The sequence below is a fragment of the Pinus tabuliformis genome, chromosome X (genome assembly GCF_031772625.1).
Source record: "Pinus tabuliformis cultivar Carrire ecotype Pingquan chromosome X, CPIR1, whole genome shotgun sequence".
Lineage (NCBI taxonomy): Eukaryota > Viridiplantae > Streptophyta > Pinopsida > Pinales > Pinaceae > Pinus > Pinus tabuliformis.
This window is the reverse complement of record NC_142308.1, coordinates 1431540466-1431684644: the sequence shown is the minus strand read 5'-3', so window position 1 is coordinate 1431684644 and position 144179 is coordinate 1431540466.

The window sequence follows — 144179 nt, the reverse complement described above, 5'->3', positions numbered from 1 at the left end:
TCAGGATTGCCTACAAATATTTTCCTTTTAGCTCTTCTACCATGCTTGCCAAGGTTACTTCTTCCACAGGCATTTCTTTTGAATCATCCTAGGTATTTCTTGGAATTGTTTTTTTTTCTTCTTTTGGGTTGTCTTCTCATGGCCCTTATTAGCTGGTTTTTGGTGCCTTTCTTCTGATAGATCTTTGATCTATACTTGGATCCACAAAGTTTATTTATTGTGATGGGTTATCCCAATCTACACCATTTTTCCCGTTATTGTTTGCAAATTTTTCATTTTAGCTCTTCTACCATGCATGTCATGGTTACTTACTCTACATTCATTTCTTTTGCATCTCCTCCATATCGCTTGGAATTGTTTCATTCTTTTCGGGTCATCTGTTCATGGCTCTTCTTCATTGGATTTTGGTGCTCGCCTTTCTTTTGGTAGAGCTTCGATATGTATTTTAATCCATAGTGTTCACTTCCTATATTTATTTATATGACATTTCCATGTCCTCATCTAATATATTTTATTTTCTCTTTTATTTATCAACTTCAATTGCATTAAGCAGAAGATATATTAGGAGAAAAATTCAAGGAACTTGGAAAATTGAAAGTGGTTGTTGAAGAATTAATGGAATGAAAAACTAACATGAATGTGGGTAAATAAAATGGTGGAGTTAATCCAAAACCATCAAGCAATGTAAGAATTACATGTGTAGACTATTTAATTTTTTATACATGTTTGACGTATGTTTGAAAATAAGTTTGAGTTTGACCTTTGTTTTCTCTTCTTAATCTACCCTATAGCCCCACATATGTTGAGAGTATTTGTGTAATTATGTTTAGAAGAAATCCAATACTAAAGAACGAGGTGGTATTCTAACCAAATACAAAAGGGAGATCCAATTGTAAGATGACCTTGTTAGCGTTGTATTAAAGGAGACAAAAATAGGGTCAAAATGGGATGAACCTAGATATGGATAGCTTGAAGTTTGCGCTATTCATGTAGTTGAGGATTGCTTGTGCCAATTTAAAATATACTTGGAGCAACTTTGAGATGAACCTTACTTTATTCCTGTGAACTTAGATGCGCTTTTGGAGATTAGAAGAACATATTGTTTCCCTTGGAAAGAAAATAAGTAAAAGATATTTGGGAGAAATGTGACTATGCATAAAATGTGGATCAAATTTAAAGACTTTGTGGCTCTTTTCCTTGGACCCTACTAGTTCTTGGAGGTTGTATTTTTAAGGTTTATTAGAAAAAAACCTAATATGACCAAGAATATTAGTGTTGGAGCACGTATTGATTTGGAGAAAGGCTTAGGGGTTCTAGGATTTAAGGGGTTTAACGGTTTAGGAATGAAGGGTGAAAGGAAAAGCGATAGGGCTTAGGGGTTAGGGGATTGAGTTCCATGTGATTGAGGTCTATATGGGTTAGAGGTTAATGGCTTAGTGCTTAAGGGCTTAGTGGGAGCCTTTGTGTAGCTCTTTTATGGATGAAAGAGGCTACTAGAAGACAGATTGGAGCTCAGGGATTGGCCAACCTAGAAGAGTATACTAGATCATCCTGTGTACATTGAAGCATTAGAGAATTGAAACAATGATAGGTGGCATATGTCCTCAAGACTCTATGTCTTTTCCTTTGATGTACTAAGGGGCATATAGAGAGAAGAATGGGAGTGAAGGACTAGCAGGACAAGCTATGACAAAGAGTATGCAACATGATTACCATTTTATCTTGTATTCCATAGACTATTGTATTATTCAGATTGGTTCAATATAATAAATATTGGGTTGTACATATTTGTACAATGTTTTTGTAAAAAGTTATGTATACTTTTGCATGTGTGATTTATTGTTATTTATTTTCTGTAGTGAAAGTACCTTTTGTTGAGATTCTAAGATCCTAAGATTCTATCCTAGATCCAACATCATGGAAATTCAACAGTATTTCCTTATTAACAAGGAGCAACCTATATGCATTTTTTGATGGAATTAGATGAATGGTCCTGCAAGTGTTTCAAGCTTTGGACAAGCAAGGAAAACTAGATTGGTTTCCAGTGAAACAAAGCTGTATTGTAAAAGATCCATTGCTCATTTTCTATCAATAAAATTCTTAATCAAGGAGAAGGTTTTCCCAGTTGAGTTTGCTAGAAAAATTGTGTTTTGCAATTCTGTGATTGTTATTCAATTATGTTCTATTTTGTTGAAATTAGTAGAGAAATTGTGTGTCTTGGTGTTAGAATTTAGTTTCAGAATTGTTCATTACAACAATGCAAGTATTTTTTACATGGTATTGAGAAAGGAACAAAGTAAAGACTAGCATAAGTTTATCCATATATCACAAGAAGCAATGCAATCATATGAGAACTTATGAAGCAGCCATAGCCTCTTGATCAATCCACATCACCATTGAATTTCCCAAAATTCTTGAAGATGATAATCCCACACAAGTGTCTAGTCTTGCTATCATGAAAAAATATGATTGAATTTATAAGCTCTTGTCAACCCTAACCCTGCCTTCTTCTCCATAATTTGTTATACAAGTTTAAATTCTTTGAAATTTTAACAATAAAATCATAGAAATGAGATTAGAAAAATACCTTTCAAACATATACATACACCTTGGAGTTCTTGAAGGTTACAATTTTATCCATATGTGGACAACATGTTTTCTGCTCCAAATTGCAATGAAAACCTCCGAATCCAAATCAGGAGAAGAATAACTCAATCAAAGCTCGAAAAAGAGCGAACCCAAAAGTGCTCAATCACATCCGGCTTTTAATGCATTTCACTAGGGTAAAAATGCTCAATATACCCTACTATCTTTTCTGGAGCATTGATAAGATGACCTATATTTTCTAGAAAAGAGAGTATGAACATCAAATGAAGAGTCTCTTTCATCATTCTCTCATTAAAATCATAGTCTTTTATCATCTCAAAGAGCTCAACATTGCATGGAGTACCTTCACAGCCAATCCCATATTCATTGATTCATCTACTCAGAATGTTCAAAGTATCCCTTCATCATCTCATCCTTCCACCTCCATTCCTCCATCTCAGCCCATAGATCATTCATGCTAATATGATTAGTCACCCTCACAGTCACCTCCATCATCCCCATTTCATGAGCATATTCATTCACCTAGCAAAGATGAAATCAGAGAGAAGGAGTAGATTTAACAGGTTGAGGTCATCGAGCCTAAAGGGGCTAATTTGGGCACTTTTACACACACTTATTAGAGAGGCCATAGGTAGGTGTTTTCATAGTGTGAGGGGCTTGCCTTCTTCATTAGCAAAGCAGGTACAGAAGGGCAAGGAAAATATGACAGAGACAAAGATTCAGCATGAGGAGGAGGACCTCCATGAGACAGAGTAGAATTTTGACTTGGTTGACCTACGTGAGCATGGTGACAGTGAAAGCATAAGAATTATCATCAAAGAAAAAGATGAACTCATGATGGAGCTCCAAATGAACCTAAAGAGGTCAAAATACATCATCTCATATTATGAGCAAGAGAATAAGTAGATTCAAGCCAAACATGATGTCATGGAGATTAAGCTCATCAAAGAAAGGAGGGAAGCAATGAAAGCCAAGGGATTACTTGATGAGGCCTATGACAAGTATGGTGAACCTGAAGAAGAGCAAGAACCTAGAAAAAGACCTAGAACTAGAAGGCTCAAAAGAGCTCTAGAACTAGAGAAACAAAAGGAGTCTGAGCTTGCTAATGAGCTCACATGGAATGATAAATTTGCCATCTTGATCAATGAGAACTAAGGGAAATGGCTTGATAAGTTCAATCAGAATTTACAGAAGCTCCTAGACAAAGAAAATCATCAAAATGAAATTCAAAAGAAGATGGCAAAACACTATGCTAGGAGAGAAGGGAATGCAAGGGCAAAACTGAAGGCTGCAAAGGCAAATATTGAAGCCCTAGCTCACCAAAAAGAGAATGAGAAGCTTGAAATACTTTCAAAGGATTCACTCCATGCCTAACTACACCAAACATCAGCTTCTTGACCAATTTTGAATCTTCTAGGCACATTTTTACAAATATATTTTTTGTGGTTTTTAGGCAATTTAAATATCAACTACATAGTCAAATGTGTAGCACCTTTTAGGACACTTTTTGGAGAAATGGAAACAAACAATGGATACAAAAGGACCAATAAATCTAAGAAAACCATGTTTCTAACATTGGTTTTCAAAACAGGTAGGTGAAAAGGGAAAAAGACAAGCAAAAAATTATGTTTTTGCCTCATTTTTGGCCTAGGCACTGCGCACTTGACCAGTATTAGGAGAATGAAGTTTTGGAGAGTCCAATCAAGCCCATTTTGACAAATAAAGGCATATGTGGAAACTAGATAGGATAATATTTTCAATGAGCTATGCTAGGCTCAATTTGGACATCGGGAAGGCAGTCAAAGGATGGTCTGAAGATGGCACTGCACACTTGACAATGTGAGGGCGCACTTGACAGTTTGTGTAACTTTTCAATGTTCTTCTCCAGATTTGATTTTCACGTATGGGAATCAACTTTTTACTAGTGTAATTGATATGGTAAACGTAATTATGGTATTTCACTATTACCTAGTGGTAAATACATTAGGTTAACAGTGTTCATCAAGTCAGATGAATTAGTTTCAATGTAATTAGGGACAAGTCACTTTGACCACCCTACACTCTAGTTATCAGTTCATTTTTTGGTGGAACTGCTCCTCTTCTCAAGGATTCAACCCCTTCGGTTGGGAGGAGTTTCTTTTTATGTCTATATCTTCCCTTTCTTCACTCCTTTCGGAGGTTGGACTCCATTGGATGTTGTACTAGTCATTCAAACTTTGGCATGGAATATATTGGATGAGTTACAACTATTTTGGTGGGATTCCCGTGGCATGATATTTTGATATTTTTTCTTCCTCGGTTACATATGTGTGAATTTTTTTTATTTTCTATGATCCATTTACCTTCTAAATATGTTTGATCTTCAAGTATGATAAGCATAATTCATCTTCTATGCTCTGTTTTGGGAAAATCGTCATAATCTATTTCATTTCTCCAGTTTAAAAAGAATTCATGATTTTCATTCTCTTTTTAGCACCTCATCGGTCTAAACCATTCCATCGAGATACTACAAAGTGTTAAAGTACTTTCCTACCTTGCCCCATCAGATGTCTACAATTTTTATTTTCTTTTGCCCTGACCTAGTTCACTCTCTGACCTAATACACTCTTTGACCTAATTGACTCATCAAGTGATTACCCCAATCAAATCAGATCAAACCCTGGTATATTGTATCTAGCCTAAAACCATAATCCATCCAGCCCTCTTGGTCGTGATCCTTTGGAGAGAGCCCTCTTTGGCTTGGTAGGGCTAGCTACCACGTCAAAAGATTGGTCTATGTTTACCTCAGCTAGACTCTTCCTTAGCCTTCGATATCTGGAGGAGTGATAGCAGCGCACAGAGAGGAATTTACAATGCAAGCTAACATCCATCAACATTTTGCTTTTGTCTATGCGCAATTCTAGTTACACTTGGTGTTGCACCGATAAAAGATTCTTGTTTATGTGAGCTTGAGAAGCATATCGATAGCCTAGCTAGCATGATCCATCAAAAATTGGCATGTATGTGTGTGATCCTCTAGCAGATGTTTTAAGAGTTGCATCCATCAAAAATTTTGGTTTATGTAATCCTAAGAATCATATCCAGAGCCTACCTTGCGGGATTTGGTTTCAATTGCATGGAAATGAATTAATAAGAGTGTGTGATAGGGAGTGTTAGCGAGTTCCAAGTGTGCTAAGGAGGGTGTGACAAGGTATCTTAGGCAGTGCCAAGGCATGCTATAGTGCTATGGAAGCATGCCAAGATATACCAAGTTCCAAGATGTGCCAATGCGTGCTAAGGAGTGTTAGTGAGTGTTGTTGGGAAAAGTATCCAATACGGAATGACCCTATCCCACTCTAAGGGTGATAGTACCTCAGCAACAACCGAAGGCAAAGCTATTCTAGATTATTTCTTTATGAGATGTAAAAGAGGGGAGAAAGAGATCCACTAACCGTTGTCTTCCGCTAATGATTGATCCAATCTTCTCTCGTTGCTGCTTGCTCCCAGCTCCTTGCTCTTTCACTGGCCCAGCTACACAAAGATCCTGCAAAAGGGCAAGAGAGGGAAACTACAAGAAGCATACATTCATAATTGATTCAAGGATTAGAATAAACCAAATACACAAGTATAACAATTCACCATTGAGACACATGCATATAGAAGAACCTCAAATGCTTTATTAATGGAAGAAGTAAAGTTCTGAGAGTGTTACAACCATAAGAGGCCCAATCCAGCAACACCTCCCAGCAGAAAGAAATCTCCTCTTCACCTCCTTCAAGCAAATCACCCAATAGTTCTATACTCAAACCAACAGCACTTCCTTACATTCACAAGATTCCAGCCCCCATAGACCTCATGAGAGAGCTCTATATATAGGAGTTTTGGAGAAAGGATGAGTCAGCTTGAGGCTGGCATGAAGCTGACTAGTGTCCTCTCCCACTTCAGTTATTCTTCAGTTCTTGAGTCCACTTGGAGGTTCTTGCTTCCACTTGGAGATCTAGACCCTCTTACTCATCACTAGGCAAATTCCCTGATCCAAGTGTCATTTTGGAAGCTTCCTGGGCATTGACACCTTGAGGAATGACTGTGCCACTTGGCCAATCTCGCCTAGCGCAGGTAGCCTTCATTAAAGTTGACATTCAGCGTAGGTACAGAGTGGAGCAGTTGACATTCAGCGCAGATGCTCAGTGGAGCAGTTGACATGATCCAGAATTAGCTTGTTTTTGAGTATTTTCAGGTGGAGAACTGATATTCAGTGCTGTGGTTTGCTGACCTTGTTCCTCTAGGGGTAGGAACAACATGTTTAGGGACTTTGGATCCCTTAGATTATTGACATTTCATGCTTCATGTTGTAAGGCACAAAAATGTCTATAACAGTTGCCCCCTAAAGTATGAGGTCGTTTATCGGGTGAAATGCTTTATCAGGAGGATCCGAAGTTCATTCAATCGCTGAGAGGTGACCTGTAATAAAATACAATACAATACATTATTTTTCATTCTGCTTTAATGATCTAGCTGAGGCGGGCATTCCCATGCTCAGCTTTATAAATTCATTTTGGTACATAGAACAGATGATCGTCTGATGGTAGACTGATAATTCTCTGCTGAAATTATCATCCTTTGAGTAGGATGATCATTTGCTGCAATGATGTACATGTCAAATGTCTTTATTTTTTCCTGAATATATATCGCAGCCCGGATGGATGAAACTAGATCCGGGGTCTTCAAACTCGTTCGATCTTCACTCTAAGTACAAGTCGATCCATGTGAGAATTGCGCTGAAGTCGAACATGGAAAGACATCGCTTGATTACTGGTCAATGATGAAAACCGTTAACAAGCGCAAGAGGAATCACCAATAATGACAATGACCCTCATGGTACTGCAGTACAATCCACGTGGTGTTAATAAAGGACTTGGCGTCGAACACCACGCAAAATCTTCTAGTCGAAGGTCATTGACGTATACCTGTCGTCGGAAGTGAGAAACTTGCCATTGAGGCATGCAAGCTTCAAAGTACTGAGGGGGGTGTTCCTAGATCAACTTCTTGGATAATGAGCTGAAGTCGACAAGAAGTGATCCGTCAAAGGAGGGCCTTAATGAATCCAACATCAGTGACACGGAGCAGAGCTAATGATTTTAGTGGAGATGAAAAAAATCTGTGAAATATGATTCAGGGTGGCGATCATGGATGGATGAAGGATAATGTATGGCAGTGGATGGGACACGGTTGACTCTTTCTGAAGAACATCTCTTGAACATATAACGACACTGATGTGATGGATCGGTAGCATTACCCCAAATGTGGATGGTTTGGCGAAGACCATGGTGATGAGACCGGTGAATGAAACAACCCAACCCGATGTGATACGGAGGACAAAGTGTCATGTTCAAGAGCGACTTGCTACCATTAAAGCTTTGAGGTTCTCCCAATTTTTCCCCAGTCATTTCTGACCAGTACCTCTTTATTTTTGTCAAGCTTGAGGAGGATAACATATGCTTGTTCTATAACCTACCCTTCGGGCAAGCCCATCGCTATGTTTTAACGAGCCTAGCGATAGGGAAACTCGTTCTCGTCTAAAGACAAGTTTGTCGCTATTTAATCATTTTAACGAGTCTAACGACAAGGAAAACTCGGTCCTTTTCATTTTTAGAGAGTCTGAAAAGGTACAGAAAGTCAACTCCAAAATTCCTTTTTCGTCATCTAATCCCTTAAGTCCGAAAAAGTATAAAACAATACAGAAGGGATGAGTTTTCGATAATTTTAACAAGCCGAATAAAACAAGCGCTCGACCTTTTTGTGCAATAATCCCTCAGGTCCAAAAATATTAAAATCTAGAGGAGGGATAGCTCTTCTGGTCATTTTAACGAGCTGGAAGGCCAAAACTCGGCAAACTTTTCATATTTTACGAGTCAGGAGAAAAGAGCTCAAAGAAGACTCGTCTTTTGAGGAACGAGTGATAAACAGGGATAGCAGCAGATTCCAGGTACAGGTTGGAATTTTCCAATCACGGCAGTGTCACAAGGATGGCTAGGTGAAATCACTCTTCGCAGCTGTTCCTCAAAATGGGTAAACAATCATATGGAGGTGAACGATTGGCCAAATGAAATGGAGGTGGCAGGTGCAAGCACGACCAAGGCTTTTTATGGCTAATAAATTTACGATCACGATGGTTATTTACCAGGGTATGTTCATTTTTTAATGAGCTTGAACTGCTCAATCTTATGTTTATTTTTTAACGAGCATGAACTATGTGCTAAAACTGCTCGGATCTCGCTTTTCTATTTTTTAATGAGCATAAATTCCGCGGTAAAACTGCTCGATATACCAGTCATAGGATAAGAATGTCTCCTGCAAGATTCCATTTTTTATAGAGCTCGCACCTCACATAAGCTATGCTCCCTCTCTTCCTTTCTTTATGCAAGTTCGGAAACGGCTAATCCCAAAAACAGATAAATAACCGCTCAAGGTTTGCATGCCCCCAGGTATAAAGTACAATTTCAAGGCTGCCCCTACTTATCTGATAAAACATTTGTTTTAAAGGGTGAGGCTTGCCTCTTTCTGGTTACCCAAAGATTGTTTTGTTAACACCATCAAACGAAAACATTTCCTCGGCACTGTCTACCGAAGTAGACAATGGTGAATGACCTTTGTCAAACAAGTAACCTTAACAAAGGAATCATGTTCTAGAACAACCCCTCTTCCTTCCACGGACGGGGTACGGACTAGTCATATTCTTTCGCGGAAATTCTACCTTATACCCAAGGTTTCCTCTGCCCAAAGCAGACCAGGATGCATGTCCCCTGGGTTCCAGTCCCATCTTTCCGAATCACTCGCATTCATCAGGAAGGAGGACTGGGGGTGGAGACATTTCTTGGGTGAATAGACCATTGTGGGTTGGTATGTGACTATTTGCGATGCGTGATCCCGGAAATGAAAGTTGGTCTACGAGCTTGACCATTCTTCCTTCGTGTGGAAAACACATTACTCTAAAGAGTGAGGAGACTATAGCTCCCATGCAATATATATAGTCTCGTCCAAGGAGTAGGTTATAATCCAAGGGTCCTTGAATGACCATCACGTTCATTTGAACAGTCTTCCCTTTCAATGTAACAGGTACATTGGGGAGGATCCCTAATGGTCGACTGGTTCCTTTATCAAAACCCAAGAGATTTCTTATCTCAGGCAAAAGCTCCGGGGAACCCAGTGCTTTCCAAGCAATAGAGGAAAGGATACTCACAGATGCCCCTTCATCAATGATAGTTCCAGCCATTACCATTCTATAGATTTGGACCATGATTCTGAATGGTATACTGGCTGGCAACCGGGGTCTGCCTAGTTGGTTCTAATCAAAGGATACAACCACGTTGCTTGGTGGTGGGACCGAATACACGGCCGGATATGACCCTGACGATGTTCCTTCCTGCGATAAAGGAATGGGCGCATTGCCCTGATGCTCATCAGAGTCTGTGTTGATGAAAAGAATCCAGATGGTGTCATCCTTATTCTCTTCAGTGAGGGTGTCATTTGAAGATGAATCTTCAGTGACGGTGTCATTTGAGGGTGAAACCTCTGAAGGAAGAACCGGGTCAACTGCCGTATCGACCTTTAGACTTTCGTCTGGTCTGGATTCAGTAGGTTCATTTTCAATGACTGACGCTTCAGCTGACCACTTGAGTGGGCCAGTTGTATTTTCAACCAACGAAGGAATTGGCACGAGTTTTTTGTATCCAGGAGGAAGTCTCAACGGTGAAACCAGACGATCTTCCAAAACTCTCTTTGCTTCGTCTAAGAAGGGACAACAGTGGATGGCGTGATCGCCTTTACACAGTTTGCAGGGGGATCTTGCTCCCCCTCTTTGTCTTGAACCTTCACTTTCGCTGGTTGACGGTAAGCATTCAACATGGCTATCAGAGGTTGATGCTCCCGAATTGTGCAAATGAGGTGACCAGTCCCTTAGTATCCGGGGAATACAGGGACAATCTCTATGGAAGTGGTCTCCTCTACATATGACACATGGAGATTTAGGCCCGGTCTGTGCTGTGTGTGGATTTTTGTCAGATGTCTTTTGCTTGCCCCCAGTCGCCTTAGGCTCCTTCTTCTTCTTCTCTCTCTCCTTCTTCTCCTTCTTCTTCATGGGAGCTTGGCTTTTTCCGGCTCTACCTTGCGAAGATGAAGGATCGGAGGAAGAGTTATAGGAAGTAGAAGGTTGGTGGGCAGCTCTAGACTGATCTAACTGTTGACTCGACTGTTCAGGAACCATGGTGTTCCGAACTACATTGGTTGAGAATAGCCAAATAGGCAGGCCAATTGTCAGTCCTGGAAGCGACAATGTGGCCATGTGGGGCGCACCAACTTCTCCCCAAGAGGAGAAAGGACTAGGATTTCCATCATGTGGAATTCCTTGGTTGGGGCGTTCCATGTTCTCAACCTACAGATCAACGCAGGAATAGGAGGTGATTATGTTCCGTTTAAAATAAATTTTATAACGACGCTTTAGACACAACTTGCTTTTTCACTTTTTAAGAGTCGAGAAAAAGCTAAAGATGACTCTAGTCTCCTTTGATGTTTTAACGAGCCCGAAGTGACAAATGCTCGGATGAACTTTTTCAGTTATAGAGTTTGAAAAAGGCCAAAAGAAACTGCTCTGGAGTTCTAGGCAGAGGGTGTGCCAAGCTTTTCGCAAAACCACAGAATACGTTTTACGGTACGAGTGGTCGATCTTCGTGAATGCTGTGTTCACTGCATTGCGATCAGTAGGGTGGCCGACACGGTTTCCTATGGATAAAGGCTTTGTTCCTATAGGGGTCTCCCAATATATACGTGACGGTACGTGGGAGCACAAGTCCGTATTGATACTTATCGCTTCACCGTGGAGGAATCACCCAACCACTCAACGCTAAGATATCACGTTTAACGACGCCGGAACACGTCTCTATCTTAGACCTCTATGTGTTTGCGTTATGTTTCAATGCGTTGTTATGTAAATTCAATTTATTTTAAGGTTGATCTTGTTTAGCAGTTTGCCTTTATGGATCACCACAAGATGTATGATAACACTCCTAAATGCAGTCTAAGATGATAAGAAAGCTTTTCAATCTTTCAACTTTGAAAATCTTAACTACTGAGGGAAAAGAAGGACAACATCTTTTCACACAGATCATAGAGCACACACTAATGCACTTTTTCCTAAATCAACATGCAAGCTGTCATAATGCACATGCACAATCCAGGTATTTCTTTTCTCTTTCTTAATGTTGGTGTGATACAAAAAAGAAAGCTGTTGTATAACTTTGAATTCAATTTGATGTGAAAGCAAACAAGCTTGTCCAAAATCAAAAGACACCTTAAGATTTACTTGTTTCGACACTAGAAATATATAAATTCAAACCATATGACGAAAGCAAAAGCTCAATCAGCTATGAACAGCAAATAAACTAACTCTTAAGATCAAAACGACACTTTATCACAGGTCTAGATCTAAGAGGCCACATCAAGACTATTTCACTTTCGTTATGGGAAACTGTAAATGATATAAGAAATACACAAAGAACAAACACAATTTCTTTATACAACCGAGGCGGAATAGTGGCAAGGAAAGTTGGTTTCAGATAGGTACATTGACTGGTAACAGGCTGCAAAAACAAGAGTGAAAACAGGGCAAGAAACAACAGGAAACCCCAGTAGCACAAGGCAAGACTGGTTCAGCGCAGGTGGTACACTGTCAGTTTGACATTCAGCGCAGGTAGCCCCTTCGGGAACTGCGCTGAAATGCAGACAGCCTTCACACAGCCTGCACTGAAGAACGAAACTTTCGTTTCTCTTAGTTTCCGGGTCACAGATTGCTCAAAAATTCACAGTTTTTGGCCAAATCAGAAGCTATCAGTCAAGTACACACTAAGGGATGAAAAGGAGCATGAAAAGCTATCACTAAGAGCTATTTAGAGTCCTTGTGGATCAGCTCTTCAAATCATAAACATGCCCAGAAACTGAGCTAGAGTAGCTGCCCTCTACTTTGCATTTGAAAGATCCAAATGCAGTTCGATTCGGTACTCCCTGTGTTTATGAAATGAATAGCAAAAACACAAACAACCAACAAGATACGTTCCCCAGTGGAGTCGTCAATTTTTTGTTGGGAAAAGTATCCAATACGGAATGACCCTATCCCACTCTAAGGGTGATAGTACCTCAGCAACAACCGAAGGCAAAGCTATTCGAGATTACTTCTTTATGAGATGTAAGAGAGGGGAGAAAGAGATCCACTAACCGTTGTCTTCCGCTAATGATTGATCCAATCTTCTCTCGTTGCTGCTTGCTCCCAGCTCCTTGCTCTTTCACTGGCCCAGCTACACAAAGATCCTGCAAAAGGGCAAGAGAGGGAAACTACAAGAAGCATACATTCATAATTGATTCAAGGATTAGAATAAACCAAATACACAAGTATAACAATTCACCATTGAGACACATGCATATAGAAGAACCTCAAATGCTTTATTAATGGAAGAAGTAAAGTTCTGAGAGTGTTACAACCATAAGAGGCCCAATCTAGCAACACCTCCCAACAGAAAGAAATCTCCTCTTCACCTCCTTCAAGCAAATCACCCAATAGTTCTATACTCAAACCAACAGCACTTCCTTACATTCACAAGATTCCAGCCCCCATAGACCTCATGAGAGAGCTCTATATATAGGAGTTTTGGAGAAAAGATGAGTCAGCTTGAGGCTGGCATGAAGCTGACTAGTGTCCTCTCCCACTTCAGTTATTCTTCAGTTCTTGAGTCCACTTGGAGGTTCTTGCTTCCACTTGGAGATCTAGACCCTCTTACTCATCACTAGGCGAATTCCTTGATCCAAGTGTCATTTTGGAAGCTTCTTGGGCATTGACACCTTGAGGAATGACTGTGCCACTTGGCCAATCTCGCCCAGCGCAGGTAGCCTTCATTAAAGTTGACATTCAGCACAGGTACAGAGTGGAGCAGTTGACATTCAGCGCAGATGCTCAGTGGAGCACTTGACATGATCCAGAATTAGCTTGTTTTTGAGTGTTTTCAGGTGGAGAACTGATATTCAGTGCTGTGGTTTGCTGACCTTGTTCCTCTAGGGGTAGGAACAACATGTTTAGGGACTTTAGATCCCTTAGATTATTTACATTTCATGCTTCATGCTGTAAGGCACAAAAATGTCTATAACAGTGAGTGCAAGGGAAACACAAAGGAGAACTAGGTCAAAATGCATGGAAATGAATGAATAAGAGTGTGTGACAGGGAGTGCATTGCATTCCAATTTTGTTAAAGAGGGAGTGGCATGGTATGTTAGGCATTGTTAAGGCATGCTAGAGTGTGAGGGCAATATCTGACCAATATGTGCTTGGTGCTAGGGTGTGCTAATGCATGCTAGGAAGTGTTACAAAGTGCCATGGAAACAAAAGGGATCAATAGGTCAAAATAATTCATGGAAATGGATGAATAATATTTTGTGACAGGAAGTTTTAGTGAGTTCTAGGTGTGTTGAGGGAGTGAAAAGCTATTTGTTCCAGTGCTAAGGCATGTTAGAGTTCATGGAAACGATATGCCAAGATGTGCCAAGTGTCAGGGTGTGCCAATGCATGCCAGGAAGTGTTACGGAGTGCCAGGGAAACACAAGAGAGTGCTAGTTTCAAATGCATGGAAATGAATGAATAAGAGTATGTGACAAGGATTGTCAATGAGTTCTAGGTGTGTTAACGTGTGAGTGACAAGGTATTCCAGTTAGTGCCAAGGAATGTTAGAGTGCCAGGACAACATGCGAAGATGTCCCCGGTGTTAGGGAGTGTTAAGGAGTTCCATGGAAACTTAAAGGAGAACTAGCTCAAAATTCATGGAAACGAATGAATAAGAGTGTGTGATAGGGAGTGTCAGTGAGTTTCAGGTGTGTTAAGGAGGGAGTGACAAGGTTATATGCTAAGAAATGCCAAGGCATGCTAGACTTCAAAGGCATGTCAGGGAGTGATTGGGAGTGCTAGGGAGTCCCAAAGCATGTTATGGAATGTAGGTGGTGCTAACACGTGCCATATAGTGTCAAGGGATTGTTGGATGTGCTAGGTGATATGGCATGTCAAGATGTAACTATGTTTCTCAGTTGTTTTATGGCCACAGAAGGACATGAGACTTGACATGATAACTTGTAACTTGTTAAGTTGGACAAGTTTAAATTATACATGAGTAGCCTACGATGAGTTATAGTCAGTTCTTTGGTGAATAAGGAATAGTCTAGGTAGTAACTGTAACTAGGTCAAGTTGTTGTAGTCGAGGCAAGACTTGGTTGGCTTCCGAAGTCCCATAAAAAGTAAGGGTAGTTGTGAGGGAATTATAGCTAAGTAGTGCCAAGGCGTGTCAAGGTATTAAAATCCATGTTAACACATGTTGAGGAATGTTAGGGAATGTTAGGGCATCACAAGGGAGAACTAGGTCAAAATACATGGAAATGAACAAATAAGTGTGTGTGCCAAGGAGTTTCAATGAATTCCAGGTGTCTCATGGAGAAAGTGTCTTAGGATAAGGTCATAATAGAAATTGTAGGAGGAAAGCCTATGGTTAAAAGTATAAGGTTTTTGCCAAATAAGTGTCAAATAAAGGGATAATTTGGGTTGGGCACAACACTGTTTTGCCAATGAATTGTTTGGGTTACCAAGTCACAAAAATAGTAAAGCTATCTATAAGGTCATGACAATTAGGGAGTGCCAAGGTGTGTCAGGGAATGTCAGGAAGTACTAACACATGGTAGAAAATTCCAAGGCATGTTGGGCATGCTAAGACAAGCCAACTTCTAAGGCATGCCAAGAAGTGCCACGTGTCAGGGTGTGGTGCGAACGCATGCCAGGGAGTGTTAGGGCTAAGTTCCAAGGAAAGACTAGTTTCAAATGCATGGGAATGAAGTGTTAGTGGGTTCCAGGTTTGCTAAGGAGGGAGTGACAAGGTGTGCTATGTAGTGCCAAGGAATGCTAGAGTGCTAGGGAAGCATACCAAGATGTGCCAAGTGCCATGGTGTGCCAATGAATGCTAAGGAGTGTTAGGGGTTTTCAGGGAGAAATAAGGGAGCACTAGGTCAAAATGCATTGAAATGAATGAATAAGATTGTGTGACAGTGAGTGTCAGTGAGTTCCAAGTGTGTTAAGGAGAGACTAACATGGTATGCTAGGCTACGCTAAGTCATGCTAGATTTCTAGGGCGACATGTAGCCAAGATGTGCCAGGTGCCAGGGTGTGTCAACATGTGCTAGGAAGTTTTATGGAGTGTCAGGGAAACACAAGGGAGCACTGGGTAAAATTAATGCATGAAAATGAACAAATAAGAGTTTGTGACAGGACGTGTCAATGAGTTACAGGAGTTTTGAGGGAGTAACAATGTATGGTAGGTAGTGTTAAGGCATGTCAGATGATAGGGAAACATGCCAAGATGTTCCAGCTACTAGGGTGTGTCAATGCATGCCAATGAATGTTAGGGAGTGCCACATAAAAACAAGGGAAAACTAGTTCAAAATGAATGGAAATGAACATATAAGAGTGTATGATAGGGAGTGTCAGTGAGTTCCATGTGTTCTAAAGATAGAGTGACAAGGTTATATGCTACACAGTGCCAAGACATGCTGGAGTTCCAGGGCATGTTAGGGAGTTCTTCGGTGTGCTAGGGAATGCGAAGCATGCCAAGAAATGTAGCAGATGCTAACACTTGCCACATAGTGCTCAGGGATTGTTAGACATTCCAGGTTTTATGCCATGTCAAGATGCAAACTGTGTTGCTTAGTTGTTTTATGGCAATGGTTGGACATGAGCCTTGACTTGGTAACTTGTCAGGTGGGGTGAATTGATATTTGACATGAGTAGCCTAAGATGTGTTATAGGTAGTTCTTAGGTGAACAAGTCTAGTTGTAGTAGCTATAACTTGGTTAAGTTGTTGTAGTTGAGGAAAGACTTTTCTGGGTTCCCAAGTCTAAGAAAAATTAAGGGTAGTTGTGAGGGAATGATAGCTAAGGATTTCCAAGGCATGTCAAGGAATGAAAAGGTGTGTTAACGCATCACAAACATTGTCAATGTATTCTAAGGGGTGCTAGGGAGTGTCAGCAGAACACAAGGGAGAACTAGGTCAAAATGCTTCCAAATGAACAAATAAGAGTGTGTGCCAAGGAGTGTCATTGAATTCCAGGTATCCCAAGGATGAATTGTTTTAGCAGAAGTTCAGAATAGTAATTTTAAGAGGTAACCCTATGGTTGTGATAAGGCGCGGAGAAAGCAATTTCAGAGAAAGGGAGACTTTGGGTTGGGCACAATATTGTTTTTCTAATGAATTAGTTGGGTTCCCAAGTCGCAAAAAAGGTAAGGTTATCTATGAGGGTGTTATTTCCAGTCAATTTAGTCTATCACCAGTGATCATATATGCTCTTACAAGGTGTTTTTATGGTGTCAAGTCATTATATTGTCATTTTAGTGAGTCTTCAAATAAAAATTTGGTCACTGGCTAATGTGTATAGGGCTATTTCCACTCTTTGAAGAATTTCATATGCCAGTCACTTTCATCACTCAGCTGAGTCTACCATCATGAAAAAATCATTAATATCGCTTCAGTCACATCATCATGGTCTCCATTCATCTCAGTGTCACCATTAGGTCATTAGGGTTAAGGTCACAAAATAAGTCATTTCATGTATAAATCCGGCAAACGAGGAGTAGCTATAGGTAAATTTGTTCAATAAAACTTGATTTCAAATGTAATTTATGTTTTTATATGTAATAATGTTCCTAAGGTTCTAAAGTTAAAAGAAGAGGTCCTAAGGCTACAAAACTAAAAAAGAAAGTGAATTGGTGAGGTGGGCCATCCTACCTCATTAATCACTTAGACACCAAAACGAAATTATAAAAGCACATGGATGAGATCATTCACACTCATTTTCACTTGTGTACCATCCTAGCATTGAGATCCTCCCTTTCATTTGCAAAAAGAAGTGATTCCATAGCCCTCATTGGAAAAAGTTGACTCTCGTTGGGCACAGAGAGCCTTCATTGCACACCTGGACAACACGTTGTGCACAGGAAGCCTTCTGCGCACGAGTCAGAGTTGTCCAAAATTTCTATTTGACTACCAAAATTCATTTTTCAAAGCTCCTCTTCAGTCATTTCATCTTCCTGGCAAAATAAGATGTAAGTTTAATCATTTTCATGCCCTCCTTTACCTGATATGTCAAGGAAATGATCAATTACTTCTTCTATGCTTTACATGATTTTCATGGTTTTGATCCAAGACTGATGAGTTGCTACTCTAAACCCTAGATTCCTTGTCCCTACAGCTATGTTTGTAGCTAATTTAACATTTCCATCCATCAGAAAGACTTATCCCCTAATTTTCTATCATTTTCCTCTAAACCTTAATCTAACTTATCTCTTTCTAGGATAGACCTGTGTTTTGGCCTTTTCCACCCCCTCCCCTCACTCATTTCCCAAAATTCCTTTTTCCCCTACTCACTGACATCATCCCCTACGCTCCCAAATTTCCTTACAAATTTAGGCAACTCCTAAGTCCATCACGCCTCATTCCCTCATGGCAACAAATTTCATTGTTTTTTATTTCCTTTCACCCAGGGTTTGAAGTATGCAGCTTAACTCATCACCATCAGATAAGAGCAAGTAGAGCAAGGGGGGAAGATACTGATGTTTGAGCCCTCTAATTTCAATGAAATCACCTCCTCCCAATTTGTCATGAAATGTTTTGAAGATGTCAATTTTTTAGGTTTTTGTCAAAGAGTGCAGGAAGTAGGTTACCATCATGAGCATCTCATAGGTATATTTTCCCTCACCTTGAAGGAAGACATGATCACCATTGCAGGGACTGATTTCATATTTTTAGTGGATGCCATATCTCAAGCTACAGGCATACTAGACCATGAAAACTGGTTCAAAGGCATGAAGCTAGACCTCAAAGAGTACAAACCCTACTTGAAATCACAATACAAAGGAGCTCACTCACATGTTTTCCCATTGAGATACTTGTTGGACTGATATGTACCATTGATGAAGGCTGACATGAAGTTCTTCACATGTGAGGGAAAATTTTCTAGGCTATATCAATACCACATAATACTACTCATGCACTTTATAGCTGCCAAGTCTTTAAATTTGTCCACCTACTTGCATAAGAGCCTAACCAAAATTTCTGAAAGGGTACAATTGAAAGGCAAAGTGCATTATCCCAACCTCTTTGACCATAGCCTAATAAAGGTTATAGTACTCCATCAATTGAAAAAGAAGAACATGACATGGGACACCTTCATTGAGGTAGCCTTGAAAACACATATAACCATTTCACCAAGCCAACACCACACCATGTCAGTACAACCCAAGGAGGTGGGGTCATCAAGAAAACGTGATGAGGTTTCCAAGGCACCTAGGCTTGAGCTGATGAAGACTTATCAGACAGACAAAGTCCTTGTGTTTTCTCCTCAAATTGAGGAAGGGGCCAAGCCTACGACATTAGTAGAACAAGGATCACCATCACATCATGAGGCTTCTTTGCATGATGAGGAGCCCATTGAGCATGAATTTGACCTAATTGACTTGGAGGCACATGATGAGCATCAAACCATCCAACAAGCAATAAAAGAGAAGGATTCTCAGATCATGGAGCTCAAGGACGATTTGGAAAGGTCCAAATTCACCATTTCATTCCTTGAGCAAGAAAACAACCAACTTAAGCAAAATCAAGTAGTCATGGGGAAAGAGAAATTCAAAGCCAAGAAACAAGAGATGAAAGGAAAGGCAGTGGTGTAGCTTGAAAACATTGAGCAGCATGAAGGACATGTGGCAACGAACAGGGCAAGCACAATGGGTCTTAGGAAGGCACTTCAGAGGGAAAGAGAACAAAATCCACCATTGAAAGAATTGGCCATTAAGGAGAGGATTGCCATGGAAATAAACAAGGAAAAGGAGTTTTGGCTTGACAAAGTTAATTTCCACCTTGAGAAGCTCCTTGAAAAGGCCAAGAGGGATAAAATGTTTCAAAACAAAATGGCCATCCATTATTACACACGGAATCAGGTTGCCACGATCAAAATCAAGCAGTTGAAGGAAAAAATCAAGGAAACACTAATCAGCCAAGAGGAGAAGGGTAAGTTATATTTTCTCACTGATGCATCCATGATTTCATAACATGCCTCATCAGGCATCTCTAGAAATATTTCGGGAGGATTTGGAGAAAATTTTGTGTTCTGGTGCAGACTGGTGCAAGCTTGCAATTTTTTGATAATTTTCTGTCTAGGAGCGCAGCGAGCTCACGTTGTGATTCTTCCTCAGGGCTCCAAATGATTGAAACTTAGAATTTTTGGAAAGCTTATGACCCCTTCCCAAAACAAAGTTTCCCACTTTCCTGGTATGGGGCTCAGTTTTTGAGAAATTTTCAAAAAAGAGGCCAAAAATCACCTTTATGCCACTCTTTTTCCATTTTGTTGCGCACCTGGAGACACCTTGGGAGAATGGCCATATCTTAGCCACAAATGGGTAATTTTTGAGTGAAAAAATAATCTAAATACATATACACTCTCCTATACTTCTAGAAATGACTTTATATCTGGATTTGGACTTCATAAAGGCACTCAAAAATAGACTCCAACAACTCGGTGCACACCTGGAAATTTATGAGATTTTTGTAAAATTTTCATTCTATGATTTTTTGTAATTCCTAGTTTGACTTTGGTAAAAGTCAAAACGGTGAAATAGATGAATGTGAGGGGTAAAAGTGAATGTAAATAATGGGTGTCAAGTCTTTGTAAGTTGTTTCGATGTAAATTTTACCTCATTTATGAGATAGGTTGCAGTTAAAGTTAATTGTAGAAGTTGTTTTTAACTTCCCTAGACATTAGGGTTTGATTAGAACACCTCATGTAATAGTTCCTAGAGTCATGGATTCAATCCCTGAGAATGGGGAGATGTTGTTTTGGTCTTTATGTATCAGTTTCTAAGTGATAGAATGGGCTGGATTTTAGAGGAGAGAACTATTGTAGCTTGTACTTGGACATTTTCTAGAAATCAGAGGACAAAGTTTGCAACTATTATCTAGGAATTCATGTGTAGTAAGTTTGTGATGTTATTTTTTATATGCTATAACTTTATATGAAATATATTCATCTTCTCTTTCCATTAATCAATTCTTCAATGGTTTTCCTTACAGTTTATAAACAAAGTTCTTTGCATAAAGCTCTATTTTGATGGAAAAATCATTATGTGTTACTTTCTTTCTTGCTTAATGAATTAATGTTTCATGTTCATTATGACCTTTTTCTTCTTCTAAGCACTACACTATACCGATAAACCCTAAGATCCATCACAAAAGTAATGCTACCTTGCTCCTTTATATCTTTTATGTTGTAACCCTTTGATTCTCTAACCTAGCTACCTAGTTTTTCTCCCTTATCCAACATCAATAACCTAAATTTTCCAAAAACCACCTGAGCCTAGCTATCTATCCCAAAATCCTTTACATTCCACTCATCTCTTGGCTATGATTTCATAGAGAGAGCCCTCTCTAGTTTGATAGGGCTAGCTACCAACCTAAAATCTTGGTCTGTGGTTACCTCCATTGATCTCCTCATCAGCCTGGGATATTGTGGAGGATAATAGAGAGCATGGAAACTAGGGAGTGCCAACGTGTTAAGTGAATGTAAGGTTCCTAGGTCATGGAAACATTTAATGTTAGCTATGAGGTCATGAGAGCCAAGCTGTGTTAGGGAATGTTAGGGCATGCTAACATGTGTGAGATAGTATGAAGACATGTCAAACAAGATAGGACATGCCAAGTTCTCAGGCATGCTAACATGTGCCAGATAGTACGAAGACATGTCAAACAAGATAAGACATGCCAAGCTCTAAGGCATGCCAAGATGTACAAAGGTGTGACAATGCATGCCAATGACTATCAAGGAAAAAAAGGGAGGAACAAGTTAAACTACAAGGAAATGAGCACATAATATGGTTAATAAGTCATCAATTTAACTTTTCCATGAGGGGCATGCTAGGCACACCAACACTAGGTGCCAATTGGTGCGAAGTGCCAAGTGACAATGCATTCTAAGTGCCAAATCTTCCTTTATTTCTTCTCATCTAGTTTCTAATAATTGATCTCAAGTAAATTTAATATTAAACCATTCCAAAGCATACCAAATAATCTCAACGCATGCCAAACATGCTAAGACTTTCCAAGTGCCAACATGTGCCAAGTGCCAATGTGCATCAGGGAGTGTGATGCATGATATGAAGTGGTGGAGCATATCGAAGAGTGTTAAGGTGTGCTAGAGAGTGCCAATGCATGTTGAGGTGTGTTAAGCAGTACTAGGACAACACAAGGGAATACTATGTCAAAATGCGTGGAAGTGAATGAATATGAGTGTGTGTCGGGGAGTGTCAATGAGTGCTAGATATCATGCCAAAGAGGGAGTGACCAGGTATGCTAAGCATGGGTAAGGCATGCCAGGGAATATCATAGCATGTCAAGAAGTGCTAGAGTGTGCTAGGTAGTTCCGAGGTGTGCTAACATGTGCCAAATAGTTCCAAGGCATGCCAAGTGCTAAGACATGCTAGGATGTGCATGGTGCCAGAGTTTGTCAATATGAGTAAAGGTGTTTCAAGGCAACAAAAGGAATAACCAAGCTAAAATGTAAGGAAATGAACACACAAGAGGGTTAATAAGTTCCAATAAGTTTCAAAAGGGGCATGCTAGGGACACTAATAATATGTTCCAATACATGTGAAGTGCCAATGTGTGCCAAGTGCTAATGTTTCTCAATGAAATATTATGGCAAGGTGTTCCAGGGCATGCTAGGGACTACAGGGCATGGTAAAACATGTTAGGGGAGTTATATGCTATGATAGGGCATGCCAACATGTGCTTGGGCATCCTATTCATGGAAATATTTTCTAGGTGCAAAGATGTTCCAAGACAAGCGAGGTGCCAAGGAATTTTAGTGTACTGTTCCAAAGCATGTTAAGGTGTGCCATGAGTGTTGAGAAGTGCTAGGTATTTATCATTAATAGAATTGATAGAGCTTGATTATGTATTAAATAATGTAGTTCCTACACACACTAGTGGAACTCTATTTAAAGGAAATTTTCTAGATAATAAATTGAATCATGTGTTGACTCATAGGAAAACTATATTCTTATGAATTGAGAGAAATGATACACACTAATTACTTCTTAACGAATTGATTGACTATTATAAACACTATGACCTTGGATACATAATGAAAAAGACTCCACAACAATGGTCTTAAATCGCTATCTTTTGACAAAAAATATAGTAACAAGTACATAGTGTCATCAACAACTCAATGGAATGATCAATGATGACGAACATTTTTTTTACTGTCACCAAAGTAACCAAAAAGAGAATTAGTGAGGGTCAATAAAAGATTGTCACTCGAAGTGTCACCAAAAAGAGAATTAGTGATGGGCCTTTAATGACCCTCACCAAAAGTGTCACCAAAGAGAGAATTAGTGATGGGCCTTTAAACACCCTCAACAAAAGTGTCATTGAAAATGGCTTTGGTGACAAACCTTAAAGGACCATCACTTACAACAATTATTTTTTAAAGACCATCATCATATGCGACATTGGTGACAGATCTTAAAGGTTTGTCATAGGCATGATGCGTCATCAAAACGTCATTTGAATGATCAATGATGATGAATATTTATTAACCATCACCAAAAGTAACCCAAAATATCATTGGTGACGTTCAATAAAATATCATCACTAGAAGTGTCACCAAAGAGAGAATTAGTGATGAGCCTTTAATGACCCTCACCAAAGTGTCACCAAAGAGAGAATTAGTGACGGGCCTTTAATGACCCTCACCAAAAGTGTCATTGAAAATGGATTTGGTGACAAACCTTAAAGGACCATCACTATATACACTCACAACAATGCTTTTTTAAAGACCGTCGCCATATGTGACATTGGTGACGGACCTTAAAGGTTCATCATAGGCATGACCCTCACCAGTGACCTTTTTTCTTGTAGTGTGAAGCACTTGATGGACTCTATTACTAATATGTAATCTATTTTTAATGTAGTGATTGAAGGTTGATTTCATGATCTTTATCCTATGCAAGTTATATTAGGTTTTCACATTCCATTTTATGCTTTCTAAGATAAGCTTTCCATTTCAAGCATTGTTATTTCTTATATATATAATATGTCTTTCATTTGGTATAATATTTACATTCTGTAGGTAGATTAATGTTTACATTCTGCAAGTAGATTAATTTTTACATTCTCCAAGTAGAATATCCTTCCCATTCATCGAAGTAGAATAACACATGCATTTATGCAAGTAGGTTAGCCTTTATATTTATTCAAAGTAGAGTGACAGTTCTTTTGAAGTGATTAGATTGACATTTCCATTCCTGCAACTAGATTATAACTATATTTTCTGCCATATATTTTTCTTGCAAATCTAGACTCAGTTGATATAGTGGTCTCCGTATACCTTGGTTTGGTCCATTTCCTCATAGTAACTTGTGTAGATCTTAGTGTATTGTACATACAACAGTGCCACCTCTTAAGTTTGTATGAATCCGAGGTTGATAATTAGATTTGGTAGCTTTGGGAGTTGTAATATTCTTGTTGCAATATTGGGGATCATCCCTTACCAGTCCTTTGTTTAACGATTTTTCTTGGTAGCAGTTTGCTGCTTTCTACTACTAGTTGCGAGTATCGTCATTCCTAGTTTCTCAACATATGAATAGTTTTCCCAACAAGTGGGGCCTTTACCCATGGTTCAGAATAAGCTTGTGTTAATTATAGTGGTAGGTTCAAGACCAAATTTTATGGTTAACGAGGTGATGCCCTTGTTGGATCTCCATATTGGCTCTAGCATGGATGGTTGTGTAGTATGCCTTTAATTAGGGTATCTATGAGGAGGGGGGTGCAGGTCTTCTAAGTAATAACAAAAAGAAGTACATGACACCAAAATGTGAAGTCACTCCTGAACCTAAAAATTTATCTCTACGGTATGTGGTGGATATGGCCAATGTTTCTTAATTACTTGAAAAATTACTGGTAGGAAGAGATTACTGAAGGAGATTTATATTGGCGAATATTTTTTATTTGTGTGACCAATATATTTTTGTATAGTCACTGATTTTCTAGAACTTTTCCTCTTGGCTAAGGGGTTAATTTCTCTGTCATTCAATACAAAGGAGGATGTTCCTCACATTACTAAGGATGTTAGGGCTATGGACTCCACCAAAGTTATTTATAAATTTTGGACACCATTATTTAACACTTCAAAGGATTAAATGGGTGAAATTCATATGTGGGTTCACTTTTGAGTCCTCCCTTCAGATATGTTAAACACCCAAAGATTTACAAATATGGACAATAACTTGGGTCATTTCTTGGATGTGGATTACTTCTTCTGCAAGACTAATGATAAGTCAGTATCAAGGGTTTTAGTCTATTCAAACATTCATAAAAAGCTTCATGTCATCATGAACAATGGGAAGGGATAAATGTGGTTCTATAATTTGGACTATGAAGGGATCTGATTCCATTACAGGTGGAGCCAAAAATATGGTCACTTGGTAAGTAATTGCAACGTCTTATTTACAATTTTCTCCAATAAGGGGAAATCCTCCAAGAATATGAAGACAAGAGCGAAGGTTTTGATCGTTATTCCTTTGGAACCTTCTACTGACAATGGTTGGGAAAAGGACCTTGAGGTGTTTGTTTATGTGATGCCTAGTTCGATGTAGGTTTCACAGTTGGGGTCACTTTCAGAGGTATCATTGTTATCTCCTACGACAAGGATTGATCTGCCACATGTTGTTACTTCTAATCCTAGGAGAGAAACGAGGTCACTACTGGTCTTTTCTAAGGAAGGTCTGCACATGGATTTGGGATTTTGGATGGTAACAAAATTCTTGGGAGATGATAATTTCTAGTTTTTCCATCGGCCCTATATGGATGGGCATCCTTTTGATGATATTTCATAAATTATTTAATATACTATTGATGTTGTTGCTATGCATTATTTTTCATGTTTCATATATATCATACTTTGTATCAAATCTCATGATATATATATTGTAAAAACATGAACTTATTTCATGTGTGGTCTATGATCTGTGGCTCAAAATACATACTTTAGGTATATAGATTGAAAGTGTTATATTTTTTAATAGTTCTTTTCCATAAAATGATCCAGGTAGAACCTTGAAGAATACACACGAAAATTATGTATATATAAAATGCTTTTGCCTAACAAATGAAAATATTGGTTTATTTTCACTAGAAAAAAGTAATTATCATTTTTATTATCAAAATAATATTATTTAGTTAAAAATTTGTTCAAAATAGTTAGTAAATGATAGCAATGTATGATCTTCGCCTAGAATGGTTGCTTGAGCCCAACATCTGTCCTACAAAATAATCGTCAGTGTTAGCTATGCCTTCTGCCTTTGTCTCATCTATGTAGGGTTGCCATGCTTTTCATTATAATAATCTATTCCCATTCTCTAGTTGGATAGTTCCTTGGGCCACTTCGGTCTACTCCGATATTTAGGGTGAGTATCACAATTTGTTTATCGGTTGGCGATCTTCAGCTTCCAATCTTCACATGGTGGCTTTGGAGTCTTAGTTGGCCTCCTGGGTTTACCTTCATGCTTTAGCTCTATTGAATGGTTCATTGTTTCTTCATGATCCACAAGCTATTTTGATGAAGTCTTAGGCTCGATACAAATCACTGGTTGGTCTTTAGTGACTCCATTCCTCAAATTCGAACCTTAACTTCATCTCAATGGTTGAAGACTCATGGATTGTTAATTCTCATATATTATCAATGATGCTCCTATTTCTTTTTAAGTGGACTCTCCAAAAAATCCTACCTCCAAATCGGCATCTTATATGTCCTCTATTGGCTATCGCCTTTGTGGTGATTGTAAGCTTAGGGTGCTTTTCAAAGGCTCCAACTAGGGGTCATGGGCTTATGTGCTCTAGTTAGAGGGCGATTGTAGCTAATGGTTTGTGGGATTGGGCTACTCATGCTTTATTGGTGTGGCTCCTTCATGGGTATATACACTGTTGGATGAACAAATGTAGCTTGTGGTTCATGGGACTTGGTTGCTTAAGCTCTATTGTTGTGGTTCATGGCATGATAAATTCTCCACGACCTTATGCATACAACTTCCAAGTTCCTCAATGGTAATATTTCCTGTCTTAGTTGACCATGGGTGGTTTCCTTTTATTTTGGCTCCATTTTATATTCTCTATAGAACAAAGCATATATGCTTGTAACATCTTGAAGTTTAGTGTGGGCTCAGGAACTCTTTTATTTTTGTCTACTACCCTTATTATGTGAGACATATGTAATCTTAGGTTTCCTAATTTGGGTTACAGGGGTGGTTTCCCTATGGGTAAGCTAGTAGTACAGAGAGCCATATTTTGTAATGCTTTCCTTTAGTAATAAAATGTTAAACCTTACACGAAAAAAAAAATAAAAATAAAAAAAAGGAAGTATGATACTTATACATTAAAAAATTCCCCACACATGATAGAGACACATGCCATAATTACAATTCATCAATTTTTTAAATATTTTATTATTATTTACAAATTATTGCATCTAGAGGCACATTATACATTAGTACAAAATTGTAGGAATTTGAAAACTCCTAAGCGCTGGCACTATCCTTTAGGAATATGTTGATGATGTGGTCCCCAAAAAGTGTTGCCCAACTATCCTTCAGTTGTTGATGAAAGTTACTCAATAACTCCATACAAGTGATCCCATCAGTCTTCACTTGGTATGGCAAGATTTACCAATTTTCTGTAAACTCCATCAACCTTAGTGTATTTCTCAAAAGTGGACTTATTTACAAAAAGATGTTTAATTTCATGCTTAATAGTTAAATCAAAATCTAAAGCTTCTATTGCTTGTTTCCCTATAATATGCCCCTTTATACCTGCAAAGTTTGATTTATGAGTGGCTATGGTATAAAGCTTGTGGAAATATTCTTCTAGACTGATCATCTTGTCATTTGGGGCCACTAATCTTGGCAGACCTCTCTAATTCAGTAAATTGAATTTAAAATGAAACCTCTAGACCGAAGTCTTCAAGGTTTGACACTTCATTTGTAATTGAGTAATCAAATTCTTGTTTTGCAACACCTTCTTGATTTCCAAGCTCATTTCTATTTTGTCCTGAATTTGAATCTGCTCCAATTCGGCCCTGGTTTTTGAGTTAGGAACTCTGATCATGTATGTGGCTTCACTTGGTTTGTCTTTGAGTAGCCACTTCACTTGATCAGTGGCTACCTAACATTTGTTTATGAGTTCCTCCTGCTAAAAAATGATCTGGATGGAATGCCATATGCTTTCCTTGGCTTGGGCCAAGGTTTGAGCCATTAATAATTGACTCTGCAACTCTTCAATTTTTCTATTCAAGCTTTGCATTTTATTCGTTTCGTCAACATACAAACTATCATTCTTTATTTTCTGAGCTTCCAGATCCTAAAATTTCTTATGAATCCTTTCATTCTCTTTCCTCTAGTAAGTAAACTCCTGTGAGAGTTTTTTCAAATCCTATGTTGTCGATGAAGATTCCCCTGTGGCTAATGTAGATTCCCCTACTGTTCCGGACACTATAATAGAAATAGAAGTGATGGAAACTATAGCTAACTGAGTAAATTGCTCTTTTTCGTTAAGAAATTTCTCAATATGCTCCTCCATGGCTTTAATATATACATTCTACTCAATTATCAGTTTGAGCATTTCTTCCTTGTGTTGCTCATTCTCTAGTACCTCCTTGGTCTAGGGGTCCTCTCTAGAAGGAAGTTTCAACTATTTTTTGTGTTCTTGTTCCTGATAATATCTTCAGTAGCTTTGACATCACTAATGACATATCCAATTTTAATTACTAAGTCCTCCAATGAGGTAACCTTGTTTTATTTAGCTAAAGTTGATATTTTCTTAATATTCAATTGTGACTGCATGTTTGAGAGAGCAGTTTTAAGATTTGACAATGCCATAGCAACATTGGTCATGGTTGAGAACAACATCTCACCTGATTTCCTATGCATGTCCATTTGATCAATTGGATGTATGTTATTTACATCAAAAGTAGATACAATCTTCGTAAAATCAGAAGAACCTTTAGGAAAAGCAAATTGATCCTACAAAAATGCCATTTTCGTTATTCCTTTCTCATTTTCAAATGTTGTCAACAACCTATGTTGGGATGTGGAAGTCTACTTCTAAAAGTTTGCATAAACATTAGCTTTCAAAGCTTCATTCATCTCCTTGATTTCAAGGGTGTTTGTGAAAACATTTGACTCCTTTGTTTCACTTGTTCCTAATAATTGAGTAATTTCTAGCAAATTCTGTGAAGTAGTAGAAGAAGGAGTAGTAATAACAGGTTCTTCTATCCCTATACAAACTTGTGGATCATCAAAATTGATGATGATAGCTCCTTTTGACCCTGAGTTGTAGCACCCTTTGATTCAATTCTTGATTTCTTCTGGTAATGGATGAATTCCTTAATTGTTGTTGATGATGATCCTTCCCTAGGCCTCTTCCTATGTTTAGTTTGAGAAGTGGGAGTCTGAAGAGTAGAAGGAGGTAAAACTTGTTCTTCTACTTCTTGAAGGGTATTTTATTCCCATTATTCCGGATTTCTAAACTTCTCAATCTATGGCCTAGGTGTATGATTATAAGGAGTGGTTTTGTGTTCCACCCTTATATCTGAAATAATGGTCAATGGATCATAGGACTGGGTAAAGTTGGGTTGGAAACCCATCTGTTTCAAAATAGCATATTCCTCTAAAACAATTGATCTGTTGTTACATATGAATGATCCAACCTATGCCTTTATCTTAAATGGTGATCTCCTCTTCCCTAGAATAAAATGGAGCTCATGCATGTTCATCATCTACCTAATATATTCCAGAGAAAAAAATCTCATTGGAACATATTTTGGCAGCTTACATGGAGCCAATTTGTAGCCATATACTTGGATCTTTATGTAGTTCTGGTAAAGGTACCAGTCTCTTGTTCTAACTTGATCACTGATGTACATGATCCTTTTAATAATTGAGTTAATTGTGGGTTCACTCTGGCTGCTGAGGAGCTGTGCAATTGGATGAATGAAACAGACTATGAAATCAGAGAATATGAACTCATTGAGTTCTTTCTAATTAATGAAGCCCAATGAATAAATTTTTGATTCTCTTGTTTATCATCCTACTTGTGCAAAAAATAGGCAACCCGTCTCCCTACTAAAAAATAAACAAATGAAATAGAATAGATGACTATTTAAATACTCCTTCAATAGTGAGGTTCATCAATTTCTCATGTGTAGCTTCAACCAAAAATTGGTTGTAGTTATACATGAACGTAGGCTTATTCTCTTTGGAAAAGACACATAAATAGCCTAGGTTAGCTTCATCAACCCATTGGTCTCATTGATAGCCTATCGAGTAAGAAATGAGAGAAAATATATGTTTGGCTCTTTCATGGAGCATAGATGTTGGGTAAGGAGGATTTTTCTTGGGAAGCTCAGGATCTTCAGGGAGAAGGATCTCAAATATTTGAGATTTCTTAGGGAAATTCAGTTTGTGATACATGTCAGTTAGATTTGTAGTGGAGAAAAAACTAAGGGTGTCACTGTCAGGTATCAAAATCATTTTGTTTATGGCTTCTGCAGAAATAGTTATCAGAATGTCTCCATTCTGAGCTAAAATTGTTCTCTATAAGGGATTATATTTAGATTGGCATTAGATAACTAGGTCAGGAAAGAAATAAGTCTAAGGAAACATGTACAGTGGTAAATTGGATTCCCAAAGGTTTATTTCATCCTTAGAATCAAAATACGTTTGCTTCAGCTAGTTGTGTAATTAGAACATGTCGAATTCACATTCGGTGTCAAACTTTGAAGTATTGATCGACTAATGTGATATGACTCAGGTTCGAGGCATTAGAGGCCTTTGGGGTTTCCAGAGTTGTAGATGAGATGGCAGAGGGTTTATCCTTTTTCTTTGGAGTCATGGGTATAATAGAGCTGTAATCTTGCAGGGCAGAAAAGTACAGAGGTAGCTAAAAGGATACTTCCAGTTACGCGCTCGACTAAAATAGGGAATTTTGCAGACAATAATAGTGGATGGAAATAATGAAATAGAAGTATAATAAAGGCAGATGTAATGGGGGATATGAATATTTAATAGTAGTTTAGGATGACCGCTACATAAGAGGTCATTATTGATCGACTAACGAGAAAATCAATGCATCAACATGAAGGAAGAGCAACAACAGAAAGGGAATTTATGGCATAAATGAATACACGGAAATGATTAAGAGATATCAGGTGAGGGAACATGGCATGGAGTGATTGGAGGAGGATGGCATGGGAGGAATGACCATTGACACAGTATCATGAAGCGCGAGAGTGTGAATGGCAAATTTCAGAGGGGGGGTTAGTGGTAAGTCCTTTGGAGAAATGGGGGTGTGAAGTGTTGGGTGAGTGATAGATAGGTGAGGGAGCCTACTCAAGTGAAACTTATTTTTGCACCCCCTCCTCACTGTTATCTCGTTTCATAGGGAGGGGGCATGAAGAAAATTCCTGCCATTGATCTGGGTGGGAAGGCCGATGACCATCGATATTCGCCTGAAGTTTATCATTTGGTAACAAAATAATGTTTTCATTTATTCTTTTGATTTAAAACCATAAGAAACATATCTATTTACAATAATTAGTCACCCTATATAACAAGGTAGTTTAACAATAATTAAAATTAATCTAAATAAGGGCGCGTTTAGAGTATCTTCCCTTCTAAACTATTTAACTAATCTAAACCTAATCTAAATGACTTTAGGCCAATTTTTAAGCATATTAAGACTTTTATTTGCCATAATATAACCTAATTTCTATTTTTTCAACCAAGATTAAACTGTTTGGTTGAATATATTCTCTAGTCTAGAACAAAAATTTAAATGATATGATGAAGATTAAACAGTTTGATTCAGATCAAAAGGAAAGGTTGTGGCATGAAAACAAGTTGCACATAGGCCTTTATTATTACAAATGGAATTTATTAATGAAGTCACACTTAGACCAGAAAACTTAAATATTTTTTTATCTTCTTTTGATGGGGTTCTATTTCATTTTTTTTTATTTTCTATTTTTTCAATATTTTTTCATTTTTTCTTTATTTTTTCATACCGTCTTTTAAAAAGGAACAACTAACTTATGAAAAATAAAGCATGTTACAACATTGGCTCCAGCTAGGGACTACTTCCTCCTACAGGATGCAAAGGCATTGCATATCCATGTGCCTTCTCCTTGGTCTAATGTGGTCTTCTATTGACACAACTACACACTGCATGTAAAATAAAAATCTCTGGTATAATACAATGGTGAATAAGTGGAAACTTCTCAATACTAAATGTATTGTTTCAAGTACATCCCATTGACAAGCAACGAGGAATACTCTCCCTCCAAATTCTGCAGAATAAAAGTGTTATTACCCTTGACCTCATCAATATTAAAAGGTCCCAACCAAAGGTTTTCAAACTTGCCATGTTTTTCTTTGTCTTCTCTCCTAGCATCCCATCTCATTACCAAGTCACCTTGCATGAAATCTCTTTCCCTGGATTTCCTACCAAATAAGCTTTTCATTTTACTCTGATATTTCTTAATCTCGTACTATAATTCATCTCTATCCTCATTCAATTCTATTATCTAATTTATTCTTCGAGAGAATTCATATGTTTATTCATTTGACTCTTGAAAAAAGTTTAAAACAGGAAAAGATAAATGTGTGGGAAATATTGCTTCTTTTCCATAAACAAGCTGAAAGGGGATTTACCTCGTGATATTTTGGATGAAATCTTGTTGGCCCAAAGTGCATAAATAATATGACTATCCCAACTCCTTTTATGATCCTCCAATGTTTTGCTTATCAATTTAACCAAATTTTTATTTGAGGACTCTGCCAATCCATTTCCTTGTGGATAATATGGTGTAGAATGATGCAACAAGATCTAATATTTCTGACAGTACTCAATCATCTTAGAACTGCTAAATGCTTGTGCATTGTGTGTCACTATTTGCTATGGTAATCCAAATCTAGACAATATATATTCTTCAATAAACTTGATAACAACAGTATCAGTTGCATTTCTGACTCACATGGCTTCTACACAATTGGTAAAGTAGTCTGTAGTAGTTAATATCAATATGCATTGACTGCTTGATGGAGGATGAATTTCACCATTGAAATCTAGTTCCCATTGAAGGAATGGTTCTTATTTTAAGTCTGGAACCAATGGAAGAGTTGTTAATATTTGATTTCTAGTAAAAAATTGACACTGTGTAGAGCTCCTAACCTTTTCTCCCACCTGTGCAAAAATAGTACGCCAATAAAAAGCTACCCTTAAGATATTTTATGTTGTGGCCCTCCAAGCATACTGGCCTCCACAAATTCCTGCATGAAATTCATTAATGATCCCTTTTGTTTCATTCTCTATCAGGAAAAGTAGAAGGATATTAAGAGGATCCTTCCAATACAAATTTTCATTCACAATACAATACTTAACAGCTTTCAATTTCAATGTTTTACATTGATTTCTGCTAAATTCAACTAGACATTCAAATTCTCTAAGAAAGTTCACAATGTCAATGTACCAATCTGATAACAACAATTTGTCATCAATGTGAATCGAAATTGTCTTATCTGGTGTAGATGGTTCTTATGGATTCGCCTGTGTGTAGATATCAAAATGTTTTTATGAATTATTCTGCATGGGATTTGCAGAAGGTTCTTGTGGATTCTCCTGTGTGGGAGTTGCGGAAGGTTCTTGTGTATTATTCTCAACTGGGATGTAAAAATTATAATTTATTCCTCAGATATTGCAATTGGATTCCACAAGGAGCTTGGCCAGGAGTTGACCTTTTATCAGTTTGGTAGTCCTGATGATGATATCATACTCTAAAATTTCATTTATCCACCTCCCTCTCCTTCCATCACTATCAAGCTGAGTTAGAACATTTTTAACATCACTATTTGGTACACATGCAATGATAGAAGAGTGGAGGATATAGACTCTGAAGTCTTTTAGATCTTGCACTAAAGAATAGGCTTGTTTTTCAATGATTTCAAACTTTAGCTTAGTATCTCTCATAACCTTGCTAAAAAAGGAAATGGGTTGGTAATCTACATCTTTGTTCCTTTGCAAAAGAACAACAACTAGTGTAGTTTTAGAAGCAAAATAAAAGACACCGAAAGGTTGGGAATAATATGGTCTGGATAAGATGTGAGCTTCTACAATGGCCTTTTTAATCTGATCAAATGCATACCTAGCAGGAAGAGCCCATTTTATTTCATGATTCTTTTTCAACATATCAATTATATCCTTAATTATTTCTGCATATAGGGATAAATCTTGTTAAAAAAATATTTTTTCCAAGGAAAGCTTGAACTTCCTTCTTGTTCCTTGGTAATATGAGTACCTGAATTACTGACACTCTTTTAGGATGAGTGGCTACTCCTTCTTTGGAAATGATGTGGTTGAGCATTTTTCCTTCTTGTAGTGCAAACAAAGACTTCCTGGGATTAAGAGAAACCCCAAATTTTATGAACCTGTCAAAAACCTTTCTCAAATGCTTCAAATGATTTCCATGACAATTGGAAAAATTAGTTAAATCATCTAAATAAATAACAACAAATATGTTAATATTACCTACAAATGCAAGGTCCATAACACGTTGAAATGTGGCTCCAGCATTAGTTAACCCAAAAGGCATCTGATTATACATAAATGTCCACCATGGAGTTGTAAATGCAATTTTTTTTCTGTCCTCCAGATTAACAATAATCTGATTATATTCGCAGAAAACATATAACATAGAAATTCTCTCGGCTCCTAAAATTTTCTGAAGTAATTGTTCCATCTTAGGTAATGGATAATTGTCCTTCATGGAATATTTATTCAAATTCCTAAAATCCACACATAAGTTATTTAACCATTATTTTTTCTAACTGGAACTAGATTAGGTACCCAATATTAATATCTTAATAAAAGTATTATTTTAGCATCCACTAACTTCTTTAGTTCTATGTTTGATTATAGGAAGAATTACAAGATTAATTCTCCTCAATTTTTGGTTAAAAGATTTTGCCTCTCATTTTAATGGAATTTTTGTGTTCAATAAGAGATGAATCATATGTTTTTAATTCACTATAAGACCATGAAAAAACATATTTGTAGGATTTAAGGAGGGATAAATATTTATCTTTAGCTTCCATTGATAGGGATGCAAAAATTTTAACGTTTCAGATCTCTTCAGAACATCCAATGTTATAAATTTCAATATTTTCATGAGGTGAATCAAAAAGTGGATTTTTGGGGACATCGTTATGATCAAGGAGCTTCTCAAGAGGGATTAACCCTTTTGGAATAAAATTGTTAAATATTTGGATAATTTTATGATCAACAATTGTAGAATCAAATTGTGGTGTTTGATCTTCATTGTTAATTTCAAGTTTATCAACTGGTTCTTCCACAACTTGTATGTTTGAGAATCCATCTATGACATGCAAAAAGGATTTTAGTTGCTCGTCATCATAAAAAGAATTCTAGTACTTAAGATTATTAGGAATATATGGTCTATACTTGACTTGAATTTGATACTGGACAAGCATCTTATCAGGGATTTTAAAGGAACTTGAAGAGACACCCAAGGAATCTGCATGTATATTTTGATCTCTAGGAATAATAGTAATATGAAATTATAAAAAGAAATTTTCGATTGAATCCCCTTGGTTTGACACTAATTCCTAACTTGTCTCACAATAAGTTGAGAATCACTGTATACACTTAAGTTCTTCACCTTAAGACTTCTTTCTAACTCCAATCCTAGCATAAAATCTTCATACACTGCTACATTATTGGTTACATCGAATTCAAGTTTGTATGATTGGCTAATGCTACAATTCCAACTCCTTCTTCTTCCTTTGAGCAAGAACCATCAAAGTACATTTTCCACATTTCAGTTTGAATGGTTTTAGGTTGATCAACAATACCTTCAATAGCTAGTTGAGTATTTTGCCAATTATATATAGATAGTTCAAAACACCCAAAGTCTTGGTCAACGACATAAACTAGATGATTCTTATCCTCATCAGCCCTACAAATAGTGTTAATAAATATGACCTCTCTATATAGCCTAAGATGCTCCCCCCAATAAACTAGAATAGTTGCATAAGACATATCCATTTGTAGGCTCCCTCCTAGTTTAGCGCAGCAAGATCTTGAGTAGCATGCCAAATTTTGGAGGAATGTCAGTGACTACTATGTCCAAAACCACACTTTTGATAGGGCTCTGAGCTATGGTTCCACCAAATCTTTAATGGGTCCAAGAGAAGGAACTTTATTGGAGTCAAAAGTGTAAATATCATGGTAAGTTCTAGTGACTTGTAATTACAACTGGTCCATGGTCACTTTAGGCATTAGATTATGGGAAGCCCCAGAATCTAGGATACAATTATATAGCAGGAAATCATGCATTTTTAGTGTCACATAAAACGGTGGTACATTCTCATCTATCATGTCAGAACTAAGACCAAAAACTACTCAAGGTTTTTCGTCCTGCAAGCTTATCACATCCTCTTCAGCATCCACACTAGATGACTAAATCCATTTTGAAACTTGGTTCTTATACCCTGGATTGTTTGACAATTCATCTAGGGGAATTGGTATTTTAACCCTTTCTAGTTCTCTTTCAACATTGAAGGTTGTCAAAACAATTTTATTCATTTGACTTGTTTCACTTGTTTGATTCAATGGTTGAATGATAGTTGTCTGGGTTTCAAAAGATTTTATCTGAGATCTACCATGCCCTCCCCTAGGTCTAATATCGTATCTTCTATTTAATTCACCAATTAGGAATTCCGAGAAGGCCTGTTATTTAAAAATTTGATTGTCTTCTTCATTTTGGGAAGACTAATTTGAAGGATGAGGAACAATAGGATTGCTTACAGATGTAGAATCAAAATTATTTATATCTATAGAAATTAGAGGAAAAATATAATCTGTTTGTTGGTCATAAATCATCAGAGGAGGTTGGATTTGTTGATAATTGTTAGGCCTCTGTAAAATTTGATTTTGAGGGGCTCTTCTAAACTGATTATGTGGTCTAACAACAGTTTTATTTATGGTTCTAGGCTGAATTCCAATATTATAAATCCTATTAGATAAATTTCTAAGTAATGATGTTATCTCATCTATTTTTTTTATCATCGTTTCTGGACATTGAGGAAGATCCTTTCTCCTTAGCCTTATTTTTCTTTCAGCCTTTTCAACCTTGGCTTTGAGTTTAGATGAAGATGATATGTTAGAATAAATTTATGTAGTGTTAGTTTTCATATCCTGAAGGGTAGGAGAGAACATTTCGCTCAGTGTAACTACAAAGTCATCATCAAAGGCTTTGAAAAACCTAACTTTTGCTGCTGCAACAAGATGTTTACAATGAGGAGGCATTTTGTGGCAGAGTTTATTAAATCGTTTAATGAAACCTGCCCAAATTTCTCCATGATTCCTTCTAAGCTCTTCAAACTTAGTAAGGAAGTAAAATGCATACTTTTTGACACCCCACTGGTTTTTGAATATAGTATTTAGATCATTCCAAGACTGAATTGAATTAGACCTCAGTTACTAAACCATATCCTAACATTTCCCTCTAAAGACTGAACAAATAAACACATGTAAACATCCTCATGCTCTATATTAATATTATATACAAAATCTAAGAATGCATCTAGATGATATTTTGCAATCAGGTTAGTTTCACCATTAAACCTAGATAGGTGTTTCAAGTACCCATCAGGAAAATACTTTAGCTGGTTGGGAAGATGCATGGTAGCATCTCTAGCTTGAACTATAGGTACAAATGTCATATATAAAGATGAGGAACAAGATGATTTAGTAGAAGAGGTAGGATATGATGTAGTGGAGGATGGTGAAGTAGGTGGTGAAGCAGTGGGTGAAGATGGAGGTGTAAAAGTTGGAGGAGGAGAACGGGAAAGTGGAGGAGATCTAACCATTTTCAAACATGTTTCTATTACTAACTTCTAAATCTTTGTTTCAACGTACTCTTTACTTTCAAATAGTGGGTTTGAATATGCAGAGAAGGCTTCTTCATGTTGGGAAGGAGTGGATGGGAAAGTATAGAGTGGGGGAGATAAAATCAGATGATTTTAGCTTCAGTAAATGTACAACGAGTTCTTTCTCGGACTTGGGAGAATCTGAAATATTTCAGGAAGTTTGTAAGATTCCAAAGATTGGACTAAGAGAGTTGACTGTAGATCAAATCCTTTATATTAAAGTTCTAAAACCCTAGGTGTTAGTTTAGCCAAACCTATTTGAGCTTGAATAGATCTAAAGGGATCAGAAGCTGGAATATCTTCAAGCTTTAATGGTACAGAAGGAGAAGTAGAAGCTTCAAGTCTTATTCTAAGCAAGGCCTCTCTGACCAGTCTCTCTGGATCAGATAAAGGAGAAATAATTTGAGAGGCTAAGTGAGATTTGGTATGTTTTGAAGGAGACATCTTGGTCAAGTGGAGTGACCAAGTGAATGATTTTTAACGTACAATTTCTTTATTCACCTTAAATAAAATGTTTTTAATCATTATCCCAAGGAAAATAGTTCAATTTTTGTTCCCCAACAATGATGCCATTTTGATGTTGTCCTCTGAGATGAATCTAGGTCAGTTAGTCATTCCAGAGCATCTAAAATATTGTGTTGGTTTTAATGTTTATGGATGACCAATGATACGAATTATTTAAAGAAGGTTCTTAAGACTTAACAATTACTAAACTATATGAAAGGGTTGCTATTTGTCTAGCTATAGTTAATTGATTTTAAAGTGAATGAATAACAGAGTATGTGATGGCATAAATTGCTAAATATTCAAACATAATATTTTATTTGTTATAAGCAAAGAATACATGCAAAAAATGTTTCCTGTAGAACAAAATATATTCAAACGAATGCAGATTTGTGTGACAATTAATTGATATAGGGGAGTTTATAATAACAATTATTTAGATAAGCTAGTCCCCAGTTACTACTCATAACTTCACAGGGGATTTAAGGCTGATTGATACTCAGTATGATCTTACCCAAACCTCTTCATATAGACTGGAATATATGAAGCAATACATAATGAAATAAACGCATATGAAAACTTACAAGAATACATAACTACAGTAGACAAATTCAGAATCCTTTTATTAGCTTTGTAAATATCCAACTCGATTACCATTCTATTCTCAATGCTCATACAATGGTTCAACCCTTAATAACTCGAAGGGGGAGTTATTTATAAAAATGTTCTACTAGATATTTTGAAAACAAAATTACAAAAATAGTACAAAATTGTAGGAATTTGAAACTACTAAGTGTTGGCACTATCCTTTAAGAATTTGTTGATGATGTGGTCTCCAAAAAATGCTACAAAGTTGTCCTTCAGTTGTTCATGAAATTTACTCAATAACTTAAAAGAATTGATCCCATTGGTCTTCACTTGGTATGGCAAGATTTACAAATTTTCTGTAAACTTCATCAACCTCAGTTTATTTCTCAGAAGAGGGATTATTTACAAAAATATGCTTAATTTCATGCTTAAGAGTTAAATCAAAATCAAAATCTTTTAATTATTGTTTTCGTGTAATATGCCCCTTTATACCTGCAAAGTTTGATTTATCAGTGGTATTCTTCTAGATTGGTCATCGTGTCATTTGGGGCCACTAATCCTGACAGTCCTCTCTGGTTCACTAAATTAAATTTAAAATGAAACCTCTGAACCAAAGTCTTCAAGGTTTTACACTTGGTTTCTAACTGAGGTATCAAATTCTTCTTCTATAACACCTTCTTGATTTCCAATATGGTTTCTGTTTTGTCCTGAATTTGAATCTACTCCAATTTGGCCCTGGTTTTTGAGTTAATAGATTTGATCATGTCTACAACTTCACTTGGATTATCTCTGAGTAGTTTCTTCACCTGATCAATGGATACCTCTCATATGTTTATGAGTTCCTCTTGCTAAAATCATCATCTGAATGAAAGGCCATACTTTAGTCATGGCCTAACTGATATCTTCCCATATGATTTCCTTGGCTTGGTCCAACGTCTGAGCCATCAATAATTGACTCTCCATCTCTTCAATTCTATTGTTCAACCTATGTGTTTTCTGCATTTCCTCAACATACAAACCATCATTCTTTATTTTCTGAGCTTCCATATTCTGAAATTTCTTATGAAGCCTTTCATTCTTTTACTTCTAGTGAGTGAGATCATGTGAGAGTTTGTTCAAATCATGTGTTGTCGATGAAGATGACCATGTGGCTGATGAAAATTTCCCTATTTTTCTGGACACTGTAATAGGAATAGAAGTGATGGGAGCTATAGGTAACTGATTAAATTTCTCTTTTTCCTTAAGCAATTTCTCAATCTTCTCATCCATGGTTTTAATCTGTACATTATGCCCAATTATTAGTTTGAGCATTTCTTCCTTGTGTTTCTCATGCTATACTATCTCATTGGTATCGAGGTCCTCTATAGAAGGAAGATTCAACTGTTTTCCCAATAATGCAATGTTTGTGTTCTTCTTCATGATAATACCTTCAGTAGCTTTGACATCACTAGGGTCATATCTAATTTTAATTACCAAGTCCTTCAATGGCTTAACCCTGTTGTCTTTAGCTAAAGTTGGTATTTTCTCAATATTCAACTGTGACTGAATGTTTGACAGAGAGATTTAAGCTTTGACATTGCCATAACAATGTTGGCCATGGTTGAGAACAGCATCTGACCCAACTGCCTATGCCTGTCCATTTGATCAGTTGGATGTATTCGATTTTCATCAAAAGTAAACACACTCTTATTATAATCAGATGAACCTTTAAGAAAAGGAACTTGAGCCTGTTGAATGGCTATTTGCATTCCTCCTTTCTCATTGTCAAACATTATCAGCAAACTATGTTGTGATGTGGAATTTTGCTTCCAAAACTATGTATAAACATTAGCTTTCAAAGCTTCATTCTTCTGCTTGATTTCAAGGAAGTTAGTGAAAATATTTGACTCCTTTGTTTCACTTGTTCTTGCTCATTGAGTAATTTCTAGCAAATTTTGTGAAGTAGAAGAAGAAGAAGGACATGTAATAACAGGTTCTTTTGTCCCTACAGAAACCTATGAATCATCCAAATTGATGATGATAAGATCTTTTTTGGACCCTAAGTTGTAGTAGTAGTTGTAGTGCCTTATGATTCAATCCTTGATTTTTTCTTGTAATGGATGGATTCCTTCTCTCCAATTGCTAATGATGATGATCCTTACCTAGGCATATTGTGATGTTTAGTTTGAGAAGTGTGAGTCTGAAGAGTAGAATGAGGTAGAACCTGTTCTTCTGCTTCTTGAAGGGTTTTTTCTTCCCATTGTTCCTAATTTCTAAACTTTTCAATCTCTGGCCTAGGTGTATGATTATAAGGAGTGCTTTTGAGTTCCACCCTTAAGTATAAAATAATGATGAATGGATCACAGGACTAGGTAAAGTTGGGTTGGAAATCCATTTGTTTCAAAATAGCATCTCCCTATAAACTAACTGATCTGGTGTTACAAATGAATGATCCAACTTGTGCCTTTATCTTAAATTGTGATCTCCTCTTCCCTGAAATAAAATTAAACTCATCCATGGTCATCATTTGCCTAATATATATATCAAAGAAAAGATTCTCATTGGAGCATATTTTGGTAGCTTATATGGAGCCAATTCGCAGCCATATACTTGGATCTCTATGTAGTTCTAGTAAAGGTACCAGTCTCCTGTTTTGACTTGATCATTGAGGTGTGGGATGCTTTTAATTTCTGAGCTAATCCTGGGTTAACTCAGACTACTGAGGAGTTGTACAATTGGGTGAATGAAATAGTCTATGAAATTATAGAATTTGAACTGAGTTGAATTCTTTCTAATTAGTAAATTCTAGTGAATAACTGATTTATTCTCTTGCTGATCATCCTTCTTGTGAAAAACAATAGGCAACCTATCTCCCTGTTGAAAAATAAACATATGAAATAGAATAGAGGAGTATTTAAGTACTCCTTGAGTAGTGAGGTTCGTCAATTTTACATGAAAGCATGCTTATTTTCTTTGGAAAATATAGACATATAGCCTAGGATAGCTTCATCTACCCATTGATCTGAGATAGACTAACAAGCAAGAAATGAGAGAAATTATATGTTTGGCTCTTTCAGAGAACATAGATGTTGGGTAAGGAGGATTTGTCTAAGAAAGTTAAGCATCTTCAGGGAGAAAGATATCAAAGATTTGAGATTCTGAGAGAAATTCAGTATGTGATATAAGTCAATTAGGGCTACAATTGAGAAAAAACTAAAGGAGTCACTGTCAGGTATCAGAAGAATTTTTTTTTATGGTTTCTGCAGAAATAGTTATCAGAATGTCTCCATTCTGAGCCACAATTTTTCTCTGTAAGGGATTATATTTTGATTGGCACTAGATAACTAGGAAATGAAAGGAATAAGTATGGGGAACCATCTACAAGGATAAATTGGATTCCAAAAGTTTTATTTCATTCTCAAAATCAAAATAGGTTTGCTTCAGCCAGTTGTGTAATTCGAACATGTCGAATTCACATTCGGTGTCTACAACTTTGAAGTATTGATCGGCTAATGGGATATGATGTAGGTCTAAGGCAGCAGAGGCCTTCGGGGTTTCTGGAGTTGTAGCAGAGCTGGCATAGGGTTTTCCTTCTTCTTTAGAGCCATGGGTATAACAGAGTTGTAATGGTGTAGGGTAGAAAAATACAACAGTAGTTAAAAGGATACTTCTGGTTAGAAGATCCACTAAATAAGTCATCTTGCAAACAATAACAATGAATGGAAATAGTGAAATAGAAGTAGAAGAAAGGCAGATGTAACAACAGAGATGAATATTTAATAGTGATTTTGGAAGACCGTTACATAAGAGGTCGCTGTTGATTGGCTAACTAGAAAATTAATACATTAATGAAAGGAAGACCAACAACGAAAAGGGATTTTATGGCAGAAACAGATATGTAGGAACAATTAAGAGCTATCGGGCGAGGGCACGTGGCATGGATTGATTGGAGGAGGATGGTGCAGGAGGAATGACCATTGGCATGGCATCGTGAAGCGCGAGACTGTGAATGGTGGATTTCTGGGGGGGGTAGTGGTAAGTGGTTTTGAGTGAGGGGGGTGTGATGTATTGGGGGACTAACACATAAGTGAGAAGCCCCGTGTGGACGAAACCACTTTTCACATCCCCCCTTGCTGTTATCTCATTTTGTGGCGAGGGAGTGCGAAGAGGCTTCTCGTCGTTGATCTAGGTGGGAAGGCCGATGACCGTCGATGTTCATCCGAAGTTTATGATTTTTCGACCAAAGAATTTTGTCGTTTATGCCTTTGATTCAAAAGAATAAGAAACATATTTATTTACAATAGCTAATCACCCTATTTAACAAGGTAATTTAATAATAATAAAAATTAATATAACTAAGGGAACGTTTATACTACTTGCCATTTTAAACTATTTAACTAATCTAAACCTAATCTATATGAATTTAGGCCAATTTTTAACCCTATTGGGCCATTTATTTGTCCTAATCTAAACTAATTTCTATTTTTCAACCAAGATTAAACTCTTTGGTTGAATTTATTCTCCAGTCTAGAACAGAAATTTAAATGATGTGATCAAGAACAATCTGATTCAGATCAAAAGAAATGGTTGTGGCACGAAAACAAGGTGCACACAGACCTTTGTTATTACAAATAGAATTTATTCATGAAGTGACACTTAAACAGGCACGCTAACTCAAATCCTTTTTTATTTTCTTTTGATGGGGTTCTACTTGATTTTTTTTATTTTCTATTTTTTCAATATTTTTTCATTTTTCATAAATTTTTCATACCCTCTTTTATAAAATAATGACTAACTTATAAAAAATAAAGCATGTTAGAACAATGCTGATAATAAGAAAATATTTATATTTTGAAATGAAATTTAAAAAAGAAAAATTAAAGCATTTAAAAAACATTATTAATAAAAAAATTCAATGAGTTATAAATAAAATATATCAATATGTATGGTTAAGTTATATTTGCCTGTGTTTAAAAAAACATGAATAAAAAAAATTAATATATACAATATATTTTTAAATAAAATATTCAAGTTCTCACGTTAATTAAAATATTTTTGTTTCAAATATGTATCTATTATATATTGTTAAAAATAAATTGTGTGTATATTATATAAAGCATTTGGAAAAAATAACTTTTATAGTTCAAATATTTCAAGTAGCCTTATACATTTTTTGTTTTTTTGGTCAGAATCCAACAAAGACTTGATGGAATTATAAATTTACAATCCAAATACTTTCTAGGGCTAAGTAATATTAACATGTGGCTAAAAATATATTAATAACATGAAAAAAAATTAATATGGAAAATATAATTAATAATTAAAATATCTCAATAATCATGTTAATTAAGATATTTCAATGTAAAGTATATATTAGTTAAATATAGTTAAAAATTATCTATATATTTTATGAGGCATTTCAAAATAAATTTTATAATTAAAACATTTTAAGTAGTCTGATTATTTACATTCTAAGTAAATTTAATTTAAAATTTAGAAAATATTGTGAACTTACAAATTTAAGCTTAGAGTTTACCAATCCAAATGTTAAAAGAAATTTTCAATTTATGCATTGAGAAATGCACCTATATATCTATTTATATTTCATTTTTTATTGAAATTTTTTGTTGTAGTAAAAATACTTTGAAATGTTTCATTTTTTATTAGTAGTTTAAAAAAATATTAATATTTTAAATAAAATATTTTAATATTTATATTTATATTAATGAAAGTGTGTGTAAATTTTATATAGAGAAACAAGTATAATGAAAGGGCAGATGAATATCTAAGTCTCACTAGCCCAACTGATCCGGATTTAAATTGGAATGCAACAAATTACAGAGATAACCAGAAACACAAAGATGCAACAGAAATAATACTTCATTTCATTAACGTAAAATACTAAAATATGCTCACAAACAGAAATGGAAATAAACCAGCCAGGGTGATGTTAGCTTATCTCTGAGAAGAGATGTGGGGGCTATATGCCTCTGAACGACATTACAATGAGGCCCAAGGGCCTTTTTATTATTGAACAATAAGAGCAAACCCTAAACAACCAAAAACCTAACCTGAGGAGATGTAACACTAAGAGTTTATGGGTCCCGTTGGGGTGAGTTGGACAGCCAACTTCCCAGGGTCACGACCTGGTCATATTATCTTTGTTTGATGCACATGATAAGCTATAGGAAACATCTTTCCGAGGACTATGATGGAAAAGATAATTTTTGACAAAAAATCACTTGGTAGATTTCCAAAAGAATGTCGTTTAGGGCCTCAAAACGGGTCCAGAAGTTTCAGACCCAAAAAATTCTAAAAATAGTAAACTCTGCTACAATTAAAGAAACTGAAAAACTGAAAGAAGAAATTGTGGGGGTCCAAGTGGAATTGGCAGGCGGCCACCAATATCCACATGGATCATTCATCCCCGCTTAGGAAGCAATGGTCCCCATTGCGTTGAGTTCCCCCATGAGAACAGGAAACTTCTACTGAACTTGGTCCCTGGTGAGCCACTTGCCCTGATGAAGGATTTTTCCTACATTGACAACTTGATACAGTTGGATATTCTGTTGGCGAGTGTGCTTGATCTGTGTGTCCATGATCCGATCAGTTGTAGCTTGTTCCATGCAGTTTGGATTTAACTTTGTGGGTGTGAGCTATTCTGTAGTGTCAGATGTGTCTAGTAATGGTGGAAAGTATGGACGAAGCCGGTCTACATTGAACACTAGGTGTAGGCCAAGGAATGGGGGAATGTTGAGCTCAAATGCATTGTCTTCCATAGCCTTGGTAATGGTCTAAAGACCATATCGGAGTGGTCTGAGTTTTTGATAGGCTCTTGTAAGACATTCCTTTCGCAAATGCAATCAGACTTTGTCACCCACCTGAAACTTCTGTGTCACCCGATGTTGATCATGTTGTTGCTTGTACTTGGCATTTGATTTCTCCATAATGTCATGGACCTGTTGGCGAATATGTTGGATGTGCTCAATGAATTTGTTTGCCTTATCTATATTAGACTGAGCATGAGCCGAATCTGCCTGAGTAGCTTCAAATGGCATGGCCACATTAAAGGGACATAGTGGCTGGAATCCCAAGCCCACCTGAAAGGGGTTGTGGCCAGTCGAGCTATGGAGAGCCTGGTTTTAGCTGTGCTAAACATAGGTGAGGCTCTCATCCCATGTGCGTGGATGCTCTGAGTTTTACATGCGCAAAATGTGTACGACCATCATGTTGACAACCTCTGCCTGGCCATCAATTTGAGGATGGAAGGCTATGGAGTTATTGAGTTTGGTGTTCAACATTGACTAGAGACTAGACCGAAATGTACAGAGGAACCTGCTGTTCCGATATGATATGATCGACTGTGGTATCCCAAAGTGTACCCAGACTTGTTCAAAAAAGAGTTTAGTAGTGGATTCCACTGTGATATTCTTCTTTCAGGCCGCCATAATGGCCATCTTTGGAAACCTATTAATGACCACAAAAACACAGTCATTTCCATGCTTAGTGGAAGGAAGGCCTGACATGTAATCCATGGAGATGGATTCCCAGGGTCGACTAGGGGTATGTAGCAGGGTATATAGGCCCTGCTTCTTGATGGTAAATTTTGAAACTGTGCAAGCAGTGCATGATCTGATGTACTTCTCGACATCCTGTTGAAGATTTGGCCAATAGAAATACTTCTGCATCACTACCGCCTTTTTCTCGACCCCGAAATGCCCAGCAACCAAACTGTAGTGTGCTTCCCAAATCATCTTAGCAAGCTCACTTGAAGGAACACAAAGGTGACCTAGGTGTGTCTCGTATGTATGTCTGAATTTTGGTTCACTTTTGTATTGAAGTGGCCAATCATAATTCTCATGCCCACAAGAGTTGAGCATGGTGTTTAACGCCATGATCGGTGGTTGAGTGAGGAAATCGACAACATTATTGGTGCTGCCCTTCTTATACTTGATATTCAAATGGAACTATTGTAGGTATGTGGACCACTTCTGATGGCAATCATTCTGCAATTTCCCTTGGGTCCATATGAACTACAGGCATCGGTGGTCTATGTGGATGATTGTTTCCTTCCCCAAAATGTAATGCTTTCATTGTCGGCAGGCCTACACAATGGAATACATCTATTTTTCATAAGTGGGATACTTTCAAACTGTGTTTGAAAGTGTCTTATTGTGATATGCCACTGGATGCTCGTGTTGAGTAAGGACTGCCTCGATAGCATAGTCAGAGGCATCTGTGTCAACCTCGAATGGTTGTTGCAAGTCTGGTAATGCGAGAACTAGCGTCGAGCAGAGTTGATCTTTCAACTCTTTGAATACCTTCTGTTGAGATTTAGACTAGAAGAATTTTGCTTTCACTCCTTCGTTGGTGACTTGACTCAAGGACCAAGTGATATGAGAAAATCCCAACATGAACCTATGGTAGAAGTTGGCAAGACTGAGAAGGTTGTGAAGCTTTGTCAAAGTGGTTGGAGATGGCCAATCCCGAATGACTGGGATCTTGGTTGGATCCACACATACCCCTTGTTCATCAATAATGTATCCCCAGATAATGAACCTGGATCATGTCAAAAGTGCATTTCTCCGAATTGGCACATAACTTGTGTTGTCGCAGTGTTTAGAAAACCTGTTGGATGTGGTGGAGGTGCTCTTCCCAACTCTAGCTGAAGATCAGGATGTCATCTAAGTATACCACTACAAATGAGTTGGTGAATGGCTGCGAGATGTCATCCATTAGCCTCATGAAGGTTGCAGGAGCATTCGTCAATCCAAAAGGCATAACCAACCATTCAAAAAGGCGCTCCTTGGCTCTAGAGGCAGTCTTCCACACATCGAAGGGTCTGATTGGTACTTGGTGATATCCTGACTTCAAATCGATCTTGCTAAAATATTTTGCTCCCTTCAGTTGGTCCAGGAGGTCATCAATATATGGGATCAGGTACCTATTATGGAAAATGATCTTTGTCAGCGCCTGATAGTCAATACAGAATCTCTATGTCCCATCCTTGTTTTATACCAACAAGATCGGGCTCCCACAGGGTGATGAACTCAGATGGATGTGACCTTTCTACACCGGCTCCTAAATCTACCTCTTCATTTCATCGTTCTCTAGAATGGAGTGCCGACAGATTGGTCCATTGGGTAGCAGTGCACCTAGGATCAGATTGATGGAGTGCTTCACATGACAATGTAGAGGAACCCCTATGGGGGAGGTGAAGATGTACTCAAACTCCACCATAACCTTCTCAATCTGTATTTTTCATGTGGAGGGGCCGTGTATTAAGGTCATGGCCACCGTCCTCCTCTTTCCCTAAGGCTGTATCATTAGGAAAACGAATTTATTAGTTTTGGAAATGAGCTTACTACAATGTTTTGCAGTAACCAAACAGATGGTGGTAGGCAGTGCTGCCTCCAGTATCCTGTACAACTTATTTCCCAAAGTAACAGTTACAGCATGGGCTCTTGATTCATACACATCATGTCTCTTCCACAAGTATGGTTGTCCAAATAATACATCACAAACTTCAAGGGGATCAATGTCACACAATACCTCATCTCTAAAGGGCTTGATGTTGTATGGAAGGTAACACTATTGGCTCATGGGAAGATCTAGTCCTTGGTGAAACCACCCGATGGTGTACGGTTGTGGATGTGCGATGGTTAGTAAGCCCAGTCGCTTCACAACCTCTGCCGAAATGATATTCTTTTGGCTCCCGCTGTTAACAATGAACTATAGTAGGGAGCTCCTTACCCACATCTGGGAGTGGAAGAGATGCTCCTCCTCCTCTGAATCTTCAAGTTCCTCCCTCTGGATCTTCGTGGTTGCAACCGTGGCATTGGGATCCACATCGATAATCTGATTCCCTTTGTCATTCCCCTTGTCGGGTTCTAACTCAGAATCGGAACATGCATCTGATTCTGAAACATTTAGCTCGACCATTAGTGACTACTTGGCCCAACACTCACTTGTATTGTGAGTGGAGCTCTTATGGAACTCACACCACTTTCGTGTGTCATTTTTCGGCTACAGGGCGTTGTTCTTTGCTTGTAGCTTTGGCAGGTTGCCTTGGGTCGCCCCGCCTTGGCTTTGTAATTTGTTCTATAGTTCGGGGGTACCTTTCCCTTACTTAGGATTCGCAAATCCAAAGTCTCGCTTCTTCTGTTTAAACTTTTTGTCGACCTTGATGACATATCGGTATGCCGTGTCAAGCGAGGAGATGTTCAGGAATTCTATTTCTATTAGATATCATTTTTGGGATTCAATTGCGTTAAGTAAGTCATTCACGTATGACCATTTCCATGAGAGGTAGTCATAAGTGACTAATTTCTCATGATTTGAATAGTTCACTTAGCACTCACTGCATCGGGTGATGCTCACAGGGGTGAAGAAGTGGGATTGAAACTAGAGAAATAAATCACATAGCATCAATCATCACTTCTGGGGCTTGCACCCGGTAACCAAGACTTCCCAGGAGGTCACCCATCCCAGATCTCCTCTGGCTCAAGCGCGCTTAACTATGGAGTTTTCCCCACAATCAAGCCCACTTAGCTTGCTACCCCATTTGCAAAACCTTAGCAAGTATTGTGCCTCATGAACCATTCAAGTAGAGATCCCTTCACTCTTTTTGAATTTAAGTATAGGGGGTTTACGCAGTGCATTATATTAGTATAATCCACTATGTAAACCGCGTATACTTAAATTCAAAAAGAGTGAAGGGATCTCTACCTGAATGGTTCATGAGGCACAATACTTGCTAAGGTTTATCAAATGGGGTAGCAAGCTAAGTGGGCTTGATTGTGGCGAAAACTCCACAGTTAAGCGCGCTTGAGCCAGAGGAGATCTGGGATGGGTGACCTCCCGGGAAGTCTTGGTTACTGGGTGCAAGCCCCGTAAGTGATGATTGATGCTATGTGCTTTATTTCACCAGTTTCAATCCCACTTCTTCACCCCTGTGAGCATCACCCGATGCAACGAGTGCTAAGTGAACTATTCAAATCATGAGAAATTAGTCACTTACGACTACCTCTCATGGAAATGGTCATACGTGAATGAATTACTTAACACAGTTGAATCCCAAAAATGATATCTAATATAATGCACTGTGTAAACCCCCTATACTTAAATTCTATTTTTTCCGGGATGCATCTGTGTAGGCAACCACGGTACTTGAGTACCAAATGTGCTCCACTTTATGTATTGATCCTCATAGCTTCCGACAGGGTAGTACTACTCCTTGATGGCATTCCGGAATGAATTCCAAGTGGGTGTGATTGAAAATAGTGAGCCTCTACTTTCATCCTTTTCCTTCCAGTAGGTCTCCCACTAGTCCTCGACGTGCGGGGCTGCTTTGAGAAGAGCGAAAATAATCTTTTCCCAACTGGAAAAATCATGAACAGAAAAATAACCCTCTAGCAGATTTAACAATTTATCGACAACATCTGCATCTATCTGACCCTCGAATATGGGGATTTCAAAATTAACTTGTACCTTAAACGATGTAGCATTTCCAGAGTAGTTGTTGGAAGCTGATGCGTCGCCCCTAGGTAGCCGCTAAAGGATCTGGGAAAAGTTGTCCATCATCATGTTCCTTTGTCGCTCAAGGGCTTCTTCGAGCAAGATTTTAATAGGATCTCTTGCCCCTTCATAATTCTTTTCATCTGCCATGGGATGTAGTCCGGATTTGCGAGGCTGGTCTTGCAAAGGTTCGACTAGTTCAAGCTCTAATTCTTTATATCCCGACCTCGTTGGGGACATGCAAAGAAAAAAAAAGAAGAAAAGCAGACCACTCTCACACCACTGATCCATATTTAAACATGAATGAAAAAAATTACAAAGATAACCATAAACATAGAGATGTCGCAGAAATAATACTTCATTCAATTAATGTAAAATACTGAAATATGCTTACACATAGATATGGAAATAAACTAGCTAGGGAGATGGTAGCTTATCTCTAACGAGAGAAGTGGCGGCTACATGCCTCTAAAGTGCCTTATAATGAGGCTCAAGGGCCTTTTTATTATTGAACAATAAGAGCAAACCCTAAACAACCAAAACCCTAACCCAAGGAGATGTAGCGCTAAGAGTTTATGGGCCCCATTGGGGTGAGTTGGACAACCAACTTCCTGCGGTTGTGACTTGGTCATATTATCTCCGTTTAATGGTCATGATAACCTATTGGAAAGATCTCTTCGAGGACTACGATGACAAAGACAATTTTAGACAAAAAATCATTGATGGTAGATTTCCCAAAAAACTTCATTTAGGGCTCCGAAAGTTTAGGACCCGAAAAACTACTAAAAGTAGTAAATTGTGCTACAATTAAGGAAACTGAAAAACCAAAAGAAGCAATGGTAGGGGTCCAAGTGGAATTGGCAGGTGACCACCAATATCCACGTGGATCACCAACATATATGGGCCTCACTTAAGATCAAGCTGTCTCACCGGACTCCTGTGTTAGGGGATAAGACATGCTAAAAAATCGAGTAAACTTAAACCTTGTGTGGTTGAGGCAGCATGACCAACAAAAAAGAAAAAAGAAAACAAGTGAATATGCAATATCTTACATTCACATTAATATTTATAAATATTAATGTTTAAAAAAACAAAAATAGTGAGGAACAAGGAGATGAAATTGTAAGATATTCATGGGAGACATTCCATGACTCAGTTCATCTCCTCATCATATTTCATTATTCCAGTTTTTTAATCTTCACTTCCTGTACGAAGGAATTGAACCATTTGTAACCAATTTTGAAATAATTTTTTTTGTGAGTGCTTCTATTATACATAAAAACAATACATATACTTGGTTCATAAACTTCATCCATCGAGTCAAACATACGAGTTGGATATGTATGTTCTAGAGACAAACAGAACCAAAATCAAACTATCCAAACATGTGATAACTATTTAAGTGTTGTGCAAATTTAAACTCAAAGTTAAAAACAAAATAAAAGTATCGTTTAACAACCAAAAATAACAGCATATTGTTAGGAAGATATAAAAGCTTCAATAATAAGTTGTGTCGATATAGAGGCCCACTCGTAGGTAGACCATGTAGCTCAAGGAAGGCATAGCCAGTAACAACCAAAAATAACAGCATATTGTTAGGAAGATATAAAAGCTTCAATAATAAGTTGTGTCGATATAGAGGCCCACTCGTAGGTAGACCATGTAGCTCAAGGAAGGCATAGCCAGCCAGCCATCCTCTAGGATCCTGTCATCAACCGGAAACCTGTAATGTATTTTATCAAGATCCTTTGTGTTAGTTTCCCTATAAATATGCGTGATGGTGATCTTCATGATCCATTCCAGAGAAAGAGAGGTATCCCCTTAATACCATCAATCATTGCCTTTGAGTCCCAATATATACTCGAAATCATTGCCTTCGAGTTCTAATATATATTTAAAGAGTCCGTGTTCTTTTGTGTGGCAAACCAGAGTAACCCCAAAATGCCATAGCCTTGGCCCCTGTACCACCACACACGATATTCAGTTATCCTATCAATGCACAGCACCACACCCGCAGCTTCCCAATTGGGAAATAATTATACAACCACTGATGAAATTCAGTTATCCTATCAATGCAGACTACTGCACCACACCCGTAGCTTCCCAATCGGGAAATAATTGTACATATTGTCCAAAGCTGGGGTTTGGGCAAGGTTGGTTGGTTAATAAAGACCAGTGAATTTAATCAGCGAATGCTATTTCTTAAGAAAATTATTCCTCTTTTACAAAAGGGTTAATTTCTTCCTAGCTAAACTTTGAACATGAGTGTGGAGGAAGCGTGTCAATTTAAAAACCGCGAGTCGAAACAGTTCAACAGTGTGAGAGAGAAGCGGAGCTCAAATTCATTAAACTCCAAATTTCTTTTTTCCGCCGTGTGGTAAATAAAACGGCAGTAGGAGGGATCTATACTACTTTTCCATCCCGATCCCAACCTTCAACCAGAACGACGACGTTGGACTTTCTTCCTTATCCGCATTTTTAACAACACCGAGCCTGACGAGAAAAAAAAAAACGCCACTCGTGTCGGCCAGACATGGTCTGAATCCACAAATAATTAATGATGCGGGTTGATATTTTTTGGAATCATGAAACTATGGCCTGATTATTTCGAACATCAATAATTTATTTTTGCTTGAAACACAAAACCTAAAAATCAAATGATATATTCCCTGACGAAACAATCTTTTAGTGGCAATAACTAAAAAGTCACAACCAGTGCAGAGAGAGAATTAACAATTATTATGGCTAATGTTCGCAGTTGCATTTATCCAGTCACAACATATAAGGAGGTAAGCAACAAACAAGGGTAGATTAAATCACGGAAAGTAGGCGCTATGCAGAATCATATAGCGTGCACGCCTTATTCCTATTATGGCATGTTAGTTTTATCTACCAACTTACACATATATCGACTTCTATGCAACAGCAAGAAAAGGGAACTTCACTGCAGGTTGCGCCAGAAAGCTTGGATTCTCATCGCCGGCCATAATAACCATGACTTTATCCTGCATAATTTCACTAGGTAACGCGCTTTTATTTCCACAGTCAGCTTCCCGTTCACGAGTGTTTCGTTCGTTACGACGAGATGACTTCAGGAAGGGGCATACCAGAATGATCAAAGCAATGGCTATAAGAGCGAGCATGGCGCCGATTCCACCAAAAAGATAAGGAACAGGTGACCTCCAAGTTAAATTCGTGCCATTGATGTCGGAATTGATATCCCTCATCGGCGCACCTACGGATTCCATAGCCATCCTTCGTCTCAATAGGCAATTCCAACAACAAATTGCGTTAGATATAACATCAGCGATATGCTGCGTTGAAGCTGCCAATAATAATTGTATCATTAACATAGGGTTTCAATTTTCGTTTGAATGCTAGGGTTAATATTGTGTGGAAGAAAATTTTGTATTTGATACTAATATCAATTTGGGCAACTATTTGAATGTTGTTATCAAAATTACGCTAAACCTATCATGTTTAGACATACCAGTTTTTATCTCACAATTCGCAACTGAACAACCACTATCAATGCCTCCCAAAATTTAATGCTGAAATCCAATAAAACCAAATTCACATAAACTAAATTATCTATTACTTTATCTTTCTTATTTATGCAACATGAGGGGCATGATCCATAACATTAAATACAATGCAATGTGAGATGATTTATTCGTCTATTAAAGTTAGTTGATGCCGCGAATAGTGCCACATAAATGTTCCGTGTCCTTTCTGCATCTCACAGGATTTGTCGTTTTCTGGCAGTTGTAATGAAATCGACATCGATGGTGTATTTCACGGGCGGTGGACTTCTGGCGCAAAAAATTGGCGGAATTGATGCGTATATCACTAGCGCCGACGTATGAAAAGTGGAGATATTAAATATGACATGATGTAAGATGCCATTTTCATCGGTTGAAGTTAGTAGATTCCGACAGCAGTGTCATAGATATTTTCTCCAAGACTGAAAACATGATCAGTTAGTTGTCTGTCAAAACTACATTGATATGGACATCAGTGGTGTATTTCATAGCCAGGATGTGGACTTCTGCCAGCGAAATTTCGTGGAAGAGATGCCTTCCGGCAATGGCATATTCGAACTCTGTTGCAAAATAATTAGAAAGACACCGTCTACTCTGATTTTCCTTGTACCTTACACGTATAAAATCGTGGCGTTGACAGTAACCTTGTTCGTGATTATAACTTTTGTAGTCCTATGGGCTTTCCATGTTCATACGTGTCAACATGGAATTTATAAACGATGTTTCACCTCGACCATTGGGTTACAAAAATTTATGGCTTAGAAAAACAAGGCTGTTTTTTATTCTTTTCGATCGATTGGCTCGAGATTGGAATCAGGATTAAATTTGTGTGACCATAATCTTCGATAATTAAAGTTTGTTATCCGTTAAGAGTTTTGTTTGGACTCTTTTCAATTAGTTTTCATTAATTTCCGGATCCTATATTTAAACTAATTAGTTTCCGGATCCTATATTTAAGGATCTTGTTCAACTGCATTGTAATTCTATATAGTAGTTGATGTTGGTTTGATGAATGTAAGTGTGAGTGGAGTAGTCCCATGCATGCGAGTTGTTTTATAAGTGAGTTGCAACTCATATTCTTATAATTTGTCTTCATAATTTTTGTGATGATATTAGAGCTTAGTGAATTTGATGCGAATTGCTGAAGCCTTTGAATGTGAAGTTGTGCGCTATTAGTGGTCCGCGTTTGTCTTGTTCATATATCCTATGCATAAATGAGTGTTGACCTTTGTATGTAGGGAGATGTTCCGCGACCAATGATTTTGTTTGGGGCATGAATGTTGTCCTCGTTAGTGTAGAGAGTTCGAACTTGAAGTGGTCTATGGAGGGCATAATTTTTGTGTGAAGTTGGCATAAAGTTGACTTTCCCATCCCGGATTGAGTGTGTGGAGCATGTGGCTAGTTGTCTACAACCCATTCAAGGTCATAGTAAATATCCCTAACATATGTTGCATATATTGAAACCAAGAAAATGTGCCCCAAGTAGTAGAATATGAGCATGAGTGTAGAGCATGCTCGTTCGAGGAGAACGAGGTTCTAAGTGTATAGTTCATCTAATCGAATCGATGTTGAAAGCCATAGGAGGAAGCAACATGTAGACTCGTGCATTCAATTTTTTGATTGTTGGATATTTCAGTTAACATAAAAAAATTCCATGCAACCTAGGTTAGGTCTATGCCCTATCTAGAAAACAAAGACACTATAAGTGGCAAACCAAAAACAATTTTTGCCAACAAATATAACAATGAACGTATCAACATTAGTACATAGTATTTTTGACCCAAAATCACATTCCTTAATTTTTCGTTAATAAGAAAACGTTATTGATTATGTACTAGGGATCATATCCATTTACAAGCACTCATATAAAGCTATAGCACACAATTTGTCCTTTCATTGAAGCAATAATGGGTGACTGATAGTCCATCAAGCTCTCATCTTTCCAACAAATACAAAATACAACTCACATGATATTGACTTACATCAGCTATTTCTTTAGCCTCCGATGCTTATATTAGCTTTATTGTACATTGCTATAGCACCCTCCCTTTGCTACTTCAATATTCTCTCATTTTCTATTGATAGTGACTATCTTGTTTAGCTCCCTATTGGGTTCTCTTCCCACTTGGAAAGTACACAACAACCTGGTTCACTTGGACTACTCTTATAATCCTCTGTCATCTTGTTGCAAGTTTACTTCGGCAATTACTTTACCCCTCTCTCATTCTTCTGGCCTTTTCTAGGCATTTTCTCTACTCTTGACACTTATTCCTACTAGACAAACCCTTCTCCAGCCACTTAGGCATGTGACCTTACTTCCAAACGCATAGCCTCACTGTTTGCGTCAAAGTGTTGTTACAACATCCTTGTAATACACTAGACCTTTCTTAATTTAGTTATGGGCCACTACATGGATGCCCTTTGACTCCTCGACTAGCCCTCATAAGCCTTCTTAGGCTCTCGACCTTTTGTTTAGTACTACAGAAAATGCATGACATATTGTTCGGCTCCTTAGCCTACCTACATATGGCTATAACTAGACCTATTTACTATAGCAGTTTCCTAACTAGCCTCAACCCTCCAAGGATAGTCTCTTCCCAGGCCTACAACTAGAACCTTGACCTCTTTACCGTAGTAGTTTCCCAACTAGAATTGGCCCTTCATGGCTAGACCCTTCCTAGGGCTATAACTAAAACCTAGGGCTTTCTTGAAGCAGATCTAATCCTCCTTTTCCATAAGAAAAATAGAGACCTCCACATGGAAGTCCTATCAAAGATTTTAGTTACAAATAATAGAATTACAAACACATCACTAGATCAGATCTCTCCCACCCTAACTCGACCCTCTTGCACTGAAGGAATTCCTTTGCTTGGCCTCCTTTTCCTTGCTACTTGCGGGCAAGGAAAACTATTCCTTCCATCCACAAAACTCTACAAAAAAATTCAAGCATGTCCTCCTCTTTGACTCATCCTCCTTTTCTAAGGATGTCTACATCTAGGTCCTTTACCATCTTGTTGATGGTGTTGGATGTCACCAACATTGTAAGGGGATATCCCTAATGTGAAGTCCAAATTAGACCTTACACCTTTGGTGTAGGCGTCCCATGTAGTCATATGGTATAGCCACCATTGGAATGATTTAAAGAAATTCCTTGAGTACCAACCAACGCAAGAGAACACACAATACATTAGGGCAACAATAACGTGATCTTTGTGAGACATCCAATGTAAGGTATATGAGGGATACTTCTAGGGATGGTGAAGGAAACGAGCCACTAGTTATAAAACTAACTGTACTATCCTAAAGGGGGACCTGGGGATAAGGAGGAATACTTGTTGAGTACCTATAGACTAGTCCACATAATAAACAAAAATTGTTAAAGCATAACAACATTCATTCAAAAATAGCCATAGCTAAGCAAAAAATTACTTCATTAACTTAGTATGTAAATAAAGAGACATATAACATAAACATAACCAAAATAGTCCAACTACATCTATGATATATGTATGAAGGAATATCAGTTCATTAGGCTTTTGATTACAAGTGTAAGATCAAAATTATATTCTTATGTGAATGAAACATTGTATCTAATAGCGGAACAAGATGCCACAACTTTCTTCTCCAAAGAATGATCTATCTCCTATGTATTACAAGAGAAGCCAAGGCAAGACCTCTTGCGGCTTTTCATATTCCACATGTGTCCCTTGGACTTCATTACATAATATTTATCAAATAAGATAATTTACAAATGAGACGATGTCCTAATAAGACAAAATTGACAATGGGACAAAGAATCATCAAATGGATAAATCATTTTCTTCCACATGGAGTTCACTTGTAATGTAAGTGTGTTGTGCTGTGAACTCTTTTACGATGTCTTCAACACAGATTTGCAAGTCCCCTTTGTAGCGCATGTTCACCTCCAATGTCTTTGTCATTATGTTCTTAGAGCTTGACTATAAATTATTCAACACCCATGAGAGCTTCATTTGTGCTTTTATTGGTGCAAAGGCATATTTCAAAAGAAAATGTTTACTTACATCCAAGCCTTCCCTTTCTGTTGCCTGCTTCATTTGTTCAATATATTCTTTGATCTCTTGGAAGATGACTTCTCCACCTCTGATCGCTTCAAGAGATATGATGGTGGGAATCCCATGTTTATGTATTAGAAAATGAAACCCATTATGCAGTCAATTATATGCAGCCATAGTCATAATTGATTGTTCTCCAAGATACGAGTAGTTTTGTAGGTGGATTCTTAGCTGAACTCTCTCTATTTCTATGAAAATCGTATCCCTCTTTTCCAAATGTTGTGGAGCATGTGGATAGTTTCCAGTCGACTCTTGCATTTTATCAACTTCTGTATTTTCTATCTTTGGATTTTCACAACTTCTTGTGTGATCTTCTGAATTACAATGAGAGGAGCGATGGTGTCCTCCATTCGCCCCAACTCTTCTTGAATGGATGATTGCCATTCTATGGTATCGACCTTTTTTGATGACAATCGTTTATTCTCTATTGCATGATGTTCTTCTTGTTGCTTCATTGCAACAAGTTCTTTTCTCAACCTAGCATTCTCATTCAATAAGTACTCTGAGCCATCCTATGTTGTTGTAGAGAATGCAACATTTTTCACCATGACTATCTCCAGATTATTTTTGGTGTTGGCAGTTGTCACCTTCTTTATAGGCACTGAGACTCGATTCAATGGATCCATTGAGAAATACCTATACCTTTGTTGAACGATCCTCTTCTTCAGCTAATCAAATGTGACATTCCATATATCCATGACTCTATCTGTTGGTGGAGGTGTGATCCCCATCTCTCCAAATGAAAGATAATCACCTATGAGAGGGTGATCTCTTGTAATGTTTGATTCTTACCTCATTAGATTGGTGGTATATGCTTCCAATAACTCTTCCTCTCCTATCTCCCAAGTCAATTATTCTTCTTTCCATTTTTGTGTTGCTTCCTCCTCGTGGGAATGCCTCTATTGTTCTTCTTGTATCCTCCTCTTCCCTTCTTCTTTTGATTATTTCTTCTCCAACAACTCATCATGTTGACTCTTCCTCTCCCCTCTCCTGCTTTTCTTGAATATATCCTTAGTTTAAGGACCAAATTTTCATTTCTTGTTGCTCTCGCTTGTCAAGGAATACCTGATCCTTTTCTTGGGAGCTACTTTCTTTGCTTGAGGTGTTATCTCCTCCTCTTCCTACACTTGCAAGCATTGAGTTGGTGGATCGTGGGGTGAATTAGTCTCCATTATTGGATGTGTCTTCATGTTGTAATTGTACTATTTCTATAACTTCTCATCTTTTTCTATGGACATTGATGAGTACCCCACATTGTAATGATCATTTGACAATTCTTCTTGAAAATTCACCCGGGATCATATCCATGGAAATATTTATTAGAAAAATGTAGGAAAACCAACTCCTATATCTTTGTTGTCATCACATTATGGCTCTTTAATTCATACAACCTAATGAAGAAATCTTGATAATACCTTGTCTAGATGATTTTCAACTTCTTGCATGACCACCTTGTTGGTCACATATCATGGAATAAGATGAGGGGATATATGGAAACTGAAGCACCTGATCTATGTACCCTCAGGAGCTTCAAACTAGTCTGTGATATCTCAAAGTGACTCCTTTACTTGATCTATCGTGCAAGGAGGACTAATCTCAAAAATCATGTGAAAGATTACTGCAAATAAGTGTTAATACAATTTGTCATATACCCATATGAAGCTTACTTCTAATAACACTCTACAGTTGAAGTGTTAGAGAGGCTACAACCACCGTTGAAATTTTTACCTATGAATTGATTTTGGAGCTTTCCTTTCTTTTTACATGAGCTTATCTTTGACTATTGTCAAGTATTAATGATTTTATCAAGACTTATCTTTTTATTTCATGATTTTGTTTTCCTATTTTCGTACTTAAATGATCTTTTTAGTCACAAGCATCCTTCTAACTTGATCTTCTAGCAGTTTTGGGCTTGCCTCCAGAAACTACACAATCCATGCGGGAAAGCTAGCCTTGATGATGGAAATGGTGCAATCCTGACTGGAAGCTCAGCCTTGAGCTTGATAACCGTGGATTCATGGATGGTGGCCCAACACTAAGCATAGAAACTACTCAATGCACTCCCTAATCAGAGAAACTATGCAATGCATTGAGCCGAAAAGTGACCCAATTCCCTAGAATTACGCAGTCTTTCCTGGCATGATACATGACAAGTTATCTAAAAAGAAAAAAAATAGAAAATAAAAAGAAAAAAAGAAATCCATAGAAAATGGGGATTCACCATTAGTCTCTCGAAGGTGGAAGAGTCCCTATTTTTATCTTCAAAGTGTCACTTTTTCGTTGATTTTAGTCATGTGTGTCATAAAATCTGATCCACTCAAATATATTTAATAGATGCCTCTAGATATCGTTTTTACATTTTGTATTGGAGCTATATCATTCCTGAGTACATTAAGGAACCTTCGGTAGAGTTATCATCACTTTTTTGGGTGAGTTTTGCTTTTGTCGTCTTTTGTCGCTTGTTATTGTTTTGCATCTATGAGTGTTGTTTTGCTTGTTTCCCTTTGTGGTTGTTGGTGTTTTAACTTGTATTAGCTTATGGAAGAGTTGTTTCAGTTTTTCATTTTCCTTTCATAATTATCACATCGATCTTCTTGTTTTTACAAACTGGTGATTGTCATTTCAGTGACACCCCTCACATATTTGTTTTTATTTCTATTTGTTAAGATTTTTCAATTTATTCAAATTGATCAATTCACACTTACTCATACATATGTTTTTAATTTCATTATCTTTCATATCCAGTTGTTTCCACACTTCCAACTGGCTGATTTGCACTTTCCTTTGACCAATTTTCGCCTTGCCCAGCTGGGCATTGCCCAATACAGAAGCTGAAGCTAAGGCTTGGACTTTGATACTACACAATGTGCAGTACAGGTTGGCTCAATTGTGCCTTGTCCCATTCCATGGCTCAGTCTGCCACCTTGGTCACTCAGACTTTGAAATACACAATGTATCCAATCGTTGTCTAGGATGGACTCCACATTGTGTAGTCTCAAGCTTCACGCTACACATCGACTTATGGGACTACGCAATGTGTAGTTCCCACAGTTAGTATCCCTCATTGGCTCAGCAAACAATTTGCAATATTTCTCACCAGTGCACTGGTTTGCTGCTTGATCTTGTTGTGAAGGTAGATTTGAAAAAGCTAATGTTTTCTTGCTGTGAGCACATTTTCTATCCCATAGGTACCATAATTGTTCAGAAATTCTCTTCAGTAGTCACTGTTTCCATGTCACGCAAGAGAAATTCTTCAAAAGATATCACTCAAAGTAGTACCAAGGAAGCAATTGAGAAAATACTAGTAAACTTACTACTATACTTAGACACTCAATTATATGTAGAAAAGGACACAGATCTTACATCACATAATGTGAACGAAGCTTCTTCAGTGAAGGACTTCACAGAATATCTAGAGGAATGACAGGTATACATTAATGTTTAGAGATCAATGCTACATAAGGTTGCATGTAGATATCTAGCATTCCCATGTGTAGAAGTTATTAGCTTAATTGTCTAACATATTTATGTGGAGGCCATGACTTTGAGCAATACCAATGGATGGAGTCTTGCTACTTTTTGGTAGCATATTATCAATGTATGTACCATTTTCATAAGCTAGAAATACTCATGGATTCACTCTTCTATGCCACCAACAACTATTTCTGAACGAAGGATGTTGTTAAGAGTTGGGTGAAGTAGCCATAATAATTTTGATAGAAACCCACCAACACATAAAAGACAAGGTCTCTCGGGAAGCCTATAAACTATCAATCATCTTATCTTGTAGAATCTATGATCAATAGAGTACAAAGACCTTTCGAGAATGGTGGAAAATATTTTTGAACCTAGTTGTGAACAATGGGAAGTCGTTCAACTGCTCAAATTTGTTGGCTTGACAGCTAAAGATCCATGTAGGTAATGCCCTGAATCCTCCCAAAGGAATTCAAGTAATATTCTATATGTCAACATATTTACTAGATGCAATCTGTGCACATAATCCATTCACTGGCATGAACTGGGCTTGGAAACCTCGAGACCTTGTCGTGCACATCCATTATAAGTTTCTCTTACATTGCATCCATCGAGGAGTGATGGAGAAGTTAACTCACCACTTCCTCATTCTACTATACAAGATGATCTTTGAAAACGATCCACCTTACATGTCACCTCGAGAAAATGGAGGCAGGATCAGAGATCGTGGATTTGTTTTCCCCACAAGATGGCACATTACTTAGAGTGTTCCATGTAGAGAATCTTCCCCAACATTTTCCAAGGTATGCCTTTGGAAATATTTTCATGCAAAAAGTGTCATATAATCTTGCCATAGGGTTGTCTGTAGCTTTTCACATGAAGAAGAGAACACCTTTTCCAACTCTTCCTATGAAAATTGGATTGTATGAGATAAAGAACATGAAAGTCATGGATATCGAAGGAAAGGTGATAAAGAAGTTTGCATTTGGTACTCGACACTTTAACCCATATGATCCTGATGGTATTTGCAAGAAACATTGTGTGAGAATTCATTTCAATGGCTCAGTGGTACATTTCATTGGTAGGAGGAGGATCCATGGAATAATTTCTGTAATGCCTCTAAGACCCATGAGCTTGTCAGTTTTGTAGGAACTTCACAACTGACACCAGAAAAGGAAGATACTCTAGAAGTAGTGATAGTAGAAGGGAGTAACCTCATGTAAGATAAAGGAAAGATAAAGGTTTCTTATAGTCTAGGGGGAGAACGGAGAAGCAAGATGAATTCAAATCTAACTATTATGAAAGTGGATTTAGAAATTGAGGCAAAAAGGAAATAGAGGATGCAAAGAACATAGAGAAGGAAGAGAGAAGAGTAGTGAAGGATATTGGATAAAGAAAAGCAAATAAAGAATAAAAAGAGAAGAAGAAGCTGGAAGAAGAAGAAAGGCGATGCACAATATTGGAAGAAACAACACAAAAACACGTTGAAGAGAAAGAACAAAACCAACAACCAACAGATGAGGAGGGTGGACAAATGCAAAATCAGGAGCTTTCTCATCATATTGAACAACTGATGGAGATCAATGACATAGGGGTATAACTAGAGCTGTAGAATCAATATGTAGACCTGATGCCTAGCACATGACAAGTCATTGTTTTGTCTCCACCACCTCTAGCAGCAATGTGAGCTCCAAGTGAGGAAGGGGAAGTTGTTCCTCTTGATGATGATCTGGTTATGGACACATACAACTTATTGTATGATGAAATCCAAAATAATATTATACAAGAGTGGAAGAAGCATTTTCCAGGTGATCTCACATCTCTTACTTTTTTGAGAAAAGGGTAATTATGGATGATAACAGGAGATATCCAAAAGCCATTTCCTCAGCCATCCTGGCCTTTACAGGTGTAGCAATGTCAAACACTTAGTGTTTGATGGTCGAGAATAAGAAATTGGAAAATAAATTGCGGGCTTCTAGGCAAGAGGTTTAACAACAGTGCGTAGCAGCTCAGAATGAAAATTTCAAACATATCCACCTAGGTGAAATGAGGGAAATGATACTTGGTGACATACTAATAGTTGGAGAGACCATGTGGAATCTCTATGCGGAGATTTTTACTATGCATAATCCAATTTTCCACTTGCATAGCTTGCAGTAGTAATGTAGAGAGTTTTTCAAAACTCTTAGAAATGTGCAGCCTATAATTTCCACCGTTCATGAATGGACAATGTGATACAAAAGCACACCACTTGACTTATGTAAGAAAATGAAGCCACACATAGAGTTGGAAGAAGAAATACTACGGATGTTTATCCATAATAATAAACAATTCACCTCATTTATTTTTAACATTCAGGCCTCGTATGCATAGTTATACAACATTCTGGATTTCTTGGTGAAGTCCCACAGGATCCCATCAGTTGGTTCACTCACAGAAGCCAAAGCTAGGAACCAGGTCAAGAGGGAGATATATGAATACTTGGAGGATTTCGGATGGATTACCGCCAAGGAGGACTTGTAAGTGAATAGGCAGAACATGCATGACTACATTGGTGGACTTGTACAAGTGCAAAAAATGTTTCTCATGCTTTAGAAGGAAGTAGAAACTGATTCCAAATCATTGTACACAGATGCCATGGAGGCTCAAGTCTACTTCTCGCCAGACATCATCACACAATTTAGAGATGTCATTGCATAGTACCAAGCTTGGCACCACTACATGAATGACAAACATCAATTGGAAGTTGTTGAGCTAGTGTTTCCCCAAGCTCAAGCATCATAGTGTTTTTTCTTATTAAACTGTCAAGTTGTCTCTACCCTATTTTGTCTTATATGGGTATGAGTGTAAATTGTATATTATTTGTAAGTGAAATTTCAAATGTCAATATTGGAATGTGAAGAGTCATGATGTAATGTAATGAGTTATTTTGTAAAGAAGTTGAAGATTCATGAGGGTAGTCCAAAAGTAACAAAGGGGAGTTGAAGAGTCACCCACTCTTATTATAAATAGAACCGCATAACTGATGTAAGGGGATATTGGGAGCCAATATTTTGGCTAGGCTTAGTCTTAGAGTCAGGAGCTTGGGAGTTTCTTGAGAGCATTGGTTTCTCTGTAGTGTAGAGGGATTATATTTATTTTCAGGAGCAAGTGTTGTTGACTTCACATTCCACTATTGGGGCTAGTGGTTTTTCAATGGTGTATGTATTATTGGAACTTTCAATTTTAATAAAGCTTAGAGTCGACACACTTTCATCCATATGTTGTGAATATAGTAGGACTACTCTTCTTATATTTGCAATGTATGTTACCTAACCTACGCTTATGGTTATGAAATATTTTCTTTCCATTGGTACGAGCCTTGTTGAATGTGTGATGTTGTATTAATTCATCACAGTTAACTTATGATATATTTTGCATATTATCTTGTTATGTCATTATGCTCATGTCTTCCTTTCAAGCTGTATACTATTATAGGCTTCTAAGGGGCTCACCTCTTCTACCTTTGTGTGTTGGAACCTCCATGCATCAGACTTGGATTTCTTGAGGGTCAGACACTTTCTCTCACTAAAACAATCATACATAACTTTATGTGTATTCGCAACCAATGTATATCAATAACACCCATTGTTAGGACTCCTACACCAAATAGTGTGAGGTCTAATCGGGACTTTATATTGATGAGATCCTATAAATGTTGGAGGGTCCAAAACCATCAACGTTTCTAGCAGTAGAAGCCGGGTTAGATGACATGTTGAGCCCATGAAGTCCATTTGAACTTTTCACACTCATTAATGGCTTCCTCCCATATCTTATCCCCGACATATTTTTCTAAATCCTTAATCCTTGTACAATTCCACAGCTTGAGGTGGGAGAAATTCAAAATTCATCCACTAACTAACCACCATCCACTCCCACCCCACATATTCATAATTCATGTGCAAGTTTGGATTGTTAATATGATGTTTGCGATGAAGTTTTATCTCCTCATCGTCCATCCTTTAGCTCCTTTGGTCCTTAGGATTATGAGTTGTTGTGTTCACCCCTTTCGAATGTTTATCTTTATGTTCATGAGGATCAAGTTTTGGATGGATTTGGTGTTCTATAGGAAACTTGGGATATCATTTATGATGACTATGTGTGCGAGTCCACATCTAAAAAATAATTTACGATGAAGGTTGTTTTCTCTCCTTCTGCACCTCTCCCCCATTATCCTGACATTTTTTGAGATTATGTCACTCCTATTGAATCTTCTGAAAATTCAGTTGCTGATGATGTTATTTCTTCTGATCATTTTCAGAACTTGAGGAATGTTAGTTTCCCATCTGAATGTGGAGAGGAAAAATATTCTCTTTTAAATATTCCCAATTTATCATCTCATCATTTTGAAGAGTTAGAGGGTGAATTTCTTTCTTTCCATCTTCCCCTCTTTATGATTTTTCAGATCATGATGATGCCTCTATTTTTTATCTTCAAATTTTTTATTGTGGTTTTCGTGATCTTCTCACTCATTCATCTGACCATGATTCTAATTTCTCTATTTTTTATTTTTCTAAGCTTCCAGTCTTTGATGATATAGCTCCTGATGATTTGGAACTTCTGCAAGTTGTCAAGGCACTTAATCCCGAGCTGATGGTTATGCTAGGTTCCTAGAGACTTGAGATCTCTCCCAATTTTGATTAGAATAGTGACGTATCTTTCAAGCCTCCTCATCACTCCTTCGGACACATTGAAAATCAATATGTTTTACAATTTTCACATCCTTCATTTGTATTACACGATCTTAATTCTCAATAATTAGAGGAGTCATACTTGACGACTATGATTTAAAAATGAAAGTTTTATTCTTTCATTATGTTCGCCTGCTTCTATAGTTCAAAAGTTTGTTGTTGCATATCTTCAAGTTGTAGTGTGTCTAAATACCATAATGTATCTGTAGATTTCCAAGCATGTGCATTTTTTTCATACTTTTCTCCATGCATTTGTAAATTTCGAACATCCTGGTATGTATTTACTCATATTTTTATTTGTTGTTATTATTGAATATCTTTCTTGATATGAATTCCCTCACTTATGTAGGCTAACTAATGCATTGTTGGTTACATTGGAAATAACATTTTACGTAGCTATGGCCTATTCTATGTTGGTTTAGGAGTATGAGTAGTTTGTTTCTTTCATTATTATGTTTTTCTTTGATTTACATTCGGTTTAGATCCTTTTCTGCCTTTTTGTTTCATTTCAGTTGTAGAATAACTTTCCCATGAGACTGTGTTTGGTTTCTAAATTAGGCATGGCGAAGTTCACGAGGAAGTTGTGCTACTATCAACGCTTGGTTATATTTTTATTCCCTCTCTTTCTGTGAGCCTTGCATAATTTTATTCGATGATAATGTGATGGAAAATGTCTTATTTTCAGAGAAACCATAGTGGAATCATAATGTTTGAAATTATAACTAGTATTTCCTAGTCTAATCGGTCTTGTATTATTGTTTAATCCTTGTTAGCTAAGTTAAGTAGAGTAAGGAGGGGAGGAAAAACTTAACAATTGTGTCAAATGTATAAATAAATATCCTTCTCTGAAGGGAAAATCTCTTCTTCTAATAATAATTTGGTATCCCCCTTCTGCCTCGTTAAATAAATAAGTTCCTATGCACAGTTCTATGGAACAATGAAAAGAAAATATTAATAAAATAAAGGTGAAATAAGAGAAATGCTTCCTAATAAAAGTGGTGAGGCATGCAACTCCATCAGGGTATTATCAAGGCTCGATAGAAGCAAAGGAATGTTTGTGCTACAAAAGTGACTCCATCAGGGTTCTTTCTAGGCCTATTGGCAATGGAGCAACACCAGAGATGAAAACTAAGACTTTGACATGTACTTTCACTTATGAATCTAGATAATCCTTATCCCCAATCAAAACAACTTAGTCTAACTTGGATTGGTTTAGTGTGTCGCTGATAAAGAGAAGGGTAGGAACTATATCTCTAATGCAAGCTAAGTGAAGAATCTATGGTAATTAATGAACTGAACAATAATTCCTTAAGAACCATATAGAGAGATAAAGCTATACTAGCGCATTGCCAAGTGTTTTATTGGCTACAACAACCCTCCAAATTTTTTCCTATGCTTTGATTTTGGAGCCTTTCTTTCTATTTACATGAACTTACCTTTGACTATCATCCAGTATTGCTGATTTGATCAACAAGTATTTTTTAATGTTGTGCTTAAGTTCACATGTTTTCTTATTTAACTAATCTTTCGAGTCACAAGCATCCTTCTAACTTGATCTTGTAGCAGTTTTGGGCTTGCCTCCAGAAACTGCACAATCCATGAGAGTAAGCTGGCCTTTATGACAAAAATTGTCCAATCCTGACTGGAAGCTTAGCATTGAGCTTGAGAACTACATACTTATGGATGGAAGCCCAAGACAAAGCTTAGAAATTTCCCAATCCACTTTTGCTTCTCAGAAACTGTGTAATTCACTCAGGTGAAAAGTCTGCTTGTTCCACAGAATTGTGCAATATTTCTAAGTAGTGTGCATGAAAATTTTCCTGAAAGAGAAAAAAGAAGAAAATAAAAATAGAAAAAGGAATCCATAGAAAATAGGAATTCATCATTAGTTTCTGGAAGGTGGCATAACCGTTATTTTTAGTAATTTTCACCAAGTCTCGCCTTTTCCTTGTTTTTGGGCATGCAGATCATAAACCATGATCCATCCGAATATATTTAATAGATGCCTCTAGAGCTCATTCTAAATTCGATATTTTGGCTCTAAAATTCCCGAGGAGATCAAGGAACCTTCGGTGGAGTTGTCATTATTTTTCCTGGTGATTTTTGCTTCTATCGTCTTTTACTATTTTCTCTGTCCCTTTTTGTTGTTTGGCTTCTCTGAGTGTTGTTTTTCTTGTTTCTCTTTGTGGATGCTAGCATTTTAAATTGTATAAGTGTTCTTTTAATTTTTCATTTTCCTTTCATAAGTGTCAGATCAGTCTTATTATTTTTACACACTGACGATCGTCGTTTTGGTGACTCTCCTCACATATTTTTTTTTGTTTCTTTTGTTAAGTTTCTGCAATTAATTCACAATGATCCATCCACACTTAGTTAGATCTATGTTTTTACTTTCATAATTTTTTAGATCTACTTGTTTCCCACACTTTCACCGAGTAGATTTGTACTTTCACTTGGCCAATTTTAACCTTCCCCAGTTGGGCATTACACAATCCATAAGCTCAAGTTAAGGCTTAGCCTCTCAAAATATGAAATGTTTAGTATAGGCTGCCCCAAATTCACATTGTGCATTTCCAGGGCTTAGCCAGTGACATGGCCACTAATATTGTGCAATGTGCAATCTCTACCAATCACTTCCTAGGCTAGACTATGCATTACGGAGTCTCAAGCACCAGGTTGCACCTTGACTGCTGGAACTATGTAATGTGTGGTTCCCACAACTAGTCTCTCTCATTGGCTTAGAAAAATTCCAAACTCATTCTCACTAATGCATCAATTTGTTGCTTGACCTTGTTGTCAAGGTAGATTTGCAAAATCTAATGTTTTCTTTCCATGAGTGGATTTTCTATCCCACAAGTACCACAGTTGTTGAGCACTTCTCTCTAGAAGTCATTGTTACATTGGCACCCAAGATAACTCCTTTCAAAAGATACCACTGAAAGAAGTACCATGAAAGAAATTGAGAAAACACCAGTAAACTTTCCATATACTCAGACACTTAGCTGTATGTAGAAAATGATTCATATCTTACAAGTGCTATAGACATTTTTGGGCACTACAACCCCAAGTATGAAATGTCCATAAACCAAGGGCTCCTAAGTCCCTAAAAGTGTTGTTCTAACCCCTAAAGGAACAAGGTCAACTGATTACAGCTTCTCCCAGAAGTTCTCCATGAAAAACTTCTTAGAACTTGTCAAAACAGGATCATTTCAGCTACTCCATAGGCAAAGTGCGTTGCATCTCACCTAAATACACTGTGTGGGTGCATTGCATTTCAAAAATCACTTCTATGGGGTGCGATGGGCGAGAAGTGACAAATGGCAGTGTCATTCTGCGAGGTGGAGAGGCATGGAAACTTCTAGAAACTTCTCCTGTGACACTTGCCTCTCTAAATCCGACCAAGGATGAGTAAGAGATCAGCAATCTCCAAGTGTAAGCAAGAACTATCAGAGGGAAGACACTAATCAAATCACAAGCTGACTCATCTCCCTTACAGATATCTATAAATGGATCCCTCATCCCAGAGATCCAGAGGCTGGAATTTTGCATATTGTAAGGAATTGTTGTTGGTTTCTTGCGATAACATCATATTGTTGGGTGATATAAGATTTGTATGAGGTGGAGAGGGGCTTCCTTGCTGAGAGGATGATGCTAGGTCAAAACAACTGGTTGTAACTCCCTTGGCTCTTTCTTGTTTATCAATAAAAGCTATTCAAGTTTTCCTCCATACTCTTGTGTCATTTATGTTTTATGCATTTGTATGGTCAACTTATGTCTGATCCTAGATTGTTTATGATTATAGGTCCATGTTCTTGTATAGTGCTATGCTACTGTGATCTTACAGGTACTCTGTGAAGCTAGGCGTGCAAGGGAACAAGTGGCGAAAGACTATCAAGAGAGAGAGGAATCGAACTAGGAGATAGCGCAAGACAGAGGTTGGTCTTCTTTGTTCTTCTCTCATCTCTATTTCATAAAGGAAAAATGAAAGTAGCTTTACTTTGTTTGTTTCTAAGGTAGATATCACACCTTAGTGGGATAAGCAGTTCTATGTAGACACTTTTCCCTGTAACAAAATGGAAACTCCACTGGGGACGAATTAGTTGTTTGTTTATCTTCCTTGTTGTCTATTTTATAAACTTACAGATGGAGCCTGAAGTTGAGCCAAGTAGCTTTTGAACTGCATTTTATATGCAAATGCAAAGTAGATAAATGCCACTTTAGTCAATCTCTGGGATTTGTTTATAAATTAAACAACTGATTTACAAACTCTCTGACTGCCCCTTGCGGTAGCTCTTAGATCCTCCTTAGATCTACCCCTGATTGTTGCATTACTGATTACCATTTGCTCGGCCAAAACCCATGAACTGAATTGAAAACTGTGACCCGGAACCCGAGCAAAGTCTCGTCTCTCGCCCAACGCAGGTATTGTTCTGTGAATCTGAAATTCAGTGCACTTCCCGAGTGTAGTAGGTGCACTGCATTTCAAATTCCATGTATTACAGGTGCGCGGATCAGACTAGGCATTGTTCAGTTTTGGTTTATGTGACTCATTCTTTCTAGTTCTATTCATGAATTTTGCTACCTGTGATCGACAATATATCTATGTTTGAAACCCCTTTTCCTTGCTGTTATTCTGCCTCCTTTGTACAAAAGAACTGTAAATGTTTTTTGTGTATTTGTTGAGTCATTTTCAGTTCTCCTTTGCAAAAATTAACGTAATCGTACTGTCATCCTTTGATTTGAAAGTGTCGCAAGTGTCGTTTTCAGTCATAGGAAAGAGTTTGGTTGCTGTAGATAGTCGATTATCCTGTTACTATTGTATTTGGTCTGAATTTGTAATTTTTCTAGTGTCGAAAGCAAGTATTCATTTCCAGATTGTAAAGTGTTATGATTGTCTCCATTTTTGATTTCGAAAAGAAACTTGTTGGTAATTGTCACTTGAAAAGTAATTCAGATTTGTGCATTAGCTTTCTTTTTTCATTCACATACTAAGAAAGCTGAAAACAAATACATGCATGTGCATTTGCGTTTAAACTGTTTGATTGGTTTGATTTAGGACAATGCATTTAGAGCGTGCTGTTTGCTCTTTGTGAAAGAATACTATCTCTCTTTCCTTAGTAGCTAGGATTTTCATTGCACAAAGAAGATAAAAGACTATTTATCATCTTAGATTGCATTTTAGGAATTATACATCTACATCTCATGGTGAACCTGAAAGGTAAATTTCATAAACAAGATCAACTATAAAATAAATTCAATGAATCTAACAACGCTTTGGAACCTAATGCACAACATTTAGAAGTCTAGGCTAGAGACGTATTCCGGCGTCGTAAAGCCTGGTAACTGTTGTTCTCACTGATGGTTGGGTGATTCCTCCACTTTGAGACAATAAGTGCCAGTACGGATTTGTGCTCCCACGTACCGTTGAGTATATTTTGGGAGACCACAATAGGCTTAATCCTTTATCCATAGGAAGTTGTGTCTGCCGCCCTATCGATCACAATGCACTGAACATAGCATTCGAGAAGATTGACTGCCATACCGTAAAAAGTATTCTGCAGTTTTTCGATTGGTTTGGTAATCCCTCTACCTAGATTTCCAGAGCAGTCCCTTTCATTCCTTTTCAGACTCCTTAAAGGAAAAGGTCCATCTGAGCACTTGTCACTTCAGGCTCATTAAAAATTGAAGGCGACTAGAGTCATTTTTTGTTTTTTCTCGACTCTTAAAAATTGAAAAAACAAGTGGTGTCAAACCGTCTAAAATTCATCTAATTCAGAAACATACTTCCCCTTTATTTTTAGTTGATCGAGTAATCTGCAATCGTGGAAGAAAGTCGATTGAAACCCCATCGTTCACGGAGGCTTACGAGTCGACCGTCTTTGTCTTTGGAATCGAAGCTAGTACGGAAGAAGCGAACTCATTTAACTGGTTCCAAATCTCCTGTTAAAGTTAGAAAAAGTCTTCCAACAACATCAGAGATTCAGGTTACTTCAAACATTTCTGGTATCCCTGCCTTTAGAGAAGAAGTTCAGCAGCCATAGAAGGACAGTGGTACTGATCCTAGTCTGAGGGTAAACACTTGTATCACTCAACCAGTTCCATCTACAACCGGTTCGGAGAGTGTTGCTCCCCAAACATCTATCGCTGCAGATTCCATACCTTCTTCGGCACCAGAAATATTCTATAGACCTGACTGTCTACCCCTTCCACCTGGTCTGATTGCTATAGAAGAGATTGTGGAAGATCCTCCATCTAGTACTCCATCGCAATTTGGAGTCGGGATCACTCTGTATCCTTCTTCATCAGAAGTTAGTCTACCGCCAGTGGAAGCTCCTGTAGAATCGCTAGGTAATTTTTTGGATAGACTAGAAATGTCTGAACAACCGTCAACATCTAGGACTGTGTCGTCTGACACAGCAACAACAGAACTCCCTGCTATCGCTCCAACAATGTTCACCGATATACCATCTGTCCCAACTAGCTCTCAATCGCTAGAAGTAACCCACCCAGGGGCCATTTCGACGCTGTGGTCTGTTCCTGTTTGTTCATCCGGAATAATATCCGGAAACTCTTATGTTGAGTCTCAACAAATTGATCCATTTGGAGGTCAATTTGGGTAGTCCGGCCCTCAAGGGCAAACCATTCCCTTAAGTACCAAATTACCACCGTATGGGGGGCAGTATGCCCTTTCATTATCCCCTCTAGGAGGACAGCCATACGGGAGTTCACAACAAAATTCGGGTTATGCTGGAATTACGTCAAGCGGTTGGGTACCGATACTACCTCAACAACCAAGAGTTGTATATTTGATGCAACAATTCTTACCTATGTCAAGTATACCAACTACGCCAGCTATTGTGACAGTGTCGCAAGTTCAAGCGCTGCCTGTTGTATGCCTACCTCAGGTTTCTCAGGTTGTAATGCAACAGCCCCTTGACCCGACAACTCAACCACAATCGCCGACTGGTGGAATGACATAAGTTCAAATAGGTATAATTACCCCTCATCTTGGTCAAATAGTTAGTATTGGGCAACAACACATGGCTTCACAACCATGGCTAGTGCAATACCAACAACCGCAGTTCCAAGAAGTATACCAAGGTTCTGAGCAACAAATATTTGCAAATAGTGGGCAGCCGTATATTCAAAACGGTCAAAATCAACCATTTTACAATGGTCATGCCCACCAACCTTACTAGAGTTACCAGCATCAAATGCATTATGCTGGTATGCAAAGACCAACTGCTCAGGAAATCCCATCTTATCCTGGGTATTCTTCACCTAACCTGAATCAATAGTTACCCTTCGTGGTGACTTTAGAGTTACCTGATTTAAATTGGTTAACAAATAATCCAATTGCTTACGCCCCTTGGTGGTCAGCGATTCCACATAAACTTCCATTAGGTATTCCTAAATTTAATGGAAATCCGGGTGAAGATCCATCGAATCATGTGATGACCTTTCATCTGTGGTGTTCATCAAACACCCTAAACGATGATTTGATTAGGCTTCACCTTTTTCAGAGGACGTTAATTGGTCTGGTAACAAAATGGTATATCGAATTGCCTAGAGCTTCATTCAACAACTTCAGTACCCTAGCTACAACCTTTTTAACCCATTTTCAGTTACCGATAAGGTACGAAACGGGAACAGAACTTCTTACCAATTTCAAACAAACAACGGCCACTCATATATCTGATCATATACATGAGTGGTGACGCCGTCGTAGAATGGTGAAAATGTATGTTCCCAATCAGCTCTTGGTTGAATGGTTTATCAAGTCATTACTGCCTTCCATCACGGAAGATGTGGCAAAAGGGGGAGTCATCACCGAAGAGCAGGTTATCACTCATGCACAATATTTGGACTTGATTTACACTCAGTCCAGCACGCTCTACGATAAAATACCTGACGCTGCTAGACCGAAATTCTCAATTTCTCCTCCTCCTAAATCAAACAATGACTCTCATGCCAGCGATGGCGTGATTGGCGCAACAGACACGAATCGACAAAGGCTACATCTAAAAAGGCCTGGAAGATTTCCGGTCAAAATGCAAAAGAGGAACTTCTTGCCTCGGAAATAAATGTCGTATCAACAGATAAAGGCAAAGAAACCAAGCAACTAGGGGGCAAGAAGAAAGGCAAGGGGAAGAAGAAGAAACAAGAAGAATCATCAACTGAAAAATCTTCTGCAAACCCTCCTGGAAATAGGAAACCAAAAAATCCATGCTTAATATGGGATGAGGATCATTGGACCGCAAATTGTCCACACAGAGCTGATCTTAAAAAATTCTTCAAGAATTCAAAAACCTTGGCAGTATTAACTGATCCGTTTCCAAATCCAGGGACAAATTTGGTTGACAATGGAAATGCTTCCCCGTCTCAAGTGCTAATTTTGTCAGTTTCCAAACAGCAAAATGATGCTTTGATATCGACAAGAAACAAAGATTATGGGAATCCACAGCTGTCAAACAACAAGGATAAAGATCAACCTAGTAGTTCGAAAACAACTTCGACAGAAGTTGCGCCACCCATCATTCTCGAGTTGACAATAAAACCGCCAAAGGGAGTAGTACACAAGTCGACGTTTAATCCCCGCGCTAGAGTGGCACAACATTATAATATAGTGGAAGATTTGGCCCAATTGCCATCTTCTATGTCGACTCTTGAGGTACTACAAAATTGCCCATCCCAAAAGCATGCTTTATTATCAGCGAGTGGTGGGATAGACCCAAAGGATTCGAATCTTGTATCCTTCGATCGTAAAGGATACGATCCCTAGTTACCAGCTCAACTAGCTTTCCTCGTTCAAGTGAAAGCCCTCAACAAAACTGTTCATCGAACACTTATTGATGAGGGGGCATCTACATGTATTATGTCTATGAGTGACTAGAAAACTTTAGGATCTCCAACCTTGTCATGATCTTCGACGACATTAAAATAATTTGACGGACGAACATATACCCCATACAATATTCTAATTAACTTGAAGGTAGAACTAGGAGGGAAAACAGTAGAAATAGATGTTGTGGTAATTGACGGAAATCTCGATTACAACATCCTACTGGGAAGACCATGGATATATGCTATGGTTGCTATTATGTCGACCTATTTTAGGAAGATTTCATTTCCCTTTCAAGGAGGGATTACAATCGTCGATCAACAAAACTTCCTCCCCAATGGTTCTCAAGTTACGGGAAGCATTCCAATGATCCATGGAATCCCCCATTCACTTTAAAATATCGGAGTAGGCCTACTAAGAGATCCTATATTAATGGGAACTTTCACCCTTACACCTCCAATCAATTTGGCGGAAGTAGCGTCGGTAGGAACCTGCAATATGATATCTTCTAAAAAGATCTCAAAAAACGATATCGACATGGATCATGCGCAGGTTTTGCCTCCAAGCCCAATGGAAATATTGTAGCAATCAATGTTCCTAGCATGGGAGGCAAACCCAAATCAACGCTCATCAAGCATTTGGATAGATATATCTAAGGAATATGATACCCCTTCAGATCCTTGGTCGCAAGTGCATGTCACCGACGAAGGAATTGTTCAATGAATGGTAATTGAAGGGGCACCATGGGATGATTACCACCATCGTTCCCTTCTTCCAGATTATGAAGAAAACACTCTTGATGACCTTTGTCATCCTTCAGTTTTTTATTTTTTATCAAATACTGTAAACATGGTGGATTCCGAGCGAAACTTGTCCAACATTGATGAGACTATCGCCATAAATATCTCGACCAAAACAGATGTTGTAGAGAATATTTTTGTTGGAAAATGTTGTTCTCCTTCAGAACTGGAAATATATAACGCTCTTTTTCACGAATTCAGAGATGTCTTTGCTTGGTCATTGAGTGAAATGCCAGGAATTGACTTGAGTATCATTGAACACGAAATAAAGATGTATCCAGATGTCAAACTAGTATGACAACGACTATGGTAGGTTCACCCCAAGAAAGCCGCTGCCATTAAGGCAGAAGTTGAAAAACTTCTCCATGCTGGTTTCATTTACCCGTTATGAAAAAACAAGGAACAATTAGAGTGTGCGTCGATTATAGGGATGTAAATCAAGCTTGTCCAAAAGACAACTACCATACACCCTTCATCGACCAAATAATTGATGAATGCGCCGGATGCGAAATATTTTCATTCATCGATGGATTCTCCGGGTATAATCAAATTAATATCCGCCACAGGACCGGTCAAAGACTGCACTTATTTTTCCATGGGGCACATTCGAATATCGAAAATTACCCTTTGGTTTAAAGAACGTAGGGGAAACTTTTCAGAGGGCAATGAATTATGCCTTCCATGACATCAAAAACATTGTTCAACCATACCTCGATGACCTACCGGCTCATTCGTGAAAGCGGACTAATCATCCGTAGCATTTAAGAGCAATATTTCTACGTTGCCGACACTACAAGATACGAATCAATCCGCACAGATGTGTATTTTGTGTCAGTTCTAGTCATTTACTTGGCTTTGTAATCTCGAAATACGAGATTCGTCTCGACCCATGTAAGGTTCAGGCAATCATGAATTTGCCTCCACCTTCAAATTTGCTTCAAATTCAAAAACTCCAAGGGAAAGCAAACTTTCTGAGGAGGTTCATTCCAAATTATGCCGAACTTGCTAAAGGTTATACACGTCTTTTGAAAAAGGAAGTACCCTTTGTCTGGGATCAGGTTGTGCAAGCTTCCTTTGATGCTTTAAAAGAATCCCTAATGAAAGCATCATTAATGTACACTCCTGATTATCAAAAAGACTTTAACCTGTTGTCATGCGAAAAGAGTCAATTTTGCGGACAAAACTGACCTCCCTAGAAGCTAAGGCTTTCTAGTGACAAACAAAACAATCAAGCACTATCTTTCCCTAAATATGCATTTAAAATAAAAGAAACCAGGTGTTTAAAGCATACCTTTAGTCCAATGCTGTTTGTAGCAGCCAAGCCTCTTCGATCTAGATGAGCTCCTTCTCCTTGAAGCCTGCATTCACTAACAAGCAAACGATTACATAGCACCTGAATAACTCATATAATAAAACATATTCATCATAAAGACCAAGGAGTTTATGAAACAAATTATATATAACAACTTGTTGAGAAAAATGAGCTTAATTGTATTAATTGGAAACAAAAGAAACCTTACAACCAGTGCCTTGGTGTTGTGCAGGTCCCTCCCAGGGTCTAGCAAGAGTTCTCCTTTACTTTAATCAGCTCACCCACTTCCAAATGAAGCTAAGAAAGGATTGGAATCTCTCCTCTCAAGCTCTAAAAGGGAGTCCTAATTTTAGCAGCATCTACCCTTAGCAATGTTCAGCTTTCAACCTCCCCTTCCTCTAGCCCAATGCCTGTATTTATAATGCTTTGGAAGAAGTTAATCAAGTCCACCATCAATGGGATAAGCCCCTCTTTCAATGGGATAGCTCCCCTCTTGATGGGATAAGTTCCTCTTTTTTTGGGATGTATGAACCATCTAGAGACGCTCAATCCATGTCAAACCATCTTCTAGAATGCTCTAGATTTGACCACAAGTAACGTTTTTGAAGTAAAACTTGTGCCTTTTGACCTTTACAAGAGTACGCACCCACCCCTTTACAGACAGAGCGTACAAGTACGCAGGTATTATGAACTTGAGGTGCGTACATGCAGGTAAGGGTAAGAGAAACTGCGTAACCAAAGTTATATTGACTTTTAAGGACTTTCTCTCTTTCTTGGAGTTTGACATGTTGAGCAAAGGTATAAGACATGCCAAGGAGGACAGTATGACAATTGATGGAGCCAAACTGACTGCAAATAGTCATGGTGACAAATTTTAGTGTAATAGATTGCCCCCTAAAGTGCGAAGCCTGTAGTAGATTAGGGTTTCATATCATCTAGGAAGGGTGAAGCACTTTATCATTTCAAGGATTATCTTGTGGAGAGCCCAGTCAGAACCTACAAATATTCAACACAAAATACATATATGAGATCATATCATCGCTGAGGTAGGCATTCCCATACTCAGATCAAAAACTTAACTAACAAACTAACTACTACTCTGATACAGGAATGATTTCGCAGTACATCATAATCATAGGCTCATGTAGACACAGTATGGATGCAAGCATCTGTTTATAATTAGTCTACTATATAATGAATACAAAACTCCTCGCAGTCTGGATGGTGGAAACTAGATCCAGGGTCTTCATTTCTACTTCCCGAAATAGTACGATTCTATCCATGCGAATAAATGAGTTGATGTCGAACATGGTAGAAACCACTTGATTACCAGTCGATGATGTAAACTGTTAACAAGTGTGAGAGAGACCACCAGTGATGTCAATTGTTCTCAAAGTACCCAGTACAATCCATGAGATGTGAATGAATGTGTTGATGTCGAACATGTCACAGAATCCTTTGTTCGAAAGTCAATGATATAAACTGTCGTCAAAGGAGAGAAACTTGCCATTGAGGCATGCAGATTTCAAGGTACTGACGATTCCTAGATCATCTTTCTAGATAATGTGCTGATGTCGATACAAAGTGATCCGTCGTAGGCAAGCCCACAACACGAAATCATAGTTCAAGTTGAAGAAATGTAGCTGTAAGGACTGACTGAGGGATGGTCAAGATGGATGACAGGTATTTTGCAGATGAATGGTTTATTTGCAGTGACCTCTTGAACACATAACGACACAACAGATGGCTTGGTGACAATTGACCCAAAGTTAATACCCGGAAACCGGCTGGAGACTTTCAATGTGGTTTGATGAACTGTTAGGCAAAGGATTTCCCAACCTAGGTGAATGAAAAGTGTCATGTTCAAGAGTGGTGATAAGGTTTTTCTGAGACAAAGGATAACAAATAGGCTCATTTCTCTCTCTTTTCCCCCACCATTTCTGGCAAGTACCTCTTTATTGTTTTACAAGCTTGAGGAGGATAAAATTTTCTTGATTATAAGCTCATCCTTCGGATGAGTCCAACTTTGTTTATATTCGAACCGTAAGAAGGAGTGGTCTGTTCCTGTTTGTAATCGAACATGTCCTTTACTGTGAAATTTTAATGAGTCCAGTATAGGAGAAACTCGACGTTTTTCAATTTTAGAGAGTCTGAAGAAACTTAAGAAGACTCCAGGGTTGACCTTTTTCGTAAATTTGTGTCTCCCAAGCCCGAAAAAGTATAAAATAATACTTGAGAGAACCGCTTGATCTTTACGACCAAGGAGTACTTTCATGATTAGTGTCTCTGATCTGAAAAGTAAAAAGCGATCAAGGACACGTCGTTTTATTTCCAATATCGAATTTGAAACGACAAAAATCCGGCAATCTTTTCATGTTTTAGGAGTTAGAAAAGGGCTTAAAGATGACTCTGATAGTTTTGTTTGTAAAAAATGACAATTTTCCCTGAAAATCCTTTATCCTGCACAAAAACCAACACATTACTCATACCTGTTGAAGATAGATAAAAATACTTTGAAAAATACCTTTTCATGGTGAAAAATAAACAAATTTACCATTTATTTACCCAAAAAACCTATAAAAAGGGCTTTTACCAATTCATTTTTACCATTTTACTGTTGAGGAGAGAAAAAGGGCTTTTGGCAAGAAACTTCCCGTCGACATTGCGGAGAATCCGACCGTTGAAATCGAACGCCGTCTCTTTCAGGTATTCTACAACATCCTTCTCTTCATTTCCATCCATTTAGAATTCATTTTCAGGCCCTAGATTTCATTTTTTGGAGGCTTTGGGGTTTCAAGAACTGCCTTTCGGGGTACGCAGGTGCCACACTAGGGACCCGCGTACCCCGACATTTTCTCAGTTGGGAAAATGTCGAGTGTACGCACCTTGCCTTAAGGGAACCTGCGTACCCATGCTTTGTTCCTAAAGGCGGGGTGCGTACTCCATGCAAAGAGTTTTTCAAACCCCAAATTCTCTAAATTGGACCAAAAATTTTTGATTTCATGGATTCTAATGGATGTTTTCTGGTGTGCAGATTGTTCACCATGCTTGATTGGTGCGAGAGAGAGCACGAAGATGTTGATTTGGCCACCATTAATCATCAACCGTCAATTGATGCTTTGAAGGCATGCGACCTTTATAAATACTGGGCCATACCTGGCATGAGGGCCCAAGTGAGATTTCTAGAGTGGCTGGTAGAAAGATGGAACGTTCAGGACCAGTGTTTTTATATTGGAGGGCATTAGCTTGAGATGGAGCCCGCAGATATCTACTTTCTCACTGGTTTGCCCAAGAGAGGCGAACACTTGACTCTGTTCGGGACTAGGTTGGGTGGCCAGTCCATCGCTAGTCTCCGACTAGAGTGGTGTAACACTCAGACTCAGGAGAAGGGGATAGAGATCAAAACTATATCGCGCCCTGAACTTATGGTAATTGCTTTTATAGTTACCAGACTTTGCGGGGTTGCCGCTTTACACATTGCCACTGGATCCTAGATGCAGATGGCGATTGATTGCTATCGGGGTACCATTTTCAACTGGTGTGATGCTGTGTTGCCCAATTTAAAAGGCCAACTGACTAGAGCAAAAAACGGATAGCTAAATACTTTTGGTTATGGGCCTTTAGTTGTGAGTTTTGGCTTAGAGAGGGTTCCGATGCTGATCCCATAGCAGCTCACTGTTGAGGCTGGGCTTCCTCGAGAGCCCAAATTGATGCGATGGGTTGCGGTTATGGCCCCTCATCCTGATGAGGGCACGGAGGTTGTCCGATTTACTCCGGAGTACTTTCACTGGTTAGAGGACCAGGTCTTTTCTATACTGGATTTTCCTTATGCTGGAGTTGATTTTCGTGGAGATCCGGACATGGTTCTTCCACTGGGAGAACAATGGGATGATACAGGTAACTTCATTTTCCACAAGTTTTTTTTAAACTATCTATTTTTTTGTTTGTTTTTATATCGTCTCAAAACTGATAGTATTAATTTTCAAAATGCAGATGTAGGCCCATGTCGTCTAGCCAATCTCCGGCCTTTCGACAGGAGACTACCAGTTGCAGCGGCACCAGCCCCACAGGACGAGGCCACAGAGACTTTAGCTGAGTTGGAACATGACCTAGAGCGTCTTACAGCAGATATACCGGAGACAACCATAGATGATATTCCTATCAGGCTTCAGCGCTATGTAGTCGGGGTCCCAGGACGTTTTAGGAGGTTCTTGTGTAGGGTGGCCCATGTAGTGGTGTCATATAGAGATCATCACCAGTGATTGGATGGTCGTTTTGTAGACACATGTGACATTTTGGTTTTTTTACTTATCATTTTTGCCGATCATAAGGTGTTTTTAAACCTATGATCGAAGACGATGTATTTTTTGACACACTCCTATCTATATATATCATTATTACCGGCTTATCTTGTAAATCATGATATGGAATAGTTTTAAATTTACATGTATGATTATTGCAAATGTCTATTTAACATTTGAGAAGCAATTGCATCTGCTAATGTATTTAAAGACCTTGGAATATGTTGATATTCAATGTAATCAAATTCACGTTCCAAGAGACGCACTCTCAAAAATAACCTTAATAACACTGGATTTCTAATGGCATACACTCTATTAAGCTGTAATACAAGGAGTTCAGAATCTAACCTCACTATCAAACTCTGAATCCCAAATGAAATAGATTCGGACAATAACTCAATCACTGCACTGTACTCGGCAATGTTGTTTGTTGTTTGACCGAGGCTCACCCCATGCATAGAAACTAACTCGTCAGAGGGTGAATAGATAACCCAAGTTGCAGAAGAGATATTCCATGTACTACGACAAGCACCATCAACGAAACCAATGTATGTTTGGAGAGGCATCCACATCTGCAATATCAAGAGTAAAACCAAGATAAGCCAGAATAACGATGAAAAACACAGTCTCTAAGCTAAGCACACTGTCTAAACTAACAAACACACCAGCTAGAAAGAAAAACTAACCTAACTAAAATCTCCATACCCATCTTTTAAGCATAATACCTCTTTAGGTAAAGTCCATTTCTGGGTTTACCCAAAGAGTCCCCGTCAAAGTCTACCAATTCATAGGCCCCTTTTGCTAGCTTTCGCTTGACAATATAGGGCCCATGCCACATAGGAACGAATTTTCCAGCACCTAATTTATCATTAGCTCGATCATATAATAGCACTAGGTCTCCTTCCGAAAAATTTCGAGGGGTCACATTTCGATCATACTCAGCTTTCATATGTTTTGCGTGAGTCTCGATCGCCAATGCAGCATCACGTCGATTCTCATCTAATTGAGCTAAGTATAATAAACGCTTCTCCTCTTCGGAAGTAGCTGGAAGTAACTCGATGGCCATTTGCAGTGACGGGATTTCGCATTCAATGGGTAGCACAACTTCCAAACCATAAACTAGTTGGAAAGGAGTGAACCCTGTTGATGTTTTCACTGAGGTTCGGTATGCCAAAAGCGCTGAAAATAACATGTTGTGCCAATTTGACCGATGAATACCAATGATTCGTTGGATCATGATAACTAAAACTTTGTTGATGGACTCAACCAGACCATTCGCTTGTGGATAATAAGGAGTTGAACTATCGTGACGCAAACCAAGCTGGCCTGTAAGTTCTGTCATCATAACGTTTCGAAAATGGTGCCTATGGTCAGTGATTATCACTTGTGGGACACCAAACCTAGCAATTATGTGATTGAACATGAAAATTGCAGTTGTCTTTCCGTCTGCCTCGAACGTAGGCATCGCCTCGGCCCACTTAGTAAAATCGTCTACACACAGGACTTCACGAAGTTGCTCGTCAGATGAAACAACTTCGGGAAACGTTATTAACTCTGAGGTTGATGTGAAAAGTGATTCCTCACGGACCACATTCATTTTGTCGATTTTGGTTGAACGCGGGTGGGTAAAAGATTGAACGGCTTCATAGGAAATTTCATATGGACTCAAAGGCATAGCATCACCAAATGAGTCTATCTCTCAGAAGGAACGATCCAAGGATCATCATAAACAATGGTGTCTGATGTAATCATATGAATGGATGCAAACGAAGACAATGCGTTGATAGGAGGAAAAGGAAATGTTCCCAGTAAACCGGCATCTTTAACTAATCCTACTCCAACATCCTTATATGGGATAGTCGTTTTACCGACATGCTGAATACTCTCTGAAGAGGATGGGTCGGATGAAAAGTAAGCCAGCTGGTCTATTTTTACGATCTTGCCATTATATGGAAACTTTATTACTTGAAAGACCGATGAAACGACCGCTGTCATAGCGTAATACCAACTTCGACCCAAGAGAAGGTTGTAGTCTAGAGGGGCATCAACCACCTCCACATCTAGACTAACGGTTTTTCCTTCAACCCCTATAGGCAAATCCTGTAGAATGCCAAAAGGATGAAACCCACAGCCATCAAAATCCTTAAGAATTGTTGGGGATTGATTTAGTGAAGGAGAACCAAGAGATCTCCAACACTGTATCGACATAATACACATGGAAGCTCCCTCATCAATTACAATCCGATGAATAGGCCTGTTTTTGACTATCACTGGGATCTGGAAAGCTATTTGATGAGGCAAACGCAGTGTACTATTTTCTAGATCAAAGATTATTAGGTTCGGGTCCTGAACATCAACAGCTCCTATAGCCGACAAAAGTAATTTACGTTGTGCTGGGCATGATTGCAGCACTTCCAAAGCCGACATTGCTGAGGGTGAAATATTTAATTCCTCAACAATGTTATAATTTTGGGCCGCTCTCGCATGTGGATTGAAAGTAGACTTTCAAAGTATAGCCTTGGCGGGTGGCTTGATTACTAAGTCCGGGTTAGGTTTCTCGATCTGTAGCGGATCGGAACCAGGAGCTGAGGTTGATGGATTAGAATGAGAAGATTCTGCTTCTTTGCCATCAACATGACTTTTACTACCATAATCTTGCGATCGAGTCGCAATCCTTACATGGGACATCATCAATATGGGTTCTTCATTGGCACTCAAGGAAGAACCTATCATCTTGCTATCCTGCTTTGGAAATGGATCTTTCAAAACAAGAGGAGTTTGGGAACCTTTGACAATCTTCGCAACCTCTGCCCGATGAGGGCAATCTCTTGTAAAATGATCCTCTTCACAAATAAGACAAGGATATCGAGGTTTGAGTTTTTCGTCATTGGTTTCCGACTTTTCAGTTTTCTCCTTTGGATTTTTGTCTGCTTTATTCTTCTTCTTTCCTTTCTTCTTTCCACCGGATTTTGATTTAGCTGTAGATGACTCTACAATGTGAACATCGGCGGAAACCTCTGCACAAGAATCTCCTGTCGGGGAATCAGGCAAAGTTATGATAGGAGAAGAATTCTTGGAAGACTTCTTCTTACTTTTAGTGTTCACCGTACCAATCATGCCATCAGCAGCATGAGATCTCGAAGGAGCAGCAACGATTTTATTTGACTTAGGAAGATCTGGGATCTTTTCGTGTAACGTACCTGACTGAGTATAAATTAAGTCAAGGTACTGCGCTTGAGCAATCACTTGCTCCTCAGTAACTACTCCGGCCTTAGCTATGTCTTCAGTAATCTTCGGTAACAATGATTTAACAAACCATTCAGCTAAGATCTGGTCCGGGATAAAAAATTTCACTGACCGCCTTCGACGTCTCCCTTCATGAATATGATCAGAAATATATGTGGACGTCGATTGCTTTAATGAAGTTAGTAACTCCATGCCATTATCATATCTGACCAGCAACTGAAAATGAGTTAAAAACGAGGTAGCTAACTGACTAAAATTATAAAAAGAGGCCCGTGGTAACTCAATGTACCACTTGGCCGCAAGACCAATGAGAGTGCGCTGGAAAAGACGTAAGTGGATCGAATCATCCGAAATGGAGTTAGAGGCACACCAGAGGTGGTAAGTCATCACATGATTCAACGGGTCCTCTCCAGATTTACCGTCGAACTTGGGAATGTCACTGGGAAACTTGTTCGGCATTGGCAACCAAAACGGAAGATAATTAATTGGATCATTCGTTAGGCGCGACAAGTCTGGTAAATCCAAAGTTGCGATAAACGGTAACTGCCGATTAGGATCCCAAAAACTCTGGGTCACGAGACCAGCCCCAGGAGGAGGATATCCAGGATAACTTGGAATAGGAATCGCGTTCGGGATATTGTATCCTCCCAGAAAACCAGGATTAACTGGACCGTACTGTGGTTGTTGTGATTTTGATAAGTGTACCCAGGATACGGTTGATACTGGTAAACTGGCTGCTGGACAGCAGGACTGTATTGGTACTGTCCCTAGTACGGTTGATAAGTGAATTGTGGTTGACTTGTGACAACCGTACTTAAACCAGGTTGTCCTACAGGCATAGAAACCGGAGTTGTCGATACTCCAGAAGTAAGTGGGGTAGATTGAATAGATGTTGCGGCAGTTGCAGCAGTCGTTTGAGATGGAGTACGAGACGAAACAGGCCCAGACTGAGAAACTACCGAAGGTACAGAAGTTTGAATATTAGATTGGACTAGTTGCTGGGGTGAACCAGAAACTAAGGGTTGTCCAGTTTGAGATGAAAACTGTACACTTGGCTGCAATACCTGTTGAATTTGCGATGGATCCCACACTATGTTCATTCCAGGGTATTGACCCATAACAGGTTGAGGATATTGAGATCCATAACTGGATTGAGGGTAGGATTGATAATTGAAAGGAACATTTCCCGTACCTTGAACATAAGATTGACCTTGGGGTGGTTGGAAACCTTGGTTCGAGTATTGACCTTGGGGTAGATACCCTTGAGGCATGTACTGATACTGGGGTTGACCTTGAGGTATAAATTGATACTGAGGTTGACCTTGGGGTACATATTGAGGCTGGGGTTTACCTTGAGGAATGCACTGCACCATCGGTACATACTGTCCTTGAGGTTGCCCCCCAAACACAATTTGTGTACCTTGAGGTTACCCCCCAGGCGTTAATTGAGGTTGCCCCCTAGGCGGTAACTGGCCACCTTGAGGTTGAGAATTGGGAATTGAACATGACATCATAAGAATGTTTTCTACACTCAACATTTTATTACCATTATTTCCAGTTAATAACCCATGTTCAATGGGTTGAGGAGATTCTCCCGCAAAAGTACCAGAAAGTGACTGATACCCAGAGGGAACAAAAGGATTGCCGTACAAAAAGGATTCAGGCGATTGAATAAACATGAATGACTTACCAGACATATTTATGGGAGTATAAAGACCTCTAGGTGGATAAGGAGCACGAGGTGGAGAAAAACTTAACCCTGAGTTGTCCAAATAATTAGTTAAAGAAAGATACCAAGTAGTACTTCTAGGTGGACTGTAAAAAATGGATTCATGCTCCCTTAGATCAATAGTTGATTGATTCTCAGGGATAGGGATGCCTATCTCTTCTTCTGGAGCAAGTTCTTCAATAGCTATCAAACCAGAAGGAAGATTTTCGATGATGACTCTTTCTACCCTAGGTGAATCAGGAGCACTAGAAGTTGGAGAGACCAAACCCGATGTTGGAGTAACAGGTTCAGATATCTCAGGTTCTTCACCTATATCACTAGTAGATGAAAAGCTACCAGCATGTTCGGAAACCGAAATAGCTTCAGGATTGTAACCTGTTTCTAGAGTTTGGTAATCAGGATGAACTACCAACGAAGACTCTCCTTCTTCAGGTGAACCTACTTTACTGCCACTAGGAGTTATGAGGACTTTCAAACCTTCGTAATGACTTGGGATGTTTTCAGGAGGTTGGCCCCGAAGTCTACGGGACTTCCTCAACAAATTGGCCATGGTTACAACCTCAGGAGACTAGCCCCGAAGTCTACAGGACTGTCTCGGTAATTCAGCCACAGTTAAAACTTTTAACTACTGCACACGCAAACAAAGTAAAATCTCAAAGCAAACTGCCTAAAGTCTCTAAAGAACCAAACAAATTTGAATCACACACCTAAAGAATCTAGGGCGTCAAACCACACACAAACAGTAACCTTCCGGACCGAAAACACTAGTTGGTGATGAAATCCAACATCGCAGAATTCAGTACAGAAGTGGTGGGTGGAACAGTTACCCCGGCAACCTGCTTAATGAATAGACTGGCACAAGTTCCTCCACTTTAACCGTCTCAAGTGAAGTGAACCCCGCAGAAAATCCATGTGAGTCTAGCCGACGTCTTCTCCAGGTACAGTGGGATCTTCTCTCCACCGTCACCTTGGGTAGAACCCTAAAAATAATAGTCACTAAGGTCACCAACAGCAACAAATATACCTGGGGGAACAATCTACGATCCGATAGTATGCAAGGGCAGAGTAACAAGCTCAATCCCCTTGTCGGCTCCTTGACAATAATCCAAGGTTTACCGACAAGTGACCCCAGGCTCCTCGACAATGGTTAATCTGAGGTTTATCGTTTGTAGTACATGCATATCTGGCGTCGTTCCCAATGAAGGAGGATTGATCCCCTCACTGGTTCGGACATGATCTCGTGCTTCTCCTTTAAGAGGAGCTTTCCCAGAGCATAAATGTAACAGTTGGATTTATCCTACCACAAGATAAGCTACTTGTTTGTTTTTACTGTCTTGGAGAGTTAATTACTCTCCTACTCCAAGACACTAGGTTGATCTATGTTGGTGTTTCAGAGCCCTAGTAAATAAAAAGTTACTAAGTAAATTTTACTTTAAGCGTTAATTTTTATGGCTTTTCTTTAGGACAATAGGTAGCGGAGATGAAACTGATGATGTGTAGACTCGACTCAAATCTACTAAAAAGATGCACCTAATATGATTTAAACTATCTTTCCTTTTCAATGAATTCGCTAGCTAAGAGAGTTGGAGAGTGCAAAATTTATAAAGACAACTTTCTTAACAATGAAAATCAAAGAAAAACTGTCGTTATCTTTTCCAAAGCACACATCACATGACCACTAATTATTTCATGAAAACTTCCTTTCTCTTTTCAAAGACTTCAAACGCTACTAAAACAAACTTTTTTCCAAAAGAGATTTTTGTATTTTTCATATTTTAACAAAGCATGAAAAACTACTTAGCAAAAATCAATTTCAAGATCTATGAAAATCTAAGAAAAATCTACCTAAAAGCAAATCTAAGAGGAGTTTACCTAAAAGCAAACCTAATGAGGTAAAAGCCTACAAAATATAATTCCAAGATGTTTTACTCAGTTACAATTCAACCAAGGACTAATTCATGCAGAATCATAAACCAGTCAAAAACAAAAACAAAAAGCTCTTGTTCTTTTTCTTAAGAATGAAATTCACAGCTTAACCAACAAGCTTTCTCGAAATTCTGCAAAGAGAAAACACAAATGTAGGTTTCTCACAAAGGTGGATTTTACGAAAGGTCTGACTCCTAAGAAGACTGAAAAAACCAGGAATATCCAAGGTTTTTACAACTTCTAAAGCCAAAGTCATTACAGGACCAATACAAAAATCAAACCTACTAGGGCTAGAATTTCTATGAACTTCACTAAAACCCTTGATGCTAATGAAACAAGCTTAGATGAAAACTTTTGACAGGTAACTAGTGGATCTGGGCAGCAAAAAACAAACTATAAACAAAATCTAATAGGTAAAAAAGGAAAAAATGGAATTTTCTCAACTTTTGACAGGGTACGCAGGCAGCCTATTTGCACAGGTGCGGCCATGCTCTGTGTACAAAGCAGAAGTGCGTACAGGTACGCACTGTGCTTAACGTAGAGGGTGCGTATTGCTCTCAAAATCAAGAAAAATAAAAACTAACTCAACCCTAAGCTATTCCACCCAAATTCACAGTCAATCAGTCAAAAACTAGAAAGAAATCAGATTTTCTCAAATCAAAGTATCAATCAAAAGAGAAATCAATCAAATCCATGGATTCCCCAGTGGAGTCGCCATTTTGTCATGCAGAAAGAGTCAATTTTGCGAACAAAACCGACCTCCCTAGAAGCTAAGGCTTTCTAGTGACAAACAAAACAATCAAGCACTATCTTTCCCTAAATATGCATTTAAAATAAAAGCAAACAGGTGTTTAAAGCATACCTTTAGTCCAATGCTATTTGTAGCAGCCAAGCCTCTTCGATCCAGATGAGCTCCTTCTCCTAGAAACCTACATTCACTAACAAGCAAACGATTACATAGCACCTGAATAACTCATATAATGAAACATATTCATCATAAAGACCAAGGAGTTTATGAAACAAATTATATATAACAACTTGTTGAGAAAAATGAATTTAATTGTATTAATTGGAAACAAAAGAAACCTTACAACCAGTGCCTTGGTGTTGTGCAGGTCCCTCCTAGGGTCCAACAAGAGTTCTCCTTTACTTTGATCAGCTCACCCACTTCCAAATGAAGCTAAGAAATGATTGGAATCTCTCCTTTCAAGCTCTAAAAGGGAGTCCTAATTTCAACAGCATCTACCCTTAGGAATGTTCAGCTTTCAACCTCCCCTCCCTCTGGCCCAATGCCTGTATTTATAATGCTTTGGAGGAAGTTAATCAGGTCCACCATCAACGGGATAAGCCCCTCTTTCAATGGGATAGCTCCCCTCTTGATGGTATAAGTTCCTCTTTCTTTGGGATGCATGAACCATCTGGAGGCGCTCAATCCACGTCAAACCATCTTCTAGAATGCTCTAGATTCGACCACAAGTAACTTTTTTGAAGTAAAACTTGCGCCTTTTGACCTTTACAGGAGTACGCACCGACCCCTTTACAGGCAGAGCGTACAAGTACGCAGGTATTATGAACTTGAGGTGCATACACGCAGGTAAGGGTAAGAGAAACTGCGTAACCAGAGTTATATTGACTTTTAAGGACTTTCTCTCTTTCTTGGAGTTTGACATGAGGAGGAGAGGTATAAGACTTGCCAAGGAGGACAGTATGACAATTGATGGAGCCATACTGACTGCAAATAGTCATGGTGACAAATTTTAGTGTAACACCTGTATCTGGCTGCAGCGGATACAACCATCGCAATGGTTTTAGTTCAAGAAGACAACAGAATTGAACATCCTATATATTATTTAAGTAAGAACTTAAATGATACAGAAAGCAAATATTCTTATGTTGAAAAGCTAGTGCTCGTAGCTATTCAATTGATACAGAGATTTCGACACTATGTCCTCTTCCGAAAAACTACCATTCCGTCAGATTGTAACCCTATGACTTATATATTGTCGCGACAGTTGCTGGGGGGCAAATATTCAAAATGGATAGCAATTCTACAAGATTTTGATCTGGAATTTGTAAAATCCAAGTCAAAGAAAGCCCTTGTTTTCGCAGAATTATTATGTGATCTCCCATCGTCGTCCAACGATGAAACATCCCAAGAAATGATCGTGGATGAAAATTTGTTTCTGATATCTTCAAGCAATCTGTGGTATGGGGATATAATCATTTATCTCCAAACCCAAAAATATAGGCCAAATACCTCTCGCTCCGAACAAAAATGTATTCGATACCAAGAAAAAGACTACATGATCATCGGTGATACACTTTACCGTCGTGGTATCGATACGGTTCTGAGAAGGTGCCTCACCCATGAGGAGGTCGAAAAAGTCCTGAATGATTGCCATTCAGGCGCGTGTGGGGGGCATCAATCCGGTTATGCTATAGCGCAAAAAATTCTATGAGTAGGATACTTCTGGCCAACAATGTTCAAAAATTGCATAACCACAGTCAAAAGTTGCCATGCTTGTCAAATTTTCAATAGAAAAACCAGAAGACCACCCGCACCTCTGTAGCCAATAATTGCTATCGGGCCATTCGCCAAATGGGGCATCGATTTCATGACATGTAACCCCACCTCGACCGGGGGGCATGGGTATATCATACTCACAGTTGATTATTTTACCAAATGGGCCGAGGGGATGCCTACATTAAATAATACTCGTGAAACAACTGCCCTCTTCTTTTTCAATCATGTAGTCACTAGATTCGGCATCCCACAAGCTATAGTCATAGATCATGGATCGCATTTTTGCAATCACATGATGGTCAAATTAGCCACCAAACTAGGGTTTTCTCATGACAGCTCTACTCCATATTACCCACAAGCCAACGAACAAGTTGAAGCAATCAAAAAGGTCCTAAAGCGCACGCTGCAAAGGATGATTGGAGTTCACAAAAGAAGTTGGCACCTAATCCTGTACTCAGCCTTGTGGGCTTACCGAACATCGGTAAGGAATGCAACCAGGTTTACACCTTTCCAACTGGTATATGGCCTGGAAGCAGTCTTACCAATCCAGTGTGAAATCTCATCCCTCAAACTTGGAATTGACCTTCTCCTCGGAACTTCAGAAGAGGAGGCTCGTTTCTTGGAACTAATCCAATTGGATGAAACTCATTGTGATGCTGCTTTGGCTAACGAAGCCCATAAGAAGCAAGTCAAGGTGCAGTTCGACAAGAATGTCAAACCCCGTGTCTTCTCAGAAGGTGACTTGGTCTTGCTTTATGACCAAGAATCCGATAAATTGGGGGCAGGTAAATTCAAGTCTTTATGGATGGGCCCCTATATTGTTAAGCGAGTGTTAGCAAAAGGAGCCTACGAGTTAATGGATTATGACAGGATTCCACTGGCACAACCTCGTAACGGGTTGTACCTCAAGCGTTACTATGCGTGATTCAGTATAGTAACCTGTATGCTTTTGTTATGTTTTTGTTTTCACTAAAGTGTTTGTTCTGGTCGATTAATCCACTTTTTACATTTATTGCAGATGTCAAACCTATTGGAGTCATGTGTTGGATATGCCGACGGAGTGAGTCGTAGTTCGCGGAACCTATCTTTCGCAGCCTGGGCAATTTTTTATCCAAGCGGCGAGTTAGTAAGTTTTAGAGGGGTATGTATTGGTCGATCAACGAATAACATCGTTGAATATAGCGCGTTGATAGAACTTCTCTCTGATGCCATCACACACGGTATACGCCGACTGATTGTCAGGCTAGACTCACAACTCATCATACTACAACTCACTGGTATCTACTCTGTCTGAAATCCAGCTATTTATCACATGTTCCTAAGGGTTAAGATTTTGGAAAGACAATTTGATTTTATTCAATATCAGCATATTTCCAAAACCTTAAACACATTAACTGACTCATTGGCAAATTATGTGTTAGATGGACATTTGCAACATTTATAAAAAGAAGCATACCATCAATATTTGCATTTGGATCATGTAACTTAACCATAATAAAGCTTCGAAAATAAAATATATATATATATAACTGTTTATGGTTTACACATAATGTTCTGTAACCAAGACAAAATTGGTCAAATTACCTAAAACTCAAAATGCTAGGGGGCACCCTAGTCTAATGATGCTCATGATAGCAAGTCACAGCCTATGCGATCGTGCGTAAGAGTCGAGTCCATCGTCTTGGCACACAAGTAGTATGCCGCTGCAACCTCAAGGGCAGCGTGTCAGTCCTCACATCTGGAATACCAAGAGTGAGGCCCTCAACCTGTTGCTGTAATGCTGTGAGAGTCTCGGCCACATCGAGGTTGCGAAGGATAGCTCTTCCAACAACCTCTTCTGCTGGGGCGGCAGCTGGCACTCTCAGGCGTACTACTAGCCGAACAGGGCCAACATCTGCATGAACACATGAGTTTGATTAAGTCTTGACAGAATAAAGCACAAGGACATTATAAAAGAAAAACGATAAACAGGGATATGGTCAAAGAATTTACCAATGGCGCCCCACTGTTCGCCAGCCGGCATTACTAAATCTGGATCACCTCAGAAATCCATACCGGCATATGGATACTCGGAATAAACCATCTCCTAACGATCAAACCACCCAAAGAAGGTATCGGAAAAGGAAATCTGAGACTGACCAGGATGCCTAAACATATGGTTGACCCATCTCTGCATACGTGGTTCAGTCGGTGAAGGTAAATCGAGTGCAATATACTGCGTCTGCATCAGTGGTATCTTTTCCAAGGCAAAGGCGGTCAAAATAGAACCATACCCAAAGTTTTTCAACCTCCCACTCTTCACCTTTGTCAACTATTCTTTCATCACAAGAAGTACTGCGTCACACCAGTTGAACACCTTTAGTTGGAGACATTCCAAGGCATACTGCATATAAGATCGGTTGGCTACATGAAAAGCTGCACCACCAGCCATCCTACCAAAAGTAAACAGAATAGTCCTGAGGGACCTGTCAGTGACATCACGGATGATGATCTTGCCGTCTTTACTCGGCTGAGATCCCTCTCTGCAATACCGGCGAACATAATCTCTCACAGATTCACCTCCTCGAGTCGAACCTGATAAAGAGATGGGGGCACCCTGCCTTGTCAAGCCAATCAAGGAATAGATGTCCACTATAGTCAAGGGGATGGATTTTCCCCTAATCTAGAACACCTGGTTGGTAGGATCCCAAGCATCGAGCAAATACTGCAGCAAGTTGATTTTTTGTCTCATGCTAGAAATGCGGAAAAACTTCAGCAAGCCACAGTTCTGCAGCGCGTTTACTGTAACCGAATCATGTAAAGCAAGCATGTGCTCTTCTTCATTCTCACGTTCTCGCCATGTAACAGTCATCTTGCTCCAAAAATCTCTAAAAACAAACAAGAGAAGAGTTAGGTCCTGATTTTGGTAAGAAACAGGCAAAATTTCCATCAAAAACTATGCATAAAATTCCTTCCTTGCGCCCATCGCACCTACAGTAGTGCTCTGGGTGCGTTGCATGTTAGATGGACAGTAGACAGGCCAACATCCAATGCACCTTTCGATACACAAGGGGTGCGCTGAAGTCAGGGCGAGTTTTTCAAACCCTAGAGGCTCAGAAAAACTAGGAATCAAGCTCAGAATGCAAAATGGAAAGCATGAAATGAAAGAGCTCAAGTTTAGCTCCTACCTGGTCCAAATGGCGCCGAGAATCATCCATAGAATCTCCCAAAATTGGCTGATGAAAATGAAGGGGGGAAAGCACCTCCAAAGCTCCAACAAACCAAAGTTCAAATGAAATGGAAAAATGAGAGGTAAAAGCACTTTTACATTACTTTTTACGTAATTTGAGTAAAATATTAGTGTTCTAACTCATTCTTCAAACATGTATTGTTCATTTCTAACTAGTTTGATGATGCAATTGAAAATGCAGTACAATCTTTGAAAGAACAAAGCTATTTATGGTAAAGTCAAAAAATGACCGTTGCATCGAGCAATTTTAGCGCATAGTTCAAGCTCGTTAAAAAATAAACATAAGCCATGAGAAAATGTTTCCCCCCGCGTTTAAGCTCATTAAAAAATGAACTACTTCCCAGGAAATAACCATCGTGAATGTAGTACTTCAGCCTTTAAAAGCCTTGGTAGTGTTCTCATCATCACCTCCACTCTGTATTGGCCGATCATTCACCTCCATTTGATTGTTTACCCCTTTTGAGTAACAACTACGAAGAGTGATCTCACTAGACATCCTTGTAACACTGCCGTAATTGGAAAATTCCAAACCTTACCTGGAATCAGCTGCTACCCAATTTTATCACTCGTTCCTCAAAAGATGAGTCTCCTTTAAGCTCTTTTCAACTGACTCGTAAAATATGAAAAGATTGCCGATCCATTGGCCTCTCCAGCTCGTTAAAGGGACCAGAAGTGCTATCCCTCCTCTAAATTTTAATATTTTTGGACCTAAGGGATTATTACATAAAAAGATCAAGCGCGTGTTTTGTTCGGCTCGTTAAAAGTATTGAAATTTCATCCCTTATGTATTGTTTTATACTTTTTCGGACTTAAGGGATTAGATGAAGAAAAAGGAATTTTGGAGTTTCCTTTATGTTCCTTTTCAGACTCTCTAAAATTGAAAAGGACCGAGTTATCTTTGTCATTAAACTCGTTAAAACTTAATAGTGACAAACTTGTCCATAGCAGACAAGAACGAGTTTCACTATCGCTAGGCTCATTAAAACATAGCGATGGGTTTGCCAGAAGGGAAAATTATAGAACAAGCATATGTTATCCTCCTCAAGCTTGAAAAAAATAAAGAGGTACCGGTCAGCAATGACTGGGGAAAATTGGGAAGAAAACTTGAAGAAACTTTATTGGTAGCAAGTCGCTCTTGAACATGACACATTCACTCCGCACCCAAGTCGGGTTGGGTTGTTTCATTCACCGGTCACATCACCATGGTCCCATCACACTATCCACATTTGGGGTTAATGCTACTAGTCCATCACGTCAGTGTCACCAATATGTTCAAGAGAAGTCATTCAGAGAATTCACCTGTGTCTCACCCACTACAATACATTTACACTCCATTCTTTCATGACCGCCACCTTGAACCTTATGTCATCAGATTGTTTTCACCTCCACTAAAATCATTTGCTCTGTTCCGTGTCATTGATGTGGGATTCACTAAGGCCCTCCTGTGATGGATCACTTCTTGTTGACATCATCTCATTATCCAAGAAGTCGATCTAGGAACACCCTGTTCAGTACTTTGAAGCTTCCATGCCTCAATGGCAAGTTTCTCACTTCCGGCGACAGGTTTACTTCAATGACCTTCGACCGAGAGATTCTGCGTGGTGTTGGACGCAAAGTCCTTTATTCACACCACGTGAATTTTACTGCAGTACCTTAAGGGTCATTATCATTATCGGTGATTCCTCTCACGCCTGTTAACAACTTACATCATTCGCTAGTAATCAGGCGATGTCTTTCCATGTTCGACTCCAGAACATCTCTCACATGGATAGACTTGTACTTCGAGTGAAGATCGAATGAGATTGAAGACCCCGGATCTAGTTTCATCCATCTGGGCTGCGATATATATTAAGGGAAATAAAGACATCAAATGTACATCATTGTTGCACAGATAATCATCCAATCAAAGGGATGATGGCTCTACCAGAATCATCAGTCTACACTCGGACGATTGTCTGTCCTATGTACATGAAAATGAATTTATAAAGCTGAGCATGGGAATGCTCGCCTTAGCTAAATCATGAAAATATTATGAAGATAATGTATTGTATTGTATCTTATTACAGGTCTCCTCCCAGCTTGAAAGAACTTCAGATCCTCATAATAAAGCATTTCACCTAACATCAAAAGATTAACGAACTCATGCTTTAGGGGGAAACTGTTATAGACATTTTTGGGCACTACAACCCCAAGCATGAAATGTCCATAAACCAAGGGCTCCTAAGTCCCTAAAAGTTTTGTTCTAACCCCTAAAGGAACAAGGTCAACTGATTACAGCTTCTCCCAGAAGTTCTCCATGAAAAACTGGTCAAAACTGTTCAAAACAGGATCATTTCAGCTGCTCCATAGGCAAAGTGCGTTGCATCTCACCTAAATACACTGTGTGGGTGCGTTGCATTTCAAAAAGAATTTATATGGGGTGCGATGGGTGAGAAGTGACAAATGGCAGTGTCATTCCGTGAGGTGGAGAGGCATGGAAACTTCTAGAAACTTCTCATGTGACACTTTCCTCTCTGAATTCGACCAAGGATGAGTAAGAGATCATCAATCTCCAAGTGGGTGCAAGAACTATCAGAGGGAAGACACTAATCAAATCACAAGCTAACTCATCTCCCTTACAGATATCTATATATGGATCCCTCATCCCAGAGATCCAGAGGCTGGAATTTTGCATAATGTAAGGAATTGTTGTTGGTTTCTTGAGATAACATCATATTGTTGGGTGATCTAAGCTTTGTATGAGGTGAATAGGGGCTTCCTTACTGAGAGGATGATGCTGGGTCAGAACAAGTGGTTGTAACTCCCTTGGCTCTTTCTTGTTTATCAATAAAAGTTATTCAAGTTTTCCTCCATACTCTTGTGTCATTTATGTTTTATGCATTTGTATGGTCAATTTACATCTGATCCTAGATTGTTTAGGGTTATAGATCCATGTTCTTGTATAGTGCTATGCTATTGTGATCTTACAGGTACTCTGTGAAGCTGGGCGTGCAAGGGAGCAAGTAGCGAAAGACTATCAAGAGAGAGAGGAATTGAACTAGGAGATTAGCACAAGACAGATGTTGGTCTTCTTTGTTCTTCTCTCATCTATATTTCATAAAGGAAAAACGAAAGTAGCTTTAATTTTTTTGTTTGTAAGGTAGGTATCACACTTAGTGGGATAAGTAGTTCTGTGTAGACACTTTTCCCTGTAACAACAAGGTAGAAAGTAAACGAAGCTTTTTCAGGGAAAGACTTCACAACCGATCTAGATGACAGATATGTATACATTAATGTTCACAGATTCGGCCTACACAAGGTTTCATGCAGATACCTGACCTTCCCATGTGCAGATTTCCTCAATTGGATTGTCTCATATATTTATGTGCGAACCATGACTTTGAGCAATATGAGCATATGGAGGCTTTCTACGTTTATGGCAACAAATACTCATGGATTCGTTCTTCTATACCACCAACAAATATTTTTGCATGAAAGATGTTATTAAGAGCTTGGTGAAGGAGCCATTCAAATTTTTACCGACACCCACCAAAAAATATAAGACAAGGTCTCTCGAGAGGGCCTATCAACTGCTAATTATCATAGCCTATAATATGTGGTCATAAGACTACAAAGACCTTTCTAGAATGGTGGGAAATATTTCTTATCTAGGTTGTGAACAATGGGAACTGCTCAGCTAGTTAGATTTATTGGCTCGATAGATAAATTTCCATGCAGGTAATGCCCTGAATCCTCCCAAGGGTGGGAAAGTGAGATTTTATATGTCTCGATATTTGTTGGATGCAATATGTGGCACATAATGAATTCACTGTCATGAACTAGGATTGGTCATCTTGACACCTTGCTGTCAACCTCGACTGCAAGCTTCTCTCATATTGTAGTCATCGAGGAGAAATGGAGAAGTTTACTGACCACTTCCTTTTTCTACTAGACAAGATGATGTTCGTGGAAGAACCACCTCTCATGCCACTTGGAGAAATGGAGGTAGTATCAGATATCACAGATTGGTTAGCATCAACAGATGGCACGTTCTTTAGAGTGTTTGGTGGAGAGAATTCACTGCATCTTTTTCCAAGGTATGCTAACAAAAAGCTTGTTATGCAAGAAGTGCCATATCATCTCGCCATAGGGTTTTCAATAGCTTTCCAGAGGAAGAAGAAAGCACCTTAGCCGAATCTTCCTATGAAAATTTGATTTTATGAGATAAAGAACCTAAAAGTCCTGGATATTGAAGGAAAGGTGATAGAGAATTTTGCATTCAGTAATTGAGATTTTAATCTGTAAAATCCCGTGGTATTTGCAAGAAACACTCTGTGCAAATTCACTTTCAGTGGATCAACGAGACATTTCATTGGAAGGAGGAGGATCCAAGGAAGAATTTATATAATGCCTCCAAGACCCACGAGTGAGTTAATTTTACAAGAACTTCATATGTAACTCCATAGAAGGAAGCTACTCTAGAAGTAGTGTCTACAAAAGGGAGAAACCCCATGTAGGATAAAGGAAATATGAAGGTTGCTTATAGTCCAAGGGGAGAAGTAAGTCGCAACATGAAAGTGGATGCAACTATTATGAAAGCAACTTTACCGATTAAGGAAAAAATTAAATAGAGGATGTAGGGAGTAGAGCAGAAGAAGAGAGAAGAGAAGTGGAGGATATTAGGGGAAGACAAGCATAAACAAGGCTAAGAAGAGAAGAGAAAGTAGGAAGAATAATAAAGGTGAGGAACAATATCTGAAGAAACAACACGGAAACAAGTTGGAGAGAAAGAAAATAACGGACAACTACCAGAGAAGGAGGGATGACAGATGCAGGAATAGGAGCTCGCTTAGCAAATTGAACAATTGATAGATATCAATGACATAGAGGTGGAAACGGAGATGCAAAATCAAGATGTTGACCTGATGCCTAACACACAACAAATCATTATTCAGTCTCCACCACATCTAGTAGCAAAGTTAGCTCCACGCGAGGAAGGGGAATTTGTTCCTCTTGAAAATGATCCAGTTATGGGCATGTAGAATATGCCATGTTGAGAACTCCAGAAGAATATTTTAAAATTGCATAAGCAAGATTTTCCAAATGATATTTCATCTCCTTCTTTTATGAGGGAAAGCATAATTGTGGTTGAGACAAGGAGAGATTTTGAAGCCATTACCTTACCAAACTTGGCCTCCACAGGTACAAAGAAGTAAAAAAATTAGTGTTTTATGGTTGAGAATAATAAATTGTAAAAGGAATTGCAGGCTTCCAGGAAAGATATTAAACAACTCCACACAGCAGCTCAAAACAGAACATTGGCATAGGTTTAATAGGAGGAAATGAGGGAAGTGATACTTGATGAAGTATCAACACCTGGAGAGACCATGCAAAATTTCTATGAGAATATTCTTACTGTGTGTAAGAAAATTGTCTGTGTGCATAGACTACAACAGTTGTGTAAAGAATTTGTCACGAATCTCATAAATGTGTAAGCTACAATCATTGTCGTGCATGAATGGACAATGCGATACAAAGGGGAACCTCTTGACTTGGGTAATAAAATTAAGCCACATGCAGAGATGGAGAAAGCAAGAGTGCAAATGTTGATCCAAAACAACAAACAAATCGCCTGATTTATTGGTAACATTTAGGCCACATACGCATGGCTATACAACAATCTAGATTTCTTTGTGGAGACCCACCTGATCCCATCATTTGGCTCAATCACTGAAGCCAAACCTAGTATCTAGGGTAGAAGGGAGATAAAGTAATACTTAGAGAAGTTGGGAAAGATTGCCATCAAGGAGGACTTGAAGGTGAAGATATATAACATGCACAACTATATTGGTGGCTTTTTCTAAGTGAAAACAATGTTTCTCATGCTTCATAAGGAATTAGAAATTGGTTCCAAATAATTGTACCCAAATTGCATGGAGGCTAGAGTCTGGTTCTAGGTGTACAACATCACATAGTTTGGGGATTCCATCACAGTGTACAAAGCTTGGCACCACTACGAGACTGACAAATATCAAGTGTAAGTTGTTGTGCTAGAGTTTCCCCAAATTCAAGCATCATAGTGTTTTGTCTTGTTAGCCTGTGAAGTTCTCTCTACCCTATTTTTTCTTATATGGGTATGAGTGTAAATTGTAATATTATTTGTAATTAATTTATAGGTCAAATTCCAAGTGTCAATATTGGTAAGTGAAGAGCCATAATGCAATGTAATGAGTTATTTTGTAAATAAGTTGAAGAGTCATGAGGGTCCAAAATTGACAAAGGGGAGTTAAAGAGTCACCCTATCTTGTTATAAATAGATCCTCATAAGTCATGTATGGGACTTTTGGAAGCTAATATTTTGGATAGGCTTAGGCTCAAAGTCAAGAGCTTAAGAGTTTTGTGAGAGCCTTGGCTTCTCTTTACTATAGCGAGATATATTTCTTTGCAGGAGCAGGTGGTTTTGACCTCACGTTCCACTATTGAGGCTAGTAGTTCGTCAATGGTGTATGTATGATTGGAACTTTCACTTTTAATAAAACTCAAGGTTGTAACGCATTCATGCATATCTTACGAATATAGTAGGACTATTCTTTTTGTTTTGCAATGTAGTTTATTTAACTTACGCTTATGCTTATGAACTATTTTGTTTTCATTGGTATGAATCTTGTTGAATGTGTTATAAGGGGCTCAACTATTTTCCCTGCATGTGTTAGAACCTCCATGCATTACAATTGGCTTTCTGAAAGGTCACATAGTTGCTCTCAGCAAAGTCAGTGTTCATCACTTTATGCATATTCACAGCGAAGGCATGTCATTAACACCCATTTCTAGGACTCCTACACCAAAAAGTGTGAGGTCTATTTCAGACTTCGTATCAGGGAGAACCCCTTAATGTTCGTGGCTCTAGTACCATCAACATTTCGAGCACTAGAAGGAGGGCTAGATGACAAGATAATTTTCACACTCATTAATGGCTTCCTCCCATATCTTAGCCCCGACATGTTTTTCTAAAACCTCAAAACTAAAGGTGCCGATGGAATTCATTAATGACTTGTCAAATCTCAAATTCAATAGTGAGGGTGAAACAACCTTCTTTCAGCACACCGCTTATTTTCTCTAATTTTACACGAAGCATAATATTCATTGTGAGGAAGATGCTTGTAGGTTGTTCACTCCTACATTTGAAGGGGGCATAAGGGAATGGTGTTACATATTGTTTGTCGCTTCCATACACTCTTTTGAATATCTTTCCATAAAACTTTATCGTGCCTTTCATAGGTTCGACTACAAATCCATGTTCAAGAAAATTATGCGATTGCGAGAAACACCTAGTGAATCTCTTAATGATTTTAGCGATCATTTCTTTCATTTCCGTTTTGAATTTTCTGAAGATAATGTAGATTAGACTTTAATGACAGAGAAAATTTGAATTTATTGTTCACATTTTAAGGAATTTGTACAAATATGAATCTTTCGAAAGCCTCACAACATACCTCAGTATTAGATATTCTACATCTGTGATGAACAAGGTTGTTTGTAGGTTTTAACCCCGTACAGAAATTACCTGCATACGAATTCTAAAACACAAAAAATAAATAATGTGAGAGAAGAACACATAAAACACATATACACAGAGACTTTCCCCTGGATCCCGAAACTGGGAATACCAGCTCCATTGTTCATTATGTTCCTTTCAATGTTATAATACATATCTATACATACCGAAGCATCCAATACCATGGACCGAAAACCATCGCGCCCAATACCATGGACTGAAAACCATTGCTTCCAAAAAACATGTGCGAAAATCATGCACAAAACCATAGGTGGGTCTGCCCAACCTAACATAGGGTCCAAAACCAAAACTTTACAAGGCGCTGCCCCAGACCCCATAAAGTGGGGTTACGGGTGCGCCTCAAACCCCCTGTTAACTATGTGGAAAGAATACGACACAACCCAATATTCTCCCACCTGTTGTTTTCTTTCCACAGGGGGCCACAGGAGAGCTTAGTCATTTTTCCAACCCTGAAATGCCCATTGTCTCTATACACCAAGAGAAATTCTCAAAGCTCACAGATTTTGTCAATGCATCTGTAGTATTCTTCAAAGTTTCCACCTTTACCAGCAACACCTTTTGGTCTTCTATAATATCCCTCACAAATTGATACTGAACATCAATGTGCTTTGTCTTTGAATGATATGTGGGGTTCTTTGTCAAGAAAATTTCACTTTGGCTGTCACAGTCTATCCTTATAGCTTGCTGTACTAACCCCATACTTTAGCACAATCTTTGCAACCAAACTACTTCCTTACTTGCATGAGTGGCTGCCATGTATTCTGCCTCTATGGTTGATAGTACCACTACCGATTATTTCTTACTCATCCTACTGACTGCACCTCCAAATAGGCTAAACACATACCCACTTTTAGATCTTCTCTGATCCAGATCTCTAGCCCAGTCTGCATCAACAAAGCCATGAATATCCAACACTCTATCCAATCTTGGTCTTCCTTGGTAGCACAAAACATAATCACTAGTGCCACGCAAATACTTGAAAACCTGCTTCATTGTTATCGAGTGCTCCTTCCTTGGTTTTGACATAAACCTACTCAATACTCCCACTACATGTGCAATGTATGGTCTAGTATAGACTATTACATACCTCAGTCTCTCGACTACACTTGGATATGGAACACGAGACATGTCCTCCTCCTCTTCTTCTGTCTTGGGAAACTGTTCAACAGATAACCTCACACCTACAGGAATAGGAACCTTCACTGGTTTACTATCTTGCATATTAAACCTCTGTAGTATTGTCTCGACATACTTCCTCTGGTTTAACCAGAGCTTCCTCTTTGTATGATCTCTTTTAATTTCCATGCCCAAAATATAGTTTACATCACCGAGATCTTTCATGTCGAATTTGGAGGACAATTAGGTCTTCAAATCCTAGATAATTTCTTTATCATTTCCAACCAACAACATATCATCCACATACAAGACCCGATAAATAACAAAGTCACCAATTAATTTAAAATACACACAGTGATCTACTTTGTTTCTTGTGAAGCCAAGTCCATATATAAATGTATCAAATTTCTGATACCACATCCTTGGTGATTGTTTTAACCCATACAGAGACTTCTTTAACTTGCATACCAGTTCTTTCTTACCCTTCACCTCAAAGCCTTCATGTTGCTTTATGTAGATCTCTTGTTCTAGATCCCCGTGAAGAAATTTTGTCTTCACATCCATCCGTTCTACCTCAAAATCAAAAGAAATAGCAACAAATAAACGTAATATAATAGAAGTTACCTTGGAAATAGGAGAAAAAATATCACCAAAATCAATTCTCGGCACTTGGGAATAACCTTTTGCTACCAACCGAGCTTTTTATTTCTCCACTTTTCCTTCTGCATTTGTCTTCTTTTTGAACACCCATTTGCTTCCAATGGGTTTCCTTCTAGCCGGCAACTCCACCAGATCCCAATCCTGATTTTCATGCAAAGATGCCATTTCATCAAACATGGCCTCTTTCCAGAGTTTACTATCCTCTGAATCTACTACTTCCATCACAGTTCTAGGATCATCATTAGTAATAGATAAAGCAAAATTTGAACAAAAAGCAGATGGAATATACCTTTCTGGCTGCCTTCTTTCTTGAACTGATCTTCTCATAGCCAGAGTTTGTGGCTCTTCATCTTCTAATTCCTCCTCTACTGTAGAGTCTGATTCTTCCTCCTTTAGTTCAAACTCTATCTTTTTAGGTTCATTTGGTTGGACTTCATGTTTAATAACATCTTTCACCTCTCTGAACACCACATCTTGGTTGTACATAACCTTTCTTATTACTGGGTTCCAAATCTTATAACCCTTTAAACCATCCTTATACCCAATGTTGTTGGGAAAAGTATCCAATACGGAATGACCCTATCCCACTCTAAGGGTGATAGTACCTCAACAACAACCGAATGCAAAGCTATTTGAGATTACTTCTTTATGAGATGTAGGAGAGGGGAGAAAGAGATCCACTAACCGTTGTCTTCCGCTAATGATTGATCCAATCTTCTCTCTTTGCTGCTTGCTCCCAGCTCCTTGCTCTTTCACTGGCCCAGCTACACAAAGATCCTGCAAAAGGGCAAGAGAGGGAAACTACAAGAAGCATACATTCATAATTGATTCAAGGATTAGCATAAATCAAATACACAAGTATAACAATTCACCATTGAGATACATGCATATAGAAGAACCTCAAATGCTTTATTAATGGAAGAAGTAAAGTTCTGAGAGTGTTACAACCATAAGAGGCCCAATCCAGCAACACCTCCCAGCAGAAAGAAATCTCCTCTTCACCTCCTTCAAGCAAATCACCCAATAGTTCTATACTCAAACTAACAGCACTTCCTTACATTCACAAGAATCCAGCCTCCCTAGACCTCATGAGAGAGCTCTATATATAGGAGTTTTGGAGAAAGGATGAGTCAGCTTGAGGCTGGCATGAAGCTGACTAGTGTCCTCTCCCACTTCAGTTATTCTTCAATTCTTGAGTCCACTTGGAGGTTCTTGCTTCCACTTGGAGATCTAGATCCTCTTACTCATCACAAGGCGAATTCCATGATCCAAGTGTCATTTTGGAAGCTTCCTGGGCATTGACACATTGAGGAATGACTGTGCCACTTGGCCAATCTCGCCCAGCGCAGGTAGCCTTCATTACTGTTGACATTCAGCGCAGGTACAGAGTGGAGCAGTTGACATTCAGCGCAGATGCTCAGTGGAGCAGTTGACATGATCCAGAATTAGCTTGTTTTTGAGTGTTTTCAGGTGGAGAACTGATATTTAGTGTTGTGGTTTGCTGACCTTGTTCCTCTAGGGGTAGGAACAACATGTTTAGGGACTTTGGATCCCTTAGATTATTGACATTTCATGCTTCATGCTGTAAGGCACAAAAATGTCTATAACACCCAATAAATATGCACTTTTCAGATTTACTATCCAACTTTTTTTTCTCTCCTTTGGAACATGTACATATGCATCACATCCAAATACCCTCAGATGTGAAAGAAAGGGTTTCTTACCAGTCCATATCTCTTGCGGAGTATTATCCTCCAATGCTGATGAAGGTTACCTATTGACTTGGTAACATGCAGTATCGACCGCCTCTGCCCAAAATTCATGTCGTAACCCGACACCACTGAGCATGATTCTTGCCCTTTCCATCAACGTCTTGTTCATTCTTTCTACAACTCCATTTTGCTGAGGTGTATATGGAGTAGTCTTCTGCCGTGATATACCACACTTCTTACAGAATTCTTCAAATTCCTTGCTGCAAAACTCTCCACCATTATCTGTCCTCAGCACATTTATCTTCTTCTCTGTCTAGTTTTCCACTAGAGCCTTAAATTCTTTAAACCTATCAAAGACTTCAGATTTCTTCTTAAGGAAATATATCCATGTATTCCTTGAGAAGTCATCTATAAATGATACATAGTACACAGACTTACCCAACGATGGAACCTCCATAGGCCCAAACATATCATTGTGCACAAGCTCTAATATATGTTTCACCCTCTTACCACCAGAGGGGAAACTCACCAGATTCTGCTTCCCGTATACACAATTTTCATAGAAATAAAAATCCAGAGTGTTATTAATAATACCTTATACCATACATTTACCATGAAGTTTTCAAAGGCCCTTCTCTCGAATATGTCCAAGCCTTTGATGCCACAACATGGTCTTTTCTCCAGAGACCACTAGATTTTCTGCTCCACTTTCAGGAACCACAGAACTGTTGCACCCATCAACAACAGAGCTACCTTGCAGCCTGTATAGAGTTCCAATCCGAACTCCCCACATCAATACCAGTGCTCCCTGAACCATCTTGCAGGTATCCTTCTCGAACATCGTTTTTACACCTGCCTCATCCAGCTTACTAACAAAAATTAGATTTTTGGATAATGCAAAAAATGTAGAACACCGGGAAGTGTTCTAACACTTCCACCTTGTAGCTTCAACTTTACTTTTCCACGACCAATGATTCTAGCCTTCCTGTCATCCCCCAAGAAGACATCACCACCATCATATTTCTCATACTCATAGAACCAATTTCTATGGGGAATGAAGTGAAAGGATTCACCTAATTCAATCAACCATGCCTCATGATCTACATGTGTACTTGAAGAAGCTAAGTACACATCCCCACCTTCATCTGAGGTGGTTTTCGCCTTTGCAGAAGGAGCCTCATTAGATCCCTTTCCTTTTTCAGGAGCTTTAGATTTACAGTCCCTTTTGAAGTGGCCTTCCTTTTTGCATTTCTAGCACACCACCTTTATAGGTTTTCCTGGAGATTTAGATCTCCCTCTAGATTTAGATCTCCCACTCAATGACTTATTTTTGTTTATGTTCTGGGACCATCCTCGTACAAACAAGGAATCACCATTTTGGCTCTCCATATTTTTCCATTTCATCTCCTTCGTCAACAAGGCTGAGACTATTTCATCGAACTACAAGGTAGTTGCATTGCTACCTATTGCAATAACCGGACTATCTCAAGAATCTGGTAGAGAACACAAAAAACTGATGCACTTATCTTCATCTGAAATTTTAATATCAATAGATGTTAACTGACTTACCACAGTATTAAATGCATTCAGATGCTCTGTCACCGAGTCTCCATCTTTCATCCTCGGGTTATACAACTTTTTTCACAGGAATAGTTTATTCACCAGAGACTTAGATTGGTACAAAGTCCCTAACTTGTCCCACAAAGCATTCATTGTAGCTTCCCCTTATACATTCAAAAATACTGAATCTGAGACACACAATTGTATTGTGCTCTTTACCTTCCAATCCAACTTCTTCCATTCTTCATCGAACACTCCTGTTCGTTTAGTACCCGGATGTACTGTGATCCACTGATCTTTATCCACCAACAGATCCTCCATCTTGAGTTTCCACAACTCAAAACTCTGACCATTAAATTTCTTGATCTCTATCTTTCCACTGCTCGCTATCTTCTTTCACCACGAGAATCGATCTTGCAGATCTCCCACTAAACAGGGTCTACCACAGGCCCAAGTGAAACCCCTTAGCAATAAAGGCATCCCCTTGAAGCCAAATATCCTCTGACACCAAATGTAGGTTTTAACGCCACACAGAAATTACCTACATATGAACTCTAAAACACAGAAAATAAATAATGCGAGAGAAGAACACATGAAACACATATACATATAGATTTTCCCCTTGATCCGAAAACCATGACTATTAGCTTGAATTTTCATTATGTCCCTTTCAATGTTATAATACATATCTATACATGCCGAAGCATCCAATACCATGGACCAAAATCCATGGCATCCAATGCCATGGACCGAAAACCATCACGTCCAAAAAACATGTGTGGAAATCATGCTGAAAAGCATAGGTGGGTCCGCCCAACCTAACATAGGGTCCAAAACCTAACTTTTTCAGGGCGCTGCCCCGGACCCCATAAAGTTGGGTTACGTGTGCCCTTGAAACCCCCTGTTAACTACGTGGAAAGAATATGACACAACCCAACATTGTTGTACCAAGTAACTCTCCATCACATATAATCAAATAGCTCAAGTTCCATAGGTTAAGGTGGGAGAACTTGAGAATTGATCTGTTGATTTACCACCATCCTCTCCCACCACGCTGTTATATCTCTGATACCACTTGTTATAGATCTAACCCGAAAATACTATAGATCTGATATGAAAATATAAGATAATGCAAATAAACCCAGAAATAATATCAAATGATTCTTTATTGATCAAACCCTTAAGGTAGGGCAACACCATACATTCGCTCCTTAAGGAAGGAGAACACTCCACAAGCCATATGCCTATTCATACAATAATCCTTGACAATATTCCTTGATGTGGAGTCTCTAGCCTCTATATAGGCCTCATACATACAATACCATGGGTCATTACCATCGTTCCCTCATACCATCAAACTAATACCATGGGCCCATTACATTATTACTAACTACTTGTGGTCCCTTACATGATATGGGTTAACCACCTTATTTATTACTATGGCCCATCCGATTATTACATTATTACCTTGGGTACCTCCCTTGGTACCCCATATTATCCCCCCTAGGTATATAACATTCCACTCCCCTTAGCATGTTTCGTCCCGGAAACATGGGAAGAACACAAATAATAAGATCTACTCAAAAGAGTAGTCCACTCGTACCATGCACGTGCATCTAGCCATCCAAGAGAAAGGTGAACCCTTGGTCTCACTGGTGCCTCGCTCGCTTGAGATGGAAGTTGACTGTGGTAGCTCTTCTGTGTTGATGTGTAGTAGGTGGATCTTCGCTCCTCTCTATCTGTCCTGCGGGGGTTGTCGTCCATGTGGCTAATTGGTTGCCATCTTGATGGTTGTCTTGCGGGGTGATGTGGGTGATGATATGTTGAAGTTTTATCCCACGATCGATTTTTCTTTAATTCACCCTGTTGTGGTGTTGATTGTGGTGTCTTCTTTTCCAATATGACTTCAACCACTGAGCCCTAATCTGATGTACCTGTAAACTTTTCTGCTTCATCCTCTGTTTGCATTTGATTGTCGATCATCAAAGGCTCATCTTCTGATATGTCAGTCCCTTGAACATCTTCTGCTTCAGCCTCCATGTAATCTACCTGTTTATTGATGGAAATATCCTCTAATGTAATTTTATTCTTTTTATACCAGAGCTTCACGAATTTCTTCTGCACATTAATATTGATAGTACCCGCAGATTCCATCCAAGGATATCCCAAAACAACATCCATATTATCCATCTTTGAAGTATAAAAATCACCATGCAACACATAGTTATCCATAGAAATTTTCAAATCCTTATACACTAGAAAATCCTCATTATCCACTTGTGCATTTTCAATGTGTTTTGCTGGAACTTGCAATTTTTTTACCAAATTAACATTGATGAAATTATGCTTGCAACTAGGATTTATAGAGACAATGATCTTCTCTTTCCGAATCAATCCATGAACCTGCAATAAGGAGATACCAGAAGAAAATAACCCTTTATGTTCCTTGGTTTCCTTCTATTCTATAAAATCTTTGCTAGGCTATGTGTCTGTCTATGTGAGCTTATCCACAAGATTAGCTTTATGGTCAAACTGGTCCATAAGATCTTTTGTGAATGTGTCCCAATTCAAAGGCCTTCGATAGCAACGTTGATGCTATTGCCACCATTGTCGTCTTTCATTGTCCAAGTACATTATTCTCACACTCAATTGAGTCTCATCATCCATGATGTAATTCAATCTAAAATATTTCTCCATTTGTGCTAGCCATTTGGCTGGATGAGAGCCATCAAATTTATACAAGTCCCTGAAATTCTGACCTAGGGCCGCCATCACACAAAAAAAAAAAATTGGCAAAAATTTGAAATGGTCACAATTACGTCAATATTGCTTTGAATTCGTATTATGAACTATTTTCGGAAATGGAAAAACCATTCTACATCTGCCCATGTGATATAAATCCTGATCCAGACATTGGAATTTCAGATCTACGCTGCTACTCTCGCACCGTCACCACAATTTCTGCAAAAAAGAGCCAATTTTAAATCAGCGATATCTCCCTCATCCGGACTCCGATTCAACTGATTTTTTTTTTTGAAATTGATATTTTTTCACAAAGAATCCAGATCTGCAATTAGATTTTGCAGATATTGTGCCAGGACGTCCAAATTTTTTCCGCAAATTCGCTGCCTGGAAAAATTGTCTGCAACACGACTGATTTTTAGATCAGTGATATCTCCTTCATCCGGACTCTGATTCAGCCGATTTTTTTTCGAAATCCGGTATTTTCTCACATAGAATCCATATCTGTAATTAGATTTTGTAGATCTTGTACCAAAACATACAGATCTGATCTGTAAACTCGCTGCCCCCGAAATCCTGCAAAAATAAAAAAATTCTCCACTTTTTTGCCCACGAAAGTGCTTTGATACCACTTGTTATAGATATAACCCAGAAATACTATAGATCTGATACGAAAATATAAGATAATGAAAATCAACCCAGAAATAATATGAAATGATTCTTTATTGATCAAACTCTTAAGGTAGTGCAACACCATACATTCACTCCTTAAGGAAGGAGAACACTCCACAAGCCATATGCATGTTCATACAATAATCCTTGACTATTCCTTGACGTGGACTCTCTAGCCTGTATATAGGCCTCATACATATAATACCATGGGTCATTATCATGGTTCTCTCATACCATCAAACTAATACCACGGGCCCATTACATTATTACTAACTACTTGTGGTCCCTTACATGATATGGGTTAACCACCTTATTTATTACTATGGCCCATCCCATTATTACATTATTACCTTGGGTACCTCCCTTGTTACCCCATATTATCCCCCCTAGGTATATAACACACACATACTCAGATTTCTAGCACAAGTTTGGACTATGTATATAATGTTTGTGATGAAGTGTAATCTCCTTGTTCTCTATCCTTTGGATCCTTTGATCCTTCGAATTGTGAGTTGTTGTGTTCACTAGTTTCAAATGTTTCTCTTGATGTTGATGATGATAAATTTCTAGATGGAGTTGGTGTTCCATAGAAGAATTGCAATATCATTTACGATGACTATGTGTGGGAGCCCACATCTCAATAAGAATCTATGATGAAGGTTGATTTCTCTCCTTCCACACCTCTTCCCCATTCTTGACATTTTCTGTGATTTTGTCACTCCTTTTGAATCTTGAAAAAAATCAGTTTCTGATGATGTTATTGCTACCGATCATTTTTGGAACTCATGGAATGTTAGTTTTCCATCTGAATGCAGAGAGGAAAAATATTCTCTTTTAAATCTCCCCAATCATCTCATCATTTTGAAGAGTTATAGGGTGAAATTTCTTGTTTTTCATATTCCCATATTTATGATTTGTCAAATCATGAGGATCCCTATGTTTTTTATCTTGAACTTTCTGATCATGGTTGTCGTGACCTTTTCATTCATTTATCCGATCATGATTTTGATTTTTTCTATTGTTGACTTTTCTAGGCCATCGGTATTCAATGGTCTACGTTCTAATGATTTGGAACTTCCACAAGCTATTGAGGAACTTCAACCTGAGCTGATGGTTATCTCAGGTTCTCGAACTCTTGAGATCAATTCAAATTCCAATCAGAATAATGATGTATCTTTCAAGTCTCCTCATCACTCCTCCACACATATTGAAAATCAATTTGTTTTACAATTTCCGCATCCTCCATATTTATTACATGATATTATCACTCAGTTGCTAGAGGAGTCATAATGATTGAGAACGGTTGCAAAAATATTTTTTTCTTCTTTCTTTATGTTCACCCATTTTCGCAGTTCGAAAGTTTGTTGTTGTGTATATTCAAGTCACATTGTGTTTAAACACACTAATGCATCTGCAAATTGCCTATCATTTGTGTTTTTTTCATAATTTTGTGCATGCACTTTCCAACTTCTAATATCTTTATGTTTATTGACTTATCTTTTTCGTTTTTGTTATTGTTGAATATCTTTATTGATATGAATTCCCTTCCCTACATAAGCCAACTGATGCATCAATGGTTACATTGGAAATATCATTTTATGTAGGTCTTGTGTATTCTCTGTTACTTTAAGAGTAGGATTAGTTTGTTTCTTTCATTGTCTTGTTTTTCTTTGATTGACTTTTTGTCTTTCTCCTTTTTTGTCTTTTGATTTATTTTTAGTCGTAGAATAGCTTCAGCATGAGACCATGTTTAGTTTTTGAAGCAACCATGGTGAAGCTCGTAGGGAATTTTCCCTACTATCAACGCTGTGTATCCATTTATTCCCTACCTTTGCGTGAGTCTTGAATCCTTTTAGTCAATGATAATTTGATGGAAAATACATTCTTTTTGGAGAAACCATTGTGGAATCACAATGCTTGAACTTATAACTAGTACCACCTACTCTAACCAATCTTCTATTTTAGATTGATCCTTGTTATATAAGTTGAGTATAGTAAGGACATGGGGAAAACCTTAACAAGTGTGTCAGAGGTATAAATAAATATCCTTCTCTCAAGAGACAACCTCTTCTCCTCCAATAATTCAAGATCCCTCTTCCACCTCATTAAAACAATAAGTTCATATGCACATCTCTATGAAAAACATGGAAAAATTAATAATAATAAAATAAAGGCAAAAGAAGAGAAAGGATTCCTAGACCAAGAGGTAAAGCAAGAAACTCCATTGGGGTACTGTCGACGGTCACTAGTATCAGAGAAATGTTTGTGCTCCTGAAGTTACTCAGTCACGTACTGTCTAGGTCTTCTTGCAGTAGAGTAACTCCATAGATGAAAAATAATACTCTGGCATTTATTTTCAATTGTCAACCTATATAGTCCTTATCCCCAATCAAAACAACTTGGTATGACTAGGTTTGGTTTACTGTGTCGCCGATGAAGAGAATGGTAGGAACTATGTACTTAACGTAAGCTAGGTGAAGAAGCTATGGTAATCAATGAACTGAACAATGCTTCTAGAAGAGATGGATTTTTTTTTCATATGACAAGACCCATAGTGATCCAGATTTAAAGAGGAATGGAAATAAACTAGTTATGGCGATGGTAGCTTATCTCTAAGAAGAGATGTGGTGGCTACATACCTCTGAACTTCCTTAAAATGAGGCTCAAGGGCCTTTTCATTATTGAAGAATAAGAGCAAACGCTAAACACCCAAAACCCTAAACTGAGGAGATGTAACACCAAGAGTTTATGGACCCCGTTGGGGTGAGTTGGACAACCAACTTCTCGGGGTCGTGACTTGGTCATAATATCTCTGTTTGATGCACATGATAGCCCATTGGAAAGATCTATTCAAGGACTACAACAAAAAACATGAATTTAGAGAATAAATCATTGGTAGTATATTTCCCAAAAAATGTCGTTTAGGAACTCAAAATGGCTCCAAAATTTTAGGACCCAAAAAACTGCTAAAAATAGTAAATTGTGCTACAATTAATGACACTAAAAAACTAAAAGAAGCAATGGTGGGGGTCCAAGTGGAATTGGTGTGTAGCCACCAATATCCACCTGGATCATTCCCCCCTCCCGGAGGCAATGGTACCTATTGTGTTGAGTTCCTTCATTAGATGAGGGAACTTCTGCTCAACTTGGTCTGTGGTGAAGTAGTTGGCCTACTTTGACAACTCGATATAGTTATATATTCTACTGCTGAGTGTGCTTGATCTATGTGTCCATGATCCAATCAGTTGCGGGTTGTTCCATGCAATCTGGATTTTACTCTGTGGGTGTGAGTTGTTCTGCAATGTCAGATGTGTCTAGTAATGGTGGAAAGTATGGCCAAAGGTGGTCCACATTGAACACTGGTTGCAGGCCAAGGAATGGGGGAATGCTAAGCTTGAATACATTGTCTCCCACAACCTTGGTAATCGCATAAGGACCATATTGGAGTGGTCTAAGTTTTTGATAGGCTCCGGTAAGGCGTTACTTTTGCAAATGCAACCAGACTTTGTTACCCACTTGAAACTTGTGTGGCACCCAATGTTGACGATGTCACTACTTGTACTTGGCATTTGATTTCTCGAGAATGTCATGGACCTGCTAGCGAATATGTTGGATGTGCTTAATGAAGTTGTTTGCCTTATCTGTTTTGTACTAGACATGAGCCAAATCTCTGTGAGTAGTTGCAAATGGCATGGCCACATCAATGGAACATAGTGGCTGAAATCCCAAGCCCACCTGGAAAGGGATGTGGCCAGTCGAGTTGTGGAGAGCCCAGTTGTAGCTGTGCTAAACATAGGGGAGTCTCTTGTCCCATTTGTGTGGATGCTCTGAGTTGTACATGCGCAAAATGTGTATGACCATCCTATTGACAACCTCTGTCTAGCCATCAGTTTGGGGATCGAAGGTTACGGACATAGTGAGTTTGGTGTCCAGCATTGACCAGAGACTAGACCAAAATGTACTGAGGAACAAGTTATTAAGATCTAAGATGATAGACTGTGGGATCCCAAAGTGTACCTAGACTCGTTTAAAGAAGAGTTTAGTAGTGGCTTTTGCTGTGATATTCTTCTTGTAGTTTGCCATAATGGCCATCTTCGAGAACCTGTCGACGACCACAAAAACACAATCATTTCCATGCTTAGTGGATGGAAAGCCTAACATGTAATCCATGGAGATGGATTCCCAAGGTCGACTAGGGGTAGGCAGCGGGCAATAGAGGCCTTGCTTCTTGATGGTCAGTTTGGCAATGGCACAGGATGTACATGATCTAATGTACTTCCTGACATCTTGTCGAAGACTCAAACAATATAAGTACTTCTATATTAGTGCCACCATTTTCTCCACCGTAAAATGTCCAACAAACCGACTATAGTGTGCTTACCAAATCATCTTGGCACGCTCACTCGAAGGAACACAAAGGTGACCCAGGTAGCATAGCAGGGCATCTTGGAGGTGAAAATCTGGAACATGCTTACCCTCCAAGTGTGTTTGGTATGTGTGGCCGAATTCTGGGTTGCTTTTGTAGAGAAGTGGCCAATCATAAGTCTCGTTCCCACAAGAGTTGAGCACAGTGGTTAACGCCATGATTGGTGGTCAGCTGAGGCAATCAACAACATTATTGGTGTTGCCCTTCTTATACTTGATATTCAAATGGAACTTTTGTAGGTATGTCGACCAATTCTGATGGCGATCATTCTGCAATTTCCCTTGGGTTTGTATGAATTGCAAGGGTCAGTGGTCTATGTGGATGATCGTTTCCTTCCCCAAAATGTAATGCTTCCATTGTCAGCAGGCCTGCACAATGGAATACATCTCTTTATCATAAGTGGGATACATCTGGACTATATCTGAAAGTGTCTCGCTGTGATATGCCACTGGATGCTCATGTTGAGTAAGGACTACCCCAATAACATAGTTAGAGGCATCTGTCTTGACCTCAAATGGTTGTTGCAACTCTAGTAATGCGAGCACTGGTGCCGAGCAGAGGTGATATTTCAACTCTTTCAATGCTTCCCTTAGTGAATTGACTCAAGGACAAAGTGTTATGAGAAAATACCAACACGAACCTGCAGTAGAAGTTGGCAAGACCTAGAAAGCTGTGAGGCTCTGTCAGAGTGGTTGGAGATGGCCAATCTCAAATGACTTGCATGTGGCTGGATCAACATGGACCCCGTGTTCATTAATCATATATCCTAGATACTAAACCTATGTCATCCCAAAAGTGCATTTCTCCAAATTGGCACATAACTTGTGTTGCCGTAGTGCTTGGAGAACCTGTTGGATGTGGTGGAGGTACTATTCTGAACTCTGGCTGAAGATCAGGATGTCATCCAAGTATACCACTACAAATGAGTTGGTGAATGGCCACAAGATGTCATCCATTAGCCTCATGAAGGTTGCAAGAGAATTTGTCAATTTGAAAGGCATAACCAACCATTTGAAAAGTCCCTCCTTGGCTTTGAAGGTAGTCTTCCACACATCGAAGGGTTTGATTGGTACCTGGTGATATCCTAACTTCAAATCAATTTTGTCGAAGTATTTTTCCCCCTTCAATTTGTTTACGAGGTCATAAATCTGTGGGATCAGGTACCCATTATGGACAGTGATCTTGTTCAGCACCTGATAGTCAATACAGAGTCTCCAAGTCCCATCCTTATTCTGTACCAAAGTGACCAGGCTCCCACAGGGTGATGAACTTAGATGGATGTGACCTTTTTGCAGCAGCTCCTGAATCTGCCTCTTGATTTAATTTTTCTCTATAGCAGAGCACCGATAGATTGGTCCATAGGGAATCAGTGCACCTGGGGTTAGATCGATGGAGTACTTAACCTAACAGTGCAAAGGAACCCTTGCAGGGGAGGTGAAGATGTCCTCATACTCCTCCACGACCTTGTCCATATGTAGCTTTCATGTGGATGGACCCTGTCTGGAGGTTGTGGCTACTATATTCTTCTTTCCTTGAGGGCGTATCATCAAGAAAACAAATTTCTCAGTTTTGGAAAGGCGCTTACTGCAGTGTTTTGCAGTAACCAAAGAGATAGTGGTAGGTGGTGCTACTTATCGTATCTTGTGCAACTTATTTCCCAAAGTAACAATAACAACATGGGGCCTTGATTCATACACTGCATGTCACTTCCATAAGTATGGTTATCCTAATAATACTGTCACTGCTTGATGTTGTATGGAAGGCGAGACTGCTAGCTCACGTGAAGATCCCGTCCATGGTGAAGCCACCTGACGGTGTATGGTTGTGGATGTGTTGTGGTCGGTAAGCCAAGCCACATCACAACCTCTGCCAAAATGAGGTTCTTTTGGCTCCTGTTGTTGACAATGAACTATAGCAGGGAGCCCTTTACCCACATTTGGGAGTGGAAGAGACGCTCCTCCTCCTCTGGATCTTCGAGTTCCTCCTTCTTGATCTTCATGGTGGCAACAGTGGCATTGGGTTCCGCATCAATAATATGCTTCCCTTTGTCATTCCACTTGCCAGGTTCTAACTTAGAGTTCGAACATGCATCTAATTCTAAAACCTTTAGCTTGACCACCAGTGACTACTTGGCCCAACACTCACTTTTGTTGTGAGTGGAGCTCTTATGGAACTCACACCACTTTCCCCTGTCATTTTTCGGCTTTGCAATGCTGTTCTTTACTTGTAGCTTTGGCTGGTTGTCTTGGGATGCCCTGCCTTAGCTTTGTCCTTTGTTCCACGGCTTGGGGGTACCTTTCCCTTACTTCGGATTCACAGATCCAAAGTCTCGCTTACTCTGTTTCAACTTTTGCTCGACCTTGATGTCATATTGGTATTTCGTTCCAAGCGAGGAGATGTTTAGGAATTCTATTTCTTCCTGGATGTACTTGTGTAGGCAAACATGGTATTTGAGTACCAAATGTTGATCCGTATCCTTGATACCCAACTTTGTGTGAAGGGTATGGAAAATATTGGTAAACTCCAGCACATATTCGTCCCTTCCCTGCCCCAGCATGGTCCACTTTATGTATTGATCCTCATAGCTTCCGATAGGTTAGTACTGCTCCTTGATGGCATCCCAAAATGAATTCCAAGTGGGTGTAGCTAAAAATAGTGAACCTATACTTTCATCGTTCTGCTCGCAGTAGGTCCAACCAAACCTTGATGTGGGGGACTGCTTTGAGAAGAACAAAAATAATCTTTTCCCAATTGGAAAAATCATGAACAAGAAAATAACCCTCTAGCAAATTTAACCATTTATCAACGGCATCTGTGTCTATCTGACCCTCAGATATGGGGATTTCAAAATTAACTTGTACCTTAAACCGTGTGGCATTTCCAAAGTAGCTGTTTGAAGCTGATGTGTCACCACTGGGTAGCCACTGAAGGATTTGGGAAAATTTGTCTATCATCGTGTTCCTTTGTCACTCAAGGGATTCTTCGAGTAATATTTTGATAGGATCTCCTACCCCCTCATATTTCTTTTCATCCACCATGGGAGGCCATCGGGATTTGCGGGGCTGGTCTTACAAAATTTTGATGTTAGGTCCCTATAATATTAGTGATCCCCCCATTACTATTGTCATTGTAACCCTTATTGTTGTTATTGTGCCCCTATTGTCCCCATATTGTTATTATTGTGCCCCATAGAATCCCTCTATTGTTATTTTTGTGCCTTTATATTATTATTGTTAGGTCGGCTTGGTAATATTATGACCCCGTAGACTTCTTGTCACACGGAATAAGTTGATCTTGCGGACAAGATAGACCTTCCTAGAATCTAAAGAAGACCTAATGACAAGCAAACCAACCAGACACTATCTTTCTCTAAATCTGCTTTGATTTACAATATCAAACAAGTGTTTTTAGGGCCTACCTTAGGCCAAATGCAAGCTTGTGGATGCCTTTGCTCCTTCGATCCAAATGAGCTCCTTTGTTACGAATCTGCAAACACAAGCAAGGCAAACAAATTAAATAGCACCTAAAAATCCAATTGCATAAAACATATTTAACATGAAAGTCCAGGAGTCCATGAAAAAAATAACTTGAGATACTTGTTGATAAAAATGAGTTTGATTGTATTAATTCGAAAGAAGAAGAACTTTATAACCTTTGCCTTGACACTGTACAAGCTCCTCCCAGGGTCCAGCAAGAAGTCTCCTCTACTTTGACAAGTTTCACTCACTCCCCAATGAAGCCAAAAATGTATGTGATCTCTCCTCTTAAGCTCAACTAGGAAGTCTTGATTTCACTAGCATTTACTGATGAGCCCCAAATTTGGTAACATTTTGGGCTCATTTGGCCTAACTACCCTTGCTCAACCCTTCATTTTTCATAACTTATGCATCATTTTTTAGTATATTTATGTCATTTGTACGAATGAGGGCAGTCACTATTCCTCGGTGGCTAACACGTGCTTATTTCAGGTTTTTTGACATTTAATGGAGCAAAACCACGCAGATGTGAGCTAGGAGACAGCCAAGATGGGATTGAGATTTTGTAGGAAGGTTGTCCACAACATTGAATGGCCTTCCTCGTGATCTTCACCCCCAACTCCGAGCTCTGACAACCACCACAACCGAGTTAGAAGGCAGCCAAACGGATTTTGAGGAAGCAGCAGTTCACTCTTAGTTTGGTCAGCCAAATCCCACTGATTTAGGAGGCCAGCTTGGGACCTCTTAATGTATAAATGATGAGGTTGTAGCCTTCGAAAAGGACTTTTGAAACCTTGTTGCACATTCTGGATTACAAGATGCTAGCTCTGTTTTGCTCTTTTGTAGCCATTATTGGCATGTTATTAGACTTATGATTATTATCTTTTAATGGAAAGCAGGCAGATTTGAGTTCAGTTCTGAGTTCTTAAAGGAGCCATAGCTCTCAGGGTTGGGCCCAACCTGAGAGCCTAAGGCCTCCTTCCTTTGTATTGTTATCTTTGTTTCAGCATTGTATTTCTTTTCCTTTACATGCATTTGGAAACGCAGTTTGCTAAGTTGAATTTCTTGGTGTGGTTAAGTAGGTTAGTTTTATGAGACAGAGTTGCTTCAGTAGTTTAGAATAGAATAAAGAGATTGGAGTTGATAAAAGTTCCAAAAAAGGGGTTGACTGCACACTCATTTTCACCTCTTTCTAGGGGCTGGAATTGCAGACAGTGCTACCCACCCAAAAACATCGGTTTACATGTTCATGTAATCCTTGATGCAATATTTTTGTTTATAGAAGTGTCCATGCATTCAGATCTCTTGGAATGTTTCTTTGTTTCAGTACCATGCATGATTCTCCTTAGAAATAACGTTGTTGTTCATTGATTTTATTCAACTGTTAGAATAGGTTAATAATATTTCGGTTATGTGCAGGACGTGGATGATTTGTTTCGTTTACACTGTGCAGCACTACTCCCTCACTCTCTTGTCCTTCTAATCCGTGCCCAGGCCAACTACTCGTTCCCCAATTAGACCCATTGTCTCTCAACTATTCTATTACCCTCCTTATTCTACCTTTTTCGGCCTTCCATTCCCTCTGCCCTCTTTAAGGAAACCTAGCTTAGCACACCCCCTCTCCATCTCATCTCTCTGTCGCTGAGTCATTACAAACTCCCCTCCTACCTCCCTATCCATCCATGTAGCCTCTTCCACTCATCCATCACCCAAAAATCCGATTATGGAACATCCTGTAGGAATTACTGAACTTCCTGTAGAAATTGTGAACATCCTGTAGAACCCCTGCAGACTTCCTGTAGAAGCTCATAAACACGGTTGCTTGGCGTCCAAAGTTTGTGAAACTCTCTGAAAGGATGTTAGGGACTCCTTATACCCTCTCTGAGCCTTCCTGAACTCTTCCAAACATTTCCCTCCTTGATCTACCCCTGCACAGTAAAGATCCAGTTAGAATCACATGCATAATAATTCCAACAACTTGAACAAAAATACAAAAAATGTGTTCTCTTCAGATAAACGTAGTCTAGACACATGCATCTCACCTTCATAGAAGTAATGGCATCTCTTTCAGTAGTTTGCATTCCCACCTTTTGCATCAGTAGGAATAGCTGGTAGAACTAGGGTTTGCTAGGGTTTGTGTTCCTTGTTGGTTTTCAGTTCCTTTCCGCAGTAGGTTAGTTTCCTTTGAGTTAGCTTTCATTCATCGGTTAAAAAGCTTCTTCTAAGAGCTCATAGAAGTTTCCTTGAGCCCTAGCGGACTTATGCCAACTGACCAAGTGACAGCTGGGGCAAGAGCTAGTACTTGTGCATACAGCACCGTCGCTTCCAAGTTTGTACGAACTACCGGGTTGATAAAATTAGAGAAGGAAGATCCAGGAGTTGTAGCATTATTGCTACAATACTGGAGCCCACCATCCTTTTTGGCGCCGTTGCAGGGGAAGTGTCAGAGTATTAGTGATTGTTGCTTTTCTTCTATTTTCCTACTCTCGCCTTCCGCTAAGTAGTTTATTTCATTTCCATTCTGCAAAAGTAGCATAGACATTTCCTGCTTTCATAGATTAACATTTCAATTCCACATTTCAATTCTGCAAGTGTAGATTAGCATTTCAATTCTGCAAGCGTAGACTAGCATTTCAATTCCTGCAATTTCATTTGAGAAAAATAGATTAGTTCTTTCCTGCTTTCATTTCAATTCCGCATTTTCATTTCAGCAAGATAGTTAGTTGTAGTTCAATCTGTTTTAGTTTTGCAGGTACCAGAAAAAACAAAAGCAATCAGAAGTCTTTTCATTTCATGCCTCGTAGAAACCAAGATAAAACAGGCAAATTCTTACCCAACACCCCCACCACATCACTGAGTCACCATTCTCTCTTCTTTGGTGACAGTGATCCAGAAGAACCTATAGGTGAACCTCCTGAGATATACGAAGATCCTATAGCGGAAGAAGAGTTAGAGACCACTCCATCTGAAGCTATGGCTGACAATAGGGGAGAAGATGAGAGAATTGAAGGTGCCTTCCACATCCGAGAGACCAATGGAGACATGAAAATGAAGAACATCAGTCCCTCCACTTTACCTCACTTCCATGGACTGACTACTGAAGACCCTGATACCTTCCTATTTGAGTTTGTTGTCCTTTGTCGAACCTATGACTATACTGAAGATGAGCAGAAACTGAAACTCTTCCCCTCAACCCTTAAGGATGCAGCACTACGTTGGTTCATGGGCTTACCTGGGAACAGTATCACCACTTGAGCCCAGATGCAGCAAGCTTTCAATACCAAATATCGGGACTACTTTCTAAGGAAACCAAGGGAGAAATCTTTCGGATGACCATGGGGAATGATGAGTCCTTAGAAGATTACGAGGAAAGGTTCCAGCTTAGATATAAACGGGCCAGGTGCACACTTGACCCTGAATCTCCTAAGTTGGTCCTGCTCCGAGGAGTCCCTGAAGACCTCTTAGATACCCTTCACATGCTAGCTGGAGGAGATATTTACCAACTGCCTTATGAGGACATAAAGGCTGTGTTTAGAAACCACTCTAGGGCAGCCCGAAAAAGAGGTAGAGGAAACCCCCTCTTAGCTGGTATTCCTTTCTCCAAACATGAGTTTGAAAATCATTTAGAGGATCTCAAGAGTGAGGTGAGACAAACCATCACCATGCAACTGGATACTTTCCGAATCCAGCAGAAGAAAGAGGAAGTTGAGAGGGCTTTGGCTATCTTCTGCCCTAGGTGTACAAGGAAACACCCTAAAAACGAGTGCCCATTACATTCGGTTGAGGTATGTTTTGTCTCTGAGGAGGACCACCCCACAAACCAATGTCCAACCTTACCTGGGCTTAAAGCCATGTATCAAGGGACATAAGCGCCCACTGAACCTCTCTATTTCCTCAACCAAAGAAGGCCACATGGACCTAGACCTTACCAATAGGGGATGCAAGGGACACCCCAAACCTATTACAACCCCAACCAATCTGCTCCTATGCCTTCCTGGGGACCCCCTATTCATCCTTCCTGGTCTATACCTCCTCCATGGTCTTACCCACCTCAATACCATACTCAACCCACTACTCCTTCGTTTCGCTCACATGCCCAGCCACAGCCTCAGTGGAATGCACCTCAACCAGGGTGGAGGCCCCAGTACAATACTCCTCCCGCCATTTTGCCTCCACCACCAGCTCAACCACAACCATTACCTCCTGCTCCTCCAAGGCAGCTCCAAATGCCTGCTCAACCGAACCCGAACCCCAACAACAGACAGGCCCAACAGGTATATGCTGGGGAAACATCATGCACTACCTATGCTGTGGAGATCCAGGAGATCAATCTGCGATCTGGAAAGACTCTTACGGATCGCCAACCTCCTCCCCCAGAGGACGAGGAAGATAAGCAGGAAAGTGAACCAAAGGCCATTCCACCCTTTCCTGAGAGACTAATAGCCACCACACAACCCAACCCAGAGGAGGATGAGCTTCTGGGAGAGCTCAAACAGTTGTGTGTGAAAATACCACTTCTCCAAGCCATCAAAGATGTACCGATATACAACAAACTGGTTAAGGAAAAGTGTTTCATACATCCAGGCAGGCGAAAAAGAGATGCTTCAACCATCAATGTCATAGGACAACTGTCTGATCTTATGTTGGGCCAAGTCATCTGCCCAAAGTATTTGGATCCTAGGAGTCCTGTAGTGGATGTCCACATCAATGGCACCATCATACCTCACACATTGATTGATCTAGGGGCTGCCATTAATGTGATGACCAGGGATGCCATGCTCAAAATCAAGCTTCAGGGTTCCCTGAGAAAGACCTCGACAGTCCTGCAACTAGCAGATCGCTCCACCGTGACTCCTGAAGGGATCGTAGAGGATGTCTTGGTCTCGGTTGACTCTTGGGAGTACCCTGCTGACTTTTTGGTTCTACAACCAAAGGCAAAGCTTACTGGATACCCTCTCATTTTGGGAAGGCCTTGGTTAGCCACTGCAGATGCTTACATAAGCTTTCGTGAAGGAAACATGACCATCAAAAATGGTCCTATGTCCAAGCAGCTAGTCCTGTACCCTCCTGCCCAACCCTCATAAGAGTATGACTTACCACTTTGGTTGGAGGAAGGAGAAGAGGATGAGGCATACTCAGCACCTTTGTGCACCTTAGACACCACTAGGGGAGGCCTCCCAACCGAGGATGATTTGATTGAGACCTTGATCCAGACTCCACCTCCCAGTGCATTTTCTTTAGAAGAACTGGTCGAGGATGCCCAAGCCAGCACCTTAGTGGACCTTTCTGTGACCGACCCTGTCACTCCCAGAGTCAAAAATGTGGAGTTCGGCCCTGAGAGAACGTTAAAGATTAGCTCCTCCCTATCTCCTTCCCAGGAAAAGGAGTTGTGTAGTCTGTTGGCCAGTCATCTAGATGCTTTTGCTTGGAGCTATAAGGAGATGAAAGGAGTCCATCCTTCGGTCTGTACCCATCACATCTACATCAAATAAGGATGTCAACTGGTTAGGCAACCCCAAAAGAGAATGAATCCAGCTCTTAAGGACATCCTCAAGGAGGAATTGCAAAAACTGTTAGATGTCGGATTCATTTACCCCATCTCAGATAGCGAATGGGTGTCCCCTTTGGTGTTGGTTCCCAAGAAAAACGGGAAGTGGAGAATCTGTGTGGACGACCGAGAACTGAACAAAGCTACCAAGAAAGACCATTTTCCTCTACCTTTCATAGATCAAGTGTTGGATGGACTGGTAGGAAAGAAGTTTTTCTGTTTCCTGGATGGGTTTAGCGGGTATAACTAGATCCAAATCAGCCCGGAAGACCAAGATAAGACCACCTTCACTTGTCCTTGGGGTACCTTTGCTTACCAAGTTCTTCCCTTTGGACTATGCAATGCTCCTGCCACCTTCCAGAGAGCCGTCTTGAGCATCTTTTCTGAGCTGGTCCATGATTCAGTGGAAATCTATATGGATGACTTCACTCCTTATGGGTCCAACTTCCAGGAAGCATTGTCCAATCTAGGAAAAGTCCTCACCAAGTGCATTGAGATGAACCTGTCCCTTAGTCCTGAAAAGTGTGAATTCTTGATGACTGAAGGGACCGTGCTAGGCCATACCATTTCTTGCCAAGGGTTACAGGTGGATCCTAACAAAATTGCTCTCATCAAGAAGGTTCCACCTCCTCAGAAGGTAGGAGATGTTCGAAGTTTGTTACGATTAGCGGGGTATTATAGGAGATTCATTAAAGACTTCAGCAAGATGGCCTCGCCATTGTTTAGCCTCTTGGCAAAGGATGTTGAGCTTAAATGGACTGACGATTGTCAGAAGGCTCTGAATGAATTAAAGGACAAGTTGGTGTCTGCCCCAATCTTGAGAGGTCCAAACTGGGCCCTACCTTTCCACATCCACACTGATGCCTCAAACAAAGCCATAGGGGCAGCCTTAGGACAAGTTGAACAAAAACTTCCATATGCCATCTATTTTGTCAGCAAAAACTTATCCAAGGCAGAACTGAATTACACTGTAACTGAGAAAGAATTCTTGGCCGTGGTCCATGCACTGAACAAGTTCTGACATTATATCACTGGCTATCAAACATTTGTACATACTGATCATGCTGCAATTAGATATTTAATGAATAAACCAGATGTGAATGCTCGTATTATTAGATGGTTACTTTTGTTACAGCAGTTTGATTTGACTATCGTTGACACACCAGGTAAAGAGAATGTTGTTGCTGACTTCTTATCTAGATTGGATTTACCTGCAGGTGAGGATGGAACAATGGATGACCAGATGCCCGATGAACATCTGTTTGCTATTTCAGTACTCTCTCCATGGTTTGCTGATATAGCAAACTACCTTGTTTCAACACAGTTCCCTCCGCACTTATCCTCAAGAGAAAAGAGCAGAATCGTCAGAAAGAGTGCCTCATTCACTTGGATCGGGGGCAACCTGCTCAAGCTTGGCCCTGATCAGATCTTAAGGCGTTGTGTAAGGGAGGAGGAAGTCTTCGATATCCTCCTCACCTATCATGATGGGCCTTGCAGAGGACATTTTGCAGCAAAGAGGACTGCCTTCAAAATCCTGCAGGCAGGCTACTATTGGCCCACGCTTCATCAAGATGTCAGAAGGTATATCAGCCAGTGTGACTGATGCCAAAGGATGGGGAAACCGACTCCAAGGGATGAAATGCCTCTCCAACCTCAAGTGACTCTTGAGTAATTTCAGAATTGGGTATGGATTTTGTGGGTCCAATCAATCCTCCTTCGAAGCAGAGGTCTTACATCATTGTGTGCACAGACTACCTGACAAAGTGGGCAGAAACCAAGGCAATCAAAGCAGCGACAGAAGAAAAGGTGGCCGAGTTCTTAAGAGAAAACATCTTCTACAAATTTGGCTACCCAAGAGAACTAGTCACTGATCAAGGAAGCCAGTTCACCTCCAACTTAATTGAAGACCTGCTAGCTCATCACAAAATCAAGCATAGGACTTCCACCCCCTATCATCCTCAAGCAAATGGGCAGGTGGAAGTCACCAATAGAGCATTGGAAGGGATCTTGACTAAGGTGGTGAGCAGCAGTAGAAAAGATTGGCCAGATCGCCTGGTTGAGGCCACATGGGCTTACAACACCACTTGGAAGACCACAACCGGCTTCACACCTTATGAGCTGGTCTATGGAAAGAGAGCTCTGCTGTCAATTGAATTGGAGTACAACACTTTGAGAATGGCAGCTCAGCTGGACCTGGATCTCAGCCATGCCCAACAAGAAAGGTTATTGCAGCTGAATGGATTGGACGAGCACAGAATGCAGGCCCTTCTTCACTCAGAAGTGGTTCAACTTTAGAGGAAGGTGTGGCATGACCAACACCTCAATGACAAGCAATTTCAGTCGGGAGATTGGGCACTGTTGTATGATTCCAGGCATAAAGATTTCAAGGGGAAGCGAAGAACCAGATGGCTGGGACCATATGCAGTGGAAAAATGTAATGACAGTGGGTCTGTTCTTATTCGGACCATTGATGAGGAGGCCATCCCTATGCTTTTCAATGGGAATCGATTGAATATCTACAAAAAGCCTCTGTCAAGACAAGAATTCATCAAAACTGTTGAAAAATCATGCTGGTCATCGAGAAGGGTTCTGCCTCTGTTTTGGGCATACCCTGAAGATCTTAAATAATAATAATAATAATAATAATAATAATAATAATAATAATAATAAAGATCCTTGGGTGAAAACCTCTCTGAGGCTCCCAAGGCAGATGGTAGGGGTGAAAACCTCATAGAGGCGCCCCTGCTGTCTTTCAAAAAAAAAGGGGTTTGAAAAAGACCCTTGAGTGAAAACCTCTCTGAGGTGCTCAAGGCAGATAGTAAGGGTGAAAACCTCTCTGAGGCGCCCCTGCTATCTTTCACAAAAAAAAAAACAGGGACAACAAGTTCACAATGTGGCAATGCATGTAGGTTGCAGGTATTCTATGAAGGAAAAGAGGTCCCTCAACTCAAAGAAAAGGGTCCTTATTATGCTACCAGGTGTCCTCACCAGCACCCCCTCCGAAAGCACTCATCTTCTCCAAGGTCTGGGCACGATTTGATCACAGTTTAGTCTTCTACAGGAAGCTACAGACTTTCTACATGAAGTTCCGTACTTCTACAGGAAACTTCCTGTAGAAGTTTTGGACGGCCCAGAACTAATTGTGTGGGGAGACCTAACGACCGAGGTTCGGCATGGAGGCATGCAAGCTACTATTTTCTCCATCACACACTACTGTCGCCTCCTCCTACCACCCCAGTTGCCATGCAATGAAAATACCTGCACAGCCAAAACAGAACATTGAATTATCAGAGGAAGCTCTTCTCAAATAAATGAAAAAGATGCAGAGATACCATGCAATACTTATCAAACCCATCCGAGGGCCCTGCGATTGTGACTGTGATGCCACCGCCTCCGCTGTCTCAGCATGCACCCGAGGAAGAAAAACTGCTACAGGACATCCTACAGGAATCCCGTAGCAGTTCATCTAGCTAGGGTGTACACCATTAAATCGCCTGCAACATGCAATAATAGAGCGGGCACATGCAGCCGAGTCACAAGCTTTGTCATCAGCGGCAGTCTGCAAGGAAGGACCCCCGGGCCTGTGCAAATAGCAGCAGCGAGCAAATTTAATCACCATCGTCCTGAAACCTGGAAAATCATTTCACGGCCACACAGGTAAGTGCCTCGCCCTTTCTTTCGTCAAATTACATGAATACTACTCTAGAATGTTTGCAAGTATGAAATGAATGGGTTTAGCAGTCGAATGGCCACTCAACTGGCCACGACGACCAGTCAGATGGTCTAGTCGGATTTGTAAAGTGGTGGTTGTTGCAAGAAAAACGGGTAGTGGACACGTGAGAAGCGTCAAGTCGGGGAGAAGCACGACTTAATGAAAATGGCGGCGGCAGATCTGCGGGGAATGATGCGGCAGTCGGGGAGATTTGCAGTGAATGAGTAGGTGACGTCATCCAACGGTCCGGCAGGGACAGCTCACCCCCGCGCCACGAGTTTGGCTGATATTCAAATCTATCGGCTAGATCACCACCATACACATTTATCATCAACCGTTTTGAAGTCGAGTGAGCATCCGAATTTCTCTGAAGCTCGTTACTCCAAGTCTTCGACTTGTTCGAACATCTGGTAGCGGCACAGAAGATGTAGAACCACTGCCGTGCTCTCCAGAACCCGTGTGCTACTCCTACAGGAAAGCTACGCTACATGAAGCTCACTGCCACGAGGAAAATTGGTCTATTCACGTCAAAGGTGGCGAATTGGAAAAGGTAAGCCTGAACTTGTTCCTCCCATGCAATTGGTTTCGAGGGTGGCGGAGTCGACGTTCTAAAAAATGTAGAACTACAGTCTGATCATAAAAATTGCAAGCATTGTCTTCCTTTTGCATGAATTGTCGTCGAAGTGTATGTGGGGTTTTCTACAGGATGTGATTTGTAATTAAGCCCTGTTAAGGCTCATCTGTAGATAGTCTTCGCGAATTGTGTGCGTGGCAGAGGCGTAGTTCTACACTCTGTCCCAAAAGGCTAGTTTTTGATATGCACCCACCACCTCCAGCTAACATAGCAGGTTTTCACCATGGCGGGTGGATTCATCCGAAAGGAACCGACAGACTCAAAGAAATTAAGGGAGAACCCTAAGGTGGTGGAACTATTCACTCGTGCGCAATGGATGTCGTTCTGTGAAAAACTTCAAGGTTATGATGATGAGGTGGCAGAGGAGTTCTTGCGAGCGCTGAAGCCGAAATCAAAAACACTGGCCACTGTCAATTTCAGGGGTTTGAGTCTCAGACTCACCCCACAGTTCATCAGCAGAGTCACTGAGCTCCCAATGGGAGTACGGACAAGGAGGAGAGGAAATTAGGCCAAAAGGCTAAAAAGGAATTCTTCCCACCAGAGGAGCAATTCTCAGAGGATAAGAACGGGGTTCGAAGAACTAGCTTACAGCCACTTTGGAGTGAGGTCAGCCTCCAAATTATGAAATACATCACATGCGAAGGACGGTTTAGCATTGTATATGGGTACCATTTCCGACTACTCACTGAATTGAGACATCAGATGGACCTACCTGCAGAAAGCCAACTAAGTATTCCCTACTTTCTACTGTAGTCTATGACTGAATGTGCCACCAAATTACGAGAGGGCACACCAGACCAGGTAGCTCATCATGGGCTCATTAAGCTCCTCGTGGAGGATGCACTCCACACTTACAAAGTCCCTCTCTCGTGGGAAGCCTTCTGAAATCTGACTGAGGATGGTGATATAAAAATGTTGACCGAAGAGCTTAGTTCCTCCGGCAGCGAGGAGAACGAGTCAGTACCAACAGAGAACAAGGGAAAAGGCCAAGAACCCATGGCCAAAGCACCGAAGAAAGAGAAAAATGGGAAACAAGAGAAAAAGGTTGTCAAAGAGAAGGATGACAAATCTACATTGACACCCAGGGAGAAAAGGTTACAAAGTAGGGTGGACAGGACTGAACCCATCCACGTCAGTAAAGGCACCTCGACAGCAGCTTCAGCAAAGTCAAAAAGCACAACACCCTCAGTCAAACAAGCTAAACCGGTGCCACCTGTTTCTACAGGAAAACCAAAAAAGGCTTCTACAGGAAGTTGGAAATCAGCTGATAAAGGGCCTTCTACAGGAAGCCCTGAGAAAGGAAAACCAAAGGAAAAGAGAGCCAACATTCTTGCAAGGGAGGCAGCAGCCGTGCTAGCCACCCTTAGTACACCTCCTAAGCTGAAGCAAAAGCGAAAGAGGGAGATCCCTTTGTATTTTAAAGTCAGGAGAAGTGTGAGAATAAAAACAGGCAGGCCACAACCTCCATCCAGTAGCCCAATTACTATAGAGGATACCCCTACTTCGGCCAGGGAGAGGTCCCCCTCAAAGATATCAGTCACCTATGAGAGGGGGAGCCCGAAAACAACTACTTGGAAAGAGAGAATGGACAGGTTGGCTTCACAAGCCCGGCTACAGGTTGTTGAGGCTGCTCTACAGGAAACCTTAGCCCGGCTTAAGGAGACAGAGAGGATGGAGGGAGAGGCACCCTCATCACCACCGAGGGAAGACGAAGTAGAGCCACCAAGAGAAGAAGAGAAAGAGCATATTCCGGAGCCTAGTCCCCAGCCAAGTCTGAGCTCATATTATAATTTCTTAGAAGCTGGAAAAATTATACCACAGAAATTCACTGTGCCACTTTTCTTCGCGTTGGAGGAAGAGAGAGTACGAACCCACACGTGGATAAAAATAGATAAATCAAAAGGTGTGGCAGAAATAGACTGTTGTTGGGAAAAGTATCTATTCAGAATGCCCCTATCCCACTCTAAGGTGTGACAGTGCCTTAGCAACAAACAAGGAAAACTACTTGTGTATTCTTCTTTATGAAATGTAAACGAAGAGGAAGGATGAACTAACCTGTGTCTTGCGCTAGTTTCTTGATCCAATCGCTCTCCTTTTTGTTGGCTTCCAGCTACCTACTCTCTTACTGGCCCAGCTTCACTAAGTTCCTGCAAGATCACAGAAGAGAGAAACTACACAAAGACATAGATTTACATTCATGCAAATATAACAAAACATCACTGATATACAAGCATGTAGGAGAAACTCAAATAGTTTTATTGATACGATAAGAAGATCCAGGAGGAGATACAACCAAGTGAGTCCCGATCCAGCATCTACCTCCCAGCAAAGGAATCCCTTCCTCACCTCCAACAAAGCATAAATCACCCAATGCTCTGATCTCAATCTCAAAACCAACAGCAATTCTCTGCAAAGTACAAAATTCCAGCCTCTGGATCTCTGGGATGAGGGATCCATATATAGATGTAAGCAGAGAGGATGAGTCAGCTTATGTTTTGACTTGTGTCTTCTCTCTGTCAGTTCTTGCTTCCACTTGGAGACTGAGAGCCTCTTACTCATCACTGGTCGAATTCAGTGAGGCAAGTGTCATTGGAGAAGATTCTGGAAGCTTCCATTGTCTCCCCACCTCGTTGAATGACTCTGCCACTTGTCATTTTCCGCTCAACGCACCTGGGTAGTGCATTCAAGTGCGTTGCAATGCACCTAGCCAGTTTATTTGGGTGCTTTGCAACGCAGCCAACTGGTGGAGCATTTGAATTGATCCTGATTTTGACTAGTTTTGAGCAGTTTCGGGTGGAGAACTTCTGGGAGAAGCTGTCATTGGTTGACCTTGTTTCTTTAGGAGCTGGAACAACATCGTTAGCGACTTAGGATCCCTTGGTTTATGGACATTTCAAGCTTATAGCTGTAAGGCACAAAAATGTCTATAACAGTTGCCCCCTAAAGTATGAGGTCGTTTATCGGGTGAAATGCTTTATTAGGAGGATCCGAAGTTCTTTCAATGCTGAGAGGAGACCTGTAATAAGATACAATACAATACATTATTTTCATACTGTTTTCATGATCTAGCTAAGGCGGGCATTCCCATGCTCAGCTTTATAAATTTATTTTTTATGTACAGAGGATAGACAATCGTCTGATGGTAGACTGATGATTTTGATGAAGTCATCATCCTTTTAGTAGGATGATTATCTGTGCTGTAATGTTGTACATGTCAATGTCTTTATTTTTCCTGAATATATATCGCAGCTCGGATGGATGAAACTAGATCCAGGGTCTTCAATCTCGTCCGATCTTCACTTGAACTACAAGTCGATCCATGTGAAAAATGTTTTGAAGTCGAACATGGAAAGACATCGCTTGATTACCAGTCAATGATGTAAACTGTTAACAAGCGCGAGAGGAATCACCGATAAAGATGATGACCCTCAAGGTACTGCAGTACAATTCACGTGGTGTGAATAAAGGACTTGGCGTCGAACACCACGCAAAATCTTTCGGTCGAAGGTCATTGATGTATACCTGTTGCCGGAAGTGAGAAACTTGCCATTGAGGCATGCAAGCTTCAAAGTACTGAATGGGGTGTTCCTAGATCAACTTCGTGGATAATGAGCTGATGTCGACAAGAAGCGATCCGTCAAAGGAGGGCCTTGATGAATCCCACATCAGTGACACGGAACAGAGCAAATGATTTTTGATGGAGGTGAAAACAATCTGATGATATATGGTTCAAGATGGCGGTCAGGAAGGAATGAAGTATAATGTATGGTAGTGGATGGGACACGGGTGACTTCTCCGGATGACTTCTCTTGAACATGTCAGCGACTTATGTGATGGATCGGTAGCACTTACCCCAAATGTGGATGGTATGGCAATATGGTGATGTGACCGGTGAATGAAACAACCCAACCCGACTCAGGCACGGAGTGGAAGTGTCATGTTCAAGAGCGACTTGCTACCAATAAAGATTCTTTGAGTTTCTTCCCAATTTTTCCCCAGTCATTGCTGACCAGTACCTATTTATTTTTGTCAAGCTTGAGGAGGATAACATATGATTGTTCTATAATTTGCCCTTCGAGCAAACCCATCGCTATATTTTAACGAGCCTAGCGATAGTGAAACTCGTTCTCGTCTAAAGACAAGTTTGTCGCTATTAATCTTTTTAACGAGTCTAACGACAAAGATAACTCAGTCCTTTTCATTTTTAGAGAGTCTAAAAAGGTACATAAAGTTAACTCTAAAATTCCTTTTTCATCATCTAATCCCATAAGTCCGAAAAAGTATAAAATAATACAGAAGGGATGAATTTTCGATAGTTTTAACGAGCCGAACAAAACAAGCACTCGATCTTTTTGTGCAATAATCCCTCAGGTCCAAAAAGATTAAAATCTAGAGGAGGGATAGCTCTTCCGGTCGCTTTAACGAGCTGGAGGGCCAAAACTTGGCAATCTTTTCATGTTTTACGAGTCAGATGAAAAGAGCTTAAAGAAGACTCGTCTTTTGAGGAACAAGTGATACAAAGGGTAGCAGCTGATTCCAGGTAAGGGTTGGAATTTTCGAAGCACGGCAGTGTCACAAGGATGGCTAGTGAAATCACTCTTCTCAACTGTTCCTCAAAATGGGTAAACAATCAAATGGAGGTGAATGATCAGCCAATGGAAAGGTGGAGGTGACGGAGCAAACATGACCAAGGCTTTAATGGCTGAAATCTTCATTCAAAGTGGTTATTTACCGGAGGATAGTTCATTTTTTAACCAGCTTAAACGCGGATTGAAACACTTGCTCGGTCTTATGTTTATTTTTTAACGAGCATGAACTATGTGCTAAAACTGCTCGATAATCCAGTCATATGATAATAATGTCTCATATAAGATGCCATTTTTTATGGAGCTTGCGCCTTACAAAGCTCTGCCCCGCATCCTTTCGTTATGCAAGTTTGGAAATGACTAATCCTACGAGTTTAAAGGGTTAGCCTACAGGTTTAAAGGGAGGACCTAAAAATTTAAAAAATAAATAGCCGCCCCTTGCTTACACTCCAAAAGGTTTGCATGCCCCCAGGAATAAAATACGATTTCAAGGTTACCTCTACTTCTGTCCGCCAAAACAATTGTTTTACCGAGAGAGGCCTACCTCTTATAGGTCACCCAAAGATTGTTCTATTAATCTTTCAAACAAAACACTTCTTCGGCGATGTCTACCGAGATAAACAAGGGTGAGTGGGGAAATCAACCAACTCACATAACTTTCACAAGAGAATCTTATTCTAGAATAACCCCTATCTCAATCACGGACGAGGTACAGACTAGTCATATTCTCCCGCGGAAACCTACCCTATACCCGAAGTTTTCCTGCCGAAGCAGACCAGGACACATGCCCCCTAGGTTCCAGTCATATCCCTCCGAATTACTCGCGCTCATCGGGAGGACGGACCATGGGTTGAGACATTTCTTGCGTGAAGAGACCATTTAGGGATGGTATGTGACTATTTGCGATGCGTGATCCGGGAAATGAAAGCTGGTCCACGAGCTTGACCACTCTTCCTTCGTGTGAAAAACACATTACTCTAAAGAGTGAGGAGATGATGGCTCCCATGCAATAAATATAGTCTCGTCCAAGGAGTAGGTTATAATCCAAGGGTCCTTGAACGACCATCACGTTCATTTGAATGGTCTTCCCTTTCAATGTTATGGGCACATTGGGGAGGATCCCTAAATGTCAACTGGTTCCTTTATCAAAGCCTGTCAGATTTCTCATCTGAGGCAAAAGCGATGGCGAACCAAGCGCTTTCCAAGCAATAGAGGAAAGGATACTCACAGAAGCCCCCTCATCTATGATGGTACCAGCCATAATCATTCTGTATATTTGGACGATAATTCTGAATGGTATGCTTGCTGGTAAACGGGGTCTGCCTAGTTGATTCCAGTCGAAGGAGACAACAAGGTTGCTTGGTGGTGGGACCGAGTAGACAGCCGGGTACGGCTCTGGCGAACTTCCTTCCTGCGATAAAGGACTGGGTAGGTTGCCCCCGTGTTTGTCGGAGTCTGTGTTGATGAAGAGAATTTGGACGGTGTCATCCTTGTTCTCTCCAGTGACTGTGTCATTCGAAGATAAAACCTCTGAAGGCAAGACCGGGTCAACTGCTGCCTCGACCTTTTGACTTTCGTCGGGTATGGATTCAGCCGGCTTATCTTCAATGACAGGCGCTTCAGCTGACCACTTGAGCGGGCCAGCTGGATTCTAAACTAACGAAGGACTCGGAAAGAGTTTTTTATATCCAGGAGGAAGTCGTAACGGTGAAACCGGACGATCATCCAAAACTCTTTTAGCTTCGTCTAAGAAGGGACAACGGTGGATGGCATGATCGCCTTCTCACAGTTTACAGGGAGATCTAGCTCTCCCTTTTTGTCCTGGGACTTCACTTTCACTAGTTGACGGTGTGCTTTCAACATGGCTATCAGAGGTTGATGCCACCGGATTGTGCAAACGGGGAGACCAGTCCCTTAGTATCCAAGGGATGCAAGTACAATCTCTATGAAAGTGGTCTCCCTTGCAAATGACACATGGCGATTTAGGCCTGGTCAGTGCAGTGTGTGGATTTTCGTTAGACGACACTCGTTTGCCCCCATTCGCTTTTGGCTCCTTCTTCTTCTTCTCTTTCTTCTTCTTTTCCTTCTTCTCCTTAGGAACTTGACTTTTGGCTTTGCCAGCCCCATCAAGCGAAGAGGAAGGAGGAGAGGAAGAATTAGAGGAAGTAGAAGGTTGGTGGGTAACTCTGGACTGGTCTAACTGCTGATTCGATTGTTCAGTAATAGTGGTGTTTTGAACGACATTGGTTGAGAAGAGCCAGACTGGCAAGCCAATTGTCAGTCCTGGAAGCGACAATGTGGCCATATGGGGTGCACCAACATCTCCCCAAGAGGAGAATGGACTAGGATTTCCACCAAGGGGAATTCCTTGGTTGGTAGACTCCATTTTCTAAACCTAAGATCAACGTAGGAAAAGGGTATGAATATTCCATTTAAAAAAAAATTTACGACGCTTGGACACAACTTGTTTTTTCAATTTTAAAGAGTCGAGAAAAAACAAAAGATGACTCTAGTCTCCTTCGATTTTTAATGAGCCTGAAGTGACAAGTGCTCAGATGGACCTTTTCCGTTAAGGAGTCTGAAAAGGAACGAAAGGGACTGCTCCGGAGATCTAGGTAGAGGGTGTGCCAAACCAATCACAAAACTGCAGAATACGTTTTACGGTACGGCAGTCAATCTTCCCGAATGCTGTGTTCGGTGCATTGCGATCAGTAGGGCGGCCGACACGGCTTCGTATGGATAAAAGGTTTTAAGCCTATAGGGGTCTCCCAATATATACTCGACGGTACGTGGGAGCACAATCCGTACTGGCACTTATCGTCTCACAGTGGAGGAATCACCCAACCATCAGCGAGGACAACAGTTACCAGGCTTTACGACGCCGGAACACGTCTCTAGCCTAGACCTCTATGTTGTGCGTTAAGTTCCGAAGCGTTGTTAGATTCATTCAATTTATTTTAAGTTGATCTTTCTTAGAAGTTTGCCTTTTTGGATCACCACGAGATGTAGATGTAATTCCTAAATGCAATCTAATGATGATAAGCAAGCATTTATCTCTTTTCAACAATGAAAATCCTAGCTACAAGGGGAAAAGAAAGACACAATCTTTTCTCAAAGAGAAAAGAGCACACTGTAGATGCACTTTTCCTAAATCAAACCATACAAACTATCAATATGAAAATGCACAAATGCATGTATTTTTTTTCACTTTATTAATATTGATGCCTAAAAAGAAAGTTGATGTACAAATTTGAATTTGCTTTCAAGTGAAAAACACAAACAAGCTTCTTTTTCGAAATCAAAAGGGTAGAGTAGATTACGACACTTTATGATTTTGAAGTAAACACTCGTTTCGACACTAGAAAGAGACAAATTCAAACCAAAGAAAAAGTAAAAATTATAATCAATTGTCAACAGAAAAGAAACTTTCTCCTAAGATCAAAATCGACACTTACAACAGATCTAAATCTAAGGACGACAGTATGACTATTTTACTTTTCAATGGAAAACTATAAATGATGTAACAAATACACAAAGAACACCTACAGTCTTTTGGTACAAAAGAGGCAGAATTAAGGCAGAGTAAAGGGGTTTTCAGACAGGTACACACACTGATAACAGGCTGCAAAAATCAGAGATAAAACTGAACAAAATGAAGCAAAGAACCTTAGCTGCACAGGGCAAGGGTTGATCAGCGCACCTGTTGCACAGAGAAACTGAATTGCAGTGCAGGTAGCCCTCTCGGGACCTGCGTTGAAATGCAGAACCTCTTCACAGAGCCTACACTGGGGCAAAAATGAGACTTCTATCCAGGTTCTGGGTCACGGTTTGCAGTTTAATCTATGGATTTTGGCCGAGTGAAAGCAATCAGTAAGGTACAATTAGAGGGATGATTTAAAGGAGGACTAAGAGCTATCACAAAGGGAAATTAGAGCATTTGTGGATCAACTGTTCAAATCATAAACAAATCCAATGGGTGGATTGAAGTAGCAGCTACTTTGCATTTGATAATGGCAAATGCAGTTCGATTGCTACTTTTGTGTTTATGAAGAAAACAACAAAAGAAACACAATCAAACTAACTAGACACGCTCCCCAACGGAGTCGCCATTTTGTTGTTGGGAAAAGTATCTATTCAGAATGCCCCTATCCCACTCTAAGGTGTGACAGTGCCTTAGCAACAAACAAGGAAAGCTACTTGTGTATTCTTCTTTATGAAATGTAAACAAAGAGGAAGAATGAACTAACCTGTGTCTTGCGCTAGTTTCTTGATCCAATCGCTCTCCTCTTTGTTGGCTTCCAGCTACCTGCTCTCTTACTGGCCCAACTTCACCAAGTTCCTGTAAGATCACAAAAGAGAGAAACTACACAAAGACATAGATTTACATTCATAAATAACTTAGGATCAGATAAGCTAAAAATGAAAATATAACAAAACATCACTGATATACAAGCATGTAGGAGAAACTCAAATAGTTTTATTGATATGATAAGAAGATCGAGGAGGAGATACAACCAAGTGAGTCCCGATCCAGCATCTACCTCCCAGCAAAGGAATCCCTTCCTCACCTCCAACAAAGCATAAATCACCCAATGCTCTAATCTCAATCTCAAAACCAACAGTAATTCTCTGTAAAGTACAAAATTCTAGCCTCTGGATCTCTGGGATGAGGGATCCATATATAGATGTAAGAAGAGAGGATGAGTCAGCTTATGTTTTGACTTGTGGCTTCTCTCTATCAGTTCTTGCTTCCACTTGGAGACTAAGAGCCTCTTACTCATCACTGGTCGAATTCAGTGAGGCAAGTGTCATTGGAGAAGATTTTGGAAGCTTCCATTGTCTCTCCACCTCGTTGAATGACTCTGCCACTTGTCATTTCCTGCTCAACGGACCTGGGTAGTGCATTCAAGTGCGTTGCAACGCACCTAGACAGTGTATTTGGGTGCTTTGCAACGTAGCCAACTAGTGGAGCATCTGAATTGATCCTGATTTGACTAGTTTTGAGCAGTTTCTGGTGGAGAACTTCTGGGAGAAGCTGTCATTGGTTGACCTTGTTTCTTTAGGAGCTGGAACAACATCTTTAGGGACTTAGGATCCCTTGGTTTATGGAAATTTCATGCTTATAGCTGTAAGGCACAAAAATGTCTATAACATAGGCCCCTTGGAGGAACAACTCAAGGAGACAAGGAAGGAATTAGCTATGGCTAAACACGTGGCAAACTACCAGCAGGTGTTCCTACAGGAAGAGAACGAAAAACTTAGACTGCAGCTACAGGAGCTGAAGAAGGAAAAAGGCACATCCTCAAGGGACACTATAGCAGAACATCAAGGCAGAGAAGGACTGCAAGTTGGTCTTGGGGAGCCAACCTCGCATCTACAGGAAGAAGAACTGCAAGCACAAATTGAGATACAAGCTCTCAAACATCAGTTGCAGCAAAAAGAGGCACAACTGGCTTGCATGGCCAGTTGGGACATGGATGCTATACAATGCAGACAGCCGGCCAAATGCTATGGCCTATACCTAAGAGACCAGTGTCTGCAATTTCAAGTCAACGCATTAGCACAAAGGGGTATCTCCCAACTCCAAGACCCGCAGCAGTTCACAGAGTTATGTAATACCAGTTCATCAGAGGATAAGGCCAAACTATCGGATTTTTATCTCCATAATTTGGCCCTTCCTAATGTGACTTCATGGGATCCCAACACGGTCTTAGGGGATATGCAGTTGATGGCATTTGCCTCATGGTTGAATCATGAAGACAAGAGAGCAGTAGAATTCAAAGAGGTCATGAACCGAGAGCTGCAGGAGCCACTACTAATTAGAGCAGAACCAGGGGATCCAACTGCATTAATATAGGCACACCAACGCTTATCCACCGACCCTCAAGATTTATTGAAATATATGGATCAGTAGGCCCAGGCCATAGCGCATTTCGAGGATATGGAGAGACTATTAGGGGACAACTGTGTTCAAGCTTGCACCTGCCGATGGAACACATTGGCCCACAGTCTAAAAATCAGAGAATATCACACTCCAACTCGAATGAGGGGAGCTCTAGTACGGGTGCCCCTCTATAAGAAATCCATGCAAAACCTCCAGGCCAGCTGGATTGGCCTCAAGCTAAGCCCAGCTCTGCTGTTAGGATTGATGGAAGGCAGCACATAAAAAGATGAGCATGAACAGTGGGAAGAGGTGGAAAGAAAGGTTGGGTTCCATGTCAGTAAGCACTACTGCAGAAGCCTGGGATGTGAGGGTGGTAGTGAAGGCAATGAAGGACGAGGAGCTGGATTAGTTGCTCAAGGATGAGCAATCATTTTAGCTGGGGGGTGATGATGAGCCCCAAATTTGGTAACATTTTGGGCTCATTTGGCCTAACTACCCTTGCTCAACCCTTCATTTTTCATAACTTATGCATCATTTTTTAGTATATTTATGTCATTTGTACGAATGAGGGTAGTCACTATTCCTAGGTGGCTAACACGTGCTTATTTTAGGTTTTTTGAAATTTAATGGAGGAAAACCACGCAGATGTGGGCTAGGAGACAGCCAAGATGGGATTGAGATTTTGTAGGAAGGTTGTCCACAGCATTGAATGGCCTTCCTCATGATCTTTACCCCCAACTCCGAGCTCTGACAACCACCACAACCGAGTTAGAAGGCATCCAAACGGATTTTGAGGAAGCAGCAGTTCACTCCTAGTTTGGTCAGCCAAATTCCACTGATTTAGGAGGCCAGCTTGGGACCTTGTAATGTATAAATGATGAGGCTGTAGCCTTCGAAAAGGACTTTTGAAACCTTGTTGCACATTCTGGATTACGAGCTGCTAGCTCTGTTTTGCTCTTTTGTAGCCATTATTGGCATGTTATTCGACTTATGATTGTTATCTTTTAATGGAAAGCAGGCAGATTTGAGTTCAGTTCTGAGTTCTTAAAGGAGGCATAGCTCTCGGGGTTGGGCCCAACCTGAGAGCCTAAGGCCTCCTTCCTTTGTATTGTTATCTTTCTTTCAGCATTGTATTTCTTTTCCTTTACATGCATTTGGAAACACAGTTTGCTGAGTTGAATTTCTTGGTGTGGTTAAGTAGGTTAGTTTTATGAGACAGAGTTGCTTCAGCAGTTTAGAATAGAATAAAGAGATTGGAGTTGATAAAAGTTCCAAAAAAGGGGTTGACTGCACACTCATTTTCACCTCTTTCTAGGGGATGGAATTGCAGACAGTGCTACCCACCCAAAAACATCGGTTTACATGTTCATGCAATCCTTGATGCAATATTTTTGTTTATAGAAGTGTCCATGTGTTCAGATCTCTTGGAATGTTTCTTTGTTTCAGTACCATGCATGATTCTCCTTAGAAATAACGTTGTTGTTCATTTATTTTATTCAACTGTTAGAATAGGTTAATAATATTTCGGTTATGTGCAGGACGTGGATGATTTGTTTCGTTTACATTGTGTAGCACTACTCCCTCACTCTCTTGTCCTTCTAAGCCATGCCCAGGCCAACTACTCGTTCCCTAATTAAACCCATTGTCTCTCAACTATTCTATTACCCTCGCTATTCTACCTTTTTCGGCCTTCCATTCCCTCTGCCCTCTTTAAGACAACCTAGCTTAGCACACCCCCTCTCCATCTCATCTCTCTGTCGCTGAGTCATTACAAACTCTCCTCCTACCTCCCTATCCATCCATGCAGCCTCTTCCACTCACCCATCACCCAAAAATCCCATTATAGAACATCCTGTAGGAATTACTTAACTTCCTGTAGAAATTCTGAACATCCTGTAGAACCCCTGCAGACTTCCTATAGAAGCTCATAAACACAGTTGCTTGGCATCCAAACTTTGTGAAACTCTCTGAAAGGATGTTAGGGATTCCTTAGACCCTCTCTGAGCCTTCCTGACCTCTTCCAAACATTTCCCTCCTTGATCTACCCCTGCACAATAAAGATCCAGTTAGATGCACATGCATAATAATTCCAACAACTTGAACAAAAATAGAAAAAATGTGTTCTCTTCAGATAAACGTAGTCTAGACACATGCATCTCACCTTCATAGAAGTAATGGCATCTCTTTCAGTAGTTTGCATTCCCACCTTTTGCATCAGTAGGAATAGCTGGTAGAATTAGGGTTTGCTAGGGTTTGCGTTCCTTGTTGGCTTTCAGTTCCTTTCCGCAGTAGGTTAGTTTCCTTTGAGTTAGCTTTCGTTCATCGGTTAAAAAGCTTCTTCTAAGAGCTCATAGAAGTTGGCTTGAGCCCTAGCGGACTTGTGCCAGCTGACCAAGTGATAGCTGCGGCAAGAGCTAGTACTTGTGCATACAGCACCATCGCTTCCAAGTTTGTACGAACTACCGGGTTGATAAAATTAGAGAAGGAAGCTCCAGGAGTTGTAGCATTATTGCTACAATACTGGAGACCACCATTTACCCTCAAAAATGTTCAGCTTATAACCTCTCCAGCAACCAGCCCAATGCCTGTATTTATAGTGCAATGGAGGGAGGTTACTAGGTCCTCCTTCAAAGGGATAATGCCCTCCTTCAAAGGGATAGCTCCTCTCATCAAGGGATTAGCTCCTTCTCTTTTGGGATGCATGAACCACATCAGAGCGAACAATCCACGTCAAAATTCCTTCTAGAAACATCTAGAATTAACCCAAAGTGATTTTTTTAAGATAAAAATTGCACCTTTTGACTTTCATAGGGGTCTGCACCTACACCATTAGGGATAGAGCGGGCAGGTCCACAGTTTTTGTACACAGAAGGTGCAGGACCGCAGGTGACAGTGAGAGAAAGTGCGGAACCAGAGTTACATTGATTTGTAATGTCTTTCTCCCATTTCCAAAGCTTTATTTTAAGAGCTGAGGTTTGAGACTTTCTTAGGAGGACAGTACAAGTGACGATAGACCCATACTGACTGCAAATAATCATGGTGACGATATTTTTGTGTAACAGATTGCCCCCTAAAGTGCGAAGTCTGTAGTAGATGAGGATTTCTTATTATTTAGGAAGAGTGAAGTACTTTTTCATTTCGAGGATCATCTTGTGGAGAGCCCGGTTGGAACCTATAAAAACATTCAATGCAAGATATATATATGAGATCATATCATTGCTGAGGTAGGCATTCCCATACTCAGATCAAAACTGACTAGAAAAACTAACTACTTCTCTGATATAGGAATGATCTTGTAAAACATCACAAGTAAAGACTCAAGTGGACACAGTATGGACGCAGCCATCTATTTATGAATAGTCCATTATATAATGAAGACAAAATTCCTCGCAACCTGGATTGTGGAAACTAGATCCAGGGTCTTCATTTCGACTTCCCGAAACAGTACAATTCTATCCATGCGAATGAATGTGTTGATGTCGAACATGGTAGAAACCACTTGATTACCAGTCAATGATGTAAACTGTTAACACGTGTGAGAGAAACCACCAGTGATGTCAATGGCTCTCAAAGTACCCAGTACAATCCATGAGATGTGAATAAATGTGTTGATGTTGAACATGTCATGGAATCCTTTGATCGAAAGTCAGTGATGTAAACTGTCATCAAAAGTGAGAAACCTGCCATTGAGACATGCAGATCTCAAGGTACTGACGATTCCTAGATCATCTTTCTAGATAATGAGCTAATGTCGATAGAAAGCGATCCGTCGTAGGCAAGCCCACAACACAAAATCATAGATCAAGTTGAAGAAATTTAGTTGCAAGGACTAACTCAGGGATGGTCAAGATGGATGAAAGATATTTTCCAGATGAATGGCTTATTGGCAGTGATCTCTTGAACACACAACGACACGACAGATGGCTTGGTGACAATTGACCTAAAGTTAATACCCAGAAACCAGCTGAAGACTTTCAATGTGGTTTGATCAACTGTTAGGCAAAGGATTTCCCAACCTAGGTGAATAAAAGTGTCGTGTTTAAGAGTGGTTCAAAGTATGACAAACAGGCTCATTTTTCTCTCCTTTCCCCCACCATTTCTGGCAAGTACCTCTTTATTTTTGACAAGCTTGAGGAGGATAACATTTTCTTGATTATAAGCTCATCCTTCGGATGAGTCCAACTTAGTTTAAATTCGAACCCTACGAAGGAGTGGTTCGTTCCTGTTTGTAATTGAACAAGTCCTTTACTGTGAAATTTTAACGAGTCCAGTATAGGAGAAACTCAGAATTTTTCAATTTTAGAGAGTCTGAAAAAAACTTAAGAAGACTCCAGGGTTGACCTTTTTCATAAATTTGTGTCTCCCAAGCTCGAAAAAGTATAAAATAATACTTGAGAGAACCGCTTGATTTTTTAGGACCAAGGAGTGCTTTTCGTCATTAGTGCCTTTGACCCGAAAAAGTAAAAAAGCGATCAACGACACGTCGTTTTATGACCGATATCAAATTTGAAACGACAAAAATTCGGCAATCTTTTCATGTTTTTTACAGTCGGAAAAGAGCTGTAAGTGGACCGTATTTTAATTCCATTTTAACGAGTTTAAAAGAAACACCCGGCAATCTTTTCATGTTTTAGGAGTCAGAAAAGAGCTTAAAGATGACTCTACATGTTTTTTCGTCGAAAATGATAGATTTCACCTGAATAATCCTTTATTCTGCACAAAAACACAAACATTACTCATACCTGTTTGAAATAGATAAAAATGTCGCAAAAATACCTTTTCAAAGTGAAACATAAACAAATTTGCAATTTATTTACTCAAAAAACATATAAAAAGGGTCTTTGTCAATTCATTTTTACCATTTGAGTTTGGGTGAGAAAATAGTGCTTTTGCTTAGAAAACTTCCCATGAAGATTGCGGAAAATCCAACCGTCAGAATCGAACGTCGTCTTCTCCAGGTAATCCACATCATCCCACTCTTCATTTTTAACCGTTTAATTTCTTGTTTCAGTCATTTATTTCATTTTTGGGAGGGTTTTTAGGCACAAATCCCGTGTGCGGGGGCCCGCAGGTTTACCATTGCGGGCCTGCGGACCCCAACTTTTTCTCCATTGGGAAAAAGCTCGGGGTCCGCACCTTCCATGTAGACAAAGTGCGGTCCCACGCACTGTGTCTAACCTGGAGGGTGTGGTCCCCGTCGCAAGGGTTTTTGAACCCAAAAATTCTCAAAAATGGACCACACAAAATAATTTCTAGCATTTTAATTTGTCTTTATACTTGATGCAGAGAGTACATCATGCTAGATTGGTGTGAACTAGAGCATGAGGACGTTGATGCTGCCACATGGAATCATCAGCCTTCACTTGATGCTTTGAGGGCATGTGGTTTGTACAAATACTGGGCCATTCTTGGCATGAGGGCTCAGGTGGATTTCTTACAGTGGTTGGTTGACAGATGGAGCATACAGGACCAGTGCTTCTTCATTGGTGGCCACCAGCTCGAAATTGAGCTGGCGGACATATATTTCTTGAATGGTTTGCCTAAGAGAGGTGAAGACTTGACTCTATTTGGGGCTAGGCCAGGTGGCCAGTCTGTCGATAGCCTCAGGCTAGAGTACTACAACAGCCAAGCTAGAGACAAAGGGATAGACATAAAGACCATATCTCGTCCTGAGCTCATGGTGATTGCATTCACTGTCACCAGACTTTGTGGAGCTGCCGCATTACATATTGCCACCAGATCCCAGATGCGTATGGTAGTTGATTGCTTTCGAGGCACCATGTTCAACTGGTGTGATGCC